Genomic DNA, 141,167 nt, shown 5'->3' on the forward strand with positions numbered 1-141,167 from the left:
CCTCACACACTGAGCCTCACATTCACACACACTTCAGCTGGGTCTGGATCACTGGTCCCTTGTCGAAATCTCGACCTCAGAAAAGAATGACTCCGACACTTACAGCTCCGATGGAAGTTTCCCTTTTAATTTACTTGCTCGCAAGGGGTAGGTTTCACTCAGTCAAGGGCCAAATGAAACCTCCGCAATGGTACAGCTTCACAAGATATTTATACAGTAAAACCCAAGTTCTGGCCTCTCCCTGTGTATTGCTCTGTCTCACAGTCAGTGAATACAGATAAAGAGTTAATTACTATATCCTGGTCCTGAAATGGTGTCAAGATATTTCCTTTTGTCAGGGTTATCAGTTGGCCAGCCGGCCATTACTCCATGAGTCATAGGTAATGGGCTATCACCTGTCTTGTATTGTGTCAGGATTATCCAATTTCCTGGTCAGTTTACCTGTTTGCTTCAAATGGATGAGGTCTCGGAAAGAGATAATGGTTGAAGATTAGGGTGGGGTGACATGGAACTCCTGTAGTGTAGACAATAGGAGAGCACCATGGGGGTTACTTGTCTCAGCATGACTTGTCTCCTAGCTGTCTGATAACCATCAGCCATCTAACAGCAGGTTTAGCTGTTTAAAATAAGCTGGCTGCTAAAATGCAGAAAGTTCTGGAAGGGCCAGGACTCCATTTTAATCAAAAGGCACACAAATACCATATGGTATCAGCTCAGATAAAAATACATTTCCACATTCCCCCATTTTGTCCTTCACAAGGACAACTCAATCCATTCTGATCTTGTACAGTCTCTCCATTTCCATTTCTACACAAGAGCCTTCAGCAGTTGTTGCTACCATAACTCTAGCCGTGGTCTCGGTCGGTAACATAGTATCAGCCACCCTGGCACAGCAACACTTAATGACGACAAATAATAAATACAGGGCGAAGACTATCAGCAGGAATATGATCAAACCCTGTACCACAGAATTCCCCAGGGCTCCCAACCATCCTGATGCCCAACCCCACAAGGTGATACCGTCCTGGCCAACTGTCTGTTTATACTCTATTACCTTTTTCCTGATGTTTTCAGCTAGACTGCCGATATCTTCTGATTTATCTGGGATATATGTACAGCATTCTTCACCTATTAATGCGCATGTCCCTCCCTCTTTGGCTAGGAGATAATCTAAAGCCATACGATTTTGGAGAGCCACTGTTCGAATAGCTACCATTTCGTCATTTATCCCTTCAAAGGCTTGGGAAGTTGCGTTGGCTACTGATTCTACTAAGTTAGCCAGTTCCCGTAACTGCCATTCGGTCGATGCTATTCCATAGGATGGCACCATTACCTTGAATATTCCGTTTAGCCACGTTAAATCCCGTTTAAATCTGTGGCTTCCATAGGCCTCCCTTAGAGTCCTTACTGATCTGATAAGGGGTACCACATATCCTAAGTAACAGGACCCTGTCCAGTTGGCTGGTAACCATGGGTAGGCTTTATGGCCACAAATAAAGTAGGTGCAATTATAGGACGTCAGCTCCTGGTCCTTTTGCAGTGTCCCTACTCGAGTGGTCTCACCTTCCCACCCTTCACCTGGGGCTTTGTTATGGACCGTTGTCCAGCCAACGGTTGCTATCTTTCTCTCAGTCGGATTAGTTGTGGCTTGCCATTAAATCATTTGGGAACACTTGCTGCGTCCCATTTCTGGTCCTTTTGTCTCATTACTCACTAGGCATATTACACCCTCAGGATTTCTTATTCTGGGAGTAATGCTTAGGAAGGGAGGCTGATGGTTATTATCATAATTGGGCTGGTACCATCCCTGGAAGGCTGTAAGTTTATACCCTGCCGACCTCCATTCTGTTTGCTCCTTCGTTTCTGGCCCCTTAGTTAGTTTTGTCCTGTTTTGCACTGTCAACCATTCTACCATTTCTGATTCGTTAAAGGGGACAGATCTCAGGGGAATACCCCCCCTGGAGTGGACAGGTACATGGGAACATATCCAACAACTCGACAAGTTTCTTTCTTGAGCATACTTATGACTCAGTGCCATAAATACGTTTACATGCAATTCCCTTCGGTGGTGGGTCTGTACCCCTGGTGTAATCAATAATGTGAAGTAAAACCCTGTCAAGCCCAGCACCATCAGTCCCCATAGTCCATACAGTTCCTTATTCAGTCTTCCTTTTTCTGTTCCTCTGATTCCTTCGTCCCTTCCTCCTGGTCGGGTGCCCGTTTGCAATGGGATGCGTGGATCCATGTTGGTCTTTCCTTTACCTTGATTGCAGTATTGGTCGCCAGCAAGACCTGGTATGGTCCTTCGAATCTTGGCTGTAGACTGCTTTTCCTTTTAAAAATCTTGATGTAAATGAATTCCCCTGGCTCCAGGTTATGACACTTCCCTTCCGCTGGCTTGACTTGGGCTTCCTTTACCTGTGAATGAAAGCTGGAAATACATTTGGTTAGTGCAATACAATAATTCAACATATTTTCCTCCATTTTGTGGATGTCCATCTGTTTTGCAGTAAATGGTGCTGTAAAAGGTAGTCGTTGGGGACGTCCCATAACTATCTCATGCGGTGACAGGCCTGTTGTTCTGTTGGTTGCAGATCGCATTACCATCAATGCTAAGGGCAGCAGTTCTGTCCATTTCAGTCCAGTGTCATTGCATAGTTTTGCCAGCTTATTTTTAAGCATTCCATTATATCTTTCAACAAGTCCAGCTGATTGTGGATGATAACTGCAATGAAAACGTTGATTAATCTGTAAAGCTTTACACATTTCTCCTATGACAGTTCCCGTGAAATGTGACCCGTTATCACTGGAAAGCTTAGCAGGGATTCCGAAGCGCGGTACAATTTCTTTCAACAAACATTTAGCAACAGTAGTGGCATCGGCCTTTTTACATGGAAAGGCTTCAATCCATCTAGAGAACACATCTACAATAACTAATACATACTTGAATCCCATACACATAGGTAATTCAATAAAATCCATTTGTAAATGTACAAAAGGCCGGACTGGATTTGGGTGGGAGGCAGATTCTACTTTTTCCGTCTTACCCGGATTCATTGTCTGACAGGTAACACAATTTTCACAGATTTGCTTTGCAATTGCCGAAATACCTGGTGCATACCAAGTTGCCAAAATATAATCTGCCAATCCCCCTTTGCCTGCATGTGTGAATGTATGAACACATCGGGCAATCCATGGAAGTAAGGATCTAGGGGCCACCACGCGGCCGTCATGGTGAACCCATATTCCTTCTGGATTTTTATAACATTGATCCTTCGTCCAGGTCACCACCTCCTCCGTACTGGCCTGTGTCTGAAAGGCCAGCATCATTAATAGTGGGTGGTGGGTCTGTCTCCTCCTCCTCCGTACTGGCCTGTGTCTGAAAGGTCACACGTCATTAATAGTGGGTGGTGGGTCTGTCTCCTCCTCCGTACTGGCCTGTGTCTGAAAGGCCAGCTCGTCATTAATAGTGGGTGGTGGATCTGTCTCCTCCTCCGTACTGGCCTGTGTCTGAAAGGCCAGCACGTCATTAATAGTGGGTGGTGGGTCTGTCTCCTCCTCCGTACTGGTCTGTGTCTGAAAGGCCAGCACGTCATTAATAGTGGGTGGTGGGTCTGTCTCCTCCTCCTCCTCCGTACTGGCCTGTGTCTGAAAGGTCACACGTCATTAATAGTGGGTGGTGGGTCTGTCTCCTCCTCCTCCTCCGTACTGGTCTGTGTCTGAAAGGTCAGCACGTCATTAATAGTGGGTGGTGGGTCTGTCTCCTCCTCCGTACTGGCCTGTGTCTGAAAGGTCAGCACGTCATTAATAGTGGGTGGTGGGTCTGTCTCCTCCTCCTCCGTACTGGCCTGTGTCTGAAAGGTCAGCACGTCATTAATAGTGGGTGGTGTGTCTGTCTCCACCTCCGTACTGGCCTGTGTCTGAAAGGTCAGTACGTCATTAATAGTGGGTGGTGGGTCTGTCTCCTCCTCCGTACTGGTCTGTGTCTGAAAGGTCAGTATATCATTAATAGTGGGTGGTGGGTCTGTCACCACCTCCTCCTCCGTACTGGCCTGTGTCTGAAAGGTCAGCATGTCATTAATAGTGGGTGGCGGGTCTGTCTCCTCCTCCTCCTCCGTACTGGCCTGTGTCTGAAAGGTCAGTATATCATTAATAGTGGGTGGTGGGTCTGTCTCCTCCTCCTCCTCCGTACTGGCCTGTGTCTGAAAGGTCAGTATATCATTAATAGTGGGTGGTGGGTCTGTCTCCTCCTCCGTACTGGTCTGTGCCTGAAAGGCCAGCACGTCATTAATAGTGGGTGGTGGGTCTGTCTCCTCCTCCTCCTCCGTACTGGCCTGTGTCTGAAAGGTCACACGTCATTAATAGTGGGTGGTGGGTCTGTCTCCTCCTCCTCCGTACTGGTCTGTGTCTGAAAGGCCAGTATATCATTAATAGAGGGTGGTGGGTCTGTCTCCTCCTCCTCCGTACTGGTCTGTGTCTGAAAGGCCAGCACGTCATTAATAGTGGGTGGTGGGTCTGTCTCCTCCTCCGTACTGGTCTGTGTCTGAAAGGCCAGCACGTCATTAATAGTGGGTGGTGGGTCTGTCTCCACCTCCGTACTGGCCTGTGTCTGAAAGGTCAGTATATCATTAATAGTGGGTGGCGGGTCTGAGCAATTATTTTTCCTTAGTGGGAACAATGACACCTGCATCCCCCCTTTCGACAGAGCTGCTGACTTAGCTGCATTATCAGCTCTGGCATTCCCAAGTGCCACCTCATTCGACTGGCCTGTATGTGCTTGGCATTTGATAATGGCGAGTTTTAAGGGGCATTGAATGGCTCGCAGGAGATTTTCCACTTGTTCTGCATTTTTGATAGGGGTTCCTGAAGAAGTCAGGTACCCGCGAATCTTCCAAATTTGTCCATAGTAATGTGATACCCCAAAAGCATACCTGGAGTCAGTGTAGATATTAACTGTGTGTCCTTCAGCCAGAATACAGGCTCGAGTTAACGCAAACAATTCGGCTTGTTGGGCTGAAAAGGAGTCTGGAAGAGAGGCTGTTTCGACAACATTAAACTGAGTTACAATTGCATAAGCCGCTCTAGGTTGGCCCCTATCATTTCGTAAGGCTGATCCGTCAACATAGTACATTAGATCAGGGTTACACATTGGTACATCTGTTAGATTGATACGTGGTTTAGTCACTAATTCGGTTACCATTTCACATGAATGGGGTTCGCCGTCTTCCGTGGGGAGTAGAGTGGCTGGATTTAAGGTAGTACATCTTTTGATGACAAGGTTCGGATTTGATAACAGTTCGACCTCGTATTTAGTGGTTCTTGCGGAGGTTAGGTGTTGGGTGGCACATTTAGTAAGTAAAATCTCGACAGAGTGTGGGATATACAAAATGGTCTGATGATTTAGAGTTATTGGCTGAGCCTGTTGCATAGCATAATAAGCTGCTGCCAACGAAGGAAGACATCCTGGTAGTCCGCGTCCCACTGGGTCTAGTTGGGTACTGAAATACGCTACCGGTCGCTGCCTGTCCCCATGTAACTGAGTCAAAACATATTGTGCAAAACCCGACTTGTGATGCACAAATAAGTTGAATAGCTTAGTGTAATCTGGTAATCCCAAGGCGGGTGCTGAAGTGAGGGACTGTTTAAGGTTCTGAAAAGCATTCCGTGATACTTCATTCCAAATCAACTTCTCTGGTAGTGCGGGCATGGACATGTCTAACAGTGGTCTAACAATCTCGGAATAACTCATAACCCATTGCCGGCAGTATCCTGTCATGCCGAGGAGGTGTTTCATTTCTCTCTTGGTTACTGGTAGTGGGGCAGAGCAGATTGCTTTTACTCGGTCTTGTGTCAATTGTCTCGTATCTCTGACCAATTCGTGCCCTAGATACCGAACCTTTTCTGAGACAAATTGTAACTTTGCCTTTGACACCTTGTGTCCTTTCGAGGCCAGAGCTTTTAATAACACAAGGGAGTCCGTTTCGCAGGCCAATTTGGAGGGTGAGGCGAGCAATAAGTCGTCAACATACTGCACAAGTGTAGAACCTGCTTGTAAAATTACATCTTCCAGATCCCTCTTTAGGCACTGTGAGAATATGGTAGGGCTCTCGGTAAATCCCTGCGGGAGTCTTGTCCACGTATATTGGCGTCGTTTATACGTGAAGGCAAACAGGAATTGAGACTCTGGGTGAATGGGTATTGAGAAAAATGCTGAACACAGATCAACTACTGTGTAATACGTTGATGATGCCGGAATACTGGCAAGTATAATTGCCGGGTTGGGTACCACTGGATAAGTTGGGAATACCGAATGATTCACGGCCCGTAGGTCTTGGACAAATCTCCATTTGTCACTATTGGGCTTCTGCACCGGAAAGATCGGTGTGTTACATGGACTTCTAGTTGGAACGATTACTCCCTGGGCCAGCAGGGACTTAATGACTGGCTCAATACCTTGTTCTGCGGCTGGGGACAAGGGGTATTGGGGCTTCTTGGGGAGCGGGGCGGTTGAATTGATTGCTACCTTATAGGGTTGTGCGGTAAGCATCCTCCCTACTTCATTAGCGTGTGTAGAACATAGTTGTTCTGGAACTTTAGCAAGAAGCTCTGCTGTGCTTTGTCGTACTGGGAAGCTAGTGGCTGAGAGCATCCTTTCTTCTAAGACAGCTTGAAGTATACTTTCCCATTCAACTTGACAGAATAGCCTCCCCCCTTTTCATGTTGCCCCAAAGTTCCATTACGTGTGTGCCATTCCTCTTGTACTGGGGATCCTTGCATTCTTTTAACCATTTGTCCTAAATCCTGGGGTTTATACGTGCCTGCAACCGCAAGGGTGCAGTGTGGAACACTCACTTTAACCCTAAACAAGCTCTGACTGTGGGAGGATAATTAAACCCCTGCCGCTATCCCTTCGGGTCCGATAAAGATTTTTCCGATCATCAATTGATGTTTCTGGTGCAGGAATGGTTGATAAAAGATTTAGCTGTAGGGTCTGATCCCGTGTTGTCACACTATGCTGTGCAGTGTAATGTTTCGTACCACTTGCCCAAGGTTTGAGATTTGAGGTAGTCTGTGATTAACCTTGTTACACACCCATATGAACCAACCAAATAGGATAGGGTTTTGCTTAGTGTGGGGTCCAAATTTTCCCAGGCATACAATATGGGAGTTGTGGGTTGAAGTAGTGGATATGCGCCACATTTATCTATGGGGACTCGAACCTCCAGACCAGCTGGGGAACAGAGGATCGTGGCATTCATTTTACATAACAGGTCACGTCCACACAGATTCACTGGAACCTCTTTAGACAGTAGGAATGAATGACTATCTTCGTAATCCTCTATTTGTACATTGATAGGGTTGGAGAAAAACATTTGCTGTGCGTGTCCAGATAGTCCAATCACTGAGGTTTAATTAGTGGAAATGGGAATTCCCCTCGTATCCTCCCTTGAAAGGACCGAATAGGTGGCACCAGTATCCACTAGGAATGGGACATCCTTTCCTTGTATTCGTATTTTTACTTCAGGTTCTCCTATGGCATTTAACGAAACGACAGGCAGCTGTTTGTTCGCAGCACTCGGGTCTGGGATTGGGCGTCATTGATCATTATACGGGCAATTTGGTGGTTGGCCGAATTGCTTTTGATTCTGTGATCCAAATGGATCTTGCACAGAGAAATTAGTCTGAGGTCTAGCATGTACCTGGACTTGGGTCGCATACTGGTTGGGTTCTGAAGGGGGAGGGTGTGCTCTATTACCTGCCTGTTGAGTCCAATCATGATTTGGTTGTTGCTGTTTTGCCCGGCAAGTTCTAGCCCAGTGTCCAATCTGTCCACAATTGTGACAGGTATAATATTGTTCCTGCCCTGCACCTCCTCTCCCTCTTCTCCTGTAATATCCTTCTCTGGCTCGCCCTCTTCCTCTACCCTGGGGTGGGGCGTAGGACGGTGTCACCGGGGTGGGTGTCATTGGAGCTGCTTGTCCTACAAACATGGTGACCTTGCTTTTAGATTCTCTATTTCGCTCTTGTATGTCCTTTAACATAGATACAACCTTGGATAGCGATTCCTGTCGCCATCCGAGACAAACTAGTTTAAAGGGATCTCTGAGTTCGGGTCGTAGCCCGTTTACCACGGCGCTGATCATAGGAGCCTCTACCTCCTCCATTTTCATGCCTGTACATTGGTTCATGATCTCTCGCACTCTTTCTACATAATCCTCAACATCCTCCTCCTTTCTTTGTGTAGTTTCCATAATTTTGGACCAATTCGTTTTCCTCGGGAACACCGAATGTAAGGCTTCCCAACATCTTCCCCAGAACCCCTCTCCTGGCTTCGTGCTGGGATCTGCATCTGGAGCCTCTCGATGGGTTTTAAAATCTTTGAATTTTATCTCAAGTTCGGCAAATTTTGTGTCCTTTAACCATGCTTTCAGTAAGATTTGACCATCTAATAAACTGGGTTCGTGGCACAAGATGATTACTTTTAACTGGTCTATGGCCTTTTCAATATTGGTTTTGGGGTCTGCCAATCCTTCCACAATGATTCTTAATTCACTTGGTGACCATGGTCGATAAATAGTGACCGGAGCCCCCCCCGAGAGTGGACTGGGAAAAAGTCTTACTGGGTATGCAGATAATGATGGCTCCAGGGCACCGGGCCCTGGTCCACGGGTAAGACTTACTGGGTATACAGATGATGATGGCTCCAGGGCACTGGGCTCTGGTCCACGGGTAAGACTTCGTGTGCCCCCTGCAGGGCCGTCACGGTATTGATTCCCTTGTGACTGATCTATTTTTCCTGCAGCCGCACCTGTATTGTTGGGAGCGGGTGTTACCCCGTTTCCCTGTACTCCGGCCCGAGGATCGTCTCCTCCTTGGCCTGGAGCACCCCCTGGGGATGGAACATACGGCGGTGGTCGATGGCTGTAGGGAGTCCAATCCTCATCCCAGTCCTCATCCTCATCCTTATCCCAACCCTCCGGAGCCCTAGGTGAGTGTGCCTTTGTCTCTTTAGCAACCATAACGGATGGGTGTTTGTTATGTCGAGGGCGATTCACCTGCTCTACCCGTTCATCCCCCTGCTTTCTCCCTCTAGTACACTGCTTGCTAACTCTTAGGCTCTTCTCGTGTCGTTCCTCAGCTTCCCTTTTCCAATCTCCAAACGCTGACCAATTCACTTTTTTTTCCCCTCTTCTACCTGGGTCTCTGTCTATAAGGCATTCTTCTAGACAGGTTATTCTCTCTAAATTGAATGAACCATCGGGTGGAAATGGCCTGTTTTCACCCTTAGTCCATTTTACCCATTCTCTTAGGTGGTCAATTGAAGACTGACCACAATTCTGGAGCATAAAATGGGCTGGGGTCCCTTTTGGTGGTGGTTTACTTGCTCCAGCCCCCATTCTGGATGATTAAGATTTTCCACAGTTTCTGATCTCACAATCCTTTCGGCCAACCGAATTCTCTACGCCCACTTCTCCTGGCCGTTACGTGGCCTGAAAAGGCTCTTAATTCGGGCTCAGTCTGGGTGTGTGAGATATGTTGGCACGAACCAATCGTAGTTGATCAATCAATTACTGTTTCTTTTCCTAATCATTTTTTTTTTTCGAATCACAACTCTCCCTAGTGACTCTTCCCGTTTCTCTAATGGCAATGACTCACAAAGGTATTGCACAAAACAGTAATACAAGGACAACAAACAATATTCCCGTGAGTACACAAATCATAACCTCTAAACAAATTCTCAGTCTGCGTTGCACGCCACTACAGACCGAGTCCTTAACTTATCCTAATAACAGTTGATAAAACTTAAGGTTCCGTACCCAAACTCTTTGATCGATTGCGCTCTTTTTTTTTAATAGTCTTATCACATAAGAACCCGTTCCGAATTAACAACAATAAAAATCTTATCACATAAGAACCTTCGATCGATTAGCGCTTTCTTTTTTCTTTTTTTTTAATAGTCTTATCACATAAGAACCCCTTCCGAATTAAAAACAATAAAAATCTTATCACATAAGAACCTGGAACCCTTTTCGATCGGCTAGCGCTCCCTTACCGACTGAAACATTCCCCGGGCTGTCTTGAGATTTTTTCCAGAACCTGTTCTCTTCTGCTGGCGAGCTGAGAAAGAAATGGTTATAAAAAAAATACCTTTAACTTTTAAATGCCGAGTCTTGTAGATGCAGTACCTCAGCTGTGGACAACAGATTACATTTGCGATTCAACAGTGAAGAAACCTCTTGTGAGCAAAGGCTCAACTTGTTTGGGCACCGAAGCCTTTCACTGGAGAGGTACTATGCCTGTATCCGTTTTACTCACAAGACAGAGAGTATGCATCTCGTTGGGACCTCCAATAACTGTCGAAATCTCGACCTCCGAAAAGAATGACTCCGACACTTACAGCTCCGATAGAAGTTTCCCTTTTAATTTACTTACTCGCAAGGGGTAGCTTTCACTCAGTCAAGGGCTAAATGAAAACCTCCCCAATGGTACAGCTTCACAAGATATTTATACAGTAAAACCCAAGTTCTGGCCTCTCCCTGTGTATTGCTCTGTCTCACAGTCAGTGAATACAGATAAAGAGTTAATTACTATATCCTGGTCCTGACATGGTGTCAAGATATTTCCTTTTGTCAGGGTTATCAGAAAGCCAAACGGCCATTACTCCATGAGTCATAGGTGATGGGCTATCATCTGTCTTGTATTGTGTCAGGATTATCCAATTTCCTGGTCAGTTTACCTGTTTGCTTCAAATGGAAGAGGTAAAGGAAAGAGATAATGGCTAGAAGATAAGGGTGGGGTGACATGGAACTCCTGTAGTGTAGACAATAGGAGAGCACCATGGGGGGTTACTTGTCTCAGCATGACTTGTCTCCTAGCTGTCTGATAAACATCAGCCATCTAACAGCAGGTTTAGCTGTTTATGCAAGCTGGCTACTAAAATGCAGAAAGTTCTGGAAGGGCCAGGACTCCATTTTAATCAAAAGGCACACAAATACCGTATGGTATCAGCTTAGATAAAAATACATTTCCACAAGAGTCAGCACCTTCAGGGGAGGGGAACCAGTGAGTGTAGCACTGAACCCAGACAGAGTCAGTACCTTCAGGCGAGGGGAACCAGTGAGTGCAGAACTGAACCCAGCCAGAGTCAGTACCTTCAGGGGAGTGGAACCAGTGAATGTAGAACTGAACCCAGCCAGAGTCAGTACCTTCAGGGGAGGGGAACCAGTGAGTATAGAACTGAACCCAGCCAGAGTCAGTAACTTCAGGGGAGGGGAACCAGTGAGTGTAGAAGTAAACCCAGCCAGAGACAGTACTTTCAGGGGAGGGGAACCAGTGAGTGCAGAACTGAACCCAGCCAGATTCAGTACCTTCAGGGGAGGGGAACCAGTGAGTGTAGAAATGAACCCAGCCAGAGTAAGTACCTTCAGGGGAGGGGAACCAGTGAGTGTAGAACTGAACCCTGCCAGAGTCAGTAACTTCAGGGGAGGAGAACCAGTGAGTGTAGAACTGTACCCAGCCAGAGTCAGTACCTTCAGGGGAGGGGAACCAGTGAGTGTAGAACTGTACCCAGCCAGAGTCAGTACATTCAGGGGAGGGGAACCAGTGAGTGTTGAACTGAACCCTGCCAGAGTCAGCACCTTCAGGGGAGGAGAACCAGTGAGTGTAGAACTGTACCCAGCCAGAGTCAGTACCTTCAGGAGAGGGGAACCAGTGAGTGTAGAACTGAACCGAGACAGAGTCAGTACCTTCAGGGGAGGGGAACCAGTGAGTGTAGAACTGAACCCAGCCAGAGTCAGCACCTTCAGGGGAGGGGAACCAGTGAGTGTAGAACTGAACCCAGACAGAGTCAGAACCTTCAGGGGAGGGGAACCAGTGAGTGTAGAACTGAACCCAGCCAGAGTCAGCACATTCAGCGGAGGGGAACCAGTGAGTGTAGAACTGAACCCAGCCAGAGTCAGTACCTTCAGGGGAGGGGAACCAGTGAGTGTAGAACTGAACCCAGCCAGAGTCAGTAACTTCAGGGGAGGGGAACCAGTGAGTGTAGAACTGAACCCAGCCAGAGTCAGTACCTTCAGGGGAGGGGAACCAGTGAGTGTCGAACTGAACCCAACCAGAGTCAGCACCTTCAGGGGAAGGGAACCAGTGAGTATAGAACTGAACCCAGCCAGAGTCAGTACCTTCAGGGGTGGGGAACCAGTGAGTGTGGAACTGAACCCAACCAGAGTCAGTACCTTCAGGGGAGGGGAACCAGTGAGTGTAGAACTGAACCCAGCCAGAGTCAGAACCTTCAGGGGAGGGGAACCAGTGAGTGTAGAACTGAATCCAGCCTGAGTCAGTATCTTCAGGTGAGGGGAACCAGTGAGTATAGAACTGAACCCAGCCAGAGTCAGTACCTTCAGGAGTGGGGAACCAGTGAGTGTGGAACTGAACCCAACCAGAGTCAGTACCTTCAGGGGAGGGGAACCAGTGAGTGTACAACTGAACCCAGCCAGAGTCAGTATCTTCAGGTGAGGCGAACCAGTGAGTGTAGAACTGAACCCAGCCTGAGTCAGAACCTTCAGGGGAGGGGAACCAGTGAGTGTAGAACTGAACCCAGCCAGAGTCAGTACCTTCAGGTGAGGGGAACCAGTGAATGTAGAACTGAACCCAGCCAGAGTCAGAACCTTCAGGGGAGGGGAACCAGTGAGTGTAGAACTGAACCCAACCAGAGTCAGCACCTTCAGGGGAGGGGAACCAGTGAGTGTAGAACTGAACCCAGCCTGAGTCAGTACCTTCAGGGGAGGGGAACCAGTGAATGTAGAACTGAACCCAGCCAGAGTCAGTACCTTCAGGGGAGGGGAACCAGTGAATGTAGAACTGAACATAGCCAGAGTCAGGACCTTCAGGGGCGGGGAACCAGTGAATGTAGAACTGAACCCAGCCAGAGTCAGTACCTTCAGGGGAGGGGAACCAGTGAGTGTAGAACTGAACCCAGCCAAAGTCAGTACCCTCAGGGGAGGGGAACCAGTGAGTGTAGAACTGAACCCAGCCAGAGTCAGTACCTTCAGGGGAGGGGAACCAGTGAGTGTAGAACTGAACCCAGCCAGAGTCAGCACCTTCAGGGGAGGGGAACCAGTGAGTGTAGAACTGAACCCAGACAGATTCAGTACCTTCAGGGGAGGGGAACCAGTGAGTGTAGAACTGAACCCAGCCGGAGTCAGCACCTTCAGGGGAGGGGAACCAGTGAGTGCAGAACTGAACCCAGACAGAGTCAGTACCTTCAGGGGAGGGGAACCAGTGAGTGTAGAACTGAACCCAGCCAGAGTCAGCAACTTCAGGGGAGGGAAACCAGTGAGTGTAGAACTGAACGCAGCCAGAGTCAGTACCTTCAGGGGAGGGGAACCAGTGAGTGTAGAACTGAACACAACCAGAGTCAGCACCTTCAGGGGAGGGGAACCAGTGAGTGTAGAACTGAACCCAGCCAGAGTCAGTACCTTCAGGGGAGGGGAACCAGTGAGTGTAGAACTGAACCCAGCCAGAGTCAGTACCTTCAGGTGAGGGGAACCAGTGAATGTAGAACTGAACCCAGCCAGAGTCAGTACCTTCAGGGGAGGGGAACCAGTGAATGTAGAACTGAACCCAGCCAGAGTCAGTACTTTCAGGGGAGGGGAACCAATGAGTGTAGAACTGAACCCAGCCAGAGTCAGTAGCTTCAGGGGAGGGGAACGAGTGAGTGTAGAACTGAACCCAGCCAGAGTCAGTACCTTCAGGGGAGGGGAACCAGTGAGTGTAGAACTGAACCCAGCCAGAGTCAGTACCTTCAGGGGAGGGGAACCAGTGAGTGTAGAACTGAACCCAGCCAGAGTCAGTAACTCAAGGGGAGGGGAACCAGTGAGTGTAGAACTGAACCCAGCCAGAGTCAGTAACTTGAGGGGAGGGGAACCAGTGAGTGTAGAACTGAACCCAGCCAGTGTCAGTACCTTCAGGGGAGGGGAACCAGTGAGTGTAGAACTGAACCCAGCCAGAGTCAGCACCTTCAGGGGAGGGGAACCAGTGAGTGCAGAACTGAACCCAGCCAGAGTCAGTACCTTCAGGGGAGGGGAACCAGTGAGTCTAGAACTGAACCCAGCCAGAGTCAATACCTTCAGGGGAGGGGAACCAGTGAGTGTAGATATGAACCCAGCCAGAGTCAGTAACTTAAGGGGAGGGGAACCAGTGAGTGTAGATCTGAACCCAGCCAGAGTCAGTACCTTCAGGGGAGGGGAACCAGTGAGTATAGAACTGAACCCAGCCAGTGTCATACCTTCAGGGGAGGGGAACCAGTGAGTGTAGAAATGAACCCAGCCAGAGTCAACACCTTCAGGGGAGGGGAACCAGTGAGTGTAGAACTGAATCCAGCCAGAGTCAGTACCTTCAGGGGAGGGGAACCAGTGAGTGTAGAAATGAACCCAGCCAGAGTCAGTACCTTCAGAGGAGGGGAACCAGTGAGTGTAGAACTGAACCCAGACAGAGTCAACACCTTCAGGGGAGGGGAACCAGTGAGTGTAGAACTGAATCCAGCCAGAGTCAGAACCTTCAGGGGAGGGGAACCAGTGAGTGTAGAAATGAACCCAGCCGGAGTCAGCACCTTCAGGGGAGGGGAACCAGTGAGTGTAGAACTTAACCCAGCCAGAGTCAGTACCTTCAGGGGAGGGGAAGCAGTGAGTGTAGAACTGAACCCAGCCAGAGTCAGTACCTTCAGGGGAGGGGAACCAGTGAGTGTAGAACTGAACCCAGACAGAGTCAACACCTTCAGGGGAGGGGAACCAGTGAGTGTAGAATTGAACCCAGCCAGAGTCAGCACCTTCAGGGGAGGGGAACCAGTGATTGTAGAAATGAACCCAGCCAGAGTCAGTACCTTCAGGGGAGGGGAACCAGTGAGTGTAGAACTGAACCCAGCCAGAGTCAGTAACTTAAGGGGAGGGAAACCAGTGAGTGTAGAACTGGACCCAGCCAGAGTCAGTACCTTCAGGGGAGGGGAACCAGTGAGTGGAGAACTGAACCCAGCCAGTATCAGTACCTTCAGGGGAGGGGAACCAGTGAGTGTAGAAATGAACCCAGCCAGAGTCAGCACCTTCAGGGGAGGGGAACCAGTGAGTGTAGAACTGAACCCAGCCAGAATCAGTACCTTCAGGGGAGGGGAACCAGTGAGTGTAGAACTGAACCCAGCCAGAGTCAGTAACTTAAGGGGAGGGGAACCAGTGAGTGTAGAACTGAACCCAGCCAGACTCAGTACCTTCAGGGGAGGGGAACCAGTGAGTGTAGAACTGAAACCAGCCAGTGTCAGTACCTTCAGGGGAGGATTACCAGTGAGTGTAGAACTGAACCCAGACAGAGTCAACAACTTCAGGGGACGGGAACCAGTGAGTGTAGAACTGAACCCAGCCAGAGTCAGTAACTTAAGGGGAGGGGGACCAGTGAGTGTAGAACTGAACCCAGCCAGAGTCAGTAACTTAAGGGGAGCGGAACCAGTGAGTGTGGAACTGAACCCAGCCAGAGTCAGTACCTTCAGGGGAGAGGAACCAGTGAGTGTAGAACTGAACCCAGCCAGTGTCAGTACCTTCAGTGGAGGGGAACTAGTGAGTGTAGAACTGAACCCAGCCAGAGTCAACACCTTCAGGGGTGGGGAACCAGTGAGTGTAGAACTGAATCCAGCCAGAGTCAGTACCTTCAGGGGAGGGGAACCAGTGAGTGTAGAACTGAACCCAGACAGAGTCAACACCTTCAGGGGAGGGGAACCAGTGAGTGTAGAACTGAACCCAGCCAGAGTCAGTAACTTAAGGGGAGGGGAACCAGTGAGTGTAGAACTGAACCCATCCAGTGTCAGTACCTTCAGGGGAGGGGAACTAGTGAGTGTAGAACTGAACCCAGTCGGAGTCAGTAACTTAAGGGGAGGGGAACCAGTGAGTGTAGAACTGAACCCAGCCAGAGTCAGTACCTTCAGAGGAGGGGAACCAGTGAGTGTAGAACTGAACCCAGACAGAGTCAACACCTTCAGGGGAGGGGAACCAGTGAGTGTAGAACTGAATCCAGCCAGAGTCAGTTCCTTCAGGGGAGGGGAACCAGTGAGTGTAGAAATGAACCCAGCCAGAGTCAGCACCTTCAGGGGAGGGGAACCAGTGAGTGTAGAACTGAACCCAGCCAGAGTCAGTAGCTTCAGGGGAGGGGAACCAGTGAGTATAGAACTGAACCCAGCCAGAGTCAGTACCTTCAGGGGAGGAGAAGCTGTGAGTGTAGAACTGAACCCAGACAGATTCAACACATTCAGGGGAGGGGAACCAATGAGTGTAGAAATGAACCCAGCCAGAGTCAGCACCTTCAGGGGAGGGGAACCAGTGAGTGTAGAACTGAACCCAGCCAGAGTCAGTACCTTCAGGGGAGGGGAACCAGTGAGTGTAGAACTGAACCCAGCCAGCGTCAGTACCTTCAGGGGAGGGGAACCAGTGAGTGTAGAACTGAACCCAGCCAGTGTCAGTACCTTCAGGGGAGGGGAACTAGTGAGTGTAGAACTGAACGCAGCCAGAGGCAGTAACTTAAGTGGAGGGGAACCAGTGAGTGTAGAACTGAACCCAGCCAGAGTCAGTACCTTCAGGGGAGGGGAACCAGTGAGTGTAGAAATGAACCCAGCCAGAGTCAGCACTTTCAGGGGAGGGGAACCAGTGAGTGTAGAACTGAACCCAACCAGAGTCAGTACCTTCAGGTGAGGGGAACCAGTGAATGTAGAACTGAACCCAGCCAGAGTCAGAACCTTCAGGGGAGGGGAACCAGTGAGTGTAGAACTGAACCCAACCAGAGTCAGCACCTTCAGGGGAGGGGAACCAGTGAGTGTAGAACTGAACCCAGCCTGAGTCAGTACCTTCAGGGGAGGGGAACCAGTGAATGTAGAACTGAACCCAGCCAGAGTCAGTACCTTCAGGGGAGGGGAACCAGTGAATGTAGAACTGAACATAGCCAGAGTCAGGACCTTCAGGGGCGGGGAACCAGTGAATGTAGAACTGAACCCAGCCAGAGTCAGTACCTTCAGGGGAGGGGAACCAGTGAGTGTAGAACTGAACCCAGCCAAAGTCAGTAACCTCAGGGGAGGGGAACCAGTGAATGTAGAACTGAACCCAGCCAGAGTCAGTACCTTCAGGGGAGGGGAACCAGTGAATGTAGAACTGAACCCAGCCAGAGTCAGTACTTTCAGGGGAGGGGAACCAGTGAGTGTAGAACTGAACCCAGCCAGAGTCAGTAGCTTCAGGGGAGGGGAACGAGTGAGTGTAAAACTGAACCCAGCCAGAGTCAGTACCTTCAGGGGAGGGGAAAAAGTGACTGTAGAACTGAACCCAGCCAGAGTCAGTACTTTCAGGGGAGGGGAACCAGTGAGTGTAGAACTGAACCCAGCCAGAGTCAGCACCTTCAGGGGAGAGGAACCAGTGAGTGTAGAACTGAACCCAGCCAGAGTCAGTACCTTCAGGGGAGGGGAACCAGTGAGTGTAGAACTGAACCCAGTCAGAGTCAGTACTTTCAGGGGAGGGGAACCAGTGAGTGTAGAACTGAACCCAGCCAGAGTCAGCACCTTCAGGGGAGAGGAACCAGTGAGTGTAGAACTGAACCCAGCCAGAGTCAGTACCTTCAGGGGAGGGGAACCAGTGAGTGTAGAACTGAACCCAGCCAGAGTCAGTAACTCAAGGGGAGGGGAACCAGTGAGTGTAGAACTGAACCCAGCCAGAGTCAGTAACTTGAGGGGAGGGGAACCAGTGAGTGTAGAACTGAACCCAGCCAGTGTCAGTACCTTCAGGGGAGGGGAACCAGTGAGTGTAGAACTGAACCCAGCCAGAGTCAGCACCTTCAGGGGAGGGGAACCAGTGAGTGCAGAACTGAACCCAGCCAGAGTCAGTACCTTCAGGGGAGGGGAACCAGTGAGTGTAGAACTGAACCCAGCCAGAGTCAATACCTTCAGGGGAGGGGAACCAGTGTGTGTAGATATGAACCCAGCCAGAGTCAGTAACTTAAGGGGAGGGGAACCAGTGAGTGTAGAAATGAACCCAGCCAGATTCAACACCTTCAGGGGAGGGGAACCAGTGAGTGTAGAACTGAATCCAGCCAGAGTCAGTACCTTCAGGGGAGGGGAACCAGTGAGTGTAGAAATGAACCCAGCCAGAGTCAGTACCTTCAGAGGAGGGGAACCAGTGAGTGTAGAACTGAACCCAGACAGAGTCAACACCTTCAGGGGAGGGGAACCAGTGAGTGTAGAACTGAATCCAGCCAGAGTCAGTACCTTCAGGGGAGGGGAACCAGTGAGTGTAGAAATGAACCCAGCCGGAGTCAGCATCTTCAGGGGAGGGGAACCAGTGAGTGTAGAACTTAACCCAGCCAGAGTCAGTACCTTCAGGGGAGGGGAAGCAGTGAGTGTAGAACTGAACCCAGCCAGAGTCAGTACCTTCAGGGGAGGGGAACCAGTGAGTGTAGAACTGAACCCAGACAGAGTCAACACCTTCAGGGGAGGGGAACCAGTGAGTGTAGAAATGAACCCAGCCAGAGTCAGCACCTTCAGGAGAGGGGAACCAGTGATTGTAGAAATGAACCCAGCCAGAGTCAGTACCTTCAGGGGAGGGGAACCAGTGAGTGTAGAACTGAACCCAGCCAGAGTCAGTAACTTAAGGGGAGGGAAACCAGTGAGTGTAGAACTGGCCCCAGCCAGAGTCAGTACCTTCAGGGGAGGGGAACCAGTGAGTGGAGAACTGAACCCAGCCAGTATCAGTACCTTCAGGGGAGGGGAACCAGTGAGTGTAGAAATGAACCCAGCCAGAGTCAGCACCTTCAGGGGAGGGGAACCAGTGAGTGTAGAACTGAACCCAGCCAGAATCAGTACCTTCAGGGGAGGGGAACCAGTGAGTGTAGAACTGAACCCAGCCAGAGTCAGTAACTTAAGGGGAGGGGAACCAGTGAGTGTAGAACTGAACCCAGCCAGAGTCAGTACCTTCAGGGGAGGGGAACCAGTGAGTGTAGAACTGAAACCAGCCAGTGTCAGTACATTCAGGGGAGGATTACCAGTGAGTGTAGAACTGAACCCAGACAGAGTCAACAACTTCAGGGGACGGGAACCAGTGAGTGTAGAACTGAACCCAGCCAGAGTCAGTAACTTAAGGGGAGGGGAACCAGTGAGTGTAGAACTGAACCCAGCCAGAGTCAGTAACTTAAGGGGAGCGGAACCAGTGAGTGTAGAACTGAACCCAGCCAGAGTCAGTACCTTCAGGGGAGAGGAACCAGTGAGTGTAGAACTGAACCCAGCCAGTGTCAGTACCTTCAGTGGAGGGGAACTAGTGAGTGTAGAACTGAACGCAGCCAGAGTCAACACCTTCAGGGGTGGGGAACCAGTGAGTGTAGAACTGAATCCAGCCAGAGTCAGTACCTTCAGGGGAGGGGAACCAGTGAGTGTAGAACTGAACCCAGACAGAGTCAACACCTTCAGGGGAGGGGAACCAGTGAGTGTAGAACTGAACCCAGCCAGAGTCAGTAACTTAAGGGGAGGGGAACCAGTGAGTGTAGAACTGAACCCAGCCAGTGTCAGTACCTTCAGGGGAGGGGAACTAGTGAGTGTAGAACTGAACCCAGTCGGAGTCAGTAACTTAAGGGGAGGGGAACCAGTGAGTGTAGAACTGAACCCAGCCAGAGTCAGTACCTTCAGAGGAGGGGAACCAGTGAGTGTAGAACTGAACCCAGACAGAGTCAACACCTTCAGGGGAGGGGAACCAGTGAGTGTAGAACTGAATCCAGCCAGAGTCAGTTCCTTCAGGGGAGGGGAACCAGTGAGTGTAGAAATGAACCCAGCCAGAGTCAGCACCTTCAGGGGAGGGGAACCAGTGAGTGTAGAACTGAACCCAGCCAGAGTCAGTAGCTTCAGGGGAGGGGAACCAGTGAGTATAGAACTGAACCCAGCCAGAGTCAGTACCTTCAGGGGAGGAGACGCTGTGAGTGTAGAACTGAACCCAGACAGATTCAACACATTCAGGGGAGGGGAACAAATGAGTGTAGAAATGAACCCAGCCAGAGTCAGCACCTTCAGGGGAGGGGAACCAGTGAGTGTAGAACTGAACCCAGCCAGAGTCAGTACCTTCAGGGGAGGGGAACCAGTGAGTGTAGAACTGAACCCAGCCAGAGTCAGTACCTTCAGGGGAGGGGAACCAGTGAGTGTAGAACTGAACCCAGCCAGTGTCAGTACCTTCAGGGGAGGGGAACTAGTGAGTGTAGAACTGAACGCAGCCAGAGGCAGTAACTTAAGTGGAGGGGAACCAGTGAGTGTAGAACTGAACCCAGCCAGAGTCAGTACCTTCAGGGGAGGGGAACCAGTGAGTGTAGAAATGAACCCAGCCAGAGTCAGCACTTTCAGGGGAGGGGAACCAGTGAGTGCAGAACTGAACCCAGCCAGAGTCAGTAACTTAAGGGGAGGGCAACCAGTGAGTGTAGAACTGAACCCAGCCAGCGTCAGTAACTTAAGGGGAGGGCAACCAGTGAGTGTAGAACTGAACCCAGCCAGCGTCTGTACCTTCAGGGGAGGGGAACCAGTGAGTGTAGAACTGAACCCAGCCAGTGTCAGTACCTTCAGGGGAGGGGAACTAGTGAGTGTAGATCTGAACCCAGCCAGAGTCAGTAATTTAAGGGGAGGGGAACCAGTGAGTGTAGAACTGTACCCAGACAGAGTCAGTACGTTCAGGGGAGGGGAACCAGTGAGTGTAGAACTGAACCGAGCCAGAGTCAGTACCTTCAGGGGAGGGGAAGCAGTGAGTGTAGAACTGAACCCAGCCAGAGTCAGTACCTTCAGGGGAGGGGAAGCAGTGAGTGTAGAACTGAACCCAGCCAGAGTCAGTACCTTCAGGGGAGGGGAACCAGTGAGTGTAGAACTGAATCCAGACAGAGTCAGTACCTTCAGGGGATGGGGAACCAGTGAGTGTAGAACTGAACCCAGCCAGAGTCAGTACCTTCAGGGGATGGGGAACCAGTGAGTGTAGAACTGAACCCTACCAGTGTCAGTACCTTCACGGGAGGGGAACCAGTGAGTGTAGAACTGAACCCAGCCAGAGTCAGTACCTTCAGGGGATGGGGAACCAGTGAGTGTAGAACTGAACCCTACCAGTGTCAGTACCTTCAGGGGAGGGGAACTAGTGAGTGTAGAACTGAACCCAGCCAGAGTCAGTAACTTAAGTGGAGGGGAACCAGTGAGTGTAGAACTGAACCCTACCAGTGTCAGTACCTTCAGGGGAGGGGAACTAGTGAGTGTAGAACTGAACCCACACAGAGTCAGTACCTTCAGGGGAGGGGAACCAGTGAGTGTAGAACTGAACCCAGCCAGTGTCAGTACCTTCAGGGGAGGGGAACCAGTGAGTGTAGAACTGAACCCAGCCAGTGTCAGTACCTTCAGGGGAGGGGAACTAGTGAGTGTAGAACTGAACCCAGCCAGAGTCAGTAACTTAAGGGGAGGGGAACCAGTGAATGTAGAACTGAACCCAGCCAGAGTAAGTACCTTCAGAGGAGGGGAACCAGTGAGTGTAGAACTGAACCCAGACAGAGTCAACACCTAGAGGGGAGGGGAACCAGTGAGTGTAGAACTGAATCCAGCCAGAGTCAGTATATTCAGGGGATGGGAACCAGTGAGTGTAGAAATGAACCCAGCCAGAGTCAGCACCTTCAGGGGAGGGGAACCAGTGAGTGTAGAACTGAACCCAGCCAGAGTCAGTACCTTCAGGGGAGGGGAAGCAGTGAGTGTAGAACTGAACCCAGCCAGAGTCAGTACCTTCAGGGGAGGGGAACCAGTGAGTGTAGAACTGAACCCAACCAGAGTCAGTACTATCAGGGGAGGGGAACCAGTGAGAGTAGAACTGAACCCAGCCAGAGTCAGTACCTTCAGGGGAGGGGAACCAGTGAGTGTAGAACTGAACCCAGCAAGAGTCAGTACCTTCAGGGGAGGGGAACCAGTGAGTGTAGAAATGAACCCAGCCAGAGTCAGCACTTTCAGGGGAGGGGAACCAGTGAGTGCAGAACTGAACCCAGCCAGAGTCAGTACCTTCAGGGGAGGGGAACCTGCGAGTGTAGAACTGAACCCAGCCAGAGTCAGTACCTTCAGGAGAGGGGAACCAGTGAGTGTAGAAATGAACCCAGCCAGAGTCAGTAACTTAAGGGGAGGGGAACCAGTGAGTGTAGATCTGAACCCAGCCAGAGTCAGTACATTCAGGGGAGGGGAACCAGTGAGTGTAGAACTGAACCCAGCCAGAGTCAGTACCTTCAGGGGAGGGGAACCAGTGAGTGTAGAACTGAACCCAGCCAGTGTCAGTACCTTCAGGGGAGGGGAACTAGTGAGTATAGAACTGAACCCAGCCAGAGTCAGTAACTTAAGGGGAGGGGAACCAGTGAATGTAGAACTGAACCCAGACAGAGTCAACACCTTCAGGGGAGGGGAACCAGTGAGTGTAGAACTGAACCCAGCCAGAGTCAGTAACTTAAGGGGAGGGGAACCAGTGAGTGTAGAACTGAACCCAGCCAGAGTCAGTACCTTCAGGGGAGGGGAACCAGTGAGTGTAGAACTGAACCCAGCCAGTGTCAGTACCTTCAGGGGAGGGGAACTAGTGAGTGTAGAACTGAACCCAGTCGGAGTCAGTAACTTAAGGGGAGGGGAACCAGTGAGTGTAGAACTGAACCCAGCCAGAGTCAGTACCTTCAGAGGAGGGGAACCAGTGAGTGTAGAACTGAACCCAGACAGAGTCAACACCTTCAGGGGAGGGGAACCAGTGAGTGTAGAACTGAATCCAGCCAGAGTCAGTTCCTTCAGGGGAGGGGAACCAGTGAGTGTAGAAATGAACCCAGCCAGAGTCAGCACCTTCAGGGGAGGGGAACCAGTGAGTGTAGAACTGAACCCAGCCAGAGTCAGTACCTTCAGGGGAGGGGAACCAGTGAGTATAGAACTGAACCCAGCCAGAGTCAGTACCTTCAGGGGAGGGGAAGCTGTGAGTGTAGAACTGAACCCAGACAGATTCAACACATTCAGGGGAGGGGAACCAATGAGTGTAGAAATGAACCCAGCCAGAGTCAGCACCTTCAGGGGAGGGGAACCAGTGAGTGTAGAACTGAACCCAGCCAGAGTCAGTACCTTCAGGGGAGGGGAACCAGTGAGTGTAGAACTGAACCCAGCCAGAGTCAGAACTTTCGGGGGGGGGAACCAGTGAGTGTAGAACTGAACCCAGCCAGTGTCAGTACCTTCAGGGGAGGGGAACTAGTGAGTGTAGAACTGAACGCAGCCAGAGGCAGTAACTTAAGGGGAGGGGAACCAGTGAGTGTAGAACTGAACCCAGCCAGAGTCAGTACCTTCAGGGGAGGGGAACCAGTGAGTGTAGAAATGAACCCAGCCAGAGTCAGCACTTTCAGGGGAGGGGAACCAGTGAGTGCAGAACTGAACCCAGCCAGAGTCAGTAACTTAAGGGGAGGGGAACCAGTGAGTGTAGAACTGAACCCAGCCAGCGTCAGTAACTTAAGGGGAGGGCAACCAGTGAGTGTAGAACTGAACCCAGCCAGAGTCTGTATCTTCAGGGGAGGGGAACCAGTGAGTGTAGAATTGAACCCAGCCAGTGTCAGTACCTTCAGGGGAGGGGAACTAGTGAGTGTAGATCTGAACCCAGCCAGAGTCAGTAATTTAAGGGGAGGGGAACCAGTGAGTGTAGAACTGTACCCAGACAGAGTCAGTACGTTCAGGGGAGGGGAACCAGTGAGTGTAGAACAGAACCGAGCCAGAGTCAGTACCTTCAGGGGAGGGGAAGCAGTGAGTGTAGAACTGAACCCAGCCAGAGTCAGTACCTTCAGGGGAGGGGAACCAGTGAGTGTAGAACTGAACCCAACCAGAGTCAGTACCTTCAGGGGAGGGGAACCAGTGAGAGTAGAACTGAACCCAGCCAGAGTCAGTACCTTCAGGGGAGGGGAACCAGTGAGTGTAGAACTGAACCCAGCAAGAGTCAGTACCTTCAGGGGAGGGGAACCAGTGAGTGTAGAAATGAACCCAGCCAGAGTCAGTACCTTCAGGGGAGGGGAACCAGTGAGTGTAGAACTGAACCCAGCCAGTGTCAGTACCTTCAGGGGAGGGGAACTAGTGAGTGTAGAACTGAACCCAGCCAGAGTCAGTAACTTAAGGGGAGGGGAACCAGTGAATGTAGAACTGAACCCAGACAGAGTCAACACCTTCAGGGGAGGGGAACCAGTGAGTGTAGAACTGAACCCAGCCAGAGTCAGTAACTTAAGGGGAGGGGAACCAGTGAGTGTAGAACTGAACCCAGCCAGAGTCAGTACCTTCAGGGGAGGGGAACCAGTGAGTGTAGAACTGAACCCAGCCAGTGTCAGTACCTTCAGGGGAGGGGAACTAGTGAGTGTAGAACTGAGCCCAGTCGGAGTCAGTAACTTAAGGGGAGGGGAACCAGTGAGTGTAGAACTGAACCCAGCCAGAGTCAGTACCTTCAGAGGAGGGGAACCAGTGAGTGTAGAACTGAACCCAGACAGAGTCAACACCTTCAGGGGAGGGGAACCAGTGAGTGTAGAACTGAATCCAGCCAGAGTCAGTTCCTTCAGGGGAGGGGAACCAGTGAGTGTAGAAATGAACCCAGCCAGAGTCAGCACCTTCAGGGGAGGGGAACCAGTGAGTGTAGAACTGAACCCAGCCAGAGTCAGTACCTTCAGGGGAGGGGAACCAGTGAGTATAGAACTGAACCCAGCCAGAGTCAGTACCTTCAGGGGAGGGGAAGCTGTGAGTGTAGAACTGAACCCAGACAGATTCAACACATTCAGGGGAGGGGAACCAATGAGTGTAGAAATGAACCCAGCCAGAGTCAGCACCTTCAGGGGAGGGGAACCAGTGAGTGTAGAACTGAACCCAGCCAGAGTCAGTACCTTCAGGGGAGGGGAACCAGTGAATGTAGAACTGAACCCAGCCAGAGTCAGTACCTTCAGGGGAGGGGAACCAGTGAGTGTAGAACTGAACCCAGCCAGTGTCAGTACCTTCAGGGGAGGGGAACTAGTGAGTGTAGAACTGAACGCAGCCAGAGGCAGTAACTTAAGGGGAGGGGAACCAGTGAGTGTAGAACTGAACCCAGCCAGAGTCAGTACCTTCAGGGGAGGGGAACCAGTGAGTGTAGAAATGAACCCAGCCAGAGTCAGCACTTTCAGGGGAGGGGAACCAGTGAGTGCAGAACTGAACCCAGCCAGAGTCAGTAACTTAAGGGGAGGGGAACCAGTGAGTGTAGAACTGAACCCAGCCAGCGTCAGTAACTTAAGGGGAGGGCAACCAGTGAGTGTAGAACTGAACCCAGCCAGAGTCTGTACCTTCAGGGGAGGGGAACCAGTGAGTGTAGAACTGAACCCAGCCAGTGTCAGTACCTTCAGGGGAGGGGAACTAGTGAGTGTAGATCTGAACCCAGCCAGAGTCAGTAATTTAAGGGGAGGGGAACAAGTGAGTGTAGAACTGTACCCAGACAGAGTCAGTACGTTCAGGGGAGGGGAACCAGTGAGTGTAGAACTGAACCGAGCCAGAGTCAGTACCTTCAGGGGAGGGGAAGCAGTGAGTGTAGAACGGAACCCAGCCAGAGTCAGTACCTTCAGGGGAGGGGAAGCAGTGAGTGTAGAACTGAACCCAGCCAGAGTCAGTACCTTCAGGGGAGGGGAACCAGTGAGTGTAGAACTGAACCCAGCCAGAGTCAGTACCTTCAGGGGAGGGGAACCAGTGAGTGTAGAACTGAACCCAGCCAGAGTCAGTACCTTCAGGGGATGGGGAACCAGTGAGTGTAGAACTGAACCCTACCAGTGTCAGTACCTTCAGGGGAGGGGAACTAGTGAGTGTAGAACTGAACCCAGCCAGAGTCAGTAACTTAAGTGGAGGGGAACCAGTGAGTGTAGAACTGAACCCTACCAGTGTCAGTACCTTCAGGGGAGGGGAACTAGTGAGTGTAGAACTGAACCCACACAGAGTCAGTACCTTCAGGGGAGGGGAACCAGTGAGTGTAGAACTGAACCCAGCCAGTGTCAGTACCTTCAGGGGAGGGGAACCAGTGAGTGTAGAACTGAACCCAGCCAGTGTCAGTACCTTCAGGGGAGGGGAACTAGTGAGTGTAGAACTGAACCCAGCCAGAGTCAGTAACTTAAGGGGAGGGGAACCAGTGAATGTAGAACTGAACCCAGCCAGAGTCAGTACCTTCAGAGGAGGGGAACCAGTGAGTGTAGAACTGAACCCAGAAGAGTCAACACCTAGAGGGGAGGGGAACCAGTGAGTGTAGAACTGAATCCAGCCAGAGTCAGTATCTTCAGGGGAGGGGAACCAGTGAGTGTAGAAATGAACCCAGCCAGAGTCAGCACCTTCAGGGGAGGGGAACCAGTGAGTGTAGAACTGAACCCAGCCAGAGTCAACACCTTCAGGGGAGGGGAAGCAGTGAGTGTAGAACTGAACCCAGCCAGAGTCAGTACCTTCAGGGGAGGGGAACCAGTGAGTGTAGAACTGAACCCAACCAGAGTCAGTACACTCAGGGGAGGGGAACCAGTGAGAGTAGAACTGAACCCAGCCAGAGTCAGTACCTTCAGGGGAGGGGAACCAGTGAGTGTAGAACTGAACCCAGCAAGAGTCAGTACCTTCAGGGGAGGGGAACCAGTGAGTGTAGAAATGAACCCAGCCAGAGTCAGTACCTTCAGGGGAGGGGAACCAGTGAGTGTAGAACTGAACCCAGCCAGTGTCAGTACCTTCAGGGGAGGGGAACTAGTGAGTGTAGAACTGAACCCAGCCAGAGTCAGTAACTTAAGGGGAGGGGAACCAGTGAATGTAGAACTGAACCCAGACAGAGTCAACACCTTCAGGGGAGGGGAACCAGTGAGTGTAGAACTGAACCCAGCCAGAGTCAGTAACTTAAGGGGAGGGGAACCAGTGAGTGTAGAACTGAACCCAGCCAGAGTCAGTACCTTCAGGGGAGGGGAACCAGTGAGTGTAGAACTGAACCCAGCCAGTGTCAGTACCTTCAGGGGAGGGGAACTAGTGAGTGTAGAACTGAACCCAGTCGGAGTCAGTAACTTAAGGGGAGGGGAACCAGTGAGTGTAGAACTGAACCCAGCCAGAGTCAGTACCTTCAGAGGAGGGGAACCAGTGAGTGTAGAACTGAACCCAGACAGAGTCAACACCTTCAGGGGAGGGGAACCAGTGAGTGTAGAAATGAATCCAGCCAGAGTCAGTTCCTTCAGGGGAGGGGAACCAGTGAGTGTAGAAATGAACCCAGCCAGAGTCAGCACCTTCAGGGGAGGGGAACCAGTGAGTGTAGAACTGAACCCAGCCAGAGTCAGTACCTTCAGGGGAGGGGAACCAGTGAGTATAGAACTGAACCCAGCCAGAGTCAGTACCTTCAGGGGAGGGGAAGCTGTGAGTGTAGAACTGAACCCAGACAGATTCAACACATTCAGGGGAGGGGAACCAATGAGTGTAGAAATGAACCCAGCCAGAGTCAGCACCTTCAGGGGAGGGGAACCAGTGAGTGTAGAACTGAACCCAGCCAGAGTCAGTACCTTCAGGGGAGGGGAACCAGTGAATGTAGAACTGAACCCAGCCAGAGTCAGTACCTTCAGGGGAGGGGAACCAGTGAGTGTAGAACTGAACCCAGCCAGTGTCAGTACCTTCAGGGGAGGGGAACTAGTGAGTGTAGAACTGAACGCAGCCAGAGGCAGTAACTTAAGGGGAGGGGAACCAGTGAGTGTAGAACTGAACCCAGCCAGAGTCAGTACCTTCAGGGGAGGGGAACCAGTGAGTGTAGAAATGAACCCAGCCAGAGTCAGCACTTTCAGGGGAGGGGAACCAGTGAGTGCAGAACTGAACCCAGCCAGAGTCAGTAACTTAAGGGGAGGGGAACCAGTGAGTGTAGAACTGAACCCAGCCAGCGTCAGTAACTTAAGGGGAGGGCAACCAGTGAGTGTAGAACTGAACCCAGCCAGAGTCTGTACCTTCAGGGGAGGGGAACCAGTGAGTGTAGAACTGAACCCAGCCAGTGTCAGTACCTTCAGGGGAGGGGAACTAGTGAGTGTAGATCTGAACCCAGCCAGAGTCAGTAATTTAAGGGGAGGGGAACCAGTGAGTGTAGAACTGTACGCAGACAGAGTCAGTACCTTCAGGGGAGGGGAACCAGTGAGTGTAGAACTGAACCCAGCCAGAGTCAGTACCTTCAGGGGAGGGGAAGCAGTGAGTGTAGAACTGAACCCAGCCAGAGTCAGTACCTTCAGGGGAGGGGAACCAGTGAGTGTAGAACTGAACCCAGACAGATTCAACACCTTCAGGGGAGGGGAACCAGTGAGTGTAGAACTGAACCCAGCCAGAGTCAGTACCTTCAGGGGAGGGGAACCAGTGAGTGTAGAACTGAACCCAGCCAGAGTCAGTACCTTCAGGGGAGGGGAACCAGTGAGTGTAGAACTGAACCCAGCCAGAGTCAGTACCTTCAGGGGATGGGGAACCAGTGAGTGTAGAACTGAACCCTACCAGTGTCAGTATCTTCAGGGGAGGGGAACTAGTGAGTGTAGAACTGAACCCAGCCAGAGTCAGTAACTTAAGTGGAGGGGAACCAGTGAGTGTAGAACTGAACCCAGCCAGAGTCAGTACCTTCAGGGGAGGGGAACCAGTGAGTGTAGAACTGAACCCAGCCAGTGTCAGTACCTTCAGGGGAGGGGAACCAGTGAGTGTAGAACTGAACCCAGCCAGTGTCAGTACCTTCAGGGGAGGGGAACTAGTGAGTGTAGAACTGAACCCAGCCAGAGTCAGAAACTTAAGGGGAGGGGAACCAGTGAATGTAGAACTGAACCCAGCCAGAGTCAGTACCTTCAGAGGAGGGGAACCAGTGAGTGTAGAACTGAACCCAGACAGAGACAACCCCTAGAGGGGAGGGGAACCAGTGAGTGTAGAACTGAATCCAGCCAGAGTCAGTATCTTCAGGGGAGGGGAACCAGTGAGTGTAGAACTGAACCCAGCCAGAGTCAGTACCTTCAGTGGAGGGGAAGCAGTGAGTGTAGAACTGAACCCAGCCAGAGTCAGTACCTTCAGGGGAGGGGAACCAGTGAGTGTAGAACTGAACCGAGACAGAGTCAACACCTTCAGGGGAGAGGAACCAGTGAGTGTAGAAATGAACCCAGCCAGAGTCAGCACCTTCAGGGGAGGGGAATCAGTGAGTGTAGAACTGAACCCAACCAGAGTCAGTACCTTCAGGGGAGGGGAACCAGTGAGAGTAGAACTGAACCCAGCCAGAGTCAGTACCTTCAGGGGAGGGGAACCAGTGAGTGTAGAACTGAACCCAGCCAGTGTCAGTACCTTCAGGGGAGGGGAACTAGTGAGTGTAGAACTGAACACAGCCTGAGTCAGTAACTTATTGGGATGGGAACCAGTGAGTGTAGAACTGAACCCAGCCAGAGTCAGTACCTTCAGGGGAGGGGAACCAGTGAGTGTAGAAATGAACCCAGCCAGAGTTAGCACTTTCAGGGGAGGGGAACCAGTGAGTGCAGAACTGAACCCAGCCAGAGTCAGTACCTTCAGGGGAGGGGAACCTGTGAGTGTAGAACTGAACCCAGCCAGAGTCAGTACCTTCAGGGGAGGGGAACCAGTGAGTGTAGAAATGAACCCAGCCAGAGTCAGTAACTTAAGGGGAGGGGAACCAGTGAGTGTAGATCTGAACCCAGCCAGAGTCAGTACCTTCAGGGGAGGGGAACCAGTGAGTGTAGAACTGAACCCAGCCAGAGTCAGTACCTTCAGGGGAGGGGAACCAGTGAGTGTAGAACTGAACCCAGCCAGTGTCAGTACCTTCAGGGGAGGGGAACTAGTGAGTGTAGAACTGAACCCAGCCAGAGTCAGTAACTTAAGGGGAGGGGAACCAGTGAATGTAGAACTGAACCCAGCCAGAGACAGTACCTTCAGAGGAGGGGAACCAGTTAGTGTAGAACTGAACCCAAACAGAGTCAACACCTAGAGGGGAGGGGAACCAGTGAGTGTAGAACTGAATCCAGCCAGAGTCAGTACCTTCAGGGGAGGGGAACCAGTGAGTGTAGAAATGAACCCAGCCAGAGTCAGCAGCTTCAGGGGAGGGGAACCAGTGAGTGTAGAACTGAACCCAGCCAGAGTCAGTACCTTCAGGGGAGGGGAAGCAGTGAGTGTAGAACTGAACCCAGCCAGAGTCAGTACCTTCAGGGGAGGGGAACCAGTGAGTGTAGAACGGAACCCAGCCAGAGTCAGTACCTTCAGGGGAGGGGAACCAGTGAGTGTAGAACTGAACCCAGCCAGAGTCCGTACCTTCAGGGGAGGGGAAGCAGTGAGTGTAGAACTGAACCCAGCCAGTGTCAGTACCTTCAGGGGAGGGGAACTAGTGAGTGTAGAACTGAACACAGCCAGAGTCAGTACCTTCAGGGGAGGGGAACCAGTGAGTGTAGAACTGAACCCAGCCAGAGTCAGTACCTTCAGGGGAGGGGAACCAGTGAGTGTAGAAATGAACCCAGCCAGAGTCAGCACTTTCAGGGGAGGGGAACCAGTGTGTGCAGAACTGAACCCAGCCAGAGTCAGTACCTTCAGGGGAGGCGAACCTGTGAGTGTAGAACTGAACCCAGCCAGAGTCAGTACCTTCACGGGAGGGGAACCAGTGAGTGTAGAAATGAACCCAGCCAGAGTCAGTAACTTAAGGGGAGGGGAACCAGTGAGTGTAGATCTGAACCCAGCCAGAGTCAGTTCCTTCAGGGGTGGGGAACCAGTGAGTATAGAACTGAACCCAGCCAGTGTCAGTACCTTCAGGGGAGGGGAACCAGTGAGTGTAGAAATGAACCCAGCCAGAGTCAACACCTTCAGGGGAGGGGAACCAGTGAGTGTAGAACTGAATCCAGCCAGTGTCAGTACCTTCAGGGGAGGGGAATCATTGAGTGTAGAAATGAACCCAGCCAGAGTCAGCACCTTCAGGGGAGGGGAACCAGTGAGTGTAGAACTGAACCCAGCCAGAGTCAGTACCTTCAGGGGAGGGGAACTAGTGAGTGTAGAACTGAACCCAGCCAGAGTCAGTAATTTAAGGGGAGGGGAACCAGTGAGTGTAGAACTGAACCCAGCCAGAGTCAGTACCTTCAGGGGAGGGGAACCAGTGAGTGGAGAACTGAACACAGCCAGTGTCAGTACCTTCAGGGGAGGGGAACCAGTGAGTGTAGAAATGAACCCAGCCAGAGTGAACACCTTCAGGGGAGGGGAACCAGTGAGTGTAGAACTGAATCCAGCCAGAGTCAGTACCTTCAGGGGAGGGGAACCAGTGAGTGTAGAATTTAACCCAGCCAGAGTCAGCACATTCAGGGGAGTGGAACCAGTGAGTGTAGAACTGAACCCAGCCAGAGTCAGTACTTTCAGGGGAGGGGAACCAGTGAGTGTCGAACTGAACCCAGCCAGAGTCAGTAACTTAAGGGGAGGGGAACCAGTGATTGTTGAACTGAACCCAGCCAGAGTCAGTACCTTCAGGGGAGGGGAACCAGTGAGTGTAGAACTGAAACCAGCCAGTGTCAGTACCTTCAGGGGAGGGGAACCAGTGAGTGTAGAACTGAACCCAGACAGAGTCAACACCTTCAGGGGAGGGGAACCAGTGAGTGTAGAACTGAACCCAGCCAGAGTCAGTAACTTAAGGTGAGGGGAACCAGTGAGTGTAGAACTGAACCCAGCCAGTGTCAGTACCTTCAGTGGAGGGGAACTAGTGAGTGTAGAACTGAACCCAGACAGAGTCAACACCTTCAGGGGAGGGGAACCATTGAGTGTAGAACTGAATCCAGCCAGAGTCAGTACCTTCAGGGCGGGGAACCAGTGAGTGTAGAACTGAACCCAGCCAGAGTCAGTAACTTAAGGTGAGGGGAACCAGTGAGTGTAGAACTGAACCCAGCCAGTGTCAGTACCTTCAGTGGAGGGGAACTAGTGAGTGTAGAACTGAACCCAGACAGAGTCAACACCTTCAGGAGAGGGGAACCAGTGAGTGTAGAACTGAATCCAGCCAGAGTCAGTACCTTCAGGGGAGGGGAACCAGTGAGTGTAGAACTGAACCCAGCCAGAGTCAGTACCATCAGGGGAGGGGAACCAGTGAGTGTAGAACTGAACCCAGCCAGAGTCAGCACCTTAAGGGGAGGGGAACCAGTGAGTGTAGAACTGAACCCAGCCAGAGTCAGTACCTTCAGCGGAGGGGAACCAGTGAGTGTAGAAATGAACCCAGCCAGAGTCAGTAACTTAAGGGGAGGGGAACCAGTGAGTGTAGAACTGAACACAGCCTGAGTCAGTAACTTAAGGGGATGGGAACCAGTGAGTGTAGAACTGAACCCAGCCAGAGTCCGTACCTTCAGGGGAGGGGAACCAGTGAGTGTAGAACTGAACCCAGCCAGAGTCAGTACTTTCAGGGGAGGGGAACCAGTGAGTGTAGAACTGAACCCAGCCAGTCAGTACCTTCAGGGGAGGGGAACCAGTGAGTGTAGAACTGAACCCAGCCAGAGTCAGTACCTTCAGGGGAGGGGAACCAGTGAGTGTAGAAATGAACCCAGACAGAGTCAGTACCTTCAGGGGAGGGGAACCGGTGAGTGTAGAACTGAACCCAGCCAGAGTCAGTACCTTCAGGGGAGGGGAACCAGTGAGTGTAGAACTGAACCCAGCCAGTGTCAGTACCTTCAGGGGAGGGGAACCAGTGAGTGTAGAAATGAACCCAGCCAGAGTCAGTAACTTAAGGGGTGGGGAACCAGTGAGTGTAGAAATGAACCCAGCCAGAGTCAACACCTTCAGGGGAGGGGAACCAGTGAGTGTAGAACTGAACCCAGCCAGAGTCAGTACCTTCAGGGGAGGGGAACCTGTGAGTGGAGAACTGAACCCAGCCAGTCTCAGTACCTTCAGGGTAGGGGAACCAGTGAGTGTAGAAATGAACCCAGCCAGAGTGAACACCTTCAGGGGAGGGGAACCAGTGAGTGTAGAACTGAATCCAGCCAGAGTCAGTACCTTCAGGGGAGGGGAACCAGTGAGTGTAGAACTTAACCCAGCCAGAGTCAGTACCTTCAGGGGAGGGGAACCAGTGAGTGTAGAACTGAACCCAGCCAGAGTCAGTACCTTCAGGGGAGGGGAACCAGTGAGTGTAGAACTGAACCCAGCCAGAGTCATAACTTAAGGGGAGGGGAACCAGTGGTTGTTGAACTGAACCCAGCCAGAGTCAGTACCTTCAGGGAAGGGGAACCAGTGAGTGTAGAACTGAAACCAGCCAGTGTCAGTACCTTCAGGGGAGGGGAACCAGTGAGTGTAGAACTGAACCCAGACAGAGTCAACACCTTCAGGGGAGGGGAACCAGTGAGTGTAGAACTGAACCCAGCCAGAGGCAGTAACTTAAGGGGAGGGGAACCAGTGAGTGTAGAACTGAACCTAGCCAGAGTCAGTAACTTAAGGGGAGCGGAACCAGTGAGTGTAGAACTGAGACCAGCCAGTGTCAGTACCTTCAGGGGAGGGGAACCAGTGAGTGTAGAACTGAACCCAGACAGAGTCAACACCTTCAGGGGAGGGGAACCAGTGAGTGTAGAACTGAACCCAGCCAGAGTCAGTAACTTAAGGGGAGGGGAACCAGTGACTGTAGAACTTAACCCAGCCAGAGTCAGTACCTTCAGGGGAGGGGAACCAGTGAGTGTAGAACTGAACCCAGCCAGAGTCAGTACCTTCAGGGGAGGGGAATCAGTGAGTGTAGAACTGAACCCAGCCAGAGTCATAACTTAAGGGGAGGGGAACCAGTGATTGTTGAACTGAACCCAGCCAGAGTCAGTACCTTCAGGGAAGGGGAACCAGTGAGTGTAGAACTGAAACCAGCCAGTGTCAGTACCTTCAGGGGAGGGGAACCAGTGAGTGTAGAACTGAACCCAGACAGAGTCAACACCTTCAGGGGAGGGGAACCAGTGAGTGTAGAACTGAACCCAGCCAGAGTCAGTAACTTAAGGGGAGGGGAACCAGTGAGTGTAGAACTGAACCTAGCCAGAGTCAGTAACTTAAGGGGAGCGGAACCAGTGAGTGTAGAACTGAAACCAGCCAGTGTCAGTACCTTCAGGGGAGGGGAACCAGTGAGTGTAGAACTGAACCCAGACAGTGTCAACACCTTCAGGGGAGGGGAACCAGTGAGTGTAGAACTGAACCCAGCCAGAGTCAGTAACTTAAGGGGAGGGGAACCAGTGAGTGTAGAACTGAACCCAGCCAGAGTCAGTAACTTAAGGGGAGCGGAACCAGTGAGTGTAGAACTGAACCCAGCCAGAGTCAGTACCTTCAGGGGAGAGGAACCAGTGAGTGTAGAACTGAACCCAGCCAGTGTCAGTACCTTCAGTGGAGGGGAACTAGTGAGTGTAGAACTGAACCCAGCCAGAGTCAGTACCTTCAGGGGAGGGGAACCAGTGAGTGTAGAACTGAACACAGACAGAGTCAACACCTTCAGGGGAGGGGAACCATTGAGTGTAGAACTGAATCCAGCCAGAGTCAGTACCTTCAGGGGAGGGGAACCAGTGAGTGTAGAAATGAGCCCAGCCAAAGTCAGCACCTTCAGGGGAGGGGAACCAGTGAGTGTAGAACTGAACCCAGCCAGAGCCAGTACCTTCAGGGGAGGGGAACCAGTGAGTGTAGAACTGAACCCAGCCAGAGTCAGTACCTTCAGGGGAGGGGAACCAGTGAGTGTAGAACTGAACCCAGCCAGTGTCAGTACCTTCAGGGGAGGGGAACCAGTGAGTGTAGAACTGAACCCAGCCAGAGTCAGTAACTTAAGGGGAGGGGAACCAGTGAGTGTAGATCTGAACCCAGCCAGAGTCAGTACCTTCAGGGGAGGGGAACCAGTGAGTGTAGAACTGAACCCAGCCAGAATCAGTACCTTCAGGGGAGGGGAGCCAGTGAGTGTAGAACTGAACCCAGCCAGAGTCAGTACCTTCAGGGGAGGGGAACCAGTGAGTGTAGAAATGAACCCAGCCAGAGTCAGTAACTTAAGGGGAGGGGAACCAGTGAGTGTAGAACTGAACCCAGCCAGAGTCAGTAACTTAAGGGGAGGGGAACCAGTGAGTGTAGAACTGAACCCAGCCAGTGTCAGTACCTTCAGGGGAGGGAAACCAGTGAGTGTAGAACTGAACCCAGACAGAGTCAGTACCTTCAGGGGAGGGGAACCAGTGAGTGTAGAACTGAACCCAGACAGAGTCAGTAACTTAAGGGGAGGGGAACCAGTGAGTGTAGAACTGAACCCAGCCAGAGTCAGTAACTTAAGGGGAGGGGAACCAGTGAGTGTAGAACTGAACCCAGCCAGAGTCAGTACCTTCAGGGGAGGGGAACCAGTGAGTGTAGAACTGAACCCAGACAGAGTCAGCACCTTCAGTGGAGGGGAACCAGTGAGCGTAGAAATGAACCCAGCCAGAGTCAACACCTTCAGGGGAGGGAAACCAGTGAGTGCAGAACTGAACCCAGCCAGAGTCAGTACCTTCAAGGGAGGGGAACCAATGAGTGTAGAAATGAACCCAGCCAGAGTCAACACATTTAGGGGATGGGAACCAGTGAGTGCAGAACTGAACCCAGCCAGAGTCAGTACCTTCAGGGGAGGGGAACCAGTGAGTGTAGAACTGAACCCAGCCAGTGTCAGTACCTTCAGGGGATGGGAACCAGTGAGTGCAGAACTGAACCCAGCCAGAGTCAGTACCTTCAGGGGAGGGGAACCAGTGAGTGTAGAACTGAACCCAGCCAGAGTCAGTAACTTAAGGGGAGGGGAACCAGTGAGTGTAGAAATGAACCCAGCCAGAGTCAGTAACTTAAGGGGAGGGGAACCAGTGAGTGTAGATCTGAACCCAGCCAGAGTCAGTACCTTCAGGGGAGGGGAACCAGTGAGTATATAACTGAACCCAGCCAGTGTCAGTACCTTCAGGGGAGGGGAACCAGTGAGTGTAGAAATGAACCCAGCCAGAGTCAGTACCTTCAGGGGAGAGGAACCAGTGAGTGTAGAACTGAACCCAGCCAGTGTCAGTACCTTCAGTGGAGGGGAACTAGTGAGTGTAGAACTGAACCCAGCCAGAGTCAGTAACTTAAGGGGAGGGGAACCAGTGAGTGTAGAACTGGACCCAGCCAAAGTCAGTACCTTCAGGGGAGGGGAACCAGTGAGTGTAGAACTGAACCCAGACAGAGTCAACCCCTTCAGGGGAGGGGAACCAGTGAGTGCAGAACTAAATCCAGCCAGAGTCAGTACCTTCAGGGGAGGGGAACCAGTGAGTGTAGAAATGAACCCAGCCAGAGTCAGCACCTTCAGGGGAGGGGAACCAGTGAGTGTAGAACTGAACCCAGCCAGAGTCAGTACCTTCAGGGGAGGGGAACCAGTGAGTGTAGAACTGAACCCAGCCAGAGTCAGTACCTTCAGGGGAGGGGAACCAGTGAGTGTATAACTGAACCCAGCCAGAGTCAGTACCTTCAGTGGAGGGGAACCAGTGAGTGTAGAACTGAACCCAGCCAGAGTCAGTAACTTAAGGGGAGGGGAACCAGTGAGTGTAGAACTGAACCCAGCCAGAGTCAGTAACTTAAGGGGAGCGGAACCAGTGAGTGTAGAACTGAACCCAGCCAGAGTCAGTACCTTCAGGGGAGAGGAACCAGTGAGTGCAGAACTGAACCCAGCCAGTGTCAGTACCTTCAGGGGAGGGGAACCAGTGAGTGTAGAAATGAACCCAGACAGAGTCAGCACCTTCAGGGGAGGGGAACCAGTGAGTGTAGAACTGAACCCAGCCAGAGTCAGTACCTTCAGGGGAGGGGAACCAGTGAGTGTAGAACTGAACCCAGCCAGAGTCAGTACTTTCAGGGGAGGGGAACCAGTGAGTGTAGAACTGAACCCAGCCACAGTCAGTACCTTCAGGGGAGGGGAACCATTGAGTGTAGAAATGAACCCCGCCAGAGTCAGTAACTTAAGGGGAGGGGAACCAGTGAGTGTAGAACTGAACCCAGCCAGAGTCAGTAACTTAAGGGGAGCGGAACCAGTGAGTGTAGAACTGAACCCAGCCAGAGTCAGTACCTTCAGGGGAGAGGAACCAGTGAGTGCAGAACTGAACCCAGCCAGTGTCAGTACCTTCAGGGCAGGGGAACCAGTGAGTGTAGAAATGAACCCAGCCAGAGTCAGCACTTTCAGGGGAGGGGAACCAGTGAGTGTAGAACTGAACCCAGCCAGAGTCAGTACCTTCAGGGGAGGGGAACCAGTGAGTGTAGAACTGAACCCAGCCACAGTCATTACCTTCAGGGGAGGGGAACCATTGAGTGTAGAAATTAACCCAGCCAGAGTCAGTAACTTAAGGGGAGGGGAACCAGTGAGTGTAGAACTGGACCCAGACAGAGTCAGTAACTTAAGGGGAGGGGAACCAGTGAGTGTAGAACTGAACCCAGCCAGAGTCAGTACCTTCAGGGGAGGGGAACCAGTGAGTGTAGAAATGAACCCAGCCAGAGTCAGCACCTTCAGGGGAGGGGAACCAGTGAGTGTAGAACTGAACCCAGCCAGAGTCAGTACCTTCAGGGGAGGAGAACCAGTGAGTGTAGAACTGAACCAAGCCAGAGTCAGTACCTTCAGGGGAGGGGAACCAGTGAGTTTAGAACTGAACCCAACCAGTGTCAGTACCTTCAGGGGAGGGAAACCAGTGAGTGTAAGAACTTAACCCAGACAGAGTCAACACCTTCAGGGGAGGGGAACCAGTGAGTGTAGAACTGAACCCAGCCAGAGTCAGTACCTTCAGGGGAGGGGAACCAGTGAGTGTAGAACTGAACCCAGCCAGAGTCAGTAACTTAAGGGGAGGGGAACCAGTGAGTGTAGAAATGAACCCAGCCAGAGTCAGTAACTTAAGGGGAGGGGAACCAGTGAGTGTAGATCTGAACCCAGCCAGAGTCAGTACCTTCAGGGGAGGGGAACCAGTGAGTATAGAACTGAACCCAGCCAGTGTCAGTACCTTCAGGGGAGGGGAACCAGTGAGTGTAGAAATGAACCCAGCCAGAGTCAGTACCTTCAGGGGAGAGGAACCAGTGAGTGTAGAACTGAACCCAGCCAAAGTCAGTACCTTCAGGGGAGGGGAACCAGTGAGTGTAGAACTGAACCCAGACAGAGTCAACCCCTTCAGGGGAGGGGAACCAGTGAGTGTAGAACTAAATCCAGCCAGAGTCAGTACCTTCAGGGGAGGGGAACCAGTGAGTGTAGAAATGAACCCAGCCAGAGTCAGCACCTTCAGGGGAGGGGAACCAGTGAGTGTAGAACTGAACCCAGCCAGAGTCAGTACCTTCAGGGGAGGGGAACCAGTGAGTGTAGAACTGAACCCAGCCAGAGTCAGTACTTTCAGGGGAGGGGAACCAGTGAGTGTAGAACTGAACCCAGCCACAGTCAGTACCTTCAGGGGAGGGGAACCATTGAGTGTAGAAATGAACCCCGCCAGAGTCAGTAACTTAAGGGGAGGGGAACCAGTGAGTGTAGAACTGAACCCAGCCAGAGTCAGTAACTTAAGGGGAGCGGAACCAGTGAGTGTAGAACTGAACCCAGCCAGAGTCAGTACCTTCAGGGGAGAGGAACCAGTGAGTGCAGAACTGAACCCAGCCAGTGTCAGTACCTTCAGGGCAGGGGAACCAGTGAGTGTAGAAATGAACCCAGCCAGAGTCAGCACTTTCAGGGGAGGGGAACCAGTGAGTGTAGAACTGAACCCAGCCAGAGTCAGTACCTTCAGGGGAGGGGAACCAGTGAGTGTAGAACTGAACCCAGCCACAGTCATTACCTTCAGGGGAGGGGAACCATTGAGTGTAGAAATTAACCCAGCCAGAGTCAGTAACTTAAGGGGAGGGGAACCAGTGAGTGTAGAACTGAACCCAGCCAGAGTCAGTAACTTAAGGGGAGGGGAACCAGTGAGTGTAGAACTGGACCCAGACAGAGTCAGTAACTTAAGGGGAGGGGAACCAGTGAGTGTAGAACTGAACCCAGCCAGAGTCAGTACATTCAGGGGAGGGGAACCAGTGAGTGTAGAAATGAACCCAGCCAGAGTCAGCACCTTCAGGGGAGGGGAACCAGTGAGTGTAGAACTGAACCCAGCCAGAGTCAGTACCTTCAGGGGAGGAGAACCAGTGAGTGTAGAACTGAACCAAGCCAGAGTCAGTACCTTCAGGGGAGGGGAACCAGTGAGTTTAGAAGTGAACCCAACCAGTGTCAGTACCTTCAGGGGAGGGAAACCAGTGAGTGTAGAACTGAACCCAGACAGAGTCAACACCTTCAGGGGAGGGGAACCAGTGAGTGTAGAACTGAACCCAGCCAGAGTCAGTAACTTAAGGGGAGGGGAACCAGTGAGTGTAGAACTGAACCAAGCCAGAGTAAGTACCTTCAGAGGAGGGGAACCAGTGAGTGTAGGACTAAACCCAGCCAGAGTCAGCTCCTTCAGGGGAGGGGAACCAGTGAGTGTAGAACTGAACCCAGCCAGAGTCAGTACCTTCAGGGGAGGGGAACCAGGGAATGTAGAACTGAATGCAGCCAGAGTCAGTACCTTCAGGGGAGCGGAACCAGTGAGTGTAGAACTGAACCCAGCCAGAGCCAGTACCTTCAGGGGAGGGGAACCAGTGAGTGTAGAACTGAACCCAGCCAGAGTCAGTACCTTCAGGGGAGGGGAACCAGTGAGTGTAGAACTGAAACCCAGCCAGAGTCAGTACCTTCAGGGGAGGGGAACCAGTGAGTGTAGAAATGAACCCAGCCAGAGCCAGTACCTTCAGGGGAGGGGAACCAGTGAGTGTAGAACTGAACCCAGCCAGAGTCAGTACCTTCAGGGGAGGGGAACCAGTGAGTGTAGAACTGAAACCCAGCCAGAGTCAGTACCTTCAGGGGAGGGGAACCAGTGAGTGTAGAAATGAACCCAGCCAGAGTCAGTAACTTAAGGGGAGGGGAACCAGTGAGTGTAGAACTGAACCCAGCCAGAGTCAGTAACTTAAGGGGAGGGGAACCAGTGAGTGTAGAACTGGACCCAGCCAGTGTCAGTACCTTCAGGGGAGGGGAACCAGTGAGTGTAGAACTGAACCCCGACAGAGTCAACCCCTTCAGGGGTGGGGAACCAGTGAGTGTAGAACTGAATCCAGCCAGAGTCAGTACCTTCAGGGGAGGGGAACCAGTGAGTGTAGTAATGAACCCAGCCAGAGTCAGCACCTTCAGGGGAGGGGAACCAGTGAGTGTAGAACTGAACCCAGCCAGAGTCAGTAGCTGCAGGGGAGGGGAACCAGTGAGTGTAGAACTGAACCCAGCCAGAGTCAGTACCTTCAGGGGAGGGGAACCAGTGAGTGTAGAAATGAACCCAGCCAGAGTCAACACCTTCAGGGGAGGGGAACCAGTGAGTGTAGAACTGAATCCAGCCAGAGTCAGTACCTTCAGGGGAGGGGAATCAGTGAGTGTAGAAATGAACTCAGCCAGAGTCAGCACCTTCAGGGGACGGGAACCAGTGAGTGCAGAACTGAACCCAGCCACAGTCAGTAACTTCAGGGGAGGGGAACCAGTGAGTGTAGAACTGAACCCAGCCAGAGTCAGTACCTTCAGGGGAGGGGAACCAGTGAGTGCAGAAATGAACCCAGCCAGAGTCAGTAACTTAAGGGGAGGGGAACCAGTGAGTGTAGATCTGAACCCAGCCAGAGTCAGTACCTTCAGGGGAGGGGAACCAGTGAGTATAGAACTGAACCCAGCCAGTGTCAGTACCTTCAGGGGAGTGGAACCAGTGAGTGCAGAAATGAACCCAGCCAGAGTCAACACCTTCAGGGGAGGGAAACCAGTGAGTGTAGAACTGAACCCAGCCAGAGTCAGTACCTTCAGGGGAGGGGAACCAGTGAGTGTAGAACTGAACCCAGTCAGAGTCAGTACCTTCAGGGGAGGGGAACCAGTGAGTGGAGAACTGAACCCAGCCAGTGTCAGTACCTTCATGGGAGGGGAACCAGTGAGTGTAGAAATGAACCCAGCTAGAGTCAACACCTTCAGGGGAGGGGAACCAGTGAGTGTAGAACTGAATCCAGCCAGAGTCAGTACCTTCAGGGGAGGGGAACCAGTGAGTGTAGAAATGAACCCAGCCAGAGTCAGTACCTTCAGGGGAAGGGAACCAGTGAGTGTAGAAATGAACCCAGCCAGAGTCAGCACCTTCAGGGGACGGGAACCAGTGAGTGCAGAACTGAACCCTGCCAGAGTCAGTACCTTCAGGGGAGGGGAACCAGTGAGTGTAGAACTGAACCCAGCCAGAGTCAGTACCTTCAGGGGAGGGGAACCAGTGAGTGTAGAAATGAACCCAGCCAGAGTCAACACTTTCAGGGGAGGGTAACCAGTGAGTGTAGAACTGAACCCAGCCAGAGTCAGTAACTTAAGGGGAGGGGAACCAGTGAGTGTAGAACTGAACCCAGCCAGAGTCAGTACCTTCAGGGGAGGGGAACCAGTGAGTGTAGAACTGAACCCAGCCACAGTCAGTACCTTCAGGGGAGGGGAACCATTGAGTGTAGAAATGAACCCCGCCAGAGTCAGTAACTTAAGGGGAGGGGAACCAGTGAGTGTAGAACTGAACCCAGCCAGAGTCAGTACCTTCAGGGGAGGGGAACCAGTGAGTTTAGAACTGAACCCAGACAGAGTCAACCCCTTCAGGGGAGGGGAACCAGTGAGTGTAGAACTGAACCCAGCCAGAGTCAGCACCTTCAGGGGAGGGGAACCAGTGAGTGTAGAAATGAACCCAGCCAGAGTCAGCACCTTCAGGGGAGGGGAACCAGTGAGTGTAGAACTGAACCCAGCCAGAGTCAGTAACTTAAGGGGAGGGGAACCAGTGAGTGTAGAACTGAACCCAGCCAGAGTCAGTACCTTCAGGGGAGGAGAACCAGCGAGTGTAGAACTGAACCCAGCCAGAGTCAGTACCTTCAGGGGAGGGGAACCAGTGAGTGTAGAACTGAACCCAGCCAGTGTCAGTACCTTCAGGGGAGGGGAACCAGTGAGTGTAGAAATGAACCCAGCCAGAGTCAGTACCTTCAGGGGAGGGGAACCAGTGAGTGTAGCAATGAACCCAGCCAGAGTCAGTATCTTAAGGGGAGGGGAACCAGTGAGTGTAGAACTGAACCCAGCCAGAGTCAGTACCTTCAGGGGAGGGGAACCAGTGAGTGTAGAAATGAACCCAGCCAGAGTCAGTAACTTAAGGGGAGGGGAACCAGTGAGTGTAGAACTGAACCCAGCCAGAGTCAGTAACTTAAGGGGAGGGGAACCAGTGAGTGTAGAACGGAACCCAGCCAGAGTCAGCACCTTCAGGGGACGGGGACCAGTGAGTGCAGAACTGAACCCTGCCAGAGTCAGTACCTTCAGGGGAGGGCAACCATTGAGTGTAGAAAGGAACCCAGCCAAAGTCAGTAACTTCAGGGGAGGGGAACCAGTGAGTGTAGAAATGAACCCAGCCAGAGTCAGCACCTTCAGGCGAGGGGAACCAGTGAGTGTAGAACTGAACCCAGCCAGAGTCAGTACCTTCAGGTGAGGGGAAACAGTGAATGTAGAACTGAATCCAGCCAGAGTCAGTACCTTCAGGGGAGGGGAACCAGTGAGTGTAGAAATAAACCCAGCCAGAGTCAGTACCTTCAGGGGAGGGGAACCAGTGAGTGTAGAACTGAACCCAGACAGAGTCAACACCTTCAGGGGAGGGGAACAGTGAGTGTAGAACTGAACCCAGCCAGAGTCAGTAACTTAAGGGGAGGGGAAACAGTGAGTGTAGAACTGAAACCAGCCAGAGTCAGTACCTTCAGGGGAGGGGAACCAGTGAGTGTAGAACTGAACCCAGCCAGTGTCAGTACTTTCAGGGGAGGGGAACCAGTGAGTGTAGAACTGAACCCAGACAGAGTCAACACCTTCAGGGGAGGGGATGCAGTGAGTGTAGAACTGAACCCAGCCAGAGTCAGTAACTTAAGGGGAGGGGAACCAGTGAGTGTAGAACTGAACCCAGCCAGAGTCAGTAACTTAAGGGGAGGGGAACCAGTGAGTGTAGAACTGAACCCAGCCAGAGTCAACACCTTCAGGGGAGGGGAACCAGTGAGTGTAGAACTGAACCCAGCCAGAGTCAGTACCTTCAGGGGAGGGGAACCAGTGATTGTAGAACTGAACCCAGCCAGAGTCAGTACCTTCAGGGGAGGGGAACCAGTGTGGGTAGAACTGAACCCAGCCAGTGTCAGTACCTTCAGGGGAGGGGAACTAGTGAGTGTAGAACTGAACCCAGCCAGAGTCAGTAACTTAAGGGGAGGGGAACCAGTGAGTGTAGAACTGAAACCAGCCAGAGTCAGTACCATCAGAGGAGGGGAACCCGTGAGCGTAGAACTGAACCCAGACAGAGTCAACACCTTCAGGGGAGGGGAACCAGTGAGTGTAGAACTGAATCCAGCCAGAGTCAGTACCTTCAGGGTAGGGGAACCAGTGAGTGTAGAAATGAACCCAGACAGAGTCAGCACCTTCAGGGGAGGGGAACCAGTGAGTGTAGAACTGAACCCAGCCAGAATCAGTACCTTCAGGGGAGGGGAACCAGTGAGTGTAGAACTGAACCCAGCCAGAGTCAGTACCTTCAGGGGAGGGGAACCAGTGAGTGTAGAAATGAACCCAGCCAGAGTCAGTAACTTAAGGGGAGGGGAACCAGTGAGTGTAGAACTGAACCCAGCCAGAGTCAGTAACTTAAGGGGAGTGGAACCAGTGAGTGTAGAACTGAACCCAGCCAGAGTCAGTACCTTCAGGGGAGGGGAACCAGTGAGTGTAGAACTGAACCCAGCCAGTGTCAGTACCTTCAGGGGAGGGGCACCAGTGAGTGTAGAACTGAAGCCAGACAGAGTCAACACCTTCAGGGGAGGGTAACTAGTGAGTGTAGAACTGAACCCAGCCAGAGTCAGTAACTTAAGGGGAGGGGAACCAGTGAGTGTAGAACTGAACCCAGACAGAGTCAGTACCTTCAGAGGAGGGGAACCAGTGAGTGTAGAACTGAACCCAGACAGAGTCAACCCCTTCAGGGGAGGGGAAACAGTGAGTGTAGAGCAGAACCCAGCCAGAGCCAGTACCTTCAGGGGAGGGGAACCAGTGAGTGTAGAACTGAACCCAGCCAGAGTCAGTACCTTCAGGGGAGGGGAACCAGTGAGTGTAGAACTGAAACCCAGCCAGAGTCAGTACCTTCAGGGGAGGGGAACCAGTTAGTGTAGAAATGAACCCAGCCAGAGTCAGTAACTTAAGGGGAGGGGAACCAGTGAGTGTAGAACTGAACCCAGCCAGAGTCAGTAACTTAAGGGGAGTGGAACCAGTGAGTGTTGAACTGGACCCAGCCAGTGTCAGTACCTTCAGGGGAGGGGAACCAGTGAGTGTAGAACTGAACCCAGACAGAGTCAACCCCTTCAGGGGAGGGGAACCAGTGAGTGTAGAACTAAATCCAGCCAGAGTCAGTACCTTCAGGGGAGGGGAACCAGTGAGTGTAGAAATGAACCCAGACAGAGTCAACCCCTTCAGGGGAGGGGAACCAGTGAGTGTAGAACTGAACCCAGCTAGAGTCAGTACCTTCAGGGGAGGGGAACCAGTGAGTGTAGAACTGAACCCAGCCAGAGTCAGTACCTTCAGGGGAGGGGAACCAGTGAGTGTAGAAATGAACCCAGCCAGAGTCAACACCTTCAGGGGAGGGTAACCAGTGAGTGTAGAACTGAACCCAGCCACAGTCAGTTACTTAAGGGGAGGGGAACCAGTAAGTGTAGAACTGAACCCAGCCAGAGTCAGTAACTTAAGGGGAGCGGAACCAGTGAGTGTAGAACTGAACCCAGCCAGAGTCAGTAACTTAAGGGGAGGGGAACCAGTAAGTGTAGAACTGAACCCAGCCAGAGTCAGTAACTTAAGGGGAGCGGAACCAGTGAGTGTAGAACTGAACCCAGCCAGAGTCAGTACCTTCAGGGGAGAGGAACCAGTGAGTGCAGAACTGAACCCAGCCAGTGTCAGTACCTTCAGGGGAGGGGAACCAGTGAGTGTAGAAATGAACCCAGCCAGAGTCAGCACCTTCAGGGGAGGGGAACCAGTGAGTGTAGAACTGAACCCAGCCAGAGTCAGTACCTTCAGGGGAGGGGAACCAGTGAGTGTAGAACTGAACCCAGCCAGAGTCAGTAACTTAAGGGGAGGGGAACCAGTGAATGTAGAACTGGACCCAGCCAGTGTCAGTACCTTCAGGGGAGGGGAACCAGTGAGTGAAGAACTGAACCCAGACAGAGTCAGTACCTTCAGAGGAGGGGAACCAGTGAGTGTAGAACTGAACCCAGACAGAGTCAATCCCTTCAGGGGAGGGGAACCAGTGAGTGTAGAACTGAATCCAGCCAGAGTCAGCACCTTCAGGGGAGGGGAACCAGTGAGTGTAGAAATGAACCCAGCCAGTGTCAGCACCTTCAGGGGAGGGGAACCAGTGAGTGTAGAACTGAACCCAGCCAGAGTCAGTACCTTCAGGGGAGGAGAACCAGTGAGTGTAGAACTGAACCCAGCCAGAGTCAGTACCTTCAGGGGAGGGGAACCAGTGAGTGTAGAAATGAACCCAGCCAGAGTCAGTAACTTAAGGGGAGGGGAACCAGTGAGTGTAGAACTGAACCCAGCCAGAGTCAGTAACTTAAGGGGAGGGGAACCAGTGAGTGTAGAACTGAACCCAGCCAGAGTCAGTAACTTAAGGGGAGGGGAACCAGTGAGTGTAGAACTGAACCCAGCCAGAGTCAACACCTTCAGGGGAGGGGAACCAGTGAGTGTAGAACTGAACCCAGCCGGAGTCAGTACCTTCAGGGGAGGGGAACCAGTGAGTGTAGAACTGAACCCAGCCAGAGTCAGTACCTTCAGGGGAGGGGAACCAGTGTGGGTAGAACTGAACCCAGCCAGTGTCAGTACCTTCAGGGGAGGGGAACTAGTGAGTGTAGAACTGAACCCAGCCAGAGTCAGTAACTTAAGGGGAGGGGAACCAGTGAGTGTAGAACTGAAACCAGCCAGAGTCAGTACCATCAGAGGAGGGGAACCCGTGAGCGTAGAACTGAACCCAGACAGAGTCAACACCTTCAGGGGAGGGGAACCAGTGAGTGTAGAAATGAACCCAGCCAGAGTCAGTAACTTAAGGGGAGGGGAACCAGTGAGTGTAGAACTGAACCCAGCCAGAGTCAGTAACTTAAGGGGAGTGGAACCAGTGAGTGTTGAACTGGACCCAGCCAGTGTCAGTACCTTCAGGGGAGGGGAACCAGTGAGTGTAGAACTGAACCCAGACAGAGTCAACCCCTTCAGGGGAGGGGAACCAGTGAGTGTAGAACTAAATCCAGCCAGAGTCAGTACCTTCAGGGGAGGGGAACCAGTGAGTGTAGAAATGAACCCAGACAGAGTCAACCCCTTCAGGGGAGGGGAACCAGTGAGTGTAGAACTGAACCCAGCTAGAGTCAGTACCTTCAGGGGAGGGGAACCAGTGAGTGTAGAACTGAACCCAGCCAGAGTCAGTACCTTCAGGGGAGGGGAACCAGTGAGTGTAGAAATGAACCCAGCCAGAGTCAACACCTTCAGGGGAGGGTAACCAGTGAGTGTAGAACTGAACCCAGCCACAGTCAGTTACTTAAGGGGAGGGGAACCAGTAAGTGTAGAACTGAACCCAGCCAGAGTCAGTAACTTAAGGGGAGCGGAACCAGTGAGTGTAGAACTGAACCCAGCCAGAGTCAGTAACTTAAGGGGAGGGGAACCAGTAAGTGTAGAACTGAACCCAGCCAGAGTCAGTAACTTAAGGGGAGCGGAACCAGTGAGTGTAGAACTGAACCCAGCCAGAGTCAGTACCTTCAGGGGAGAGGAACCAGTGAGTGCAGAACTGAACCCAGCCAGTGTCAGTACCTTCAGGGGAGGGGAACCAGTGAGTGTAGAAATGAACCCAGCCAGAGTCAGCACCTTCAGGGGAGGGGAACCAGTGAGTGTAGAACTGAACCCAGCCAGAGTCAGTACCTTCAGGGGAGGGGAACCAGTGAGTGTAGAACTGAACCCAGCCAGAGTCAGTAACTTAAGGGGAGGGGAACCAGTGAATGTAGAACTGGACCCAGCCAGTGTCAGTACCTTCAGGGGAGGGGAACCAGTGAGTGAAGAACTGAACCCAGACAGAGTCAGTACCTTCAGAGGAGGGGAACCAGTGAGTGTAGAACTGAACCCAGACAGAGTCAATCCCTTCAGGGGAGGGGAACCAGTGAGTGTAGAACTGAATCCAGCCAGAGTCAGCACCTTCAGGGGAGGGGAACCAGTGAGTGTAGAAATGAACCCAGCCAGTGTCAGCACCTTCAGGGGAGGGGAACCAGTGAGTGTAGAACTGAACCCAGCCAGAGTCAGTACCTTCAGGGGAGGAGAACCAGTGAGTGTAGAACTGAACCCAGCCAGAGTCAGTACCTTCAGGGGAGGGGAACCAGTGAGTGTAGAAATGAACCCAGCCAGAGTCAGTAACTTAAGGGGAGGGGAACCAGTGAGTGTAGAACTGAACCCAGCCAGAGTCAGTAACTTAAGGGGAGGGGAACCAGTGAGTGTAGAACTGAACCCAGCCAGAGTCAGTAACTTAAGGGGAGGGGAACCAGTGAGTGTAGAACTGAACCCAGCCAGAGTCAACACCTTCAGGGGAGGGGAACCAGTGAGTGTAGAACTGAACCCAGCCGGAGTCAGTACCTTCAGGGGAGGGGAACCAGTGAGTGTAGAACTGAACCCAGCCAGAGTCAGTACCTTCAGGGGAGGGGAACCAGTGTGGGTAGAACTGAACCCAGCCAGTGTCAGTACCTTCAGGGGAGGGGAACTAGTGAGTGTAGAACTGAACCCAGCCAGAGTCAGTAACTTAAGGGGAGGGGAACCAGTGAGTGTAGAACTGAAACCAGCCAGAGTCAGTACCATCAGAGGAGGGGAACCCGTGAGCGTAGAACTGAACCCAGACAGAGTCAACACCTTCAGGGGAGGGGAACCAGTGAGTGTAGAACTGAATCCAGCCAGAGTCAGTACCTTCAGGGTAGGGGAACCAGTGAGTGTAGAAATGAACCCAGCCAGAGTCAGCACCTTCAGGGGAGGGGAACCAGTGAGTGTAGAACTGAACCCAGCCAGAATCAGTACCTTCAGGGGAGGGGAACCAGTGAGTGTAGAACTGAACCCAGCCAGAGTCAGTACCTTCAGGGGAGGGGAACCAGTGAGTGTAGAAATGAACCCAGCCAGAGTCAGTAACTTAAGGGGAGGGGAACCAGTGAGTGTAGAACTGAACCCAGCCAGAGTCAGTACCTTCAGGCGAGGAGAACCAGTGAGTGTAGAACTGAACCCAGCCAGAGTCAGTACCTTCAGGGGAGGGGAACCAGTGAGTGTAGAAATGAACCCAGCCAGAGTCAGTAACTTAAGGGGAGGGGAACCAGTGAGTGTAGAACTGAACCCAGCCAGAGTCAGTAACTTAAGGGGAGGGGAACCAGTGAGTGTAGAACTGAACCCAGCCAGTGTCAGTAACTTAAGGGGAGGGGAACCAGTGAGTGTAGAACTGAACCCAGCCAGAGTCAGTACCTTCAGAGGAGGGGAACCAGTGAGTGTAGAACAGAACCCAGACAGAGTGAACACCTTCAGGGGAGGGGAACCAGTGAGTGTAGAACTGAACCCAGCCAGAGTCAGTACCTTCAGGGGAGGGGAACCAGTGAGTGTAGAACTGAACCCAGCCAGAGTCAGTACCTTCAGGGGAGGGGAAACAGTGAGTGTAGAACTGAACCCAGCCAGAGTCAGTACCTTCAGGGGAGGGGAACCAGTGAGTGTAGAACTGAACCCAGCCACAGTCAGTACCTTCAGGGGAGGGGAACCATTGAGTGTAGAAATGAACCCCGCCAGAGTCAGTAACTTAAGGGGAGGGGAACCAGTGAGTGTAGAGCTGAACCCAGCCAGAGTCAGTACCTTCAGGGGAGGGGAACCAGTGAGTGTAGAACTGAACCCAGACAGAGTCAACCCCTTCAGGGGAGGGGAACCAGTGAGTGTAGAACTGAACCCAGCCAGAGTCAGCACCTTCAGGGGAGGGGAACCAGTGAGTGTAGAAATGAACCCAGCCAGAGTCAGCACCTTCAGGGGAGGGGAACCAGTGAGTGTAGAACTGAACCCAGCCAGAGTCAGTAACTTAAGGGGAGGGGAACCAGTGAGTGTTGAACTGAACCCAGCCAGAGTCAGTACCTTCAGGGGAGGAGAACCAGTGAGTGTAGAACTGAACCCAGCCAGAGTCAGTACCTTCAGGGGAGGGGAACCAGTGAGTGTAGAACTGAACCGAGCCAGTGTCAGTACCTTCAGGGGAGGGGAACCAGTGAGTGTAGAAATGAACCCAGCCAGAGTCAGTACCTTCAGGGGAGGGGAACCAGTGAGTGTAGAAATGAACCCAGCCAGAGTCAGTAACTTAAGGGGAGGGGAACCAGTGAGTGTAGAACTGAACCCAGCCAGAGTCAGTACCTTCAGGGGAGGGGAACCAGTGAGTGTAGAAATGAACCCAGCCAGAGTCAGTAACTTAAGGTGAGGGGAACCAGTGAGTGTAGAACTGAACCCAGCCAGAGTCAGTAACTTAAGGGGAGGGGAACCAGTGAGTGTAGAACGGAACCCAGCCAGAGTCAGCACCTTCAGGGGACGGGAACCAGTGAGTGCAGAACTGAACCCTGCCAGAGTCAGTACCTTCAGGGGAGGGCAACCAGTGAGTGTAGAAATGAACCCAGCCAAAGTCAGTAACTTCAGGGGAGGGGAACCAGTGAGTGTAGAACTGAACCCAGCCAGAGTCAGTAACTTAAGGGGAGGGGAACCAGTGAGTGTAGAAATGAACCCAGCCAGAGTCAGCACCTTCAGGCGAGGGGAACCAGTGAGTGTAGAACTGAACCCAGCCAGAGTCAGTACATTCAGGGGAGGGGAACCAGTGAATGTAGAACTGAATCCAGCCAGAGTCAGTACCTTCAGGGGAGGGGAACCAGTGAGTGTAGAAATGAACCCAGCCAGAGTCAGTACCTTCAGGGGAGGGGAACCAGTGAGTGTAGAACTGAACCCAGACAGAGACAACACCTTCAGGGGAGGGGAACCACTGAGTGTAGAACTGAACCCAGCCAGAGTCAGTAACTTAAGGGGAGGGGAACCAGTGAGTGTAGAACTGAACCCAGCCAGAGTCAGTACCTTCAGGCGAGGAGAACCAGTGAGTGTAGAACTGAACCTAGCCAGAGTCAGTACCTTCAGGGGAGGGGAACCAGTGAGTGTAGAAATGAACCCAGCCAGAGTCAGTAACTTAAGGGGAGGGGAACCAGTGAGTGTAGAACTGAACCCAGCCAGAGTCAGTAACTTAAGGGGAGGGGAACCAGTGAGTGTTGAACTGAACCCAGCCAGAGTCAGTACCTTCAGAGGAGGGGAACCAGTGAGTGTAGAACAGAACCCAGACAGAGTGAACACCTTCAGGGGAGGGGAACCAGTGAATGTAGAAATGAACCCAGCCAGAGTCAGTAACTTAAGGGGAGGGGAACCAGTGAGTGTAGAACTGAACCCAGCCAGAGTCAGTAACTTAAGGGGAGGGGAACCAGTGAGTGTAGAACTGGACCCAGCCAGTGTCAGTACCTTCAGGGGAGGGGAACCAGTGAGTGTAGAACTGATCCCAGACAGAGTCAACCCCTTCAGGGGAGGGGAACCAGTGAGTGTAGAACTGAATCCAGCCAGAGTCAGTACCTTCAGGGGAGGGGAACCAGTGAGTGTAGAACTGAACCCAGCCAGAGTCAGTAACTTAAGGGGAGGGGAACCAGTGAGTGTAGAACTGAACCCAGCCAGAGTCAGTACCTTCAGAGGAGGGGAACCAGTGAGTGTAGAACAGAACCCAGACAGAGTGAACACCTTCAGGGGAGGGGAACCAGTGAGTGTAGAAATGAACCCAGCCAGAGTCATAACTTAAGGGGAGGGGAACCAGTGAGTATAGAACTGAACCCAGCCAGAGTCAGTAACTTAAGGGGAGGGGAACCAGTGAGTGTAGAACTGGACCCAGCCAGTGTCAGTACCTTCAGGGGAGGGGAACCAGTGAGTGTAGAACTGAACCCAGACAGAGTCAACCCCTTCAGGGGAGGGGAACCAGTGAGTGTAGAACTGAACCCAGCCAGAGTCAGTACCTTCAGGGGAGGGGAACCAGTGAGTGTAGAAATGAACCCAGCCAGAGTCAGCACCTTCAGGGGAGGGGAACCAGTGAGTGTAGAACTGAACCCAGCCAGAGTCAGTAGCTGCAGGGGAGGGGAACCAGTGAGTGTAGAAATGAACCCAGCCAGAGTCAACACCTTCATGGGAGGGGAACCAGTGAGTGTAGAACTGAATCCAGCCAGAGTCAGTACCTTCAGGTGAGGGGAACCAGTGAGTGTAGAAATGAACCCAGCCAGAGTCAGCACCTTCAGGGGACGGGAACCAGTGAGTGCAGAACTGAACCCAGCCACAGTCAGTAACTTCAGGGGAGGGGAACCAGTGAGTGTAGAACTAAACCCAGCCAGAGTCAGTACCTTCAGGGGAGGGGAACCAGTGAGTGCAGAAATGAACCCAGCCAGAGTCAGTAACTTAAGGGGAGGGGAACCAGTGAGTGTAGATCTGAACCCAGCCAGAGTCAGTACCTTCAGGGGAAGGGAACCAGTGAGTATAGAACTGAACCCAGCCAGTGTCAGTACCTTCAGGGGAGGGGAACCAGTGAGTGTAGAAATGAACCCAGCCAGAGTCAACACCTTCAGGGGAGGGGAACCAGTGAGTGTAGAACTGAACCCAGCCAGAGTCAGTACCTTCAGGGGAGGGGAACCAGTGAGTGTAGAACTGAACCCAGTCAGAGTCAGTACCTTCAGGGGAGGGGAACCAGTGAGTGGAGAACTGAACCCAGCCAGTGTCAGTACCTTCATGGGAGGGGAACCAGTGAGTGTAGAAATGAACCCAGCTAGAGTCAACACCTTCAGGGGAGGGGAACCAGTGAGTGTAGAACTGAATCCAGCCAGAGTCAGTACCTTCAGGGGAGGGGAACTAGTGAGTGTAGAAATTAACCCAGCCAGAGTCAGCACCTTCAGGGGAGGGGAACCAGTGAGTGTAGAACTGAACCCAGACAGAGTCAGTACCTTCTGGGGAGGGGAACCAGTGAATGTAGAACTGAACCCAGCCAGAGTCAGTACCTTCAGGGGAGGGGAACCAGTGAGTGTAGAACTGAACCCAGCCAGAGTCAGCACCTTCAGGGGAGGGGAACCAGTGAATGTAGAACTGAACCCAGCCAGAGTCAGTACCTTCAGGGGAGTGGAACCAGTGAGTGTAGAAATGAACCCAGCCAGAGTCAGCACCTTCAGGCGAGGGGAACCAGTGAGTGTAGAACTGAACCCAGCCAGAGTCAGTACCTTCAGGCGAGGGGAACCAGTGAGTGTAGAACTGAACCCAGCCAGAGTCAGTACATTCAGGGGAGGGGAACCAGTGAATGTAGAACTGAATCCAGCCAGAGTCAGTACCTTCAGGGGAGGGGAACCAGTGAGTGTAGAAATGAACCCAGCCAGAGTCAGTACCTTCAGGGGAGGGGAACCAGTGAGTGTAGAACTGAACCCAGACAGAGACAACACCTTCAGGGGAGGGGAACCACTGAGTGTAGAACTGAACCCAGCCAGAGTCAGTAACTTAAGGGGAGGGGAACCAGTGAGTGTAGAACTGAACCCAGCCAGAGTCAGTACCTTCAGGCGAGGAGAACCAGTGAGTGTAGAACTGAACCCAGCCAGAGTCAGTACCTTCAGGGGAGGGGAACCAGTGAGTGTAGAAATGAACCCAGCCAGAGTCAGTAACTTAAGGGAAGGGGAACCAGTGAGTGTAGAACTGAACCCAGCCAGAGTCAGTAACTTAAGGGGAGGGGAACCAGTGAGTGTTGAACTGAACCCAGCCAGAGTCAGTACCTTCAGAGGAGGGGAACCAGTGAGTGTAGAACAGAACCCAGACAGAGTGAACACCTTCAGGGGAGGGGAACCAGTGAATGTAGAAATGAACCCAGCCAGAGTCAGTAACTTAAGGGGAGGGGAACCAGTGAGTGTAGAACTGAACCCAGCCAGAGTCAGTAACTTAAGGGGAGGGGAACCAGTGAGTGTAGAACTGGACCCAGCCAGTGTCAGTACCTTCAGGGGAGGGGAACCAGTGAGTGTAGAACTGATCCCAGACAGAGTCAACCCCTTCAGGGGAGGGGAACCAGTGAGTGTAGACCTGAATCCAGCCAGAGTCAGTACCTTCAGGGGAGGGGAACCAGTGAGTGTAGAACTGAACCCAGCCAGAGTCAGTAACTTAAGGGGAGGGGAACCAGTGAGTGTAGAACTGAACCCAGCCAGAGTCAGTACCTTCAGAGGAGGGGAACCAGTGAGTGTAGAACAGAACCCAGACAGAGTGAACACCTTCAGGGGAGGGGAACCAGTGAGTGTAGAAATGAACCCAGCCAGAGTCATAACTTAAGGGGAGGGGAACCAGTGAGTATAGAACTGAACCCAGCCAGAGTCAGTAACTTAAGGGGAGGGGAACCAGTGAGTGTAGAACTGGACCCAGCCAGTGTCAGTACCTTCAGGGGAGGGGAACCAGTGAGTGTAGAACTGAACCCAGACAGAGTCAACCCCTTCAGGGGAGGGGAACCAGTGAGTGTAGAACTGAATCCAGCCAGAGTCAGTACCTTCAGGGGAGGGGAACCAGTGAGTGTAGAAATGAACCCAGCCAGAGTCAGCACCTTCAGGGGAGGGGAACCAGTGAGTGTAGAACTGAACCCAGCCAGAGTCAGTAGCTGCAGGGGAGGGGAACCAGTGAGTGTAGAAATGAACCCAGCCAGAGTCAACACCTTCATGGGAGGGGAACCAGTGAGTGTAGAACTGAATCCAGCCAGAGTCAGTACCTTCAGGGGAGGGGAACCAGTGAGTGTAGAAATGAACCCAGCCAGAGTCAGCACCTTCAGGGGACGGGAACCAGTGAGTGCAGAACTGAACCCAGCCACAGTTAGTAACTTCAGGGGAGGGGAACCAGTGAGTGTAGAACTAAACCCAGCCAGAGTCAGTACCTTCAGGGGAGGGGAACCAGTGAGTGCAGAAATGAACCCAGCCAGAGTCAGTAACTTAAGGGGAGGGGAACCAGTGAGTGTAGATCTGAACCCAGCCAGAGTCAGTACCTTCAGGGGAAGGGAACCAGTGAGTATAGAACTGAACCCAGCCAGTGTCAGTACCTTCAGGGGAGGGGAACCAGTGAGTGTAGAAATGAACCCAGCCAGAGTCAACACCTTCAGGGGAGGGGAACCAGTGAGTGTAGAACTGAACCCAGCCAGAGTCAGTACCTTCAGGGGAGGGGAACCAGTGAGTGTAGAACTGAACCCAGTCAGAGTCAGTACCTTCAGGGGAGGGGAACCAGTGAGTGGAGAACTGAACCCAGCCAGTGTCAGTACCTTCATGGGAGGGGAACCAGTGAGTGTAGAAATGAACCCAGCTAGAGTCAACACCTTCAGGGGAGGGGAACCAGTGAGTGTAGAACTGAATCCAGCCAGAGTCAGTACCTTCAGGGGAGGGGAACTAGTGAGTGTAGAAATTAACCCAGCCAGAGTCAGCACCTTCAGGGGAGGGGAACCAGTGAGTGTAGAACTGAACCCAGACAGAGTCAGTACCTTCTGGGGAGGGGAACCAGTGAATGTAGAACTGAACCCAGCCAGAGTCAGTACCTTCAGGGGAGGGGAACCAGTGAGTGTAGAACTGAACCCAGCCAGAGTCAGCACCTTCAGGGGAGGGGAACCAGTGAATGTAGAACTGAACCCAGCCAGAGACAGTACCTTCAGGGGAGGGGAACCAGTGAGTGTAGAACTGAACCCAGCCAGAGTCAGTACCTTCAGGAGAGGGGAACCAGTGAGTGTAGAAATGAACCCAGCCAGAGACAGTAACTTAAGGGGAGGGGAACCAGTGAGTGTAGAACTGAACCCAGCCAGAGTCAGTAACTTCAGGGGAGGGGAACCAGTGAGTGTAGAAATGAACCCAGCCAGAGTCAACACCTTCAGGGGAGGGGAACCAGTGAGTGTAGAACTGAATCCAGCCAGAGTCAGTACCTTCAGGGGAAGGGAACCAGTGAGTGTAGAAATGAACCCAGCCAGATTCAGCACCTTCAGGGGACGGGAACCAGTGAGTGCAGAACTGAACCCTGCCAGAGTCAGTAACTTCAGGGGAGGGGAACCAGTGAGTGTAGAACTGAACCCAGCCAGAGTCAGTACCTTCAGGGGTGGGGAACCAGTGAGTGTAGAAATGAACCCAGCCAGAGTCAACACCTTCAGGGGAGGGTAACCAGTGAGTGTAGAACTGAACCCAGCCAGAGTCAGTAACTTAAGGGGAGGGGAACCAGTGAGTGTAGAACTGAACCCAGCCAGAGTCAGTAACTTAAGGGGAGCGGAACCAGTGAGTGTAGAACTGAACCCAGCCAGTGTCAGTACCTTCAGGGGAGGGGAACCAGTGAGTGTAGAACTGAACCCAGCCAGAGTCAGTACCTTCAGGGGAGAGGAACCAGTGAGTGCAGAACTGAACCCAGCCAGTGTCAGTACCTTCAGGGGAGGGGAACCAGTGAGTGTAGAAATGAACCCAGCCAGAGTCAGCACCTTCAGGGGAGGGGAACCAGTGAGTGTAGAACTGAACCCAGCCAGAGTCAGTACCTTCAGGGGAGGGGAACCAGTGAGTGTAGAACTGAACCCAGCCAGAGTCAATAGCTTCAGGGGAGTGGAACCAGTGAGTGTAGAACTGAACCCAGCCAGAGTCAGTACATTCAGGGGAGAGGAACCAGTGAGTGCAGAACTGAACCCAGCCAGTGTCAGTACCTTCAGGGGAGGGGAACCAGTGAGTGTAGAACTGAACCCAGCCAGAGTCAGTACCTTCAGAGGAGGGGAACCAGTGAGTGTAGAACTGAACCCAGACAGAGTCAACCCCTTCAGGGGAGGGGAACCAGTGAGTGTAGAACTGAATCCAGCCAGAGTCAGTACCTTCAGGGGAGGGGAACCAGTGAGTGTAGAAATGAACCCAGCCAGAGTCAGCACCTTCAGGGGAGGGGAACCAGTGAGTGTAGAACTGAACCCAGCCAGAGTCAGTACCTTCAGGGGAGGAGAACCAGTGAGTGTAGAACTGAACCCAGCCAGAGTCAGTACCTTCAGGGGAGGGGACCAGTGAGTGTAGAAATGAACCCAGCCAGAGTCAGTAACTTAAGGGGAGGGGAACCAGTGAGTGTAGAACTGAACCCAGCCAGAGTCAGTAACTTAAGGGGAGGGGAACCAGTGAGTGTAGAACTGAACCCAGCCAGAGTCAGTACCTTCAGGGGAGGGGAACCAGTGAGTGTAGAACTGAACCCAGCCAGAGTCAGTAACTTAAGGGGAGGGGAACCAGTGAGTGTAGAACTGAACCCAGCCAGAGTCAGTACCTTCAGAGGAGGGGAACCAATGAGTGTAGAACAGAACTCAGACAGAGTGAACACCTTCAGGGGAGGGGAACCAGTGAGTGTAGAACTGAACCCAGCCAGAGTCAGCTCCTTCAGGGGAGGGGAATCAGTGAGTGTAGAACTGAACCCAGCCAGAGTCAGTACTTTCAGGGGAGGGGAACCAGTGAATGTAGAACTGAATCCAGCCAGAGTCAGTACCTTCAGGGGAGGGGAACCAGTGAGTGTAGAACTGAACCCAGCCAGAGCCAGAACCTTCAGGGGAGGGGAACCAGTGAGTGTAGAACTGAACCCAGCCAGAGTCAGTACCTTCAGGGGAGGGGAACCAGTGAGTGTAGAACTGAACCCAGCCAGAGTCAGTACCTTCAGGGGAGGGGAACCAGTGAGTGTAGAAATGAACCCAGACAGAGTCAGTAACTTAAGGGGAGGGGAACCAGTGAGTGTAGAACTGAACCCAGCCAGAGTCAGTAACTTAAGGGGAGGTGAACCAGTGAGTGTAGAACTGGACCCAGCCAGTGTCAGTACCTTCAGGGGAGGGGAACCAGTGAGTGTAGAACTGAACCCAGACAGAGTCAACCCCTTCAGGGGAGGGGAACCAGTGAGTGTAGAACTGAATCCAGCCAGAGTCAGTACCTTCAGGGGAGGGGAACCAGTGAGTGTAGAAATGAAACCAGCCAGAGTCAACACCTTCAGGGGAGGGGAACCAGTGAGTGTAGAACTGAATCCAGCCAGAGTCAGTACTTTCAGGGGAGGGGAACCAGTGAGTGTAGATCTGAACCCAGCCAGAGTCAGTACCTTCAGGGGAGGGGAACCAGTGAGTATAGAACTGAACCCATCCAGTGTCAGTACCTTCAGGGGAGGGGAACCAGTGAGTGTAGAAATGAACCCAGCCAGAGTCAACACCTTCAGGGGAGGGGAACCAATGATTGTAGAACTGAACCCAGCCAGAGTCAGTACCTTCAGGGGAGGCGAACCAGTGAGTGTAGAACTGAACCCAGTCAGAGTCAGTACCTTCAGGGGAGGGGAACCAGTGAGTGGAGAACTGAACCCAGCCAGTGTCAGTACCTTCATGGGAGGGGAACCAGTGAGTGTAGAAATGAACCCAGCTAGAGTCAACACCTTCAGGGGAGGGGAACCAGTGAGTGTAGAACTGAATCCAGCCAGAGTCAGTACCTTCAGGGGAGGGGAACCAGTGAGTGTAGAGATTAACCCAGCCAGAGTCAGCACCTTCAGGGGAGGGGAACCAGTGAGTGTAGAACTGAACCCAGACAGAGTCAGTACCTTCTGGGGATAGGAACCAGTGAGTGTAGAACTGAACCCAGCCAGAGTCAGTACCTTCAGGGGAGGGGAACCAGTGAGTGTAGAAATGAACACAGCCAGAGACAGTAACTTAAGGGGAGGGGAACCAGTGAGTGTAGAACTGAACCCAGCCAGAGTCAGTAACTTCAGGGGAGGGGAACCAGTGAGTGTAGAAATGAACCCAGCCAGAGTCAACACCTTCAGGGGAGGGGAACCAGTGAGTGTAGAACTGAATCCAGCCAGAGTCAGTACCTTCAGGGGAAGGGAACCAGTGAGTGTAGAAATGAACCCAGCCAGATTCAGCACCTTCAGGGGACGGGAACCAGTGAGTGCAGAACTGAACCCTGCCAGAGTCAGTAACTTCAGGGGAGGGGAACCAGTGAGTGTAGAACTGAACCCAGCCAGAGTCAGTACCTTCAGGGGTGGGGAACCAGTGAGTGTAGAAATGAACCCAGCCAGAGTCAACACCTTCAGGGGAGGGTAACCAGTGAGTGTAGAACTGAACCCAGCCAGAGTCAGTAACTTAAGGGGAGGGGAACCAGTGAGTGTAGAACTGAACCCAGCCAGAGTCAGTAACTTAAGGGGAGCGGAACCAGTGAGTGTAGAACTGAACCCAGCCAGTGTCAGTACCTTCAGGGGAGGGGAACCAGTGAGTGTAGAACTGAACCCAGCCAGTGTCAATACCTTCAGGGGAGAGGAACCAGTGAGTGCAGAACTGAACCCAGCCAGTGTCAGTACCTTCAGGGGAGGGGAACCAGTGAGTGTAGAAATGAACCCAGCCAGAGTCAGCACCTTCAGGGGAGGGGAACCAGTGAGTGTAGAACTGAACCCAGCCAGAGTCAGTACCTTCAGGGGAGGGGAACCAGTGAGTGTAGAACTGAACCCAGCCAGAGTCAATACCTTCAGGGGAGTGGAACCAGTGAGTGTAGAACTGAACCCAGCCAGAGTCAGTACATTCAGGGGAGAGGAACCAGTGAGTGCAGAACTGAACCCAGCCAGTGTCAGTACCTTCAGGGGAGGGGAACCAGTGAGTGTAGAACTGAACCCAGCCAGAGTCAGTACCTTCAGAGGAGGGGAACCAGTGAGTGTAGAACTGAACCCAGACAGAGTCAACCCCTTCAGGGGAGGGGAACCAGTGAGTGTAGAACTGAATCCAGCCAGAGTCAGTACCTTCAGGGGAGGGGAACCAGTGAGTGTAGAAATGAACCCAGCCAGATTCAGCACCTTCAGGGGAGGGGAACCAGTGAGTGTAGAACTGAACCCAGCCAGAGTCAGTACCTTCAGGGGAGGGGAACCAGTGAGTGTAGAACTGAACCCAGCCAGAGTCAATACCTTCAGGGGAGTGGAACCAGTGAGTGTAGAACTGAACCCAGCCAGAGTCAGTACATTCAGGGGAGAGGAACCAGTGAGTGCAGAACTGAACCCAGCCAGTGTCAGTACCTTCAGGGGAGGGGAACCAGTGAGTGTAGAACTGAACCCAGCCAGAGTCAGTACCTTCAGAGGAGGGGAACCAGTGAGTGTAGAACTGAACCCAGACAGAGTCAACCCCTTCAGGGGAGGGGAACCAGTGAGTGTAGAACTGAATCCAGCCAGAGTCAGTACCTTCAGGGGAGGGGAACCAGTGAGTGTAGAAATGAACCCAGCCAGAGTCAGCACCTTCAGGGGAGGGGAACCAGTGAGTGTAGAACTGAACCCAGCCAGAGTCAGTACCTTCAGGGGAGGAGAACCAGTGAGTGTAGAACTGAACCCAGCCAGAGTCAGTACCTTCAGGGGAGGGGACCAGTGAGTGTAGAAATGAACCCAGCCAGAGTCAGTAACTTAAGGGGAGGGGAACCAGTGAGTGTAGAACTGAACCCAGCCAGAGTCAGTAACTTAAGGGGAGGGGAACCAGTGAGTGTAGAACTGAACCCAGCCAGAGTCAGTACCTTCAGGGGAGGGGAACCAGTGAGTGTAGAACTGAACCCAGCCAGAGTCAGTAACTTAAGGGGAGGGGAACCAGTGAGTGTAGAACTGAACCCAGCCAGAGTCAGTACCTTCAGAGGAGGGGAACCAGTGAGTGTAGAACAGAACTCAGACAGAGTGAACACCTTCAGGGGAGGGGAACCAGTGAGTGTAGAACTGAACCCAGCCAGAGTCAGCTCCTTCAGGGGAGGGGAATCAGTGAGTGTAGAACTGAACCCAGCCAGAGTCAGTACCTTCAGGGGAGGGGAACCAGTGAATGTAGAACTGAATCCAGCCAGAGTCAGTACCTTCAGGGGAGGGGAACCAGTGAGTGTAGAACTGAACCCAGCCAGAGCCAGAACCTTCAGGGGAGGGGAACCAGTGAGTGTAGAACTGAACCCAGCCAGAGTCAGTACCTTCAGGGGAGGGGAACCAGTGAGTGTAGAACTGAACCCAGCCAGAGTCAGTACCTTCAGGGGAGGGGAACCAGTGAGTGTAGAAATGAACCCAGACAGAGTCAGTAACTTAAGGGGAGGGGAACCAGTGAGTGTAGAACTGAACCCAGCCAGAGTCAGTAACTTAAGGGGAGGTGAACCAGTGAGTGTAGAACTGGACCCAGCCAGTGTCAGTACCTTCAGGGGAGGGGAACCAGTGAGTGTAGAACTGAACCCAGACAGAGTCAACCCCTTCAGGGGAGGGGAACCAGTGAGTGTAGAACTGAATCCAGCCAGAGTCAGTACCTTCAGGGGAGGGGAACCAGTGAGTGTAGAAATGAAACCAGCCAGAGTCAACACCTTCAGGGGAGGGGAACCAGTGAGTGTAGAACTGAATCCAGCCAGAGTCAGTACCTTCAGGGGAGGGGAACCAGTGAGTGTAGATCTGAACCCAGCCAGAGTCAGTACCTTCAGGGGAGGGGAACCAGTGAGTATAGAACTGAACCCATCCAGTGTCAGTACCTTCAGGGGAGGGGAACCAGTGAGTGTAGAAATGAACCCAGCCAGAGTCAACACCTTCAGGGGAGGGGAACCAATGATTGTAGAACTGAACCCAGCCAGAGTCAGTACCTTCAGGGGAGGCGAACCAGTGAGTGTAGAACTGAACCCAGTCAGAGTCAGTACCTTCAGGGGAGGGGAACCAGTGAGTGGAGAACTGAACCCAGCCAGTGTCAGTACCTTCATGGGAGGGGAACCAGTGAGTGTAGAAATGAACCCAGCTAGAGTCAACACCTTCAGGGGAGGGGAACCAGTGAGTGTAGAACTGAATCCAGCCAGAGTCAGTACCTTCAGGGGAGGGGAACCAGTGAGTGTAGAGAGTAACCCAGCCAGAGTCAGCACCTTCAGGGGAGGGGAACCAGTGAGTGTAGAACTGAACCCAGACAGAGTCAGTACCTTCTGGGGAGAGGAACCAGTGAGTGTAGAACTGAACCCAGCCAGAGTCAGTACCTTCAGGGGAGGGGAACCAGTGAGTGTAGAAATGAACCCAGCCAGAGACAGTAACTTAAGGGGAGGGGAACCAGTGAGTGTAGAACTGAACCCAGCCAGAGTCAGTAACTTCAGTGGAGGGGAACCAGTGAGTGTAGAAATGAACCCAGCCAGAGTCAACACCTTCAGGGGAGGGGAACCAGTGAGTGTAGAACTGAATCCAGCCAGAGTCAGTACCTTCAGGGGAAGGGAACCAGTGAGTGTAGAAATGAACCCAGCCAGATTCAGCACCTTCAGGGGACGGGAACCAGTGAGTGCAGAACTGAACCCTGCCAGAGTCAGTAACTTCAGGGGAGGGGAACCAGTGAGTGTAGAACTGAACCCAGCCAGAGTCAGTACCTTCAGGGGTGGGGAACCAGTGAGTGTAGAAATGAACCCAGCCAGAGTCAACACCTTCAGGGGAGGGTAACCAGTGAGTGTAGAACTGAACCCAGCCAGAGTCAGTAACTTAAGGGGAGGGGAACCAGTGAGTGTAGAACTGAACCCAGCCAGAGTCAGTAACTTAAGGGGAGCGGAACCAGTGAGTGTAGAACTGAACCCAGCCAGTGTCAGTACCTTCAGGGGAGGGGAACCAGTGAGTGTAGAACTGAACCCAGCCAGAGTCAGTACCTTCAGGGGAGAGGAACCAGTGAGTGCAGAACTGAACCCAGCCAGTGTCAGTACCTTCAGGGGAGGGGAACCAGTGAGTGTAGAAATGAACCCAGCCAGAGTCAGCACCTTCAGGGGAGGGGAACCAGTGAGTGTAGAACTGAACCCAGCCAGAGTCAGTACCTTCAGGGGAGGGGAACCAGTGAGTGTAGAACTGAACCCAGCCAGAGTCAATACCTTCAGGGGAGTGGAACCAGTGAGTGTAGAACTGAACCCAGCCAGAGTCAGTACATTCAGGGGAGAGGAACCAGTGAGTGCAGAACTGAACCCAGCCAGTGTCAGTACCTTCAGGGGAGGGGAACCAGTGAGTGTAGAACTGAACCCAGCCAGAGTCAGTACCTTCAGAGGAGGGGAACCAGTGAGTGTAGAACTGAACCCAGACAGAGTCAACCCCTTCAGGGGAGGGGAACCAGTGAGTGTAGAACTGAATCCAGCCAGAGTCAGTACCTTCAGGGGAGGGGAACCAGTGAGTGTAGAAATGAACCCAGCCAGATTCAGCACCTTCAGGGGAGGGGAACCAGTGAGTGTAGAACTGAACCCAGCCAGAGTCAGTACCTTCAGGGGAGGAGAACCAGTGAGTGTAGAACTGAACCCAGCCAGAGTCAGTACCTTCAGGGGAGGGGACCAGTGAGTGTAGAAATGAACCCAGCCAGAGTCAGTAACTTAAGGGGAGGGGAACCAGTGAGAGTAGAACTGAACCCAGCCAGAGTCAGTAACTTAAGGGGAGGGGAACCAGTGAGTGTAGAACTGAACCCAGCCAGAGTCAGTACCTTCAGGGGAGGGGAACCAGTGAGTGTAGAACTGAACCCAGCCAGAGTCAGTAACTTAAGGGGAGGGGAACCAGTGAGTGTAGAACTGAACCCAGCCAGAGTCAGTACCTTCAGAGGAGGGGAACCAGTGAGTGTAGAACAGAACTCAGACAGAGTGAACACCTTCAGGGGAGGGGAGCCAGTGAGTGTAGAACTGAACCCAGCCAGAGTCAGCTCCTTCAGGGGAGGGGAATCAGTGAGTGTAGAACTGAACCCAGCCAGAGTCAGTACCTTCAGGGGAGGGGAACCAGTGAATGTAGAACTGAATCCAGCCAGAGTCAGTACCTTCAGGGGAGGGGAACCAGTGAGTGTAGAACTGAACCCAGCCAGAGCCAGAACCTTCAGGGGAGGGGAACCAGTGAGTGTAGAACTGAACCCAGCCAGAGTCAGTACCTTCAGGGGAGGGGAACCAGTGAGTGTAGAACTGAACCCAGCCAGAGTCAGTACCTTCAGGGGAGGGGAACCAGTGAGTGTAGAAATGAACCCAGACAGAGTCAGTAACTTAAGGGGAGGGGAACCAGTGAGTGTAGAACTGAACCCAGCCAGAGTCAGTAACTTAAGGGGAGGTGAACCAGTGAGTGTAGAACTGGACCCAGCCAGTGTCAGTACCTTCAGGGGAGGGGTACCAGTGAGTGTAGAACTGAACCCAGACAGAGTCAACCCCTTCAGGGGAGGGGAACCAGTGAGTGTAGAACTGAATCCAGCCAGAGTCAGTACCTTCAGGGGAGGGGAACCAGTGAGTGTAGAAATGAAACCAGCCAGAGTCAACACCTTCAGGGGAGGGGAACCAGTGAGTGTAGAACTGAATCCAGCCAGAGTCAGTACCTTCAGGGGAGGGGAACCAGTGAGTGTAGATCTGAACCCAGCCAGAGTCAGTACCTTCAGGGGAGGGGAACCAGTGAGTATAGAACTGAACCCATCCAGTGTCAGTACCTTCAGGGGAGGGGGACCAGTGAGTGTAGAAATGAACCCAGCCAGAGTCAACACCTTCAGGGGAGGGGAACCAATGATTGTAGAACTGAACCCAGCCAGAGTCAGTACCTTCAGGGGAGGCGAACCAGTCAGTGTAGAACTGAACCCAGTCAGAGTCAGTACCTTCAGGGGAGGGGAACCAGTGAGTGGAGAACTGAACCCAGCCAGTGTCAGTACCTTCATGGGAGGGGAACCAGTGAGTGTAGAAATGAACCCAGCTAGAGTCAACACCTTCAGGGGAGGGGAACCAGTGAGTGTAGAACTGAATCCAGCCAGAGTCAGTACCTTCAGGGGAGGGGAACCAGTGAGTGTAGAGATTAACCCAGCCAGAGTCAGCACCTTCAGGGGAGGGGAACCAGTGAGTGTAGAACTGAACCCAGACAGAGTCAGTACCTTCTGGGGAGAGGAACCAGTGAGTGTAGAACTGAACCCAGCCAGAGTCAGTACCTTCAGGGGAGGGGAACCAGTGAGTGTAGAAATGAACCCAGCCAGAGTCAGTAACTTAAGGGGAGGGGAAACAGTGAGTGCAGAACTGAACCCAGCCAGAGTCAGTAACTTAAGAGGAGGGGAACCAGTGACTGTAGAACTGAACCCAGCCAGAGTCAGTACCTTCAGGGGAGGGAACCAGTGAGTGTAGAACTGAACCCAGCCAGTGTCAGTACCTTCAGGGGAGGGGAACCAGTGAGTGTAGAACTGAACCCAGACAGAGTCAACACCTTCAGGGGAGGGGAACCAGTGAGTGTAGAACTGAACCCAGCCAGAGTCAGTAACTTAAGGGGAGGGGAACCAGTGAGTGTAGAACTGAACCCAGCCAGAGTCAGTAACTTAAGGGGAGCGGAACCAGTGAGTGTAGAACTAAACCCAGCCAGAGTCAGTACCTTCAGGGGAGAGGAACCAGTGAGTGTAGAACTGAACCCAGCCAGAGTCAACACCTTCAGGGGAGGAGAGCCAGTGAGTGTAGAACTGAACCCAGCCAGTGTCAGTACCTTCAGAGGAGGGGAATTAGTGAGTGTAGAACTGAACCCAGCCAGAGTCAGTAACTTAAGGGGAGGTGAACCAGTGAGTGTAGAACTGAACCCAGCCAGAGTCAGTACCTTCAGAGGAGGGGAACCAGTGAGTGTAGAACTGAACCCAGACAGAGTCAACACCTTCAGGGGAGGGGAACCAGTGAGTGTAGAACTGAATCCAGCCAGAGTCAGTACCTTCAGGGGAGGGGAACCAGTGAGTGTAGAACGGAATCCAGCCCGAGTCAGTAACTTCAGGGGAGGGGAACCAGTGAGTGTAGAAATGAACCCAGCCAGAGTCAGTACCTTCAGGGGAGGGGAACCAGTGAGTGTAGAACTGAACCCAGCCAGAGTCAGTAACTTAAGGGGAGGGGAACCAGTGAGTGTAGAACTGAACCCAGACAGAGTCAGTAACTTAAGGGGAGCGGAACCAGTGAGTGTAGAACTAAACCCAGCCAGAGTCAGTACCTTCAGGGGAGAGGAACCAGTGAGTGTAGAACTGAACCCAGCCAGTGTCAGTACCTTCAGAGGAGGGGCATTAGTGAGTGTAGAACTGAATCCAGCCAGAGTCAGTAACTTAAGGGGAGGGGAACCAGTGAGTGTAGAACTGAACCCAGCCAGAGTCAGTATCTTCAGAGGAGGGGAACCTGTGAGTGTAGAACTGAACCCATCCAGAGTCAGTACCTTCAGGGGAGGGGAACCAGTGAGTGTAGAACTGAACCCAGACAGAGTCAACACCTTCAGGGGAGGGGAACCAGTGAGTGTAGAACTGAATCCAGCCAGAGTCAGTACCTTCAGGGGAGGGGAACCAATGAGTGTAGAAATGAACCCAGCCAAAGTCAGCACCTTCAGGGGAGGGGAACCAGTGAGTGTAGAACTGAACCCAGCCAGAGTCAGTACCTTCAGGGGAGCGGAACCAGTGAGTGTAGAACTGAACCCAGCCAGAGTCAGTACCTTCAGGGGAGGGGAACCAGTGAGTGTAGAACTGAACCCAGCCAGAGTCAGTACCTTCAGGGGAGGGGAACCAGTGAGTGTAGAACTGAACCCAGCCAGAGTCAGTAACTTTATGGGAGGGGAACCAGTGAGTGTAGAACTGAACCCAGCCAGAGTCAGTACCATCAGAGGAGGGGAACCAGTGAGTGTAGAACTGAACCCAGACAGAGTCAACACCTTCAGGGGAGGGGATCCAGTGAGTGTAGAACTGAATCCAGCCAGAGTCAGTACCTTCAGGGGAGGGGAACCAGTGAGTGTAGAACTGAACCCAGCCAGAGTCAGTACCTTCAGGGGAGGGGAACCAGTGAATGTAGAACTGAACCCAGCCAGAGCCAGTACCTTCAGGGGAGAGGAACCAGTGAGTGTAGAACTGAACCCAGCCAGAGTCAGTACCTTCAGGGTAGGGGAACCAGTGAGTGTAGAAATGAACCCAGCCAGAGTCAGTAACTTAAGTGGAGGGGAGCCAGTGAGTGTAGAACTGAACCCAGCCAGAGTCAGTAATTAAGGGGAGGAGAAACAGTGAGTGTAGAACTGGACCCAGCCAGTGTCAGTACCTTCAGGGGAGGGGAACCAGTGAGTGTAGAACTGAAACCAGACAGAGTCAACACCTTCAGGGGAGGGGAACCAGTGAGTGTAGAACTGAACCCAGCCAGAGTCAGTAACTTAAGGGGAGGGGAACCAGTGAGTGTAGAACTGAACCCAGCCAGAGTCAGTACCTTCAGAGGAGGGGAACCAGTGATTGTAGAACTGATCCCAGACAGAGTCAACCCCTTCAGGGGAGGGGAACCAGTGAGTGTAGATCTGAACCCAGCCAGAGTCAGTACCTTCAGGGGAGGGGAACCAGTGAGTGTAGAACTGAACCCAGCCAGAGTCAGTACCTTCAGGGGAGGGGAACCAGTGAGTTTAGAAATGAACCCAGCCAGAGTCAGTAACTTAAGGGGAGGGGAACCAGTGAGTGTAGAACTGAACCCAGCCAGAGTCAGTAACTTAAGGGGAGGGAACCAGTGAGTGTAGAACTGAACCCAGACAGAGTCAACACCTTCAGGGGAGGGGAACCAGTGAGTGTAGAACTGAACCCAGCCAGAGTCAGTAACTTAAGGGGAGGGGAATCAGTGAGTGTAGAACTGAACCCAGCCAGAGTCAGTACCTTCAGGGGAGGGGAACCAGTGAGTGTAGAACTGAACCCAGCCAGAGTCAGTACCTTCAGGGGAGAGGAACCAGTGAGTGCAGAACTGAACCCAGCCAGTGTCAGTACCTTCAGGGGAGGGGAACCAGTGAGTGTAGAAATGAACCCAGCCAGAGTCAGCACCTTCAGGGGAGGGGAACCAGTGAGTGTAGAACTGAACCCAGCCAGAGTCAGTACCTTCAGGGGAGGGGAACCAGTGAGTGTAGAACTGAACCCAGCCAGAGTCAATACCTTCAGGGGAGTGGAACCAGTGAGTGTAGAACTGAACCCAGCCAGAGTCAGTACATTCAGGGGAGAGGAACCAGTGAGTGCAGAACTGAACCCAGCCAGTGTCAGTACCTTCAGGGGAGGGGAACTAGTGAGTGTAGAACTGAACCCAGCCAGAGTCAGTACCTTCAGAGGAGGGGAACCAGTGAGTGTAGAACTGAACCCAGACAGAGTCAACCCCTTCAGGGGAGGGAAACCAGTGAGTGTAGAACTGAATCCAGCCAGAGTCAGTACCTTCAGGGGAGGGGAACCAGTGAGTGTAGAAATGAACCCAGCCAGATTCAGCACCTTCAGGGGAGGGGAACCAGTGAGTGTAGAACTGAACCCAGCCAGAGTCAGTACCTTCAGGGGAGGAGAACCAGTGAGTGTAGAACTGAACCCAGCCAGAGTCAGTACCTTCAGGGGAGGGGACCAGTGAGTGTAGAAATGAACCCAGCCAGAGTCAGTAACTTAAGGGGAGGGGAACCAGTGAGTGTAGAACTGAACCCAGCCAGAGTCAGTAACTTAAGGGGAGGGGAACCAGTGAGTGTAGAACTGAACCCAGCCAGAGTCAGTACCTTCAGGGGAGGGGAACCAGTGAGTGTAGAACTGAACCCAGCCAGAGTCAGTAACTTAAGGGGAGGGGAACCAGTGAGTGTACAACTGAACCCAGCCAGAGTCAGTACCTTCAGAGGAGGGGAACCAGTGAGTATAGAACAGAACTCAGACAGAGTGAACACCTTCAGGGGAGGGCAGCCAGTGAGTGTAGAACTGAACCCAGCCAGAGTCAGCTCCTTCAGGGGAGGGGAATCAGTGAGTGTAGAACTGAACCCAGCCAGAGTCAGTACCTTCAGGGGAGGGGAACCAGTGAATGTAGAACTGAATCCAGCCAGAGTCAGTACCTTCAGGGGAGGGGAACCAGTGAGTGTAGAACTGAACCCAGCCAGAGCCAGAACCTTCAGGGGAGGGGAACCAGTGAGTGTAGAACTGAACCCAGCCAGAGTCAGTACCTTCAGGGGAGGGGAACCAGTGAGTGTAGAACTGAACCCAGCCAGAGTCAGTACCTTCAGGGGAGGGGAACCAGTGAGTGTAGAAATGAACCCAGACAGAGTCAGTAACTTAAGGGGAGGGGAACCAGTGAGTGTAGAACTGAACCCAGCCAGAGTCAGTAACTTAAGGGGAAGTGAACCAGTGAGTGTAGAACTGGACCCAGCCAGTGTCAGTACCTTCAGGGGAGGGGTACCAGTGAGTGTAGAACTGATCCCAGACAGAGTCAACCCCTTCAGGGGAGGGGAACCAGTGAGTGTAGAACTGAATCCAGCCAGAGTCAGTACCTTCAGGGGAGGGGAACCAGTGAGTGTAGAAATGAAACCAGCCAGAGTCAACACCTTCAGGGGAGGGGAACCAGTGAGTGTAGAACTGAATCCAGCCAGAGTCAGTACCTTCAGGGGAGGGGAACCAGTGAGTGTAGAAATGAACCCAGCCAGAGTCAGCACCTTCAGGGGAGGGGAACCAGTGAGTGTAGAACTGAACCCAGCCAGAGTCAGTACCTTCAGGGGAGGGGAACCAGTGAGTGTAGAACTGAACCCAGCCAGAGTCAATACCTTCAGGGGAGTGGAACCAGTGAGTGTAGAACTGAACCCAGCCAGAGTCAGTACATTCAGGGGAGAGGAACCAGTGAGTGCAGAACTGAACCCAGCCAGTGTCAGTACCTTCAGGGGAGGGGAACTAGTGAGTGTAGAACTGAACCCAGCCAGAGTCAGTACCTTCAGAGGAGGGGAACCAGTGAGTGTAGAACTGAACCCAGACAGAGTCAACCCCTTCAGGGGAGGGAAACCAGTGAGTGTAGAACTGAATCCAGCCAGAGTCAGTACCTTCAGGGGAGGGGAACCAGTGAGTGTAGAAATGAACCCAGCCAGATTCAGCACCTTCAGGGGAGGGGAACCAGTGAGTGTAGAACTGAACCCAGCCAGAGTCAGTACCTTCAGGGGAGGAGAACCAGTGAGTGTAGAACTGAACCCAGCCAGAGTCAGTACCTTCAGGGGAGGGGACCAGTGAGTGTAGAAATGAACCCAGCCAGAGTCAGTAACTTAAGGGGAGGGGAACCAGTGAGTGTAGAACTGAACCCAGCCAGAGTCAGTAACTTAAGGGGAGGGGAACCAGTGAGTGTAGAACTGAACCCAGCCAGAGTCAGTACCTTCAGGGGAGGGGAACCAGTGAGTGTAGAACTGAACCCAGCCAGAGTCAGTAACTTAAGGGGAGGGGAACCAGTGAGTGTAGAACTGAACCCAGCCAGAGTCAGTACCTTCAGAGGAGGGGAACCAGTGAGTGTAGAACAGAACTCAGACAGAGTGAACACCTTTAGGGGAGGGCAGCCAGTGAGTGTAGAACTGAACCCAGCCAGAGTCAGCTCCTTCAGGGGAGGGGAATCAGTGAGTGTAGAACTGAACCCAGCCAGAGTCAGTACCTTCAGGGGAGGGGAACCAGTGAATGTAGAACTGAATCCAGCCAGAGTCAGTACCTTCAGGGGAGGGGAACCAGTGAGTGTAGAACTGAACCCAGCCAGAGCCAGAACCTTCAGGGGAGGGGAACCAGTGAGTGTAGAACTGAACCCAGCCAGAGTCAGTACCTTCAGGGGAGGGGAACCAGTGAGTGTAGAACTGAACCCAGCCAGAGTCAGTACCTTCAGGGGAGGGGAACCAGTGAGTGTAGAAATGAACCCAGACAGAGTCAGTAACTTAAGGGGAGGGGAACCAGTGAGTGTAGAACTGGACCCAGCCAGAGTCAGTAACTTAAGGGGAGGTGAACCAGTGAGTGTAGAACTGGACCCAGCCAGTGTCAGTACCTTCAGGGGAGGGGTACCAGTGAGTGTAGAACTGAACCCAGACAGAGTCAACCCCTTCAGGGGAGGGGAACCAGTGAGTGTAGAACTGAATCCAGCCAGAGTCAGTACCTTCAGGGGAGGGGAACCAGTGAGTGTAGAAATGAAACCAGCCAGAGTCAACACCTTCAGGGGAGGGGAACCAGTGAGTGTAGAACTGAATCCAGCCAGAGTCAGTACCTTCACGGGAGGGGAACCAGTGAGTGTAGATCTGAACCCAGCCAGAGTCAGTACCTTCAGGGGAGGGGAACCAGTGAGTATAGAACTGAACCCATCCAGTGTCAGTACCTTCAGGGGAGGGGAACCAGTGAGTGTAGAAATGAACCCAGCCAGAGTCAACACCTTCAGGGGAGGGGAACCAATGATTGTAGAACTGAACCCAGCCAGAGTCAGTACCTTCAGGGGAGGCGAACCAGTGAGTGTAGAACTGAACCCAGTCAGAGTCAGTACCTTCAGGGGAGGGGAACCAGTGAGTGGAGAACTGAACCCAGCCAGTGTCAGTACCTTCATGGGAGGGGAACCAGTGAGTGTAGAAATGAACCCAGCTAGAGTCAACACCTTCAGGGGAGGGGAACCAGTGAGTGTAGAACTGAATCCAGCCAGAGTCAGTACCTTCAGGGGAGGGGAACCAGTGAGTGTAGAGATTAACCCAGCCAGAGTCAGCACCTTCAGGGGAGGGGAACCAGTGAGTGTAGAACTGAACCCAGACAGAGTCAGTACCTTCTGGGGAGAGGAACCAGTGAGTGTAGAACTGAACCCAGCCAGAGTCAGTACCTTCAGGGGAGGGGAACCAGTGAGTGTAGAAATGAACCCAGCCAGAGTCAGTAACTTAAGGGGAGGGGAAACAGTGAGTGCAGAACTGAACCCAGCCAGAGTCAGTAACTTAAGGGGAGGGGAACCAGTGACTGTAGAACTGAACCCAGCCAGAGTCAGTACCTTCAGGGGAGGGAACCAGTGAGTGTAGAACTGAACCCAGCCAGTGTCAGTACCTTCAGGGGAGGGGAACCAGTGAGTGTAGAACTGAACCCAGACAGAGTCAACACCTTCAGGGGAGGGGAACCAGTGAGTGTAGAACTGAACCCAGCCAGAGTCAGTAACTTAAGGGGAGGGGAACCAGTGAGTGTAGAACTGAACCCAGCCAGAGTCAGTAACTTAAGGGGAGCGGAACCAGTGAGTGTAGAACTAAACCCAGCCAGAGTCAGTACCTTCAGGGGAGAGGAACCAGTGAGTGTAGAACTGAACCCAGCCAGAGTCAACACCTTCAGGGGAGGAGAGCCAGTGAGTGTAGAACTGAACCCAGCCAGTGTCAGTACCTTCAGAGGAGGGGAATTAGTGAGTGTAGAACTGAACCCAGCCAGAGTCAGTAACTTAAGGGGAGGTGAACCAGTGAGTGTAGAACTGAACCCAGCCAGAGTCAGTACCTTCAGAGGAGGGGAACCAGTGAGTGTAGAACTGAACCCAGACAGAGTCAACACCTTCAGGGGAGGGGAACCAGTGAGTGTAGAACTGAATCCAGCCAGAGTCAGTACTTTCAGGGGAGGGGAACCAGTGAGTGTAGAACGGAATCCAGCCCGAGTCAGTAACTTCAGGGGAGGGGAACCAGTGAGTGTAGAAATGAACCCAGCCAGAGTCAGTACCTTCAGGGGAGGGGAACCAGTGAGTGTAGAACTGAACCCAGCCAGAGTCAGTAACTTAAGGGGAGGGGAACCAGTGAGTGTAGAACTGAACCCAGACAGAGTCAGTAACTTCAGGGGAGCGGAACCAGTGAGTGTAGAACTAAACCCAGCCAGAGTCAGTACCTTCAGGGGAGAGGAACCAGTGAGTGTAGAACTGAACCCAGCCAGTGTCAGTACCTTCAGAGGAGGGGCATTAGTGAGTGTAGAACTGAATCCAGCCGGAGTCAGTAACTTAAGGGGAGGGGAACCAGTGAGTGTAGAACTGAACCCAGCCAGAGTCAGTACCTTCAGAGGAGGGGAACCTGTGAGTGTAGAACTGAACCCAGCCAGAGTCAGTACCTTCAGGGGAGGGGAACCAGTGAGTGTAGAACTGAACCCAGACAGAGTCAACACCTTCAGGGGAGGGGAACCAGTGAGTGTAGAACTGAATCCAGCCAGAGTCAGTACCTTCAGGGGAGGGGAACCAATGAGTGTAGAAATGAACCCAGCCAAAGTCAGCACCTTCAGGGGAGGGGAACCAGTGAGTGTAGAACTGAACCCAGCCAGAGTCAGTACCTTCAGGGGAGCGGAACCAGTGAGTGTAGAACTGAACCCAGCCAGAGTCAGTACCTTCAGGGGAGGGGAACCAGTGAGTGTAGAACTGAACCCAGCCAGAGTCAGTACCTTCAGGGGATGGGAACCAGTGAGTGTAGAACTGAACCCAGCCAGAGTCAGTAACTTTATGGGAGGGGAACCAGTGAGTGTAGAACTGAACCCAGCCAGAGTCAGTACCATCAGAGGAGGGGAACCAGTGAGTGTAGAACTGAACCCAGACAGAGTCAACACCTTCAGGGGAGGGGATCCAGTGAGTGTAGAACTGAATCCAGCCAGAGTCAGTACCTTCAGGGGAGGGGAACCAGTGAGTGTAGAACTGAACCCAGCCAGAGTCAGTACCTTCAGGGGAGGGGAACCAGTGAGTGTAGAACGGAACCCAGCCAGCGTCAGCACCTTCAGGGGACGGGAACCAGTGAGTGCAGAACTGAACCCTGCCAGAGTCAGTACCTTCAGGGGAGGGCAACCAGTGAGTGTAGAAATGAACCCAGCCAAAGTCAGTAACTTCAGGGGAGGGGAACCAGTGAGTGTAGAACTGAACCCAGCCAGAGTCAGTAACTTAAGGGGAGGGGAACCAGTGAGTGTAGAAATGAACCCAGCCAGAGTCAGCACCTTCAGGCGAGGGGAACCAGTGAGTGTAGAACTGAACCCAGCCAGACTCAGTACATTCAGGGGAGGGGAACCAGTGAATGTAGAACTGAATCCAGCCAGAGTCAGTACCTTCAGGGGAGGGGAACCAGTGAGTGTAGAAATGAACCCAGCCAGAGTCAGTACCTTCAGGGGAGGGGAACCAGTGAGTGTAGAACTGAACCCAGACAGAGACAACACCTTCAGGGGAGGGGAACCACTGAGTGTAGAACTGAACCCAGCCAGAGTCAGTAACTTAAGGGGAGGGGAACCAGTGAGTGTAGAACTGAACCCAGCCAGAGTCAGTACCTTCAGGCGAGGAGAACCAGTGAGTGTAGAACTGAACCCAGCCAGAGTCAGTACCTTCAGGGGAGGGGAACCAGTGAGTGTAGAAATGAACCCAGCCAGAGTCAGTAACTTAAGGGGAGGGGAACCAGTGAGTGTAGAACTGAACCCAGCCAGAGTCAGTAACTTAAGGGGAGGGGAACCAGTGAGTGTAGAACTGAACCCAGCCAGTGTCAGTAACTTAAGGGGAGGGGAACCAGTGAGTGTTGAACTGAACCCAGCCAGAGTCAGTACCTTCAGAGGAGGGGAACCAGTGAGTGTAGAACAGAACCCAGACAGAGTGAACACCTTCAGGGGAGGGGAACCAGTGAATGTAGAAATGAACCCAGCCAGAGTCAGTAACTTAAGGGGAGGGGAACCAGTGAGTGTAGAACTGAACCCAGCCAGAGTCAGTAACTTAAGGGGAGGGGAACCAGTGAGTGTAGAACTGGACCCAGCCAGTGTCAGTACCTTCAGGGTAGGGGAACCAGTGAGTGTAGAACTGAACCCAGACAGAGTCAACCCCTTCAGGGGAGGGGAACCAGTGAGTGTAGAACTGAATCCAGCCAGAGTCAGTACCTTCAGGGGAGGGGAACCAGTGAGTGTAGAACTGAACCCAGCCAGAGTCAGTAACTTAAGGGGAGGGGAACCAGTGAGTGTAGAACTGAACCCAGCCAGAGTCAGTACCTTCAGAGGAGGGGAACCAGTGAGTGTAGAACAGAACCCAGACAGAGTGAACACCTTCAGGGGAGGGGAACCAGTGAGTGTAGAAATGAACCCAGCCAGAGTCATAACTTAAGGGGAGGGGAACCAGTGAGTATAGAACTGAACCCAGCCAGAGTCAGTAACTTAAGGGGAGGGGAACCAGTGAGTGTAGAACTGGACCCAGCCAGTGTCAGTACCTTCAGGGGAGGGGAACCAGTGAGTGTAGAACTGAACCCAGACAGAGTCAACCCCTTCAGGGGAGGGGAACCAGTGAGTGTAGAACTGAATCCAGCCAGAGTCAGTACCTTCAGGGGAGGGGAACCAGTGAGTGTAGAAATGAACCCAGCCAGAGTCAGCACCTTCAGGGGAGGGGAACCAGTGAGTGTAGAACTGAACCCAGCCAGAGTCAGTAGCTGCAGGGGAGGGGAACCAGTGAGTGTAGAACTGAACCCAGCCAGAGTCAGTACCTTCAGGGGAGGGGAACCAGTGAGTGTAGAAATGAACCCAGCCAGAGTCAACACCTTCAGGGGAGGGGAACCAGTGAGTGTAGAACTGAATCCAGCCAGAGTCAGTACCTTCAGGGGAGGGGAACCAGTGAGTGTAGAAATGAACCCAGCCAGAGTCAGCACCTTCAGGGGACGGGAACCAGTGAGTGCAGAACTGAACCCAGCCACAGTCAGTAACTTCAGGGGAGGGGAACCAGTGAGTGTAGAACTAAACCCAGCCAGAGTCAGTACCTTCAGGGGAGGGGAACCAGTGAGTGCAGAAATGAACCCAGCCAGAGTCAGTAACTTAAGGGGAGGGGAACCAGTGAGTGTAGATCTGAACCCAGCCAGAGTCAGTACCTTCAGGGGAAGGGAACCAGTGAGTATAGAACTGAACCCAGCCAGTGTCAGTACCTTCAGGGGAGGGGAACCAGTGAGTGTAGAAATGAACCCAGCCAGAGTCAACACCTTCAGGGGAGGGGAACCAGTGAGTGTAGAACTGAACCCAGCCAGAGTCAGTACCTTCAGGGGAGGGGAACCAGTGAGTGTAGAACTGAACCCAGTCAGAGTCAGTACCTTCAGGGGAGGGGAACCAGTGAGTGGAGAACTGAACCCAGCCAGTGTCAGTACCTTCATGGGAGGGGAACCAGTGAGTGTAGAAATGAACCCAGCTAGAGTCAACACCTTCAGGGGAGGGGAACCAGTGAGTGTAGAACTGAATCCAGCCAGAGTCAGTACCTTCAGGGGAGGGGAACTAGTGAGTGTAGAAATTAACCCAGCCAGAGTCAGCACCTTCAGGGGAGGGGAACCAGTGAGTGTAGAACTGAACCCAGACAGAGTCAGTAACTTCTGGGGAGGGGAACCAGTGAATGTAGAACTGAACCCAGCCAGAGTCAGTACCTTCAGGGGAGGGGAACCAGTGAGTGTAGAACTGAACCCAGCCAGAGTCAGCACCTTCAGGGGAGGGGAACCAGTGAATGTAGAACTGAACCCAGCCAGAGTCAGTACCTTCAGGGGAGGGGAACCAGTGAGTGTAGAACTGAACCCAGCCAGAGTCAGTACCTTCAGGAGAGGGGAACCAGTGAGTGTAGAAATGAACCCAGCCAGAGACAGTAACTTATGGGAGGGGAACCAGTGAGTGTAGAACTGAACCCAGCCAGAGTCAGTAACTTCAGGGGAGGGGAACCAGTGAGTGTAGAAATGAACCCAGCCAGAGTCAACACCTTCAGGGGAGGGGAACCAGTGAGTGTAGAACTGAATCCAGCCAGAGTCAGTACCTTCAGGGGAAGGGAACCAGTGAGTGTAGAAATGAACCCAGCCAGATTCAGCACCTTCAGGGGACGGGAACCAGTGAGTGCAGAACTGAACCCTGCCAGAGTCAGTAACTTCAGGGGAGGGGAACCAGTGAGTGTAGAACTGAACCCAGCCAGAGTCAGTACCTTCAGGGGTGGGGAACCAGTGAGTGTAGAAATGAACCCAGCCAGAGTCAACAACTTCAGGGGAGGGTAACCAGTGAGTGTAGAACTGAACCCAGCCAGAGTCAGTAACTTAAGGGGAGGGGAACCAGTGAGTGTAGAACTGAACCCAGCCAGAGTCAGTAACTTAAGGGGAGCGGAACCAGTGAGTGTAGAACTGAACCCAGCCAGTGTCAGTACCTTCAGGGGAGGGGAACCAGTGAGTGTAGAACTGAACCCAGCCAGAGTCAGTACCTTCAGGGGAGAGGAACCAGTGAGTGCAGAACTGAACCCAGCCAGTGTCAGTACCTTCAGGGGAGGGGAACCAGTGAGTGTAGAAATGAACCCAGCCAGAGTCAGTACCTTCAGGGGAGGGGAACCAGTGAGTTTAGAAATGAACCCAGCCAGAGTCAGTAACTTAAGGGGAGGGGAACCAGTGAGTGTAGAACTGAACCCAGCCAGAGTCAGTAACTTAAGGGGAGGGAACCAGTGAGTGTAGAACTGAACCCAGACAGAGTCAACACCTTCAGGGGAGGGGAACCAGTGAGTGTAGAACTGAACCCAGCCAGAGTCAGTAACTTAAGGGGAGGGGAATCAGTGAGTGTAGAACTGAACCCAGCCAGAGTCAGTACCTTCAGGGGAGGGGAACCAGTGAGTGTAGAACTGAACCCAGCCAGAGTCAGTACCTTCAGGGGAGAGGAACCAGTGAGTGCAGAACTGAACCCAGCCAGTGTCAGTACCTTCAGGGGAGGGGAACCAGTGAGTGTAGAAATGAACCCAGCCAGAGTCAGCACCTTCAGGGGAGGGGAACCAGTGAGTGTAGAACTGAACCCAGCCAGAGTCAGTACCTTCAGGGGAGGGGAACCAGTGAGTGTAGAACTGAACCCAGCCAGAGTCAATACCTTCAGGGGAGTGGAACCAGTGAGTGTAGAACTGAACCCAGCCAGAGTCAGTACATTCAGGGGAGAGGAACCAGTGAGTGCAGAACTGAACCCAGCCAGAGTCAGTACCTTCAGAGGAGGGGAACCAGTGAGTGTAGAACTGAACCCAGACAGAGTCAACCCCTTCAGGGGAGGGAAACCAGTGAGTGTAGAACTGAATCCAGCCAGAGTCAGTACCTTCAGGGGAGGGGAACCAGTGAGTGTAGAAATGAACCCAGCCAGATTCAGCACCTTCAGGGGAGGGGAACCAGTGAGTGTAGAACTGAACCCAGCCAGAGTCAGTACCTTCAGGGGAGGAGAACCAGTGAGTGTAGAACTGAACCCAGCCAGAGTCAGTACCTTCAGGGGAGGGGACCAGTGAGTGTAGAAATGAACCCAGCCAGAGTCAGTAACTTAAGGGGAGGGGAACCAGTGAGTGTAGAACTGAACCCAGCCAGAGTCAGTAACTTAAGGGGAGGGGAACCAGTGAGTGTAGAACTGAACCCAGCCAGAGTCAGTACCTTCAGGGGAGGGGAACCAGTGAGTGTAGAACTGAACCCAGCCAGAGTCAGTAACTTAAGGGGAGGGGAACCAGTGAGTGTAGAACTGAACCCAGCCAGAGTCAGTACCTTCAGAGGAGGGGAACCAGTGAGTATAGAACAGAACTCAGACAGAGTGAACACCTTCAGGGGAGGGCAGCCAGTGAGTGTAGAACTGAACCCAGCCAGAGTCAGCTCCTTCAGGGGAGGGGAATCAGTGAGTGTAGAACTGAACCCAGCCAGAGTCAGTACCTTCAGGGGAGGGGAACCAGTGAATGTAGAACTGAATCCAGCCAGAGTCAGTACCTTCAGGGGAGGGGAACCAGTGAGTGTAGAACTGAACCCAGCCAGAGCCAGAACCTTCAGGGGAGGGGAACCAGTGAGTGTAGAACTGAACCCAGCCAGAGTCAGTACCTTCAGGGGAGGGGAACCAGTGAGTGTAGAACTGAACCCAGCCAGAGTCAGTACCTTCAGGGGAGGGGAACCAGTGAGTGTAGAAATGAACCCAGACAGAGTCAGTAACTTAAGGGGAGGGGAACCAGTGAGTGTAGAACTGAACCCAGCCAGAGTCAGTAACTTAAGGGGAAGTGAACCAGTGAGTGTAGAACTGGACCCAGCCAGTGTCAGTACCTTCAGGGGAGGGGTACCAGTGAGTGTAGAACTGATCCCAGACAGAGTCAACCCCTTCAGGGGAGGGGAACCAGTGAGTGTAGAACTGAATCCAGCCAGAGTCAGTACCTTCAGGGGAGGGGAACCAGTGAGTGTAGAAATGAAACCAGCCAGAGTCAACACCTTCAGGGGAGGGGAACCAGTGAGTGTAGAACTGAATCCAGCCAGAGTCAGTACCTTCAGGGGAGGGGAACCAGTGAGTGTAGAAATGAACCCAGCCAGAGTCAGCACCTTCAGGGGAGGGGAACCAGTGAGTGTAGAACTGAACCCAGCCAGAGTCAGTACCTTCAGGGGAGGGGAACCAGTGAGTGTAGAACTGAACCCAGCCAGAGTCAATACCTTCAGGGGAGTGGAACCAGTGAGTGTAGAACTGAACCCAGCCAGAGTCAGTACATTCAGGGGAGAGGAACCAGTGAGTGCAGAACTGAACCCAGCCAGTGTCAGTACCTTCAGGGGAGGGGAACTAGTGAGTGTAGAACTGAACCCAGCCAGAGTCAGTACCTTCAGAGGAGGGGAACCAGTGAGTGTAGAACTGAACCCAGACAGAGTCAACCCCTTCAGGGGAGGGAAACCAGTGAGTGTAGAACTGAATCCAGCCAGAGTCAGTACCTTCAGGGGAGGGGAACCAGTGAGTGTAGAAATGAACCCAGCCAGATTCAGCACCTTCAGGGGAGGGGAACCAGTGAGTGTAGAACTGAACCCAGCCAGAGTCAGTACCTTCAGGGGAGGAGAACCAGTGAGTGTAGAACTGAACCCAGCCAGAGTCAGTACCTTCAGGGGAGGGGACCAGTGAGTGTAGAAATGAACCCAGCCAGAGTCAGTAAATTAAGGGGAGGGGAACCAGTGAGTGTAGAACTGAACCCAGCCAGAGTCAGTAACTTAAGGGGAGGGGAACCAGTGAGTGTAGAACTGAACCCAGCCAGAGTCAGTACCTTCAGGGGAGGGGAACCAGTGAGTGTAGAACTGAACCCAGCCAGAGTCAGTAACTTAAGGGGAGGGGAACCAGTGAGTGTAGAACTGAACCCAGCCAGAGTCAGTACCTTCAGAGGAGGGGAACCAGTGAGTGTAGAACAGAACTCAGACAGAGTGAACACCTTTAGGGGAGGGCAGCCAGTGAGTGTAGAACTGAACCCAGCCAGAGTCAGCTCCTTCAGGGGAGGGGAATCAGTGAGTGTAGAACTGAACCCAGCCAGAGTCAGTACCTTCAGGGGAGGGGAACCAGTGAATGTAGAACTGAATCCAGCCAGAGTCAGTACCTTCAGGGGAGGGGAACCAGTGAGTGTAGAACTGAACCCAGCCAGAGCCAGAACCTTCAGGGGAGGGGAACCAGTGAGTGTAGAACTGAACCCAGCCAGAGTCAGTACCTTCAGGGGAGGGGAACCAGTGAGTGTAGAACTGAACCCAGCCAGAGTCAGTACCTTCAGGGGAGGGGAACCAGTGAGTGTAGAAATGAACCCAGACAGAGTCAGTAACTTAAGGGGAGGGGAACCAGTGAGTGTAGAACTGGACCCAGCCAGAGTCAGTAACTTAAGGGGAGGTGAACCAGTGAGTGTAGAACTGGACCCAGCCAGTGTCAGTACCTTCAGGGGAGGGGTACCAGTGAGTGTAGAACTGAACCCAGACAGAGTCAACCCCTTCAGGGGAGGGGAACCAGTGAGTGTAGAACTGAATCCAGCCAGAGTCAGTACCTTCAGGGGAGGGGAACCAGTGAGTGTAGAAATGAAACCAGCCAGAGTCAACACCTTCAGGGGAGGGGAACCAGTGAGTGTAGAACTGAATCCAGCCAGAGTCAGTACCTTCACGGGAGGGGAACCAGTGAGTGTAGATCTGAACCCAGCCAGAGTCAGTACCTTCAGGGGAGGGGAACCAGTGAGTATAGAACTGAACCCATCCAGTGTCAGTACCTTCAGGGGAGGGGAACCAGTGAGTGTAGAAATGAACCCAGCCAGAGTCAACACCTTCAGGGGAGGGGAACCAATGATTGTAGAACTGAACCCAGCCAGAGTCAGTACCTTCAGGGGAGGCGAACCAGTGAGTGTAGAACTGAACCCAGTCAGAGTCAGTACCTTCAGGGGAGGGGAACCAGTGAGTGGAGAACTGAACCCAGCCAGTGTCAGTACCTTCATGGGAGGGGAACCAGTGAGTGTAGAAATGAACCCAGCTAGAGTCAACACCTTCAGGGGAGGGGAACCAGTGAGTGTAGAACTGAATCCAGCCAGAGTCAGTACCTTCAGGGGAGGGGAACCAGTGAGTGTAGAGATTAACCCAGCCAGAGTCAGCACCTTCAGGGGAGGGGAACCAGTGAGTGTAGAACTGAACCCAGACAGAGTCAGTACCTTCTGGGGAGAGGAACCAGTGAGTGTAGAACTGAACCCAGCCAGAGTCAGTACCTTCAGGGGAGGGGAACCAGTGAGTGTAGAAATGAACCCAGCCAGAGTCAGTAACTTAAGGGGAGGGGAAACAGTGAGTGCAGAACTGAACCCAGCCAGAGTCAGTAACTTAAGGGGAGGGGAACCAGTGACTGTAGAACTGAACCCAGCCAGAGTCAGTACCTTCAGGGGAGGGAACCAGTGAGTGTAGAACTGAACCCAGCCAGTGTCAGTACCTTCAGGGGAGGGGAACCAGTGAGTGTAGAACTGAACCCAGACAGAGTCAACACCTTCAGGGGAGGGGAACCAGTGAGTGTAGAACTGAACCCAGCCAGAGTCAGTAACTTAAGGGGAGGGGAACCAGTGAGTGTAGAACTGAACCCAGCCAGAGTCAGTAACTTAAGGGGAGCGGAACCAGTGAGTGTAGAACTAAACCCAGCCAGAGTCAGTACCTTCAGGGGAGAGGAACCAGTGAGTGTAGAACTGAACCCAGCCAGAGTCAACACCTTCAGGGGAGGAGAGCCAGTGAGTGTAGAACTGAACCCAGCCAGTGTCAGTACCTTCAGAGGAGGGGAATTAGTGAGTGTAGAACTGAACCCAGCCAGAGTCAGTAACTTAAGGGGAGGTGAACCAGTGAGTGTAGAACTGAACCCAGCCAGAGTCAGTACCTTCAGAGGAGGGGAACCAGTGAGTGTAGAACTGAACCCAGACAGAGTCAACACCTTCAGGGGAGGGGAACCAGTGAGTGTAGAACTGAATCCAGCCAGAGTCAGTACTTTCAGGGGAGGGGAACCAGTGAGTGTAGAACGGAATCCAGCCCGAGTCAGTAACTTCAGGGGAGGGGAACCAGTGAGTGTAGAAATGAACCCAGCCAGAGTCAGTACCTTCAGGGGAGGGGAACCAGTGAGTGTAGAACTGAACCCAGCCAGAGTCAGTAACTTAAGGGGAGGGGAACCAGTGAGTGTAGAACTGAACCCAGACAGAGTCAGTAACTTCAGGGGAGCGGAACCAGTGAGTGTAGAACTAAACCCAGCCAGAGTCAGTACCTTCAGGGGAGAGGAACCAGTGAGTGTAGAACTGAACCCAGCCAGTGTCAGTACCTTCAGAGGAGGGGCATTAGTGAGTGTAGAACTGAATCCAGCCGGAGTCAGTAACTTAAGGGGAGGGGAACCAGTGAGTGTAGAACTGAACCCAGCCAGAGTCAGTACCTTCAGAGGAGGGGAACCTGTGAGTGTAGAACTGAACCCAGCCAGAGTCAGTACCTTCAGGGGAGGGGAACCAGTGAGTGTAGAACTGAACCCAGACAGAGTCAACACCTTCAGGGGAGGGGAACCAGTGAGTGTAGAACTGAATCCAGCCAGAGTCAGTACCTTCAGGGGAGGGGAACAAATGAGTGTAGAAATGAACCCAGCCAAAGTCAGCACCTTCAGGGGAGGGGAACCAGTGAGTGTAGAACTGAACCCAGCCAGAGTCAGTACCTTCAGGGGAGCGGAACCAGTGAGTGTAGAACTGAACCCAGCCAGAGTCAGTACCTTCAGGGGAGGGGAACCAGTGAGTGTAGAACTGAACCCAGCCAGAGTCAGTACCTTCAGGGGATGGGAACCAGTGAGTGTAGAACTGAACCCAGCCAGAGTCAGTAACTTTATGGGAGGGGAACCAGTGAGTGTAGAACTGAACCCAGCCAGAGTCAGTACCATCAGAGGAGGGGAACCAGTGAGTGTAGAACTGAACCCAGACAGAGTCAACACCTTCAGGGGAGGGGATCCAGTGAGTGTAGAACTGAATCCAGCCAGAGTCAGTACCTTCAGGGGAGGGGAACCAGTGAGTGTAGAACTGAACCCAGCCAGAGTCAGTACCTTCAGGGGAGGGGAACCAGTGAGTGTAGAACGGAACCCAGCCAGCGTCAGCACCTTCAGGGGACGGGAACCAGTGAGTGCAGAACTGAACCCTGCCAGAGTCAGTACCTTCAGGGGAGGGCAACCAGTGAGTGTAGAAATGAACCCAGCCAAAGTCAGTAACTTCAGGGGAGGGGAACCAGTGAGTGTAGAACTGAACCCAGCCAGAGTCAGTAACTTAAGGGGAGGGGAACCAGTGAGTGTAGAAATGAACCCAGCCAGAGTCAGCACCTTCAGGCGAGGGGAACCAGTGAGTGTAGAACTGAACCCAGCCAGACTCAGTACATTCAGGGGAGGGGAACCAGTGAATGTAGAACTGAATCCAGCCAGAGTCAGTACCTTCAGGGGAGGGGAACCAGTGAGTGTAGAAATGAACCCAGCCAGAGTCAGTACCTTCAGGGGAGGGGAACCAGTGAGTGTAGAACTGAACCCAGACAGAGACAACACCTTCAGGGGAGGGGAACCACTGAGTGTAGAACTGAACCCAGCCAGAGTCAGTAACTTAAGGGGAGGGGAACCAGTGAGTGTAGAACTGAACCCAGCCAGAGTCAGTACCTTCAGGCGAGGAGAACCAGTGAGTGTAGAACTGAACCCAGCCAGAGTCAGTACCTTCAGGGGAGGGGAACCAGTGAGTGTAGAAATGAACCCAGCCAGAGTCAGTAACTTAAGGGGAGGGGAACCAGTGAGTGTAGAACTGAACCCAGCCAGAGTCAGTAACTTAAGGGGAGGGGAACCAGTGAGTGTAGAACTGAACCCAGCCAGTGTCAGTAACTTAAGGGGAGGGGAACCAGTGAGTGTTGAACTGAACCCAGCCAGAGTCAGTACCTTCAGAGGAGGGGAACCAGTGAGTGTAGAACAGAACCCAGACAGAGGTGAACACCTTCAGGGGAGGGGAACCAGTGAATGTAGAAATGAACCCAGCCAGAGTCAGTAACTTAAGGGGAGGGGAACCAGTGAGTGTAGAACTGAACCCAGCCAGAGTCAGTAACTTAAGGGGAGGGGAACCAGTGAGTGAGAACTGGACCCAGCCAGTGTCAGTACCTTCAGGGTAGGGGAACCAGTGAGTGTAGAACTGAACCCAGACAGAGTCAACCCCTTCAGGGGAGGGGAACCAGTGAGTGTAGAACTGAATCCAGCCAGAGTCAGTACCTTCAGGGGAGGGGAACCAGTGAGTGTAGAACTGAACCCAGCCAGAGTCAGTAACTTAAGGGGAGGGGAACCAGTGAGTGTAGAACTGAACCCAGCCAGAGTCAGTACCTTCAGAGGAGGGGAACCAGTGAGTGTAGAACAGAACCCAGACAGAGTGAACACCTTCAGGGGAGGGGAACCAGTGAGTGTAGAAATGAACCCAGCCAGAGTCATAACTTAAGGGGAGGGGAACCAGTGAGTATAGAACTGAACCCAGCCAGAGTCAGTAACTTAAGGGGAGGGGAACCAGTGAGTGTAGAACTGGACCCAGCCAGTGTCAGTACCTTCAGGGGAGGGGAACCAGTGAGTGTAGAACTGAACCCAGACAGAGTCAACCCCTTCAGGGGAGGGGAACCAGTGAGTGTAGAACTGAATCCAGCCAGAGTCAGTACCTTCAGGGGAGGGGAACCAGTGAGTGTAGAAATGAACCCAGCCAGAGTCAGCACCTTCAGGGGAGGGGAACCAGTGAGTGTAGAACTGAACCCAGCCAGAGTCAGTAGCTGCAGGGGAGGGGAACCAGTGAGTGTAGAACTGAACCCAGCCAGAGTCAGTACCTTCAGGGGAGGGGAACCAGTGAGTGTAGAAATGAACCCAGCCAGAGTCAACACCTTCAGGGGAGGGGAACCAGTGAGTGTAGAACTGAATCCAGCCAGAGTCAGTACCTTCAGGGGAGGGGAACCAGTGAGTGTAGAAATGAACCCAGCCAGAGTCAGCACCTTCAGGGGACGGGAACCAGTGAGTGCAGAACTGAACCCAGCCACAGTCAGTAACTTCAGGGGAGGGGAACCAGTGAGTGTAGAACTAAACCCAGCCAGAGTCAGTACCTTCAGGGGAGGGGAACCAGTGAGTGCAGAAATGAACCCAGCCAGAGTCAGTAACTTAAGGGGAGGGGAACCAGTGAGTGTAGATCTGAACCCAGCCAGAGTCAGTACCTTCAGGGGAAGGGAACCAGTGAGTATAGAACTGAACCCAGCCAGTGTCAGTACCTTCAGGGGAGGGGAACCAGTGAGTGTAGAAATGAACCCAGCCAGAGTCAACACCTTCAGGGGAGGGGAACCAGTGAGTGTAGAACTGAACCCAGCCAGAGTCAGTACCTTCAGGGGAGGGGAACCAGTGAGTGTAGAACTGAACCCAGTCAGAGTCAGTACCTTCAGGGGAGGGGAACCAGTGAGTGGAGAACTGAACCCAGCCAGTGTCAGTACCTTCATGGGAGGGGAACCAGTGAGTGTAGAAATGAACCCAGCTAGAGTCAACACCTTCAGGGGAGGGGAACCAGTGAGTGTAGAACTGAATCCAGCCAGAGTCAGTACCTTCAGGGGAGGGGAACTAGTGAGTGTAGAAATTAACCCAGCCAGAGTCAGCACCTTCAGGGGAGGGGAACCAGTGAGTGTAGAACTGAACCCAGACAGAGTCAGTAACTTCTGGGGAGGGGAACCAGTGAATGTAGAACTGAACCCAGCCAGAGTCAGTACCTTCAGGGGAGGGGAACCAGTGAGTGTAGAACTGAACCCAGCCAGAGTCAGCACCTTCAGGGGAGGGGAACCAGTGAATGTAGAACTGAACCCAGCCAGAGTCAGTACCTTCAGGGGAGGGGAACCAGTGAGTGTAGAACTGAACCCAGCCAGAGTCAGTACCTTCAGGAGAGGGGAACCAGTGAGTGTAGAAATGAACCCAGCCAGAGACAGTAACTTATGGGAGGGGAACCAGTGAGTGTAGAACTGAACCCAGCCAGAGTCAGTAACTTCAGGGGAGGGGAACCAGTGAGTGTAGAAATGAACCCAGCCAGAGTCAACACCTTCAGGGGAGGGGAACCAGTGAGTGTAGAACTGAATCCAGCCAGAGTCAGTACCTTCAGGGGAAGGGAACCAGTGAGTGTAGAAATGAACCCAGCCAGATTCAGCACCTTCAGGGGACGGGAACCAGTGAGTGCAGAACTGAACCCTGCCAGAGTCAGTAACTTCAGGGGAGGGGAACCAGTGAGTGTAGAACTGAACCCAGCCAGAGTCAGTACCTTCAGGGGTGGGGAACCAGTGAGTGTAGAAATGAACCCAGCCAGAGTCAACACCTTCAGGGGAGGGTAACCAGTGAGTGTAGAACTGAACCCAGCCAGAGTCAGTAACTTAAGGGGAGGGGAACCAGTGAGTGTAGAACTGAACCCAGCCAGAGTCAGTAACTTAAGGGGAGCGGAACCAGTGAGTGTAGAACTGAACCCAGCCAGTGTCAGTACCTTCAGGGGAGGGGAACCAGTGAGTGTAGAACTGAACCCAGCCAGAGTCAGTACCTTCAGGGGAGAGGAACCAGTGAGTGCAGAACTGAACCCAGCCAGTGTCAGTACCTTCAGGGGAGGGGAACCAGTGAGTGTAGAAATGAACCCAGCCAGAGTCAGCACCTTCAGGGGAGGGGAACCAGTGAGTGTAGAACTGAACCCAGCCAGAGTCAGTACCTTCAGGGGAGGGGAACCAGTGAGTGTAGAACTGAACCCAGCCAGAGTCAATACCTTCAGGGGAGTGGAACCAGTGAGTGTAGAACTGAACCCAGCCAGAGTCAGTACATTCAGGGGAGAGGAACCAGTGAGTGCAGAACTGAACCCAGCCAGTGTCAGTACCTTCAGGGGAGGGGAACCAGTGAGTGTAGAACTGAACCCAGCCAGAGTCAGTACCTTCAGAGGAGGGGAACCAGTGAGTGTAGAACTGAACCCAGACAGAGTCAACCCCTTCAGGGGAGGGGAACCAGTGAGTGTAGAACTGAATCCAGCCAGAGTCAGTACCTTCAGGGGAGGGGAACCAGTGAGTGTAGAAATGAACCCAGCCAGAGTCAGCACCTTCAGGGGAGGGGAACCAGTGAGTGTAGAACTGAACCCAGCCAGAGTCAGTACCTTCAGGGGAGGAGAACCAGTGAGTGTAGAACTGAACCCAGCCAGAGTCAGTACCTTCAGGGGAGGGGACCAGTGAGTGTAGAAATGAACCCAGCCAGAGTCAGTAACTTAAGGGGAGGGGAACCAGTGAGTGTAGAAATGAACCCAGCCAGAGTCAGCACCTTCAGGGGAGGGGAACCAGTGAGTGTAGAACTGAACCCAGCCAGAGTCAGTACCTTCAGGGGAGGGGAACCAGTGAGTGTAGAACTGAACCCAGCCAGAGTCAATACCTTCAGGGGAGTGGAACCAGTGAGTGTAGAACTGAACCTAGCCAGAGTCAGTACATTCAGGGGAGAGGAACCAGTGAGTGCAGAACTGAACCCAGCCAGTGTCAGTACCTTCAGGGGAGGGGAACCAGTGAGTGTAGAACTGAACCCAGCCAGAGTCAGTACCTTCAGAGGAGGGGAACCAGTGAGTGTAGAACTGAACCCAGACAGAGTCAACCCCTTCAGGGGAGGGGAACCAGTGAGTGTAGAACTGAATCCAGCCAGAGTCAGTACCTTCAGGGGAGGGGAACCAGTGAGTGTAGAAATGAACCCAGCCAGAGTCAGCACCTTCAGGGGAGGGGAACCAGTGAGTGTAGAACTGAACCCAGCCAGAGTCAGTACCTTCAGGGGAGGAGAACCAGTGAGTGTAGAACTGAACCCAGCCAGAGTCAGTACCTTCAGGGGAGGGGACCAGTGAGTGTAGAAATGAACCCAGCCAGAGTCAGTAACTTAAGGGGAGGGGAACCAGTGAGTGTAGAACTGAACCCAGCCAGAGTCAGTAACTTAAGGGGAGGGGAACCAGTGAGTGTAGAACTGAACCCAGCCAGAGTCAGTACCTTCAGGGGAGGGGAACCAGTGAGTGTAGAACTGAACCCAGCCAGAGTCAGTAACTTAAGGGGAGGGGAACCAGTGAGTGTAGAACTGAACCCAGCCAGAGTCAGTACCTTCAGAGGAGGGGAACCAGTGAGTGTAGAACAGAACTCAGACAGAGTGAACACCTTCAGGGGAGGGGAACCAGTGAGTGTAGAACTGAACCCAGCCAGAGTCAGCTCCTTCAGGGGAGGGGAATCAGTGAGTGTAGAACTGAACCCAGCCAGAGTCAGTACCTTCAGGGGAGGGGAACCAGTGAATGTAGAGCTGAATCCAGCCAGAGTCAGTACCTTCAGGGGAGGGGAACCAGTGAGTGTAGAACTGAACCCAGCCAGAGCCAGAACCTTCAGGGGAGGGGAACCAGTGAGTGTAGAACTGAACCCAGCCAGAGTCAGTAGCTTCAGGGGAGGGGAACCAGTGAGTGTAGAACTGAACCCAGCCAGAGTCAGTACCTTCAGGGGAGGGGAACCAGTGAGTGTAGAAATGAACCCAGCCAGAGTCAGCACCTTCAGGGGAGGGGAACCAGTGAGTGTAGAACTGAACCCAGCCAGAGTCAGTAGCTGCAGGGGAGGGGAACCAGTGAGTGTAGAACTGAACCCAGCCAGAGTCAGTACCTTCAGGGGAGGGGAACCAGTGAGTGTAGAAATGAACCCAGCCAGAGTCAACACCTTCAGGGGAGGGGAACCAGTGAGTGTAGAACTGAATCCAGCCAGAGTCAGTACCTTCAGGGGAGGGGAACCAGTGAGTGTAGAAATGAACCCAGCCAGAGTCAGCACCTTCAGGGGACGGGAACCAGTGAGTGCAGAACTGAACCCAGCCACAGTCAGTAACTTCAGGGGAGGGGAACCAGTGAGTGTAGAACTAAACCCAGCCAGAGTCAGTACCTTCAGGGGAGGGGAACCAGTGAGTGCAGAAATGAACCCAGCCAGAGTCAGTAACTTAAGGGGAGGGGAACCAGTGAGTGTAGATCTGAACCCAGCCAGAGTCAGTACCTTCAGGGGAAGGGAACCAGTGAGTATAGAACTGAACCCAGCCAGTGTCAGTACCTTCAGGGGAGGGGAACCAGTGAGTGTAGAAATGAACCCAGCCAGAGTCAACACATTCAGGGGAGGGGAACCAGTGAGTGTAGAACTGAACCCAGCCAGAGTCAGTACCTTCAGGGGAGGGGAACCAGTGAGTGGAGAACTGAACCCAGCCAGTGTCAGTACCTTCATGGGAGGGGAACCAGTGAGTGTAGAAATGAACCCAGCTAGAGTCAACACCTTCAGGGGAGGGGAACCAGTGAGTGTAGAACTGAATCCAGCCAGAGTCAGTACCTTCAGGGGAGGGGAACTAGTGAGTGTAGAAATTAACCCAGCCAGAGTCAGCACCTTCAGGGGAGGGGAACCAGTGAGTGTAGAACTGAACCCAGACAGAGTCAGTAACTTCTGGGGAGGGGAACCAGTGAATGTAGAACTGAACCCAGCCAGAGTCAGTACCTTCAGGGGAGGGGAACCAGTGAGTGTAGAACTGAACCCAGCCAGAGTCAGCACCTTCAGGGGAGGGGAACCAGTGAATGTAGAACTGAACCCAGCCAGAGTCAGTACCTTCATGGGAGGGGAACCAGTGAGTGTAGAACTGAACCCAGCCAGAGTCAGTACCTTCAGGAGAGGGGAACCAGTGAGTGTAGAAATGAACCCAGCCAGAGACAGTAACTTAAGGGGAGGGGAACCAGTGAGTGTAGAACTGAACCCAGCCAGAGTCAGTAACTTCAGGGGAGGGGAACCAGTGAGTGTAGAAATGAACCCAGCCAGAGTCAACACCTTCAGGGGAGGGGAACCAGTGAGTGTAGAACTGAATCCAGCCAGAGTCAGTACCTTCAGGGGAAGGGAACCAGTGAGTGTAGAAATGAACCCAGCCAGATTCAGCACCTTCAGGGGACGGGAAACAGTGAGTGCAGAACTGAACCCTGCCAGAGTCAGTAACTTCAGGGGAGGGGAACCAGTGAGTGTAGAACTGAACCCAGCCAGAGTCAGTACCTTCAGGGGTGGGGAACCAGTGAGTGTAGAAATGAACCCAGCCAGAGTCAACACCTTCAGCGGAGGGTAACCAGTGAGTGTAGAACTGAACCCAGCCAGAGTCAGTAACTTAAGGGGAGGGGAACCAGTGAGTGTAGAACTGAACCCAGCCAGAGTCAGTAACTTAAGGGGAGCGGAACCAGTGAGTGTAGAACTGAACCCAGCCAGTGTCAGTACCTTCAGGGGAGGGGAACCAGTGAGTGTAGAACTGAACCCAGCCAGAGTCAGTACCTTCAGGGGAGAGGAACCAGTGAGTGCAGAACTGAACCCAGCCAGTGTCAGTACCTTCAGGGGAGGGGAACCAGTGAGTGTAGAAATGAACCCAGCCAGAGTCAGCACCTTCAGGGGAGGGGAACCAGTGAGTGTAGAACTGAACCCAGCCAGAGTCAGTACCTTCAGGGGAGGGGAACCAGTGAGTGTAGATCTGAACCCAGCCAGAGTCAGTACCTTCAGGGGAAGGGAACCAGTGAGTATAGAACTGAACCCAGCCAGTGTCAGTACCTTCAGGGGAGGGGAACCAGTGAGTGTAGAAATGAACCCAGCCAGAGTCAACACATTCAGGGGAGGGGAACCAGTGAGTGTAGAACTGAACCCAGCCAGAGTCAGTACCTTCAGGGGAGGGGAACCAGTGAGTGTAGAACTGAACCCAGTCAGAGTCAGTACCTTCAGGGGAGGGGAACCAGTGAGTGGAGAACTGAACCCAGCCAGTGTCAGTACCTTCATGGGAGGGGAACCAGTGAGTGTAGAAATGAACCCAGCTAGAGTCAACACCTTCAGGGGAGGGGAACCAGTGAGTGTAGAACTGAATCCAGCCAGAGTCAGTACCTTCAGGGGAGGGGAACTAGTGAGTGTAGAAATTAACCCAGCCAGAGTCAGCACCATCAGGGGAGGGGAACCAGTGAGTGTAGAACTGAACCCAGACAGAGTCAGTAACTTCTGGGGAGGGGAACCAGTGAATGTAGAACTGAACCCAGCCAGAGTCAGTACCTTCAGGGGAGGGGAACCAGTGAGTGTAGAACTGAACCCAGCCAGAGTCAGCACCTTCAGGGGAGGGGAACCAGTGAATGTAGAACTGAACCCAGCCAGAGTCAGTACCTTCAGGGGAGGGGAACCAGTGAGTGTAGAACTGAACCCAGCCAGAGTCAGTACCTTCAGGAGAGGGGAACCAGTGAGTGTAGAAATGAACCCAGCCAGAGACAGTAACTTAAGGGGAGGGGAACCAGTGAGTGTAGAACTGAACCCAGCCAGAGTCAGTAACTTCAGGGGAGGGGAACCAGTGAGTGTAGAAATGAACCCAGCCAGAGTCAACACCTTCAGGGGAGGGGAACCAGTGAGTGTAGAACTGAATCCAGCCAGAGTCAGTACCTTCAGGGGAAGGGAACCAGTGAGTGTAAAAATGAACCCAGCCAGATTCAGCACCTTCAGGGGACGGGAACCAGTGAGTGCAGAACTGAACCCTGCCAGAGTCAGTAACTTCAGGGGAGGGGAACCAGTGAGTGTAGAACTGAACCCAGCCAGAGTCAGTACCTTCAGGGGTGGGGAACCAGTGAGTGTAGAAATGAACCCAGCCAGAGTCAACACCTTCAGCGGAGGGTAACCAGTGAGTGTAGAACTGAACCCAGCCAGAGTCAGTAACTTAAGGGGAGGGGAACCAGTGAGTGTAGAACTGAACCCAGCCAGAGTCAGTAACTTAAGGGGAGCGGAACCAGTGAGTGTAGAACTGAACCCAGCCAGTGTCAGTACCTTCAGGGGAGGGGAACCAGTGAGTGTAGAACTGAACCCAGCCAGAGTCAGTACCTTCAGGGGAGAGGAACCAGTGAGTGCAGAACTGAACCCAGCCAGTGTCAGTACCTTCAGGGGAGGGGAACCAGTGAGTGTAGAAATGAACCCAGCCAGAGTCAGCACCTTCAGGGGAGGGGAACCAGTGAGTGTAGAACTGAACCCAGCCAGAGTCAGTACCTTCAGGGGAGGGGAACCAGTGAGTGTAGAACTGAACCCAGCCAGAGTCAATACCTTCAGGGGAGTGGAACCAGTGAGTGTAGAACTGAACCCAGCCAGAGTCAGTACATTCAGGGGAGAGGAACCAGTGAGTGCAGAACTGAACCCAGCCAGTGTCAGTACCTTCAGGGGAGGGGAACCAGTGAGTGTAGAACTGAACCCAGCCAGAGTCAGTACCTTCAGAGGAGGGGAACCAGTGAGTGTAGAACTGAACCCAGACAGAGTCAACCCCTTCAGGGGAGGGGAACCAGTGAGTGTAGAACTGAATCCAGCCAGAGTCAGTACCTTCAGGGGAGGGGAACCAGTGAGTGTAGAAATGAACCCAGCCAGAGTCAGCACCTTCAGGGGAGGGGAACCATTAAGTGTAGAACTGAACCCAGCCAGAGTCAGTACCTTCAGGGGAGGAGAACCAGTGAGTGTAGAACTGAACCCAGCCAGACTCAGTACCTTCAGGGGAGGGGACCAGTGAGTGTAGAAATGAACCCAGCCAGAGTCAGTAACTTAAGGGGAGGGGAACCAGTGAGTGTAGAACTGAACCCAGCCAGAGTCAGTAACTTAAGGGGAGGGGAACCAGTGAGTGTAGAACTGAACCCAGCCAGAGTCAGTACCTTCAGGGGAGGGGAACCAGTGAGTGTAGAACTGAACCCAGCCAGAGTCAGTAACTTAAGGGGAGGGGAACCAGTGAGTGTAGAACTGAACCCAGCCAGAGTCAGTACCTTCAGAGGAGGGGAACCAGTGAGTGTAGAACAGAACTCAGACAGAGTGAACACCTTCAGGGGAGGGGAACCAGTGAGTGTAGAACTGAACCCAGCCAGAGTCAGCTCCTTCAGGGGAGGGGAATCAGTGAGTGTAGAACTGAACCCAGCCAGAGTCAGTACCTTCAGGGGAGGGGAACCAGTGAATGTAGAACTGAATCCAGCCAGAGTCAGTACCTTCAGGGGAGGGGAACCAGTGAGTGTAGAACTGAACCCAGCCAGAGCCAGAACCTTCAGGGGAGGGGAACCAGTGAGTGTAGAACTGAACCCAGCCAGAGTCAGTACCTTCAGGGGAGGGGAACCAGTGAGTGTAGAACTGAACCCAGCCAGAGTCAGTACCTTCAGGGGAGGGGAACCAGTGAGTGTAGAAATGAACCCAGACAGAGTCAGTAACTTAAGGGGAGGGGAACCAGTGAGTGTAGAACTGAACCCAGCCAGAGTCAGTAACTTAAGGGGAGGTGAACCAGTGAGTGTAGAACTGGACCCAGCCAGTGTCAGTACCTTCAGGGGAGGGGAACCAGTGAGTGTAGAACTGAACCCAGACAGAGTCAACCCCTTCAGGGGAGGGGAACCAGTGAGTGTAGAACTGAATCCAGCCAGAGTCAGTACCTTCAGGGGAGGGGAACCAGTGAGTGTAGAAATGAAACCAGCCAGAGTCAACACCTTCAGGGGAGGGGAACCAGTGAGTGTAGAACTGAATCCAGCCAGAGTCAGTACCTTCAGGGGAGGGGAACCAGTGAGTGTAGATCTGAACCCAGCCAGAGTCAGTACCTTCAGGGGAGGGGAACCAGTGAGTATAGAACTGAACCCATCCAGTGTCAGTACCTTCAGGGGAGGGGAACCAGTGAGTGTAGAAATGAACCCAGCCAGAGTCAACACCTTCAGGGGAGGGGAACCAATGATTGTAGAACTGAACCCAGCCAGAGTCAGTACCTTCAGGGGAGGCGAACCAGTGAGTGTAGAACTGAACCCAGTCAGAGTCAGTACCTTCAGGGGAGGGGAACCAGTGAGTGGAGAACTGAACCCAGCCAGTGTCAGTACCTTCATGGGAGGGGAACCAGTGAGTGTAGAAATGAACCCAGCTAGAGTCAACACCTTCAGGGGAGGGGAACCAGTGAGTGTAGAACTGAATCCAGCCAGAGTCAGTACCTTCAGGGGAGGGGAACCAGTGAGTGTAGAGATTAACCCAGCCAGAGTCAGCACCTTCAGGGGAGGGGAACCAGTGAGTGTAGAACTGAACCCAGACAGAGTCAGTACCTTCTGGGGAGAGGAACCAGTGAGTGTAGAACTGAACCCAGCCAGAGTCAGTACCTTCAGGGGAGGGGAACCAGTGAGTGTAGAAATGAACCCAGCCAGAGACAGTAACTTAAGGGGAGGGGAACCAGTGAGTGTAGAACTGAACCCAGCCAGAGTCAGTAACTTCAGGGGAGGGGAACCAGTGAGTGTAGAAATGAACCCAGCCAGAGTCAACACCTTCAGGGGAGGGGAACCAGTGAGTGTAGAACTGAATCCAGCCAGAGTCAGTACCTTCAGGGGAAGGGAACCAGTGAGTGTAGAAATGAACCCAGCCAGATTCAGCACCTTCAGGGGACGGGAACCAGTGAGTGCAGAACTGAACCCTGCCAGAGTCAGTAACTTCAGGGGAGGGGAACCAGTGAGTGTAGAAGTGAACCCAGCCAGAGTCAGTACCTTCAGGGGTGGGGAACCAGTGAGTGTAGAAATGAACCCAGCCAGAGTCAACACCTTCAGGGGAGGGTAACCAGTGAGTGTAGAACTGAACCCAGCCAGAGTCAGTAACTTAAGGGGAGGGGAACCAGTGAGTGTAGAACTGAACCCAGCCAGAGTCAGTAACTTAAGGGGAGCGGAACCAGTGAGTGTAGAACTGAACCCAGCCAGTGTCAGTACCTTCAGGGGAGGGGAACCAGTGAGTGTAGAACTGAACCCAGCCAGAGTCAGTACCTTCAGGGGAGAGGAACCAGTGAGTGCAGAACTGAACCCAGCCAGTGTCAGTACCTTCAGGGGAGGGGAACCAGTGAGTGTAGAAATGAACCCAGCCAGAGTCAGCACCTTCAGGGGAGGGGAACCAGTGAGTGTAGAACTGAACCCAGCCAGAGTCAGTACCTTCAGGGGAGGGGAACCAGTGAGTGTAGAACTGAACCCAGCCAGAGTCAATACCTTCAGGGGAGTGGAACCAGTGAGTGTAGAACTGAACCCAGCCAGAGTCAGTACATTCAGGGGAGAGGAACCAGTGAGTGCAGAACTGAACCCAGCCAGTGTCAGTACCTTCAGGGGAGGGGAACCAGTGAGTGTAGAACTGAACCCAGCCAGAGTCAGTACCTTCAGAGGAGGGGAAACAGTGAGTGTAGAACTGAACCCAGACAGAGTCAACCCCTTCAGGGGAGGGGAACCAGTGAGTGTAGAACTGAATCCAGCCAGAGTCAGTACCTTCAGGGGAGGGGAACCAGTGAGTGTAGAAATGAACCCAGCCAGATTCAGCACCTTCAGGGGAGGGGAACCAGTGAGTGTAGAACTGAACCCAGCCAGAGTCAGTACCTTCAGGGGAGGAGAACCAGTGAGTGTAGAACTGAACCCAGCCAGAGTCAGTACCTTCAGGGGAGGGGACCAGTGAGTGTAGAAATGAACCCAGCCAGAGTCAGTAACTTAAGGGGAGGGGAACCAGTGAGTGTAGAACTGAACCCAGCCAGAGTCAGTAACTTAAGGGGAGGGGAACCAGTGAGTGTAGAACTGAACCCAGCCAGAGTCAGTACCTTCAGGGGAGGGGAACCAGTGAGTGTAGAACTGAACCCAGCCAGAGTCAGTAACTTAAGGGGAGGGGAACCAGTGAGTGTAGAACTGAACCCAGCCAGAGTCAGTACCTTCAGAGGAGGGGAACCAGTGAGTGTAGAACAGAACTCAGACAGAGTGAACACCTTCAGGGGAGGGGAGCCAGTGAGTGTAGAACTGAACCCAGCCAGAGTCAGCTCCTTCAGGGGAGGGGAATCAGTGAGTGTAGAACTGAACCCAGCCAGAGTCAGTACCTTCAGGGGAGGGGAACCAGTGAATGTAGAACTGAATCCAGCCAGAGTCAGTACCTTCAGGGGAGGGGAACCAGTGAGTGTAGAACTGAACCCAGCCAGAGCCAGAACCTTCAGGGGAGGGGAACCAGTGAGTGTAGAACTGAACCCAGCCAGAGTCAGTACCTTCAGGGGAGGGGAACCAGTGAGTGTAGAACTGAACCCAGCCAGAGTCAGTACCTTCAGGGGAGGGGAACCAGTGAGTGTAGAAATGAACCCAGACAGAGTCAGTAACTTAAGGGGAGGGGAACCAGTGAGTGTAGAACTGAACCCAGCCAGAGTCAGTAACTTAAGGGGAGGAGAACCAGTGAGTGTAGAACTGGACCCAGCCAGTGTCAGTACCTTCAGGGGAGGGGTACCAGTGAGTGTAGAACTGAACCCAGACAGAGTCAACCCCTTCAGGGGAGGGGAACCAGTGAGTGTAGAACTGAATCCAGCCAGAGTCAGTACCTTCAGGGGAGGGGAACCAGTGAGTGTAGAAATGAAACCAGCCAGAGTCAACACCTTCAGGGGAGGGGAACCAGTGAGTGTAGAACTGAATCCAGCCAGAGTCAGTACCTTCAGGGGAGGGGAACCAGTGAGTGTAGATCTGAACCCATCCAGAGTCAGTACCTTCAGGGGAGGGGAACCAGTGAGTATAGAACTGAACCCATCCAGTGTCAGTACCTTCAGGGGAGGGGAACCAGTGAGTGTAGAAATGAACCCAGCCAGAGTCAACACCTTCAGGGGAGGGGAACCAATGATTGTAGAACTGAACCCAGCCAGAGTCAGTACCTTCAGGGGAGGCGAACCAGTGAGTGTAGAACTGAACCCAGTCAGAGTCAGTACCTTCAGGGGAGGGGAACCAGTGAGTGGAGAACTGAACCCAGCCAGTGTCAGTACCTTCATGGGAGGGGAACCAGTGAGTGTAGAAATGAACCCAGCTAGAGTCAACACCTTCAGGGGAGGGGAACCAGTGAGTGTAGAACTGAATCCAGCCAGAGTCAGTACCTTCAGGGGAGGGGAACCAGTGAGTGTAGAACTGAACCCAGCCAGAGTCAATACCTTCAGGGGAGTGGAACCAGTGAGTGTAGAACTGAACCCAGCCAGAGTCAGTACATTCAGGGGAGAGGAACCAGTGAGTGCAGAACTGAACCCAGCCAGTGTCAGTACCTTCAGGGGAGGGGAACTAGTGAGTGTAGAACTGAACCCAGCCAGAGTCAGTACCTTCAGAGGAGGGGAACCAGTGAGTGTAGAACTGAACCCAGACAGAGTCAACCCCTTCAGGGGAGGGGAACCAGTGACTGTAGAACTGAACCCAGCCAAAGTCAGTACCTTCAGGGGAGGGAACCAGTGAGTGTAGAACTGAACCCAGCCAGTGTCAGTACCTTCAGGGGAGGGGAACCAGTGAGTGTAGAACTGAACCCAGACAGAGTCAACACCTTCAGGGGAGGGGAACCAGTGAGTGTAGAACTGAACCCAGCCAGAGTCAGTAACTTAAGGGGAGGGGAACCAGTGAGTGTAGAACTGAACCCAGCCAGAGTCAGTAACTTAAGGGGAGCGGAACCAGTGAGTGTAGAACTAAACCCAGCCAGAGTCAGTACCTTCAGGGGAGAGGAACCAGTGAGTGTAGAACTGAACCCAGCCAGAGTCAACACCTTCAGGGGAGGAGAGCCAGTGAGTGTAGAACTGAACCCAGCCAGTGTCAGTACCTTCAGAGGAGGGGAATTAGTGAGTGTAGAACTGAACCCAGCCAGAGTCAGTAACTTAAGGGGAGGTGAACCAGTGAGTGTAGAACTGAACCCAGCCAGAGTCAGTACCTTCAGAGGAGGGGAACCAGTGAGTGTAGAACTGAACCCAGACAGAGTCAACACCTTCAGGGGAGGGGAACCAGTGAGTGTAGAACTGAATCCAGCCAGAGTCAGTACCGTCAGGGGAGGGGAACCAGTGAGTGTAGAACGGAATCCAGCCCGAGTCAGTAACTTCAGGGGAGGGGAACCAGTGAGTGTAGAAATGAACCCAGCCAGAGTCAGTACCTTCAGGGGAGGGGAACCAGTGAGTGTAGAACTGAACCCAGCCAGAGTCAGTAACTTAAGGGGAGGGGAACCAGTGAGTGTAGAACTGAACCCAGACAGAGTCAGTAACTTAAGGGGAGCGGAACCAGTGAGTGTAGAACTAAACCCAGCCAGAGTCAGTACCTTCAGGGGAGAGGAACCAGTGAGTGTAGAACTGAACCCAGCCAGTGTCAGTACCTTCAGAGGAGGGGCATTAGTGAGTGTAGAACTGAATCCAGCCAGAGTCAGTAACTTAAGGGGAGGGGAACCAGTGAGTGTAGAACTGAACCCAGCCAGAGTCAGTACCTTCAGAGGAGGGGAACCTGTGAGTGTAGAACTGAACCCAGCCAGAGTCAGTACCTTCAGGGGAGGGGAACCAGTGAGTGTAGAACTGAACCCAGACAGAGTCAACACCTTCAGGGGAGGGGAACCAGTGAGTGTAGAACTGAATCCAGCCAGAGTCAGTACCTTCAGGGGAGGGGAAAAAATGAGTGTAGAAATGAACCCAGCCAAAGTCAGCACCTTCAGGGGAGGGGAACCAGTGAGTGTAGAACTGAACCCAGCCAGAGTCAGTACCTTCAGGGGAGCGGAACCAGTGAGTGTAGAACTGAACCCAGCCAGAGTCAGTACCTTCAGGGGAGGGGAACCAGTGAGTGTAGAACTGAACCCAGCCAGAGTCAGTACCTTCAGGGGAGGGGAACCAGTGAGTGTAGAACTGAACCCAGCCAGAGTCAGTAACTTTATGGGAGGGGAACCAGTGAGTGTAGAACTGAACACAGCCAGAGTCAGTACCATCAGAGGAGGGGAACCAGTGAGTGTAGAACTGAACCCAGACAGAGTCAACACCTTCAGGGGAGGGGATCCAGTGAGTGTAGAACTGAATCCAGCCAGAGTCAGTACCTTCAGGGGAGGGGAACCAGTGAGTGTAGAACTGAACCCAGCCAGAATCAGTACCTTCAGGGGAGGGGAACCAGTGAATGTAGAACTGAACCCAGCCAGAGCCAGTACCTTCAGGGGAGAGGAACCAGTGAGTGTAGAACTGAACCCAGCCAGAGTCAGTACCTTCAGGGTAGGGGAACCAGTGAGTGTAGAAATGAACCCAGCCAGAGTCAGTAACTTAAGTGGAGGGGAGCCAGTGAGTGTAGAACTGAACCCAGCCAGAGTCAGTAATTAAGGGGAGGAGAACCAGTGAGTGTAGAACTGGACCCAGCCAGTGTCAGTACCTTCAGGGGAGGGGAACCAGTGAGTGTAGAACTGAACCCAGCCAGAGTCAGTAACTTAAGGGGAGGGGAATCAGTGAGTGTAGAACTGAACCCAGCCAGAGTCAGTACCTTCAGGGGAGGTGAACCAGTGAGTGTAGAAATGAACCCAGCCAGAGTCAGTAACTTAAGGGGAGGGGAACCAGTGAGTGTCGAACTGAACCCAGCCAGAGTCAGTAACTTAAGGGGAGGGGAACCAGTGAGTGTAGAACTGAACCCAGCCAGAGTCAGTACCTTCAGGGGAGGGGAACCTGTGAGTGTAGAACTGAACCCAGCCAATGTCAGTACCTTCAGGGGAGGGGAACCAGTGAGTGTGGAACTGAACCCAGACAGAGTCAACACCTTCAGGGGAGGGTAACCAGTGAGTGTAGAACTGAACCCAGCCAGAGTCAGTAACTTAAGGGGAGGGGAACCAGTGAGTGTAGAACTGAACCCAGCCACAGTCAGTAACTTAAGGGGAGCAGAACCAGTGAGTGTAGAACTGAACCCAGCCAGAGTCAGTACCTTCAGGGGAGAGGAACCAGTGAGTGCAGAACTGAACCCAGCCAGTGTCAGCACCTTCAGGGGAGAGGAACCAGTGAGTGTAGAACTGATCCCAGCCAGAGTCAGTACCTTCAGGGGAGGGGAACCAGTGAGTGTAGAACTGAACCCAGCCAGAGTCAGTAGCTTCAGGGGAGGGGAACCAGTGAGTGTAGAACTGAACCCAGCCACAGTCAGTACCTTCAGGGGAGGGGAACCATTGAGTGTAGAAATGAACCCAGCAAGAGTCAGTAACTTAAGGGGAGGGGAACCAGTGAGTGTAGAACTGAACCCAGCCAGAGTCAGTAACTTAAGGGGAGGGGAACCAGTGAGTGTAGAACTGGACCCAGCCAGTGTCAGTACCTTCAGGGGAGGGGAACCAGTGAGTGTAGAACTGAACCCAGAGAGAGTCAACACCTTCAGGGGAGGGGAACCAGTGAGTGTAGAAATGAACCCAGCCAGAGTCAGTAACTTAAGGGGAGGGGAACCAGTGAGTGTAGAACTGAACCCAGCCAGAGTCAGTAACTTAAGGGGAGGTGAACCAGTGAGTGTAGAACTGAACCCAGCCAGAGTCAGTAACTTAAGGGGAGGGGAACCAGTGAGTGTAGAACTGAACCCAGCCAGAGTCAGTACCTTCAGGGGAGGGGAACCAGTGAGTGTAGAACTGAACCCAGCCAGTGTCAGTACCTTCAGGGGAGGGGAACCAGTGAGTGTAGAAATGAACCCAGCCAGAGTCAGTAACTTAAGGGGAGGGGAAACAGTGAGTGTAGAACTGAACCCAGCCAGAGTCAGTAACTTAAGGGGAGGGGAACCAGTGAGTGTAGAAATGAACCCAGCCAGAGTCAGTACCTTCAGGGGAGGGAACCAGTGAGTGTAGAACTGAACCCAGCCAGTGACAGTACCTTCAGGGGAGGGGAACCAGTGAGTGTAGAACTGAACCCAGACAGAGTCAACACCTTCAGGGGAGGGGAACCAGTGAGTGTAGAACTGAAACCAGCCAGAGTCAGTACCTTCAGGGGAGGGGAACCAGTGAGTGTAGAACTGAACCCAGCCAGAGTCAGTCCCTTCAGGGGAGGGGAACCAGTGAGTGTAGAACTGAACCCAGCCAGAGTCAGTAACTTAAGGGGAGGGGAACCAGTGAGTGTAGAACTGAACCCAGCCAGAGTCAGTAACTTAAGGGGAGCGGAACCAGTGAGTGTAGAACTGAACCCAGCCAGAGTCAGTACCTTCAGAGGAGGGGAACCAGTGAGTGTAGAACTGAACCCAGACAGAGTCAACACCTTCAGGGGAGGGGAACCAGTGAGTGTAGAACTGAATACAGCCAGAGTCAGTAACTTCAGGGGAGGGGAACCAGTGAGTGTAGAAATGAACCCAGCCAAAGTCAGCACCTTCAGGGGAGGGGAACCAGTGAGTGTAGAACTGAACCCAGCCAGAGTCAGTACCTTCAGGGGAGGGGAACCAGTGAGTGTAGAACTGAACCCAGCCAGAGTCAGTAACTTAAGGGGAGCGGAACCAGTGAGTGTAGAATTAAACCCAGCCAGAGTCAGTACCTTCAGGGGAGGGGAACCAGTGAGTGTAGAACTGAACCCAGCCAGTGTCAGTACCTTCAGAGGAGGGGCATTAGTGAGTGTAGAACTGAATCCAGCCAGAGTCAGTAACTTAAGGGGAGGGGAACCAGTGAGTGTAGAAATGAACCCAGCCAAAGTCAGCACCTTCAGGGGAGGGGAACCAGTGAGTGTAGAACTGAACCCAGCCAGAGTCAGTAACTTCAGGGGAGGGGAACCAGTGAGTGTAGAACTGAACCCAGCCAGAGTCAGTACCTTCAGGGAAGGGGAACCAGTGAGTGTAGAACTGAACCCAGACAGAGTCAACACCTTCAGGGGAGGGGAACCAGTGAGTGTAGAAATGAACCCAGCCAGAGTCAGTAACTTAAGGGGAGGGGAACCAGTGAGTGTAGAACTGAACCCAGCCAGAGTCAGTAACTTAAGGGGAGGGGAACCAGTGAGTGTAGAACTGGACCCAGCCAGAGTCAGTACCTTCAGGGGAGGGGCATTAGTGAGTGTAGAACTGAATCCAGCCAGAGTCAGTAACTTAAGGGGAGGGGAACCAGTGAGTGTTGAAATGAACCCAGCCAAAGTCAGCACCTTCAGGGGAGGGGAACCAGTGAGTGTAGAAATGAACCCAGCCAGAGTCAGTAACTTAAGGGGAGGGGAACCAGTGAGTGTAGAACTGAACCCAGCCAGAGTCAGTAACTTAAGGGGAGGGGAACCAGTGAGTGTAGAACTGGACCCAGCCAGAGTCACTACCTTCAGGGGAGGGGAACCAGTGAGTGTAGAACTGAACCCAGCCAGAGTCAGTACCTTCAGGGGAGGGAAACCAGTGAGTGTAGAACTGAACCCAGCCAGAGTCAGTAACTTAAGGGGAGGGGAACCAGTGAGTGTAGAACTGAACCCAGCCAGAGTCAGTAACTTGAGGGGAGGGGAACCAGTGAGTATAGAACTGAACCCAGCCAGAGTCAGTACCTTCAGGGGAGGGGAACCAGTGAGTGTAGAACTGAACCCAGACAGAGTCAACACCTTCAGTGGAGGGGAACCAGTGAGTGTAGAACTGAACCCAGCCAGAGTCAGTAACTTAAGGGGAGGGGTACCAGTGAGTGTAGAACTGAACCCAGCCAGCGTCAGTACCTTCAGGGGAGGGGAACCAATGAGTGTAGAAATGAACCCAGCCAGAGTCAGTAACATAAGGGGAGGGGAACCAGTGAGTGTAGAAATGAACCCAGCCAGATAAAGTAACTTAAGGGGAGGGGAACCAGTGAGTGTAGAAATGAACCCAGCCAGAGTCAGTAACTTAAGGGGAGGGGAACCAGTGAGTGTAGAAATGAACCCAGCCAGAGTCAGCACCTTCAGGGGAGGGGAACCAGTGAGTGTAGAACTGAACCCAGCCAGAGTCAGTACCTTCAGGGGAGGGGAACCAGTGAATGTAGAACTGAATCCAGCCAGAGTCAGTACCTTCAGGGGAGGGGAACCAGTGAGTGTAGAACTGAACCCAGCCACAGGCAGTACCTTCAGGGGAGGGGAACCATTGAGTGTAGAAATGAACCCCGCCAGAGTCAGTAACTTAAGGGGAGGGGAACCAGTGAGTGTAGAACTGAACCCAGCCAGAGTCAGTAACTTAAGGGGAGGGGAACCAGTGAATGTAGAAATGGACCCAGCCAGTGTCAGTACCTTCAGGGGAGGGGAACCAGTGAGTGTAGAACTGAACCCAGACAGAGTCAGTACCTTCAGAGGAGGGGAACCAGTGAGTGTAGAACTGAACCCAGACAGAGTCAACCCCTTCAGGGGAGGGGAACCAGTGAGTGTAGAACTGAATCCAGCCAGAGTCAGTACCTTCAGGGGAGGGGAACCAGTGAGTGTAGAAATTAACCCAGCCAGAGTCAGCACCTTCAGGGGAGGGGAACCAGTGAGTGTAGAACTGAACCCAGCCAGAGCCAGTACCTTCAGGGGAGGAGAACCAGTGAGTGTAGAACTGAACCCAGCCAGAGTCAGTAACTTAAGGGGAGGGGAACCAGTGAGTGTAGAACTGAACCCAGCCGGAGCCAGTACCTTCAGGGGAGGAGAACCAGTGAGTGTAGAACTGAACCCAGCCAGAGTCAGTACCTTCAGGGGAGGGGAACCAGTGAGTGTAGAAATGAACCCAGCCAGAGTCAGTAACTTAAGGGGAGGGGAACCAGTGAGTGTAGAACTGAACCCAGCCAGAGTCAGTAACTTAAGGGGAGGGGAACCAGTGAGTGTAGAACTGAACCCAGCCAGAGTCAGTATCTTCAGGGGAGGGGAACCAGTGAGTGTAGAACTGAACCCAGCCAGTGTCAGTACCTTCAGGGGAGGGGTACCAGTGAGTGTAGAACTGAACCCAGCCAGAGTCAGTAACTTAAGGGGAGGGGAACCAGTGAGTGTAGAACTGAACCCAGCCAGAGTCAGTACCTTCAGAGGAGGGGAACCAGTGAGTGTAGAACAGAACCCAGACAGAGTGAACTCCTTCAGTGGAGGGGAACCAGTGAGTGTAGAAATTAACCCAGCCAGAGTCAGCTCCTTCAGGGGAGGGGAACCAGTGAATGTAGAACTGAATCCAGCCAGAGCCAGTACCTTCAGGGGAGGGGAACAAGTGAGTGTAGAACTGAACCCAGCCAGGGTCAGTACCTTCAGGGGAGGGGAACCAGTGAGTGTAGAACTGAACCCAGCCAGAGTCAGTACCTTCAGGGGAGGGGAACCAGTGAGTGTAGAAATGAACCCAGCCAGAGTCAGTAACTTAAGGGGAGGGGAACCAGTGAGTGTAGAACTGGACCCAGCCAGTGTCAGTACCTTCAGGGGAGGGGAACCAGTGAGTGTAGAACTGAACCCAGCCACAGTCAGTAACTTCAGTGGAGGGGAACCAGTGAGTGTAGAACTGAACCCAGCCAGAGTCAGTACCTTCAGGGGAGGGGAACCAGTGAGTGCAGAAATGAACCCAGCCAGAATCAGTAAGTTAAGGGGAGGGGAACCAGTGAGTGTAGATCTGAACCCAGCCAGAGTCAGTACCTTCAGGGGAGGGGAACCAGTGAGTGTAGAACTGAACCCAGCCAGAGTCAGTACCTTCAGGGGAGGGGAACCAGTGAGTGTAGAACTGAACCCATCCAGAGTCAGTACTTTAAGGGGAGGGGAACCAGTGAGTGTAGAACTGAACCCAGTCAGAGTCAGTACCTTCAGGGGAGGGGAACCAGTGAGTGGAGAACTGAACCCAGCCAGTGTCAGTACCTTCATGGGAGGGGAACCAGTGAGTGTAGAAATGAACCCAGCTAGAGTCAACACCTTCAGTGGAGGGGAACCAGTGAGTGTAGAACTGAATCCAGCCAGAGACAGTACCTTCAGGGGAGGGGAACCAGTGAGTGTAGAAATTAACCCAGACAGAGTCAGCACCTTCAGAGGAGGGGAACCAGTGAGTGTAGAACTGAACCCAGACAGAGTCAGTACCTTCAGGGGAGGGGAAACAGTGAGTGTAGAAATGAACCCAGCCAGAGTCAGCACCTTCAGGGGGAGGGAACCAATGAGTGTAGAACTGAAGCCAGCCAGAGTCAGTAACTTAAGGGGAGGGGAACCAGTGAGTGTAGAACTTAACCCAGCCAGAGTCAGTAACTTAAGGGGAGGGGAACCAGTGAGTGTAGAACTGAACCCAGCCAGAGTCAGTACCTTCAGGGGAGGGGAACCAGTGAGTGTAGAACTGAACCCAGCCAGTGTCAGTACCTTCAGGGGAGGGGAACCAGTGAGTGTAGAACTGAACCCAGCCAGAGTCAGTAACTTAAGGGGAGGGGAACCAGTGAGTGCAGAAATGAACCCAGCCAGAATCAGTAAGTTAAGGGGAGGGGAACCAGTGAGTGTAGATCTGAACCCAGCCAGAGTCAGTACCTTCAGGGGAGGGGAACCAGTGAGTGTAGAACTGAACCCAGCCAGAGTCAGTACCTTCAGGGGAGGGGAACCAGTGAGTGCAGAAATGAACCCAGCCAGAATCAGTAAGTTAAGGGGAGGGGAACCAGTGAGTGTAGAACTGAACCCAGCCAGAGTCAGCACCTTCAGGGGAGGGGAACCAGTGAGTATAGAACTGAACCCAGCCAGTGTCAGTACCTTCAGGGGAGGGGAACCAGTGAGTGTAGAAATGAACCCAGCCAGAGTCAACACCTTCAGGGAAGGGGAACCAGTGAGTGTAGAACTGATTCTAGCCAGAGTCAGTACCTTCAGCGGAGGGGAAACAGTGAGTGTAGAAATGAACCCAGCCAGAGTCAGCACCTTCAGGGGGAGGGAACCAGTGAGTGTAGAACTGAACCCAGCCAGAGTCAGTACCATCAGGGGAGGGGAACCAGTGAGTGTAGAACTGAACCCAGCCATAGTCAGTACCTTCAGGGGAGGAGAACCAGTGAGTGTATAACTGAACCCAGCCAGAGTCAGTACCTTCAGGGGAGGGGAACCAGTGAGTGTAGAACTGAACCCAGCCAGAGTCAGTACCTTCAGGGGAGGGGAACCAGTGAGTGTAGAACTGAACCCATCCAGAGTCAGTACTTTAAGGGGAGGGGAACCAGTGAGTGTAGAACTGAACCCAGTCAGAGTCAGTACCTTCAGGGGAGGGGAACCAGTGAGTGGAGAACTGAACCCAGCCAGTGTCAGTACCTTCATGGGAGGGGAACCAGTGAGTGTAGAAATGAACCCAGCTAGAGTCAACACCTTCAGTGGAGGGGAACCAGTGAGTGTAGAACTGAATCCAGCCAGAGACAGTACCTTCAGGGGAGGGGAACCAGTGAGTGTAGAAATTAACCCAGACAGAGTCAGCACCTTCAGAGGAGGGGAACCAGTGAGTGTAGAACTGAACACAGACAGAGTCAGTGCCTTCAGGGGGAGGGAACCAGTGAGTGTAGAACTGAACCCAGCCAGAGTCAGTAACTTAAGGGGAGGGGAACCAGTGAGTGTAGAACTGAACCCAGCCAGAGTCAGTTACTTAAGGGGAGGGGAACCAGTGAGTGCAGAACTGAACCCAGCCAGAGTCAGTACCTTCAGGGGAGGGGAACCAGTGAGTGTAGAACTGAACCCAGCCAGTGACAGTACCTTCAGGGGAGGGGAACCAGTGAGTGTAGAACTGAACCCAGCCAGAGTCAGTAACTTAAGGGGAGGGGAACCAGTGAGTGTAGAACTGAACCCAGCCAGAGTCAGTACCTTCAGAGGAGGGGAACCAGTGAGTGTAGAACAGAACCCAGACAGAGTGAACACCTTCAGGGGAGGGGAACCAGTGAGTGTAGAAATGAACCCAGCCAGAGTCAGCTCCTTCAGGGGAGGGGAACCAGTGAGTGTAGAACTGAACCCAGCCAGAGTCAGTACCTTCAGGGGAATGGAACCAGTGAATGTAGAACTGAATCCAGCCAGAGTCAGTACCTTCAGGGGAGGGGAACCAGTGAGTGTAGAACTGAACCCAGCCAGAGCCAGTACCTTCAGGGGAGGGGAACAAGTGAGTGTAGAACTGAACCCAGCCAGAGTCAGTACCTTCAGGGGAGGGGAACCAGTGAGTGTAGAACTGAATCCAGCCAGAGTCAGTACCTTCAGGGGAGGGGAACCAGTGAGTGTAGAAATGAACCCAGCCAGAGTCAACACCTTCAGGGGAGGGGAACCAGTGAGTGTAGAACTGAATCGAGCCAGAGTCAGTACCTTCAGGGGAGGGGAACCAGTGAGTGTAGAAATGAACCCAGCCAGAGTCAGCACCTTCAGGGGACGGGAACCAGTGAGTGCAGAACTGAACCCAGCCACAGTCAGTAACTTCAGGGGAGGGGAACCAGTGAGTGTAGAACTGAACCCAGCCAGAGTCAGTACCTTCAGGGGAGGGGAACCAGTGAGTGAAGAAATGAACCCAGCCAGAATCAGTAACTTAAGGGGAGGGGAACCAGTGAGTGTAGATCTGAACCCAGCCAGAGTCAGTACCTTCAGGGGAGGGGATACAGTGAGTATAGAACTGAACCCAGCCAGTGTCAGTACCTTCAGGGGAGGGGAACCAGTGAGTGTAGAAATGAACCCAGCCAGAGTCAACACCTTCAGGGGAGGGGAACCAGTGAGTGTGGAACTGATTCCAGCCAGAGTCAGTACCTTCAGGGGAGGGGAAACAGTGAGTGTAGAAATGAACCCAGCCAGAGTCAGCACCTTCAGGGGGAGGGAACCAGTGAGTGTAGAACTGAACCCAGCCAGAGTCAGTCCCATCAGGGGAGGGGAACCAGTGAGTGTAGAACTGAATCCAGCCATAGTCAGTACCTTCAGGGGAGGAGAAAAGTGAGTGTATAACTGAACCCAGCCAGAGTCAGTACCTTCACGGGAGGGGAACCAGTGAGTGTAGAGCTGAACCCAGCCAGAGCCAGTACCTTCAGGGGAGGGGAACCAGTGAGTGTAGAAGTGAACCCATCCAGAGTCAGTACTTTAAGGGGAGGGGAACCAGTGAGTGTAGAACTGAACCCAGTCAGAGTCAGTACCTTCAGGGGAGGGGAACCAGTGAGTGGAGAACTGAACCCAGCCAGTGTCAGTACCTTCATGGGAGGGGAACCAGTGAGTGTATAAATGAACCCAGCTAGAGTCAACACCTTCAGGGGAGGGGAACCAGTGAGTGTAGAACTGAATCCAGCCAGAGTCAGTACCTTCAGGGGAGGGGAACCAGTGAGTGTAGAAATTAACCCAGCCAGAGTCAGCACCTTCAGGGGAGGGGAACCAGTGAGTGTAGAACTGAACCCAGACAGAGTCAGTACCTTCTGGGGAGGGGAACCAGTGAGTGCAGAACTGAACCCAGCCAGAGTCAGTACCTTCATTGGAGGGGAACCAGTGAGTGTAGAAATGAACCCGGACAGAGTCAGTAACTTAAGGGGAGGGGAACCAGTGAGTGTAGAACTGAACCCAGCCAGAGTCAGTAACTTAAGGGGAGGGGAACCAGTGAGTGTAGAACTGAACCCAGCCAGAGTCAGTACCTTCAGGGGAGGGAACCAGTGATTGTAGAACTAAACCCAGCCAGTGTCAGTACCTTCAGGGGAGGGGAACCAGTGAGTGTAGAACTGAACCCAGCCAGAGTCAGTAACTTAAGGGGAGGGGAACCAGTGAGTGCAGAACTGAACCCAGCCAGAGTCAGTACATTCAGGCGAGGGGAACCAGTGAGTGTAGAACTGAACCCAGCCAGTGACAGTACCTTCAGGGGAGGGGAACCAGTGAGTGTAGAACTGAACCCAGCCAGAGTCAGTAACTTAAGGGGAGGGGAACCAGTGAGTGTAGAACTGAACCCAGCCAGAGTCAGTACCTTCAGAGGAGGGGAACCAGTGAGTGTAGAACAGAACCCAGACAGAGTGAACACCTTCAGGGGAGGGGAACCAGTGAGTGTAAAAATGAACCCAGCCAGAGTCAGCTCCTTCAGGGGAGGGGAACCAGTGAGTGTAGAACTGAACCCAGCCAGAGTCAGTACCTTCAGGGGAATGGAACCAGTGAATGTAGAACTGAATCCAGCCAGAGTCAGTACCTTCAGGGGAGGGGAACCAGTGAGTGTAGAACTGAACCCAGCCAGAGCCAGTACCTTCAGGGGAGGGGAACAAGTGAGTGTAGAACTGAACCCAGCCAGAGTCAGTACCTTCAGGGGAGGGGAACCAGTGAGTGTAGAACTGAATCCAGCCAGAGTCAGTACCTTCAGGGGAGGGGAACCAGTGAGTGTAGAACTGAATCGAGCCAGAGTCAGCACCTTCAGGGGAGGGGAACCAGTGAGTGCAGAACTGAACCCAGCCACAGTCAGTAACTTCAGGGGAGGGGAAACAGTGAGTGTAGAAATGAACCCAGCCAGAGTCAGCACCTTCAGGGGGAGGGAACCAGTGAGTGTAGAACTGAACCCAGCCAGAGTCAGTACCATCAGGGGAGGGGAACCAGTGAGTGTAGAACTGAATCCAGCCATAGTCAGTACCTTCAGGGGAGGAGAAAAGTGAGTGTATAACTGAACCCAGCCAGAGTCAGTACCTTCAGGGGAGGGGAACCAGTGAGTGTAGAGCTGAACCCAGCCAGAGCCAGTACCTTCAGGCGAGGGGAACCAGTGAGTGTAGAAGTGAACCCATCCAGAGTCAGTACTTTAAGGGGAGGGGAACCAGTGAGTGTAGAACTGATCCCAGTCAGAGTCAGTACCTTCAGGGGAGGGGAACCAGTGAGTGGAGAACTGAACCCAGCCAGTGTCAGTACCTTCATGGGAGGGGAACCAGTGAGTGTATAAATGAACCCAGCTAGAGTCAACACCTTCAGGGGAGGGGAACCAGTGAGTGTAGAACTGAATCCAGCCAGAGTCAGTACATTCAGGGGAGGGGAACCAGTGAGTGTAGAACTGAACCCAGCCAGAGTCAGCACCTTCAGGGGAGGGGAACCAGTGAGTGTAGAACTGAACCCAGACAGAGTCAGTACCTTCTGGGGAGGGGAACCAGTGAGTGCAGAACTGAACCCAGCCAGAGTCAGTACCTTCATTGGAGGGGAACCAGTGAGTGTAGAAATGAACCCAGACAGAGTCAGTAACTTAAGGGGAGGGGAACCAGTGAGTGTAGAACTGAACCCAGCCAGAGTCAGTAACTTAAGGGGAGGGGAACCAGTGAGTGTAGAACTGAACCCATCCAGAGTCAGTACCTTCAGGGGAGGGAACCAGTGATTGTAGAACTAAACCCAGCCAGTGTCAGTACGTTCAGGGGAGGGGAACCAGTGAGTGTAGAACTGAACCCAGCCAGAGTCAGTAACTTAAGGGGAGGGGAACCAGTGAGTGTAGAACTGAACCCAGCCAGAGTCAGTAACTTAAGGGGAGGGGAACCAGTGAGTGTAGAACTGAACCCAGCCAGAGTCAGTACCTTCAGAGGAGGGGAACCAGTGAGTGTAGAACTGAACCCAGACAGAGTCAACACCTTCAGGGGAGGGGAACCAGTGAGTGTAGAACTGAATCCAGCCAGAGTCAGTACCTTCAGGGGAGGGGAACCAGTGAGTGTAGAAATGAACCCAGCCAAAGTCAGCACCTTCAGGGGAGGGGAACCAGTGAGTGTAGAACTGAACCCAGCCAGAGTCAGTACCTTCAGTGGAGGGGAACCAGTGAGTGTAGAACTGAACCCAGCCAGAGACAGTACCTTCAGGGGAGGGGAACCAGTGAGTGTAGAAATGAACCCAGCCAGAGTCAGTAACTTAAGGGGAGGGGAACCAGTGAGTGTAGAACTGGACCCAGCCAGTGTCAGTACCTTCAGGGGAGGGGAACCAGTGAGTGTAGAACTGAACCCAGACAGAGTCAACACCTTCAGGGGAGTGGAACCAGTGAGTGTAGAACTGAACCCAGCCAGAGTCAGTAACTTCAGGGGAGGGGAACCAGTGAGTGTAGAACTGAACCCAGCCAGAGTCAGTACCTTCAGGGGAGGGGAACCAGTGAGTGTAGAACTGAACCCAGCCAGAGTCAGTACCTTCAGAGGAGGGGAACCAGTGAGTGTAGAACTGAACCCAGACAGAGTCAACCCCTTCAGGGGAGGGGAACCAGTGAGTGTAGAACTGAATCCAGCCAGAGTCAGTACCTTCAGGGGAGGGGAACCAGTGAGTGTAGAACTGAACCCAGCCAGAGTCAGTAACTTAAGGGGAGGGGAACCAGTGAGTGTAGAACTGAACCCAGCCAGAGTCAGTACCTTCAGAGGAGGGGAACCAGTGAGTGTAGAACTGAACCCAGACAGAGTCAACCCCTTCAGCGGAGGGGAACCAGTGAGTGTAGAACTGAATCCAGCCAGAGTCAATACCTTCAGGGGAGGGGAACCAGTGAGTGTAGAACTGTACCCAGCCAGAGTCAGTACCTTCTGGGGAGGGGAACCAGTGAGTGCAGAACTGAACCCAGCCAGAGTCAGTACCTTCATTGGAGGGGAACCAGTGAGTGTAGAAATGAACCCAGACAGAGTCAGTAACTTAAGGGGAGGGGAACCAGTGAGTGTAGAACTGAACCCAGCCAGAGTCAGTAACTTAAGGGGAGGGGAACCAGTGAGTGTAGAACTGAACCCAGCCAGAGTCAGTACCTTCAGGGGAGGGAACCAGAGATTGTAGAACTAAACCCAGCCAGTGTCAGTACCTTCAGGGGAGGGGAACCTGTGAGTGTAGAACTGAACCCAGCCAGAGTCAGTAACTTAAGGGGAGGGGAACCAGTGAGTGTAGAACTGAACCCAGCCAGAGTCAGTAACTTAAGGGGAGGGGAACCAGTGAGTGTAGAACTGAACCCAGCCAGAGTCAGTACCTTCAGAGGAGGGGAACCAGTGAGTGTAGAACTGAACCCAGACAGAGTCAACACCTTCAGGGGAGGGGAACCAGTGAGTGTAGAACTGAATTCAGCCAGAGTCAGTACCTTCAGGGGAGGGGAACCAGTGAGTGTAGAAATGAACCCAGCCAAAGTCAGCACCTTCAGGGGAGGGGAACCAGTGAGTGTAGAACTGAACCCAGCCCGAGTCAGTACCTTCAGTGGAGGGGAACCAGTGAGTGTAGAACTGAACCCAGCCAGAGTCAGTACCTTCAGGGGAGGGGAACCAGTGAGTGTAGAAATGAACCCAGCCAGAGTCAGTAACTTAAGGGGAGGGGAACCAGTGAGTGTAGAACTGAACCCAGCCAGAGTCAGTACCTTCAGGGGAGGGAACCAGTGAGTGTAGAACTGAACCCAGCCAGAGTCAGTAACTTAAGGGGAGGGGAACCAGTAAGTGTAGAACTGAACCCAGCCAGAGTCAGTAACTTAAGGGGAGGGGAACCAGTGAGTGTAGAACTGAACCCAGCCAGAGTCAGTACCTTCAGAGGAGGGGAACCAGTGAGTGTAGAACTGAACCCAGACAGAGTCAACACCTTCAGGGGAGGGGAACCAGTGAGTGTAGAACTGAATCCAGCCAGAGTCAGTACCTTCAGGGGAGGGGAACCAGTGAGTGTAGAAATGAACCCAGCCAAAGTCAGCACCTTCAGGGGAGGGGAACCAGTGAGTGTAGAACTGAACCCAGCCCGAGTCAGTACCTTCAGTGGAGGGGAACCAGTGAGTGTAGAACTGAACCCAGCCAGAGTCAGTACCTTCAGGGGAGGGGAACCAGTGAGTGTAGAAATGAACCCAGCCAGAGTCAGTAACTTAAGGGGAGGGGAACCAGTGAGTGTAGAACTGGACCCAGCCAGTGTCAGTACCTTCAGGGGAGGGGAACCAGTGAGTGTAGAACTGAACCCAGACAGAGTCAACACCTTCAGGGGAGTGGAACCAGTGAGTGTAGAACTGAACCCAGCCAGAGTCAGTAACTTCAGGGGAGGGGAACCAGTGAGTGTAGAACTGAACCCAGCCAGAGTCAGTACCTTCAGGGGAGGGGATCCAGTGAGTGTAGAACTGAACCCAGCCAGAGTCAGTACCTTCAGAGGAGGGGAACCAGTGAGTGTAGAACTGAACCCAGACAGAGTCAACCCCTTCAGGGGAGGGGAACCAGTGAGTGTAGAACTGAATCCAGCCAGAGTCAGTACCTTCAGGGGAGGGGAACCAGTGAGTGTAGAACTGAACCCAGCCAGAGTCAGTAACTTAAGGGGAGGGGAACCAGTGAGTGTAGAACTGAACCCAGCCAGAGTCAGTACCTTCAGAGGAGGGGAACCAGTGAGTGTAGAACTGAACCCAGACAGAGTCAACCCCTTCAGGGGAGGGGAACCAGTGAGTGTAGAACTGAATCCAGCCAGAGTCAATACCTTCAGGGGAGGGGAACCAGTGAGTGTAGAACTGTACCCAGCCAGAGTCAGTACCTTCAGGGGAGGGGAACCAGTGAGTGTAGAACTGAACCCAGCCAGAGTCAGTACCTTCAGGGGAGAGGAACCAGTGAGTGTAGAACTGAACCCAGCCAGAGTCAGTAGCTTCAGAGGAGGGGAACCAGTGAGTGTAGAACTGAACCCAGACAGAGTCAACCCCTTCAGGGGAGGGGAACCAGTGAGTGTAGAACTGAATCCAGCCAGAGTCAGTAACTTAAGGGGAGGGGAACCAGTGAGTGTAGAACTGAATCCAGCCAGAGTCAGTACCTTCAGGGGAGGGGAACCAGTGAGTGTAGAACTGAACCCAGCCAGAGTCAGTAACTTAAGGGGAGGGGAACCAGTGAGTGTAGAACTGAACCCAGCCAGAGTCAGTACCTTCAGAGGAGGGGAACCAGTGAGTGTAGAACTGAACCCAGACAGAGTCAACCCCTTCAGGGGAGGGGAACCAGTGAGTGTAGAACTGAATCCAGCCAGAGTCAATACCTTCAGGGGAGGGGAACCAGTGAGTGTAGAACTGAATCCAGCCAGAGTCAGTACCTTCAGGGGAGGGGAACCAGTGAGTGTAGAACTGAACCCAGCCAGAGTCAGTAACTTAAGGGGAGGGGAACCAGTGAGTGTAGAACTGAACCCAGCCAGAGTCAGTACCTTCAGAGGAGGGGAAACAGTGAGTGTAGAACTGAACCCAGCCAGAGTCAGTAACTTAAGGGGAGGGGAACCAGTGAGTGTAGAACTGAACCCAGCCAGAGTCAGTACCTTCAGGGGAGGGAACCAGTGATTGTAGAACTAAACCCAGCCAGTGTCAGTACCTTCAGGGGAGGGGAACCAGTGAGTGTAGAACTGAACCCAGCCAGAGTCAGTAACTTAAGGGGAGGGGAACCAGTGAGTGTAGAACTGAACCCAGCCAGAGTCAGTACCTTCAGGGGAGAGGAACCAGTGAGTGTAGAACTGAACCCAGCCAGAGTCAGTACCTTCAGAGGAGGGGAACCAGTGAGTGTAGAACTGAACCCAGACAGAGTCAACCCCTTCAGGGGAGGGGAACCAGTGAGTGTAGAACTGAATCCAGCCAGAGTCAGTAACTTAAGGGGAGGGGAACCAGTGAGTGTAGAACTGAATCCAGCCAGAGTCAGTACCTTCAGGGGAGGGGAACCAGTGAGTGTAGAACTGAACCCAGCCAGAGTCAGTAACTTAAGGGGAGGGGAACCAGTGAGTGTAGAACTGAACCCAGCCAGAGTCAGTACCTTCAGAGGAGGGGAACCAGTGAGTGTAGAACTGAACCCAGACAGAGTCAACCCCTTCAGGGGAGGGGAACCAGTGAGTGTAGAACTGAATCCAGCCAGAGTCAATACCTTCAGGGGAGGGGAACCAGTGAGTGTAGAACTGAATCCAGCCAGAGTCAGTACCTTCAGGGGAGGGGAACCAGTGAGTGTAGAACTGAACCCAGCCAGAGTCAGTAACTTAAGCGGAGGGGAACCAGTGAGTGTAGAACTGAACCCAGCCAGAGTCAGTACCTTCAGAGGAGGGGAACCAGTGAGTGTAGAACTGAACCCAGACAGAGTCAACCCCTTCAGGGGAGGGGAACCAGTGAGTGTAGAACTGAATCCAGCCAGAGTCAGTAACTTAAGGGGAGGGGAACCAGTGAGTGTAGAACTGAACCCAGCCAGAGTCAGTAACTTAAGGGGAGGGGAACCAGTGAGTGTAGAACTGAACCCAGCCAGAGTCAGTACCTTCAGGGGAGGGAACCAGTGATTGTAGAACTAAACCCAGCCAGTGTCAGTACCTTCAGGGGAGGGGAACCAGTGAGTGTAGAACTGAACCCAGCCAGAGTCAGTAACTTAAGGGGAGGGGAACCAGTGAGTGTAGAACTGAACCCAGCCAGAGTCAGTAACTTAAGGGGAGGGGAACCAGTGAGTGTAGAACTGAACCCAGCCAGAGTCAGTACCTTCAGAGGAGGGGAACCAGTGAGTGTAGAACTGAACCCAGACAGAGTCAACACCTTCAGGGGAGGGGAACCAGTGAGTGTAGAACTGAATCCAGCCAGAGTCAGTACCTTCAGGGGAGGGGAACCAGTGAGTGTAGAAATGAACCCAGCCAAAGTCAGCACCTTCAGGGGAGGGGAACCAGTGAGTGTAGAACTGAACCCAGTCAGAGTCAACACCTTCAGGGGAGTGGAACCAGTGAGTGTAGAACTGAACCCAGCCAGAGTCAGTAACTTCAGGGGAGGGGAACCAGTGAGTGTAGAACTGAACCCAGCCAGAGTCAGTACCTTCAGGGGAGGGGAACCAGTGAGTGTAGAACTGAACCCAGCCAGAGTCAGTACCTTCAGAGGAGGGGAACCAGTGAGTGTAGAACTGAACCCAGACAGAGTAAACCCCTTCAGGGGAGGGGAACCAGTGAGTGTAGAACTGAATCCAGCCAGAGTCAGTACCTTCAGGGGAGGGGTACCAGTGAGTGTAGAACTGAACCCAGCCAGAGTCAGTAACTTAAGGGGAGGGGAACCAGTGAGTGTAGAACTGAACCCAGCCAGAGTCAGTACCTTCAGAGGAGGGGAACCAGTGAGTGTAGAACTGACCCAGACAGAGTCAACCCCTTCAGGGGAGGGGAACCAGTGAGTGTAGAACTGAATCCAGCCAGAGTCAATACCTTCAGGGGAGGGGAACCAGTGAGTGTAGAACTGTACCCAGCCAGAGTCAGTACCTTCAGGGGAGGGGAAACAGTGAGTGTAGAACTGAACCCAGCCAGAGTCAGTACCTTCAGGGGAGAGGAACCAGTGAGTGTAGAACTGAACCCAGCCAGAGTCAGTACCTTCAGGGGAGGGGAACCAGTGAGTGTAGAAATGAACCCAGCCAGAGTCAGCTCCTTCAGGGGAGGGGAACCAGTGAGTGTAGAACTGAACCCAGCCAGAGTCAGTACCTTCAGGGAAATGGAACCAGTGAATGTAGAACTGAATCCAGCCAGAGTCAGTACCTTCAGGGGAGGGGAACCAGTGAGTGTAGAACTGAACCCAGCCAGAGCCAGTACCTTCAGGGGAGGGGAACAAGTGAGTGTAGAACTGAATCCAGCCAGAGTCAGTACCTTCAGGGGAGGGGAACCAGTGAGTGTAGGACTGAATCCAGCCAGAGTCAGTACCTTCAGGGGAGGGGAACCAGTGAGTGTAGAAATGAACCCAGCCAGAGTCAACACCTTCAGGGGAGGGGAACCAGTGAGTATAGAACTGAATCCAGCCAGAGTCAGTACCTTCAGGGGAGGGGAACCAGTGAGTGTAGAAATGAAGCCAGCCAGAGTCAGCACCTTCAGGGGACGGGAACCAGTGAGTGCAGAACTGAACCCAGCCACAGTCAGTAACTTCAGGGGAGGGGAACCAGTGAGTGTAGAACTCTACCCAGCCAGAGTCAGTACCTTCAGGGGAGGGGAACCAGTGAGTGAAGAAATGAACCCAGCCAGAATCAGTAACTTAAGGGGAGGGGAACCAGTGAGTGTAGATCTGAACCCAGCCAGAGTCAGTACCTTCAGGGGAGGGGATACAGTGAGTATAGAACTGAACCCAGCCAGTGTCAGTACCTTCAGGGGAGGGGAACCAGTGAGTGTAGAAGTGAACCCATCCAGAGTCAGTACTTTAAGGGGAGGGGAACCAGTGAGTGTAGAACTGAACCCAGTCAGAGTCAGTACCTTCAGGGGAGGGGAACCAGTGAGTGGAGAACTGAACCCAGCCAGTGTCAGTACCTTCATGGGAGGGGAACCAGTGAGTGTATAAATGAACCCAGCTAGAGTCAACACCTTCAGGGGAGGGGAACCAGTGAGTGTAGAACTGAATCCAGCCAGAGTCAGTACCTTCAGGGGAGGGGAACCAGTGAGTGTAGAAATTAACCCAGCCAGAGTCAGCACCTTCAGGGGAGGGGAACCAGTGAGTGTAGAACTGAACCCAGACAGAGTCAGTACCTTCTGGGGAGGGGAACCAGTGAGTGCAGAACTGAACCCAGCCAGAGTCAGTACCGTCATTGGAGGGGAACCAGTGAGTGTAGAAATGAACCCAGACAGAGTCAGTAACTTAAGGGGAGGGGAACCAGTGAGTGTAGAACTGAACCCAGCCGGAGTCAGTAACTTAAGGGGAGGGGAACCAGTGAGTGTAGAACTGAACCCAGCCAGAGTCAGTACCTTCAGGGGAGGGAACCAGTGATTGTAGAACTAAACCCAGCCAGTGTCAGTACCTTCAGGGGAGGGGAACCAGTGAGTGTAGAACTGAACCCAGCCAGAGTCAGTAACTTAAGGGGAGGGGAACCAGTGAGTGTAGAACTGAACCCAGCCAGAGTCAGTAACTTAAGGGGAGGGGAACCAGTGAGTGTAGAACTGAACCCAGCCAGAGTCAGTACCTTCAGAGGAGGGGAACCAGTGAGTGTAGAACTGAACCCAGACAGAGTCAACACCTTCAGGGGAGGGGAACCAGTGAGTGTAGAACTGAATCCAGCCAGAGTCAGTACCTTCAGGGGAGGGGAACCAGTGAGTGTAGAAATGAACCCAGCCAAAGTCAGCACCTTCAGGGGAGGGGAACCAGTGAGTGTAGAACTGAACCCAGCCAGAGTCAGTACCTTCAGTGGAGGGGAACCAGTGAGTGTAGAACTGAACCCAGCCAGAGTCAGTACCTTCAGGGGAGGGGAACCAGTGAGTGTAGAAATGAACCCAGCCAGTGTCAGTACCTTCAGGGGAGGGGAATTAGTGAGTGTAGAACTGAACCCAGCCAGAGTCAGTAACTTTAGGGGAGGGGAACCAGTGAGTGTAGAACTGAACCCAGCCAGAGTCAGTAACTTCAGAGGAGGGGAACCAGTGAGTGTAGAACTGAACCCAGACAGAGTCAGCTCCTTCAGGGGAGGGGAACCAGTGAGTGTAGAACTGAATCCAGCCAGAGTCAGTACCTTCAGGGGAGGGGAACCAGTGGGTGTAGAAATGAACCCAGCCAAAGTCAGCACCTTCAGGGGAGGGGAACCAGTGAGTGTAGAACTGAACCCAGCCAGAGTCAGTACCTTCAGGGGAGGGGAACCAGTGAGTGTAGAACTGATCCCAGCCAGAGTCAGTACCTTCAGGGGAGGGGAACCAGTGTGTGTAGAACTGAACCCAGCCAGAGTCAGTACCTTCAGGGGAGGGGAACCAGTGAGTGTAGAAATGAACCCAGCCAGAGTCAGTAACTTAAGGGGAGGGGAACCAGTGAGTGTAGAACTGAACCCAGCCAGAGTCAGTACCTTCAGGGGGAGGGAACCAGTGAGTGTAGAACTGAACCCAGCCAGAGTCAGTAACTGAAGGGGAGGGGAACCAGTGAGTTTAGAACTGGACCCAGCCAGTGTCAGTACCTTCAGGGGAGGGGAACCAGTGAGTGTAGAACTGAACCCAGACAGAGTCAACACCTTCAGGGGAGGGGAACCAGTGAGAGTAGAACTGAACCCAGCCAGAGTCAGTAACTTAAGGGGAGGGGAACCAGTGAGTGTAGAACTGAACCCAGCCAGAGTCAGTACCTTCAGTGGAGGGGAACCAGTGAGTGTAGAAATGAACCCAGCCAGAGTCAGTAACTTAAGGGGAGGGGAACCAGTGAGTGTAGAACTGAACCCAGCCAGAGTCAGTAACTTCAGGGGAGGGGAACCAGTGAGTGTAGAAATGAACCCAGCCAGAGTCAGCACCTTCAGGGAGGGGAATCAGTGAGTGTAGAACTGAACCCAGCCAGAGTCAGTACCTTCAGGGGAGGGGAACCAGTGAATGTAGAACTGAATCCAGCCAGAGTCAGTACCTTCAGGGGAGGGGAACCAGTGAGTGTAGTAATGAACCCAGCCAGAGTCAGTACCTTCAGGGGAGGGGAACCAGTGAGTGTAGAACTGAACCCAGACAGAGTCAACATCTTCAGGGGAGGGGAACCAGTGAGTGTAGAACTGAACCCAGCCAGAGTCAGTAACTTAAGGGGAGGGGAAACAGTGAGTGTAGAACTGAACCCAGCCAGAGTCAGTATCTTCAGGGGAGGGGAACCAGTGAGTGTAGAACTGAACCCAGCCAGTGTCAGTACTTTCAGGGGAGGGGAACCAGTGAGTGTAGAACTGAACCCAGACAGAGTCAACACCTTCAGGGGAGGGGAACCAGTGAGTGTAGAACTGAACCCAGCCAGAGTCAGTAACTTAAGGGGAGGGGAACCAGTGAGTGTAGAACTGAACCCAGCCAGAGTCAGTAACTTAAGGGGAGGGGAACCAGTGAGTGTAGAACTGAACCCAGCCAGAGTCAGTACCTTCAGGGGAGGGGAACCAGTGAGTGTAGAACTGAACCCAGCCAGTGTCAGTACCTTCAGGGGAGGGGAACTAGTGAGTGTAGAACTGAACCCAGCCAGAGTCAGCAGCTTAAGGGGAGGGTACCAGTGAGTGTAGAACTGAACCCAGCCAGAGTCAGTAACTTCAGAGGAGGGGATCCAATGAGTGTAGAACTGAACCCAGCCAGAGTCAACACCTTCAGGGGAGGGGAACCAGTGAGTGTAGAACTGAACCCAGCCAGAGTCAGTACCTTCAGGGGAGGGGAACCAGTGAGTGTAGAAATGAACACAGTCAGAGTCAGCACCTTCAGGGGAGGGGAACCAGTGAGTGTAGAACTGAACCCAGCCAGAGTCAGTAACTTAAGGGGAGGGGAACCAGTGAGTGTAGAACTGAACCCAGCCAGAGTCAGTACCTTCAGGGGAGGGGAACCAGTGAGTGTAGAACTGAACCCAGCCATTGTCAGTACCTTCAGGGGAGAGGAACCAGTGAGTGTAGAACTGAACCCAGACAGAGTCAACACCTTCAGTGGAGGGGAACCAGTGAGTGTAGAACTGAACCCAGCCAGAGTCAGTACCTTAAGGGGAGGGGAACCAGTGAGTGTAGAACTGAACCCAGCCAGAGTCAGTACCTTCAGGGGAGGGGAACCAGTGAGTCTAGAACTGAACCCAGCCAGTGTCAGTACCTTCAGGGGAGGGGAACTAGTGAGTGTAGAACTGAACCCAGCCAGAGTCAGTAACTTTATGGGAGGGGAACCAGTGAGTGTAGAACTGAACCCAGCCAGAGTCAGTACCATCAGAGGAGGGGAACCAGTGAGTGTAGAACTGAACCCAGACAGAGTCAACCCCTTCAGGGGAGGGGATCCAGTGAGTGTAGAACTGAATCCAGCCAGAGTCAGTACCTTCAGGGGAGGGGAACCAGTGAGTGTAGAACTGAACCCAGCCAGAGTCAGTACCTTCAGGGGAGGGGAACCAGTGAATGTAGAACTGAACCCAGCCAGAGCCAGTACCTTCAGGGGAGAGGAACCAGTGAGTGTAGAACTGAAACCAGACAGAGTCAACACCTTCAGGGGAGGGAACCAGTGAGTGTAGAACTGAAACCAGACAGAGTCAACACCTTCAGGGGAGGGGAACCAGTGAGTGTAGAACTGAACCCAGCCAGAGTCAGTAACTTAAGGGGAGGGGAACCAGTGAGTGTAGAACTGAACCCAGCCAGAGTCAGTACCTTCAGAGGAGGCGAACCAGTGAGTGTAGAACTGATCCCAGACAGAGTCAACCCCTTCAGGGGAGGGGAACCAGTGAGTTTAGAACTGAACCCAGCCAGAGTCAGTACCTTCAGGGGAGGGGAACCAGTGAGTGTAGAACTGAACCCAGCCAGAGTCAACACCTTCAGGGGAGGGGAACCAGTGAGTGTAGAACTGAACCCAGCCAGAGTCAGTAACTTAAGGGGAGGGGAACCAGTGAGTGTAGAACTGAACCCAGCCAGAGTCAGTAACTTAAGGGGAGGGGAACCAGTGAGTGTAGAACTGAACCCAGCCAGAGTCAGTACCTTCAGGGAAGGGGAACCAGTGAGTGTAGTACTGAACCCAGCCAGTGTCAGTACCTTCAGGGGAGGGGAACTAGTGAGTGTAGAACTGAACCCAGCCAGAGTCAGCAGCTTAAGGGGAGGGTACCAGTGAGTGTAGAACTGAACCCAGCCAGAGTCAGTAACTTCAGAGGAGGGGATCCAATGAGTGTAGAACTGAACCCAGCCAGAGTCAACACCTTCAGGGGAGGGGAACCAGTGAGTGTAGAACTGAACCCAGCCAGAGTCAGTACCTTCAGGGGAGGGGAACCAGTGAGTGTAGAAATGAACACAGTCAGAGTCAGCACCTTCAGGGGAGGGGAACCAGTGATTGTAGAACTGAACCCAGCCAGAGTCAGTAACTTAAGGGGAGGGGAACCAGTGAGTGTAGAACTGAACCCAGCCAGATTCAGTACCTTCAGGGGAGGGGAACCAGTGAGTGTAGAACTGAACCCAGCCATTGTCAGTACCTTCAGGGGAGAGGAACCAGTGAGTGTAGAACTGAACCCAGACAGAGTCAACACCTTCAGTGGAGGGGAACCAGTGAGTGTAGAACTGAACCCAGCCAGAGTCAGTACCTTAAGGGGAGGGGAACCAGTGAGTGTAGAACTGAACCCAGACAGAGTCAGTACCTTCAGGGGAGGGGAACCAGTGAGTCTAGAACTGAACCCAGCCAGTGTCAGTACCTTCAGGGGAGGGGAACTAGTGAGTGTAGAACTGAACCCAGCCAGAGTCAGTAACTTTATGGGAGGGGAACCAGTGAGTGTAGAACTGAACCCAGCCAGAGTCAGTACCATCAGAGGAGGGGAACCAGTGAGTGTAGAACTGAACCCAGACAGAGTCAACACCTTCAGGGGAGGGGATACAGTGAGTGTAGAACTGAATCCAGCCAGAGTCTGTACCTTCAGGGGAGGGGAACCAGTGAGTGTAGAACTGAACCCAGCCAGAGTCAGTACCTTCAGGGGAGGGGAACCAGTGAATGTAGAACTGAACCCAGCCAGAGCCAGTACCTTCAGGGGAGAGGAACCAGTGAGTGTAGAACTGAAACCAGACAGAGTCAACACCTTCAGGGGAGGGAACCAGTGAGTGTAGAACTGAAACCAGACAGAGTCAACACCTTCAGGGGAGGGGAACCAGTGAGTGTAGAACTGAACCCAGCCAGAGTCAGTAACTTAAGGGGAGGGGAACCAGTGAGTGTAGAACTGAACCCAGCCAGAGTCAGTACCTTCAGAGGAGGGGAACCAGTGAGTGTGGAACTGATCCCAGACAGAGTCAACCCCTTCAGGGGAGGGGAACCAGTGAGTTTAGAACTGAACCCAGCCAGAGTCAGTACCTTCAGGGGAGGGGAACCAGTGAGTGTAGAACTGAACCCAGCCAGAGTCAGTACCATCAGAGGAGGGGAACCAGTGAGTGTAGAACTGAACCCAGACAGAGTCAACACCTTCAGGGGAGGGGATCCAGTGAGTGTAGAACTGAACCCAGCCAGAGTCAGTAATTAAGGGGAGGAGAACCAGTGAGTGCAGAACTGGACCCAGCCAGTGTCAGTACCTTCAGAGGAGGGGAACCAGTGAGTGTAGAACTGAAACCAGACAGAATCAACACCTTCAGGGGAGGGGAACCAGTGAGTGTAGAACTGAAACCAGACAGAGTCAACACCTTCAGGGGAGGGAACCAGTGAGTGTAGAACTCTACCCAGCCAGAGTCAGTACCTTCAGGGGAGGGGAACCAGTGAGTGAAGAAATGAACCCAGCCAGAATCAGTAACTTAAGGGGAGGGGAACCAGTGAGTGTAGTTCTGAACCCAGCCAGAGTCAGTACCTTCAGGGGAGGGGATACAGTGAGTATAGAACTGAACCCAGCCAGTGTCAGTACCTTCAGGGGAGGGGAACCAGTGAGTGTAGAAATGAACCCACCCAGAGTCAACACCTTCAGGGGAGGGGAACCAGTGAGTGTGGAACTGATTCCAGCCAGAGTCAGTACCTTCAGGGGAGGGGAAACAGTGAGTGTAGAAATGAACCCAGCCAGAGTCAGCACCTTCAGGGGGAGGGAACCAGTGAGTGTAGAACTGAACCCAGCCAGAGTCAGTACCATCAGGGGAGGGGAACCAGTGAGTGTAGAACTGAATCCAGCCATAGTCAGTACCTTCAGGGGAGGAGAAAAGTGAGTGTATAACTGAACCCAGCCAGAGTCAGTACCTTCAGGGGAGGGGAACCAGTGAGTGTAGAGCTGAACCCAGCCAGAGCCAGTACCTTCAGGGGAGGGGAACCAGTGAGTGTAGAAGTGAACCCATCCAGAGTCAGTACTTTAAGGGGAGGGGAACCAGTGAGTGTAGAACTGAACCCAGTCAGAGTCAGTACCTTCAGGGGAGGGGAACCAGTGAGTGGAGAACTGAACCCAGCCAGTGTCAGTACCTTCATGGGAGGGGAACCAGTGAGTGTATAAATGAACCCAGCTAGAGTCAACACCTTCAGGGGAGGGGAACCAGTGAGTGTAGAACTGAATCCAGCCAGAGTCAGTACCTTCAGGGGAGGGGAACCAGTGAGTGTAGAAATTAACCCAGCCAGAGTCAGCACCTTCAGGGGAGGGGAACCAGTGAGTGTAGAACTGAACCCAGACAGAGTCAGTACCTTCTGGGGAGGGGAACCAGTGAGTGCAGAACTGAACCCAGCCAGAGTCAGTACCGTCATTGGAGGGGAACCAGTGAGTGTAGAAATGAACCCAGACAGAGTCAGTAACTTAAGGGGAGGGGAACCAGTGAGTGTAGAACTGAACCCAGCCGGAGTCAGTAACTTAAGGGGAGGGGAACCAGTGAGTGTAGAACTGAACCCAGCCAGAGTCAGTACCTTCAGGGGAGGGAACCAGTGATTGTAGAACTAAACCCAGCCAGTGTCAGTACCTTCAGGGGAGGGGAACCAGTGAGTGTAGAACTGAACCCAGCCAGAGTCAGTAACTTAAGGGGAGGGGAACCAGTGAGTGTAGAACTGAACCCAGCCAGAGTCAGTAACTTAAGGGGAGGGGAACCAGTGAGTGTAGAACTGAACCCAGCCAGAGTCAGTACCTTCAGAGGAGGGGAACCAGTGAGTGTAGAACTGAACCCAGACAGAGTCAACACCTTCAGGGGAGGGGAACCAGTGAGTGTAGAACTGAATCCAGCCAGAGTCAGTACCTTCAGGGGAGGGGAACCAGTGAGTGTAGAAATGAACCCAGCCAAAGTCAGCACCTTCAGGGGAGGGGAACCAGTGAGTGTAGAACTGAACCCAGCCAGAGTCAGTACCTTCAGTGGAGGGGAACCAGTGAGTGTAGAACTGAACCCAGCCAGAATCAGTACCTTCAGGGGAGGGGAACCAGTGAGTGTAGAAATGAACCCAGCCAGTGTCAGTACCTTCAGGGGAGGGGAATTAGTGAGTGTAGAACTGAACCCAGCCAGAGTCAGTAACTTTAGGGGAGGGGAACCAGTGAGTGTAGAACTGAACCCAGCCAGAGTCAGTAACTTCAGAGGAGGGGAACCAGTGAGTGTAGAACTGAACCCAGACAGAGTCAGCTCCTTCAGGGGAGGGGAACCAGTGAGTGTAGAACTGAATCCAGCCAGAGTCAGTACCTTCAGGGGAGGGGAACTAGTGGGTGTAGAAATGAACCCAGCCAAAGTCAGCACCTTCAGGGGAGGGGAACCAGTGAGTGTAGAACTGAACCCAGCCAGAGTCAGTACCTTCAGGGGAGGGGAACCAGTGAGTGTAGAACTGATCCCAGCCAGAGTCAGTACCTTCAGGGGAGGGGAACCAGTGTGTGTAGAACTGAACCCAGCCAGAGTCAGTACCTTCAGGGGAGGGGAACCAGTGAGTGTAGAAATGAACCCAGCCAGAGTCAGTAACTTAAGGGGAGGGGAACCAGTGAGTGTAGAACTGAACCCAGCCAGAGTCAGTACCTTCAGGGGGAGGGAACCAGTGAGTGTAGAACTGAACCCAGCCAGAGTCAGTAACTGAAGGGGAGGGGAACCAGTGAGTTTAGAACTGGACCCAGCCAGTGTCAGTACCTTCAGGGGAGGGGAACCAGTGAGTGTAGAACTGAACCCAGACAGAGTCAACACCTTCAGGGGAGGGGAACCAGTGAGAGTAGAACTGAACCCAGCCAGAGTCAGTAACTTAAGGGGAGGGGAACCAGTGAGTGTAGAACTGAACCCAGCCAGAGTCAGTACCTTCAGTGGAGGGGAACCAGTGAGTGTAGAAATGAACCCAGCCAGAGTCAGTAACTTAAGGGGAGGGGAACCAGTGAGTGTAGAACTGAACCCAGCCAGAGTCAGTAACTTCAGGGGAGGGGAACCAGTGAGTGTAGAAATGAACCCAGCCAGAGTCAGCACCTTCAGGGAGGGGAATCAGTGAGTGTAGAACTGAACCCAGCCAGAGTCAGTACCTTCAGGGGAGGGGAACCAGTGAATGTAGAACTGAATCCAGCCAGAGTCAGTACCTTCAGGGGAGGGGAACCAGTGAGTGTAGAAATGAACCCAGCCAGAGTCAGTACCTTCAGGGGAGGGGAACCAGTGAGTGTAGAACTGAACCCAGACAGAGTCAACATCTTCAGGGGAGGGGAACCAGTGAGTGTAGAACTGAACCCAGCCAGAGTCAGTAACTTAAGGGGAGGGGAAACAGTGAGTGTAGAACTGAACCCAGCCAGAGTCAGTACCTTCAGGGGAGGGGAACCAGTGAGTGTAGAACTGAACCCATCCAGTGTCAGTACTTTCAGGGGAGGGGAACCAGTGAGTGTAGAACTGAACCCAGACAGAGTCAACACCTTCAGGGGAGGGGAACCAGTGAGTGTAGAACTGAACCCAGCCAGAGTCAGTAACTTAAGGGGAGGGGAACCAGTGAGTGTAGAACTGAACCCAGCCAGAGTCAGTAACTTAAGGGGAGGGGAACCAGTGAGTGTAGAACTGAACCCAGCCAGAGTCAGTACCTTCAGGGGAGGGGAACCAGTGAGTGTAGAACTGAACCCAGCCAGTGTCAGTACCTTCAGGGGAGGGGAACTAGTGAGTGTAGAACTGAACCCAGCCAGAGTCAGCAGCTTAAGGGGAGGGTACCAGTGAGTGTAGAACTGAACCCAGCCAGAGTCAGTAACTTCAGAGGAGGGGATCCAATGAGTGTAGAACTGAACCCAGCCAGAGTCAACACCTTCAGGGGAGGGGAACCAGTGAGTGTAGAACTGAACCCAGCCAGAGTCAGTACCTTCAGGGGAGGGGAACCAGTGAGTGTAGAAATGAACACAGTCAGAGTCAGCACCTTCAGGGGAGGGGAACCAGTGAGTGTAGAACTGAACCCAGCCAGAGTCAGTAACTTAAGGGGAGGGGAACCAGTGAGTGTAGAACTGAACCCAGCCAGAGTCAGTACCTTCAGGGGAGGGGAACCAGTGAGTGTAGAACTGAACCCAGCCATTGTCAGTACCTTCAGGGGAGAGGAACCAGTGAGTGTAGAACTGAACCCAGACAGAGTCAACACCTTCAGTGGAGGGGAACCAGTGAGTGTAGAACTGAACCCAGCCAGAGTCAGTACCTTAAGGGGAGGGGAACCAGTGAGTGTAGAACTGAACCCAGCCAGAGTCAGTACCTTCAGGGGAGGGGAACCAGTGAGTCTAGAACTGAACCCAGCCAGTGTCAGTACCTTCAGGGGAGGGGAACTAGTGAGTGTAGAACTGAACCCAGCCAGAGTCAGTAACTTTATGGGAGGGGAACCAGTGAGTGTAGAACTGAACCCAGCCAGAGTCAGTACCATCAGAGGAGGGGAACCAGTGAGTGTAGAACTGAACCCAGACAGAGTCAACCCCTTCAGGGGAGGGGATCCAGTGAGTGTAGAACTGAATCCAGCCAGAGTCAGTACCTTCAGGGGAGGGGAACCAGTGAGTGTACAACTGAACCCAGCCAGAGTCAGTACCTTCAGGGGAGGGGAACCAGTGAATGTAGAACTGAACCCAGCCAGAGCCAGTACCTTCAGGGGAGAGGAACCAGTGAGTGTAGAACTGAAACCAGACAGAGTCAACACCTTCAGGGGAGGGAACCAGTGAGTGTAGAACTGAAACCAGACAGAGTCAACACCTTCAGGGGAGGGGAACCAGTGAGTGTAGAACTGAACCCAGCCAGAGTCAGTAACTTAAGGGGAGGGGAACCAGTGAGTGTAGAACTGAACCCAGCCAGAGTCAGTACCTTCAGAGGAGGGGAACCAGTGAGTGTAGAACTGATCCCAGACAGAGTCAACCCCTTCAGGGGAGGGGAACCAGTGAGTTTAGAACTGAACCCAGCCAGAGTCAGTACCTTCAGGGGAGGGGAACCAGTGAGTGTAGAACTGAACCCAGCCAGAGTCAACACCTTCAGGGGAGGGGAACCAGTGAGTGTAGAACTGAACCCAGCCAGAGTCAGTAACTTAAGGGGAGGGGAACCAGTGAGTGTAGAACTGAACCCAGCCAGAGTCAGTAACTTAAGGGGAGGGGAACCAGTGAGTGTAGAACTGAACCCAGCCAGAGTCAGTACCTTCAGGGAAGGGGAACCAGTGAGTGTAGTACTGAACCCAGCCAGTGTCAGTACCTTCAGGGGAGGGGAACTAGTGAGTGTAGAACTGAACCCAGCCAGAGTCAGCAGCTTAAGGGGAGGGTACCAGTGAGTGTAGAACTGAACCCAGCCAGAGTCAGTAACTTCAGAGGAGGGGATCCAATGAGTGTAGAACTGAACCCAGCCAGAGTCAACACCTTCAGGGGAGGGGAACCAGTGAGTGTAGAACTGAACCCAGCCAGAGTCAGTACCTTGAGGGGAGGGGAACCAGTGAGTGTAGAAATGAACACAGTCAGAGTCAGCACCTTCAGGGGAGGGGAACCAGTGAGTGTAGAACTGAACCCAGCCAGAGTCAGTAACTTAAGGGGAGGGGAACCAGTGAGTGTAGAACTGAACCCAGCCAGAGTCAGTACCTTCAGGGGAGGGGAACCAGTGAGTGTAGAACTGAACCCAGCCATTGTCAGTACCTTCAGGGGAGAGGAACCAGTGAGTGTAGAACTGAACCCAGACAGAGTCAACACCTTCAGTGGAGGGGAACCAGTGAGTGTAGAACTGAACCCAGCCAGAGTCAGTACCTTAAGGGGAGGGGAACCAGTGAGTGTAGAACTGAACCCAGACAGAGTCAGTACCTTCAGGGGTGGGGAACCAGTGAGTCTAGAACTGAACCCAGCCAGTGTCAGTACCTTCAGGGGAGGGGAACTAGTGAGTGTAGAACTGAACCCAGCCAGAGTCAGTAACTTTATGGGAGGGGAACCAGTGAGTGTAGAACTGAACCCAGCCAGAGTCAGTACCATCAGAGGAGGGGAACCAGTGAGTGTAGAACTGAACCCAGACAGAGTCAACACCTTCAGGGGAGGGGATACAGTGAGTGTAGAACTGAATCCAGCCAGAGTCAGTACCTTCAGGGGAGGGGAACCAGTGAGTGTAGAACTGAACCCAGCCAGAGTCAGTACCTTCAGGGGAGGGGAACCAGTGAATGTAGAACTGAACCCAGCCAGAGCCAGTACCTTCAGGGGAGAGGAACCAGTGAGTGTAGAACTGAAACCAGACAGAGTCAACACCTTCAGGGGAGGGAACCAGTGAGTGTAGAACTGAAACCAGACAGAGTCAACACCTTCAGGGGAGGGGAACCAGTGAGTGTAGAACTGAACCCAGCCAGAGTCAGTAACTTAAGGGGAGGGGAACCAGTGAGTGTAGAACTGAACCCAGCCAGAGTCAGTACCTTCAGAGGAGGGGAACCAGTGAGTGTGGAACTGATCCCAGACAGAGTCAACCCCTTCAGGGGAGGGGAACCAGTGAGTTTAGAACTGAACCCAGCCAGAGTCAGTACCTTCAGGGGAGGGGAACCAGTGAGTGTAGAACTGAACCCAGCCAGAGTCAGTACCATCAGAGGAGGGGAACCAGTGAGTGTAGAACTGAACCCAGACAGAGTCAACACCTTCAGGGGAGGGGATCCAGTGAGTGTAGAACTGAACCCAGCCAGAGTCAGTAATTAAGGGGAGGAGAACCAGTGAGTGCAGAACTGGACCCAGCCAGTGTCAGTACCTTCAGAGGAGGGGAACCAGTGAGTGTAGAACTGAAACCAGACAGAATCAACACCTTCAGGGGAGGGGAACCAGTGAGTGTAGAACTGAAACCAGACAGAGTCAACACCTTCAGGGGAGGGAACCAGTGAGTGTAGAACTGAAACCAGACAGAGTCAACACCTTCAGGGGAGGGGAACCAGTGAGTGTAGAACTGAACCCAGCCAGAGTCAGTAACTTAAGGGGAGGGGAACCAGTGAGTGTAGAACTGAACCCAGCCAGAGTCAGTACCTTCAGAGGAGGGGAACCAGTGAGTGTAGAACTGATCCCAGACAGAGTCAACCCCTTCAGGGGAGGGGAACCAGTGAGTTTAGAACTGAACCCAGCCAGAGTCAGTACCTTCAGGGGAGGGGAACCAGTGAGTGTAGAACTGAACCCAGCCAGAGTCAGTACCTTCAGGGGAGGGGAACCAGTGAGTTTAGAAATGAACCCAGCCAGAGTCAGTAACTTAAGGGGAGGGGAACCAGTGAGTGTAGAACTGAACCCAGCCAGAGTCAGTAACTTAAGGGGAGGGGAACCAGTGAGTGTAGAACTGAACCCAGCCAGAGTCAGTACCTTCAGGGGAGCGGAACCAGTGAGTGTAGAACTGAACCCAGACAGAGTCAGTACCTTCAGGGGAGGGGAACCAGTGAGTGTAGAACTGAACCCAGCCAGTGTCAGTACCTTCAGGGGAGGGGAACCAGTGAGTGTAGAACTGAACCCAGACAGAGTCAACACCTTCAGGGGAGGGGAACCAGTGAGTGTAGAACTGAACCCAGCCAGAGTCAGTAACTTAAGGGGAGGGGAACCAGTGAGTGTAGAACCTAACCCAGCCAGAGTCAGTACCTTCAGGGGAGGGGCACCAGTGAGTGTAGAAATGAACCCAGCCAGAGTCAGTAACTTAAGGGGAGGGGAACCAGTCAGTGTCGAACTGAACCCAGCCAGAGTCAGTAACTTAAGGGGAGGGGAACCAGTGAGTGTAGAACTGAACCCAGCCAGAGTCAGTACCTTCAGGGGAGGGGAACCTGTGAGTGTAGAACTGAATCCTGCCAGTGTCAGTACCTTCAGGGGAGGGGAACCAGTGAGTGTGGAACTGAACCCAGACAGAGTCAACACCTTCAGGGGAGTGCAACCAGTGAGTGTAGAACTGAACCCAGCCAGAGTCAGTAACTTAAGGGGAGGGGAACCAGTGAGTGTAGAACTGAACCCAGCCACAGTCAGTAACTTAAGGGGAGCAGAACCAGTGAGTGTAGAACTGAACCCAGCCAGAGTCAGTACCTTCAGGGGAGAGGAACCAGTGAGTGCAGAACTGAACCCAGCCAGCGTTAGTACCTTCAGGGGAGGGGAACCAGTGAGTGTAGAAATGAACCCAGCCAGAGTCAGCACCTTCAGGGGAGAGGAACCAGTGAGTGTAGAACTGAACCCAGCCAGAGTCAACACCTTCAGGGGAGGGGAACCAGTGAGTGTAGAAATGAACCCAGACAGAGTCAACCCCTTCAGGGGAGGGGAACCAGTGAGTGTAGAACTGAATCCAGCCAGAGTCAATACCTTCAGGGGAGGGGAACCAGTGAGTGTAGAACTGAATCCAGCCAGAGTCAGTACCTTCAGGGGAGGGGAACCAGTGAGTGTAGAACTGAACCCAGCCAGAGTCAGTAACTTAAGGGGAGGGGAACCAGTGAGTGTAGAACTGAACCCAGCCAGAGTCAGTACCTTCAGAGGAGGGGAACCAGTGAGTGTAGAACTGAACCCAGTCAGAGTCAACCCCTTCAGGGGAGGGGAACCAGTGAGTGTAGAACTGAATCCAGCCAGAGTCAGTAACTTAAGGGGAGGGGAACCAGTGAGTGTAGAACTGAACCCAGCCAGAGTCAGTAACTTAAGGGGAGGGGAACCAGTGAGTGTAGAACTGAACCAAGCCAGAGTCAGTACCTTCAGGGGAGGGAACCAGTGATTGTAGAACTAAACCCAGCCAGTGTCAGTACCTTCAGGGGAGGGGAACCAGTGAGTGTAGAACTGAACCCAGCCAGAGTCAGTAACTTAAGGGGAGGGGAACCAGTGAGTGTAGAACTGAACCCAGCCAGAGTCAGTAACTTAAGGGGAGGGGAACCAGTGAGTGTAGAACTGAACCCAGCCAGAGTCAGTACCTTCAGAGGAGGGGAACCAGTGAGTGTAGAACTGAACCCAGACAGAGTCAACACCTTCAGCGGAGGGGAACCAGTGAGTGTAGAACTGAATCCAGCCAGAGTCAGTACCTTCAGGGGAGGGGAACCAGTGAGTGTAGAAATGAACCCAGCCAAAGTCAGCACCTTCAGGGGAGGGGAACCAGTGAGTGTAGAACTGAACCCAGTCAGAGTCAACACCTTCAGGGGAGTGGAACCAGTGAGTGTAGAAGTGAACCCAGCCAGAGTCAGTAACTTCAGGGGAGGGGAACCAGTGAGTGTAGAACTGAACCCAGCCAGAGTCAGTACCATCAGGGGAGGGGAACCAGTGAGTGTAGAACTGAACCCAGCCAGAGTCAGTACCATCAGAGGAGGGGAACCAGTGAGTGTAGAACTGAACCCAGACAGAGTAAACCCCTTCAGGGGAGGGGAACCAGTGAGTGTAGAACTGAATCCAGCCAGAGTCAGTACCTTCAGGGGAGGGGTACCAGTGAGTGTAGAACTGAACCCAGCCAGAGTCAGTAACTTAAGGGGAGGGGAACCAGTGAGTGTAGAACTGAACCCAGCCAGAGTCAGTACCTTCAGAGGAGGGGAACCAGTGAGTGTAGAACTGACCCAGACAGAGTCAACCCCTTCAGGGGAGGGGAACCAGTGAGTGTAGAACTGAATCCAGCCAGAGTCAATACCTTCAGGGGAGGGGAACCAGTGAGTGTAGAACTGTACCCAGCCAGAGTCAGTACCTTCAGGGGAGGGGAACCAGTGAGTGTAGAACTGAACCCAGCCAGAGTCAGTACCTTCAGGGGAGAGGAATCAGTGAGTGTAGAACTGAACCCAGCCAGAGTCAGTACCTTCAGGGGAGGGGAACCTGTGAGTGTAGAAATGAACCCAGCCAGAGTCAGCTCCTTCAGGGGAGGGGAACCAGTGAGTGTAGAACTGAACCCAGCCAGAGTCAGTACCTTCAGGGGAATGGAACCAGTGAATGTAGAACTGAATCCAGCCAGAGTCAGTACCTTCAGGGGAGGGGAACCAGTGAGTGTAGAACTGAACCCAGCCAGAGCCAGTACCTTCAGGGGAGGGGAACAAGTGAGTGTAGAACTGAATCCAGCCAGAGTCAGTACCTTCAGGGGAGGGGAACCAGTGAGTGTAGGACTGAATCCAGCCAGAGTCAGTACCTTCAGGGGAGGGGAACCAGTGAGTGTAGAAATGAACCCAGCCAGAGTCAACACCTTCAGGGGAGGGGAACCAGTGAGTATAGAACTGAATCCAGCCAGAGTCAGTACCTTCAGGGGAGGGGAACCAGTGAGTGTAGAAATGAAGCCAGCCAGAGTCAGCACCTTCAGGGGACGGGAACCAGTGAGTGCAGAACTGAACCCAGCCACAGTCAGTAACTTCAGGGGAGGGGAACCAGTGAGTGTAGAACTCTACCCAGCCAGAGTCAGTACCTTCAGGGGAGGGGAACCAGTGAGTGAAGAAATGAACCCAGCCAGAATCAGTAACTTAAGGGGAGGGGAACCAGTGAGTGTAGATCTGAACCCAGCCAGAGTCAGTACCTTCAGGGGAGGGGATACAGTGAGTATAGAACTGAACCCAGCCAGTGTCAGTACCTTCAGGGGAGGGGAACCAGTGAGTGTAGAAATGAACCCAGCCAGAGTCAACACCTTCAGGGGAGGGGAACCAGTGAGTGTGGAACTGATTCCAGCCAGAGTCAGTACCTTCAGGGGAGGGGAAACAGTGAGTGTAGAAATGAACCCAGCCAGAGTCAGCACCTTCAGGGGGAGGGAACCAGTGAGTGTAGAACTGAACCCAGCCAGAGTCAGTACCATCAGGGGAGGGGAACCAGTGAGTGTAGAACTGAATCCAGCCATAGTCAGTACCTTCAGGGGAGGAGAAAAGTGAGTGTATAACTGAACCCAGCCAGAGTCAGTACCTTCAGGGGAGGGGAACCAGTGAGTGTAGAGCTGAACCCAGCCAGAGCCAGTACCTTCAGGGGAGGGGAACCAGTGAGTGTAGAAGTGAACCCATCCAGAGTCAGTACTTTAAGGGGAGGGGAACCAGTGAGTGTAGAACTGAACCCAGTCAGAGTCAGTACCTTCAGGGGAGGGGAACCAGTGAGTGGAGAACTGAACCCAGCCAGTGTCAGTACCTTCATGGGAGGGGAACCAGTGAGTGTATAAATGAACCCAGCTAGAGTCAACACCTTCAGGGGAGGGGAACCAGTGAGTGTAGAACTGAATCCAGCCAGAGTCAGTACCTTCAGGGGAGGGGAACCAGTGAGTGTAGAAATTAACCCAGCCAGAGTCAGCACCTTCAGGGGAGGGGAACCAGTGAGTGTAGAACTGAACCCAGACAGAGTCAGTACCTTCTGGGGAGGGGAACCAGTGAGTGCAGAACTGAACCCAGCCAGAGTCAGTACCTTCATTGGAGGGGAACCAGTGAGTGTAGAAATGAACCCAGACAGAGTCAGTAACTTAAGGGGAGGGGAACCAGTGAGTGTAGAACTGAACCCAGCCGGAGTCAGTAACTTAAGGGGAGGGGAACCAGTGAGTGTAGAACTGAACCCAGCCAGAGTCAGTACCTTCAGGGGAGGGAACCAGTGATTGTAGAACTAAACCCAGCCAGTGTCAGTACCTTCAGGGGAGGGGAACCAGTGAGTGTAGAACTGAACCCAGCCAGAGTCAGTAACTTAAGGGGAGGGGAACCAGTGAGTGTAGAACTGAACCCAGCCAGAGTCAGTAACTTAAGGGGAGGGGAACCAGTGAGTGTAGAACTGAACCCAGCCAGAGTCAGTACCTTCAGAGGAGGGGAACCAGTGAGTGTAGAACTGAACCCAGACAGAGTCAACACCTTCAGGGGAGGGGAACCAGTGAGTGTAGAACTGAATCCAGCCAGAGTCAGTACCTTCAGGGGAGGGGAACCAGTGAGTGTAGAAATGAACCCAGCCAAAGTCAGCACCTTCAGGGGAGGGGAACCAGTGAGTGTAGAACTGAACCCAGCCAGAGTCAGTACCTTCAGTGGAGGGGAACCAGTGAGTGTAGAACTGAACCCAGCCAGAGTCAGTACCTTCAGGGGAGGGGAACCAGTGAGTGTAGAAATGAACCCAGCAAGAGTCAGTAACTTAAGGGGAGGGGAACCAGTGAGTGTAGAACTGGACCCAGCCAGTGTCAGTACCTTCAGGGGAGGGGAACCAGTGAGTGTAGAACTGAACCCAGACAGAGTCAACACCTTCAGGGGAGTGGAACCAGTGAGTGTAGAACTGAACCCAGCCAGAGTCAGTAACTTCAGGGGAGGGGAACCAGTGAGTGTAGAACTGAACCCAGCCAGAGTCAGTACCTTCAGGGGAGGGGAACCAGTGAGTGTAGAACTGAACCCAGCCAGAGTCAGTACCTTCAGAGGAGGGGAACCAGTGAGTGTAGAACTGAACCCAGACAGAGTCAACCCCTTCAGGGGAGGGGAACCAGTGAGTGTAGAACTGAATCCAGCCAGAGTCAGTACCTTCAGGGGAGGGGAACCAGTGAGTGTAGAACTGAACCCAGCCAGAGTCAGTAACTTAAGGGGAGGGGAACCAGTGAGTGTAGAACTGAACCCAGCCAGAGTCAGTACCTTCAGAGGAGGGGAACCAGTGAGTGTAGAACTGAACCCAGACAGAGTCAACCCCTTCAGGGGAGGGGAACCAGTGAGTGTAGAACTGAATCCAGCCAGAGTCAATACCTTCAGGGGAGGGGAACCAGTGAGTGTAGAACTGTACCCATCCAGAGTCAGTACCTTCAGGGGAGGGGAACCAGTGAGTGTAGAACTGAACCCAGCCAGAGTCAGTACCTTCAGGGGAGAGGAACCAGTGAGTGTAGAACTGAACCCAGCCAGTGTCAGTACCTTCAGGGGAGGGGAATTAGTGAGTGTAGAACTGAACCCAGCCAGAGTCAGTAACTTTAGGGGAGGGGAACCAGTGAGTGTAGAACTGAACCCAGCCAGAGTCAGTAACTTCAGAGGAGGGGAACCAGTGAGTGTAGAACTGAACCCAGACAGAGTCAGCTCCTTCAGGGGAGGGGAACCAGTGAGTGTAGAACTGAATCCAGCCAGAGTCAGTACCTTCAGGGGAGGGGAACCAGTGGGTGTAGAAATGAACCCAGCCAAAGTCAGCACCTTCAGGGGAGGGGAACCAGTGAGTGTAGAACTGAACCCAGCCAGAGTCAGTACCTTCAGGGGAGGGGAACCAGTGAGTGTAGAACTGATCCCAGCCAGAGTCAGTACCTTCAGGGGAGGGGAACCAGTGTGTGTAGAACTGAACCCAGCCAGAGTCAGTACCTTCAGGGGAGGGGAACCAGTGAGTGTAGAAATGAACCCAGCCAGAGTCAGTACCTTCAGGGGGAGGGAACCAGTGAGTGTAGAACTGAACCCAGCCAGAGTCAGTACCTTCAGGGGAGAGGAACCAGTGAGTGTAGAACTGAACCCAGCCAGTGTCAGTACCTTCAGGGGAGGGGAATTAGTGAGTGTAGAAGTGAACCCAGACAGAGTCAGTAACTTTAGGGGAGGGGAACCAGTGAGTGTAGAACTGAACCCAGCCAGAGTCAGTAACTTCAGAGGAGGGGAACCAGTGAGTGTAGAACTGAACCCAGACAGAGTCAGCTCCTTCAGGGGAGGGGAACCAGTGAGTGTAGAACTGAATCCAGCCAGAGTCAGTACCTTCAGGGGAGGTGAACCAGTGGGTGTAGAAATGAACCCAGCCAAAGTCAGCACCTTCAGGGGAGGGGAACCAGTGAGTGTAGAACTGAACCCAGCCAGAGTCAGTACCTTCAGGGGAGGGGAACCAGTGAGTGTAGAAATGAACCCAGCCAGAGTCAGTACCTTCAGTGGAGGGGAACCAGTGAGTGTAGAAATGAACCCAGCCAGAGTCAGTAACTTAAGGGGAGGGGAACCAGTGAGTGTAGAACTGAACCCAGCCAGAGTCAGTAACTTCAGGGGAGGGGAACCAGTGAGTGTAGAAATGAACCCAGCCAGAGTCAGCACCTTCAGGGAGGGGAATCAGTGAGTGTAGAACTGAACCCAGCCAGAGTCAGTACCTTCAGGGGAGGGGAACCAGTGAATGTAGAACTGAATCCAGCCAGAGTCAGTACCTTCAGGGGAGGGGAACCAGTGAGTGTAGAAATGAACCCAGCCAGAGTCAGTACCTTCAGGGGAGGGGAACCAGTGAGTGTAGAACTGAACCCAGACAGAGTCAACATCTTCAGGGGAGGGGAACCAGTGAGTGTAGAACTGAACCCAGCCAGAGTCAGTAACTTAAGGGGAGGGGAAACAGTGAGTGTAGAACTGAACCCAGCCAGAGTCAGTACCTTCAGGGGAGGGGAACCAGTGAGTGTAGAACTGAACCCAGCCAGTGTCAGTACTTTCAGGGGAGGGGAACCAGTGAGTGTAGAACTGAACCCAGACAGAGTCAACACCTTCAGGGGAGGGGAACCAGTGAGTGTAGAACTGAACCCAGCCAGAGTCAGTAACTTAAGGGGAGGGGAACCAGTGAGTGTAGAACTGAACCCAGCCAGAGTCAGTAACTTAAGGGGAGGGGAACCAGTGAGTGTAGAACTGAACCCAGCCAGAGTCAGTACCTTCAGGGGAGGGGAACCAGTGAGTGTAGAACTGAACCCAGCCAGTGTCAGTACCTTCAGGGGAGGGGAACTAGTGAGTGTAGAACTGAACCCAGCCAGAGTCAGCAGCTTAAGGGGAGGGTACCAGTGAGTGTAGAACTGAACCCAGCCAGAGTCAGTACCTTCAGGGGAGGGGAACCAGTGAGTGTAGAAATGAACACAGTCAGAGTCAGCACCTTCAGGGGAGGGGAACCAGTGAGTGTAGAACTGAACCCAGCCAGAGTCAGTAACTTAAGGGGAGGGGAACCAGTGAGTGTAGAACTGAACCCAGCCAGAGTCAGTACCTTCAGGGGAGGGGAACCAGTGAGTCTAGAACTGAACCCAGCCAGTGTCAGTACCTTCAGGGGAGGGGAACTAGTGAGTGTAGAACTGAACCCAGCCAGAGTCAGTAACTTTATGGGAGGGGAACCAGTGAGTGTAGAACTGAACCCAGCCAGAGTCAGTACCATCAGAGGAGGGGAACCAGTGAGTGTAGAACTGAACCCAGACAGAGTCAACCCCTTCAGGGGAGGGGATCCAGTGAGTGTAGAACTGAATCCAGCCAGAGTCAGTACCTTCAGGGGAGGGGAACCAGTGAGTGTAGAACTGAACCCAGCCAGAGTCAGTACCTTCAGGGGAGGGGAACCAGTGAATGTAGAACTGAACCCAGCCAGAGCCAGTACCTTCAGGGGAGAGGAACCAGTGAGTGTAGAACTGAAACCAGACAGAGTCAACACCTTCAGGGGAGGGAACCAGTGAGTGTAGAACTGAAACCAGACAGAGTCAACACCTTCAGGGGAGGGGAACCAGTGAGTGTAGAACTGAACCCAGCCAGAGTCAGTAACTTAAGGGGAGGGGAACCAGTGAGTGTAGAACTGAACCCAGCCAGAGTCAGTACCTTCAGAGGAGGGGAACCAGTGAGTGTAGAACTGATCCCAGACAGAGTCAACCCCTTCAGGGGAGGGGAACCAGTGAGTTTAGAACTGAACCCAGCCAGAGTCAGTACCTTCAGGGGAGGGGAACCAGTGAGTGTAGAACTGAACCCAGCCAGAGTCAACACCTTCAGGGGAGGGGAACCAGTGAGTGTAGAACTGAACCCAGCCAGAGTCAGTAACTTAAGGGGAGGGGAACCAGTGAGTGTAGAACTGAACCCAGCCAGAGTCAGTAACTTAAGGGGAGGGGAACCAGTGAGTGTAGAACTGAACCCAGCCAGAGTCAGTACCTTCAGGGAAGGGGAACCAGTGAGTGTAGTACTGAACCCAGCCAGTGTCAGTACCTTCAGGGGAGGGGAACTAGTGAGTGTAGAACTGAACCCAGCCAGAGTCAGCAGCTTAAGGGGAGGGTACCAGTGAGTGTAGAACTGAACCCAGCCAGAGTCAGTAACTTCAGAGGAGGGGATCCAATGAGTGTAGAACTGAACCCAGCCAGAGTCAACACCTTCAGGGGAGGGGAACCAGTGAGTGTAGAACTGAACCCAGCCAGAGTCAGTACCTTCAGGGGAGGGGAACCAGTGAGTGTAGAAATGAACACAGTCAGAGTCAGCACCTTCAGGGGAGGGGAACCAGTGAGTGTAGAACTGAACCCAGCCAGAGTCAGTAACTTAAGGGGAGGGGAACCAGTGAGTGTAGAACTGAACCCAGCCAGAGTCAGTACCTTCAGGGGAGGGGAATCAGTGAGTGTAGAACTGAACCCAGCCATTGTCAGTACCTTCAGGGGAGAGGAACCAGTGAGTGTAGAACTGAACCCAGACAGAGTCAACACCTTCAGTGGAGGGGAACCAGTGAGTGTAGAACTGAACCCAGCCAGAGTCAGTACCTTAAGGGGAGGGGAACCAGTGAGTGTAGAACTGAACCCAGACAGAGTCAGTACCTTCAGGGGAGGGGAACCAGTGAGTCTAGAACTGAACCCAGCCAGTGTCAGTACCTTCAGGGGAGGGGAACTAGTGAGTGTAGAACTGAACCCAGCCAGAGTCAGTAACTTTATGGGAGGGGAACCAGTGAGTGTAGAACTGAACCCAGCCAGAGTCAGTACCATCAGAGGAGGGGAACCAGTGAGTGTAGAACTGAACCCAGACAGAGTCAACACCTTCAGGGGAGGGGAACCAGTGAGTGTAGAACTGAACCCAGCCAGAGTCAGTACCTTCAGGGGAGGGGAACCAGTGAATGTAGAACTGAACCCAGCCAGAGCCAGTACCTTCAGGGGAGAGGAACCAGTGAGTGTAGAACTGAAACCAGACAGAGTCAACACCTTCAGGGGAGGGAACCAGTGAGTGTAGAACTGAAACCAGACAGAGTCAACACCTTCAGGGGAGGGGAACCAGTGAGTGTAGAACTGAACCCAGCCAGAGTCAGTAACTTAAGGGGAGGGGAACCAGTGAGTGTAGAACTGAACCCAGCCAGAGTCAGTACCTTCAGAGGAGGGGAACCAGTGAGTGTAGAACTGATCCCAGACAGAGTCAACCCCTTCAGGGGAGGGGAACCAGTGAGTTTAGAACTGAACCCAGCCAGAGTCAGTACCTTCAGGGGAGGGGAACCAGTGAGTGTAGAACTGAACCCAGCCAGAGTCAGTACCATCAGAGGAGGGGAACCAGTGAGTGTAGAACTGAACCCAGACAGAGTCAACACCTTCAGGGGAGGGAATCCAGTGAGTGTAGAACTGAACCCAGCCAGAGTCAGTAATTAAGGGGAGGAGAACCAGTGAGTGCAGAACTGGACCCAGCCAGTGTCAGTACCTTCAGAGGAGGGGAACCAGTGAGTGTAGAACTGAAACCAGACAGAATCAACACCTTCAGGGGAGGGGAACCAGTGAGTGTAGAACTGAAACCAGACAGAGTCAACACCTTCAGGGGAGGGAACCAGTGAGTGTAGAACTGAAACCAGACAGAGTCAACACCTTCAGGGGAGGGGAACCAGTGAGTGTAGAACTGAACCCAGCCAGAGTCAGTAACTTAAGGGGAGGGGAACCAGTGAGTGTAGAACTGAACCCAGCCAGAGTCAGTACCTTCAGAGGAGGGGAACCAGTGAGTGTAGAACTGATCCCAGACAGAGTCAACCCCTTCAGGGGAGGGGAACCAGTGAGTTTAGAACTGAACCCAGCCAGAGTCAGTACCTTCAGGGGAGGGGAACCAGTGAGTGTAGAACTGAACCCAGCCAGAGTCAGTACCTTCAGGGGAGGGGAACCAGTGAGTTTAGAAATGAACCCAGCCAGAGTCAGTAACTTAAGGGGAGGGGAACCAGTGAGTGTAGAACTGAACCCAGCCAGAGTCAGTAACTTAAGGGGAGGGGAACCAGTGAGTGTAGAACTGAACCCAGCCAGATTCAGTACCTTCAGGGGAGCGGAACCAGTGAGTGTAGAACTGAACCCAGACAGAGTCAGTACCTTCAGGGGAGGGGAACCAGTGAGTGTAGAACTGAACCCAGCCAGTGTCAGTACCTTCAGGGGAGGGGAACCAGTGAGTGTAGAACTGAACCCAGACAGAGTCAACACCTTCAGGGGAGGGGAACCAGTGAGTGTAGAACTGAACCCAGCCAGAGTCAGTAACTTAAGGGGAGGGGAACCAGTGAGTGTAGAACCTAACCCAGCCAGAGTCAGTACCTTCAGGGGAGGGGCACCAGTGAGTGTAGAAATGAACCCAGCCAGAGTCAGTAACTTAAGGGGAGGGGAACCAGTCAGTGTCGAACTGAACCCAGCCAGAGTCAGTAACTTAAGGGGAGGGGAACCAGTGAGTGTAGAACTGAACCCAGCCAGAGTCAGTACCTTCAGGGGAGGGGAACCTGTGAGTGTAGAACTGAATCCTGCCAGTGTCAGTACCTTCAGGGGAGGGGAACCAGTGAGTGTGGAACTGAACCCAGACAGAGTCAACACCTTCAGGGGAGTGCAACCAGTGAGTGTAGAACTGAACCCAGCCAGAGTCAGTAACTTAAGGGGAGGGGAACCAGTGAGTGTAGAACTGAACCCAGCCACAGTCAGTAACTTAAGGGGAGCAGAAGCAGTGAGTGTAGAACTGAACCCAGCCAGAGTCAGTACCTTCAGGGGAGAGGAACCAGTGAGTGCAGAACTGAACCCAGCCAGCGTTAGTACCTTCAGGGGAGGGGAACCAGTGAGTGTAGAAATGAACCCAGCCAGAGTCAGCACCTTCAGGGGAGAGGAACCAGTGAGTGTAGAACTGAACCCAGCCAGAGTCAACACCTTCAGGGGAGGGGAACCAGTGAGTGTAGAAATGAACCCAGACAGAGTCAACCCCTTCAGGGGAGGGGAACCAGTGAGTGTAGAACTGAATCCAGCCAGAGTCAATACCTTCAGGGGAGGGGAACCAGTGAGTGTAGAACTGAATCCAGCCAGAGTCAGTACCTTCAGGGGAGGGGAACCAGTGAGTGTAGAACTGAACCCAGCCAGAGTCAGTAACTTAAGGGGAGGGGAACCAGTGAGTGTAGAACTGAACCCAGCCAGAGTCAGTACCTTCAGAGGAGGGATTCCAGTGAGTGTAGAACTGAACCCAGACAGAGTCAACCCCTTCAGGGGAGGGGAACCAGTGAGTGTAGAACTGAATCCAGCCAGAGTCAGTAACTTAAGGGGAGGGGAACCAGTGAGTGTAGAACTGAACCCAGCCAGAGTCAGTAACTTAAGGGGAGGGGAACCAGTGAGTGTAGAACTGAACCCAGCCAGAGTCAGTACCTTCAGGGGAGGGAACCAGTGATTGTAGAACTAAACCCAGCCAGTGTCAGTACCTTCAGGGGAGGGGAACCAGTGAGTGTAGAACTGAACCCAGCCAGAGTCAGTACCTTCAGGGGAGGGGAACCAGTGAGTGTAGAACTGAACCCAGCCAGAGTCAGTAACTTAAGGGGAGGGGAACCAGTGAGTGTAGAACTGAACCCAGCCAGAGTCAGTACCTTCAGAGGAGGGGAACCAGTGAGTGTAGAACTGAACCCAGACAGAGTCAACACCTTCAGGGGAGGGGAACCAGTGAGTGTAGAACTGAATCCAGCCAGAGTCAGTACCTTCAGGGGAGGGGAACCAGTGAGTGTAGAAATGAACCCAGCCAAAGTCAGCACCTTCAGGGGAGGGGAACCAGTGAGTGTAGAACTGAACCCAGTCAGAGTCAACACCTTCAGGGGAGTGGAACCAGTGAGTGTAGAAGTGAACCCAGCCAGAGTCAGTAACTTCAGGGGAGGGGAACCAGTGAGTGTAGAACTGAACCCAGCCAGAGTCAGTACCTTCAGGGGAGGGGAACCAGTGAGTGTAGAACTGAACCCAGCCAGAGTCAGTACCTTCAGAGGAGGGGAACCAGTGAGTGTAGAACTGAACCCAGACAGA

The sequence above is a fragment of the Pristiophorus japonicus genome, unplaced genomic scaffold (genome assembly GCF_044704955.1).
Source record: "Pristiophorus japonicus isolate sPriJap1 unplaced genomic scaffold, sPriJap1.hap1 HAP1_SCAFFOLD_89, whole genome shotgun sequence".
NCBI lineage: Eukaryota > Metazoa > Chordata > Chondrichthyes > Pristiophoridae > Pristiophorus > Pristiophorus japonicus.